At 33.9% G+C, this 144179-nt stretch overlaps 1 long non-coding RNA gene across 1 annotated transcript; it reads right to left on the reverse strand.

Moving 5' to 3' along the window:
* Window positions 1-6449: 6449 nt before the first annotated feature.
* Window positions 6450-120930, reverse strand: LOC105740511. The gene is made up of 4 exons (XR_001116548.2): window positions 120864-120930; window positions 21334-21501; window positions 9943-10162; window positions 6450-6834 (listed from the first exon to the last, which is right to left on the reverse strand). It is a non-coding gene; the product is annotated as an uncharacterized LOC105740511 (long non-coding RNA).
* Between the last annotated feature and the right edge of the window lie 23249 nt (window positions 120931-144179).

Genomic DNA, 144179 nt, shown 5'->3' on the forward strand with positions numbered 1-144179 from the left:
GCAACACACACTGTAGGAGGTTTGTTCCACAGGTCTCCTGGACACAAACCCCTACCCTGTTTTCCCACATTGCAAGGATATCCCCTTTGGAGCCTTTGTCATTTGGAAATGGCATCACTCCAAACCTTTACTATAGGCGAAGTGAACCTGGAGTTAAGGCACAATCTAGAGCTTAAAAGGAAGCAGCAAGCACCCAGCAGTAAAGAATTTTTAAACAAATATATTCAGTAGACATCAAAACAAGCAAGACAGAGAAGACTGTAATCAATATCTAATCATTCAATACAAAGGTATAGATGTACATTACATAAAAAAACAGAGAGGGAAAATAGAGAACCATGATATCCCCAAATGGAAAATGTCAGGAACCAGTGATGATTCTGATGAGATGGCAGTATGTGAGCTCTCTGACCAATAATCCAAAACTGCAGTTTTAAGGAAACTCAGTGACCTCCTAGATAACACAGAATATCAATTCACAAATTTATCATGAAAAATTAACAAAGACATTAAAATATTTTTTTAAATTTTACAAAAATCTTGAAAATAGAAGTATATTTTATGACTAAAAATTGTATTAGAGGCTCTCAACAGCAGAAAGAATCGAGGAAAGGAAAGAATTAGTGAATTGGAAAACAGGCTTTTTGAAAATACAGTCAGAAAAGAAAAACATAATGAAAAGGAATGAAGATTGCCTACGAGATATAAAAAATTACCATGAACATTCAAATCTAATAATTACTAATATTCAAGAGCGAGTTGAGCAAAAGCAATGCATAGAAAGCTTATCCAGAGAGGTAATAACAGAAAACTTTCCAAAACATGAGAAAGAAAGAAATATCCAGGTAAAGGAAGGGTAGATGACAACCAAGATATTTAACCCAAATAATACTACCCCAAAGTGTATAATATTCAGACTCTCCAAAGTCAAGGACAAAAAGACGACACAAAAAGTCAGAATGAGAGTGGGTGGTGTTAAAGTGTAAACTTTTAAAATATTTTTTGTTTCTATTTGTTTTCTTTGTAATTTAAGTTTTTATCTCTGTAAAATAGTTTGTTATATCCATGCAATGTTTATGCTAATCCTCATGGTAGGACCACAATACAAAGATTTATAATAGATTTACAAAAATAAAAAGCAGCAATTTAAAACATACTACTAGAGAAAATTTTTTAATTACAAAAGAAAGGAAGAGAGGAATTACAAAACCAGAATACAGACAATATAATGGCAATAGTTTACTTATAAACAATGAACAGAATGTAAGTGAGTGCAATTCTCCAATTAAAAGGCATAAATAAGCTGAATGGATACAGACAAGACCCAACTATATGCTGCCTACAAGAAACACACTTCACCTACAAACAGACATTGACTGAAAATAAAAGGATGAAAAATATATTTCATTCAACTGAAAACCTAAAAAAAGCAGGAATTGCTGTACTAGTCAGATAAAACAGACTAAAAATCAGATGTACAAAGAAATGAAGAAGGTAACTATATAATGATAAAAAGTTTAATTCAGCAAGAGCATATAACAATTATTAATATGTATGCACACCAGACCAGAGCTTCTAAGAACATAGAGCAAACATTAATAGATTTACAGGGAGAGATACACTGCAATATAATTATAGTGGGGAATTTAAGAGCTTACTCTTAGTAATGGACAGATCATCCAGACAGAAAATCAACAAATAAACATCAGAGGTAAGCTATACACTAGACCTAATACATCTAACTGATATTTACAGAATATTTCACACAACTGCTACAAGGTTTACACTCTTTTCATCAGTACATGAAACATTCTTCAGAGCAGACCACATCTTAGGCTACAAAACAAGTCTCAACACATTCAAAAAAGCAGAAATCATATCAAAGATATTTTCTGAGCACAGTGGAAAAAACTAGATATCAAAAACAAGGGGAACTTCTGGAACTTCATAAAAACATGAAAATTAAACAACATGCTCCTCAATGACCAATGAAACAAGAAAAAAATTAAAACAAAAAAAAAAAAAAAAAAAAAAAAAAAAAAAAAAAAAAAAAAAAAAAAAAAAAAAAAAAAAAAAAAAAAAAAAAAAAAAAAAATTAAACCACAAATTAGTAGAAGGAAAGAAACAATAAAGATCAGAGCAGAAATAAATAAAATTAGGACTAAAAAATATAGAAGATCAATGAGACAAAAAGTAGATTTTATGAAAAGATAAACAAAATTGACAAAGCTTTATCTAGATGAAGAAAAAAAGAGGAAAGACTCAAATAACTAAAATAAAAAACGAAGGGACATAGTAACTGAAACAACAGAAATACAAAGGTTCATTAGAGATTATTATGCCAACATACTGGAAAACCTAGAAGACATATAGGTAAATTCTAGGATACATATAACCTATGAAGATTGAACCATGAAGATGTAGAAAACCTCAATAAATCAGTAACAAGCAATGAGATCAAAGTCATAACAAAAAGCCTACCATCAATGAAAAGCCCAAGACCTGATGCCTTCAGTTCTGAATTTAAAGGATGAATTTAAAGGATGAATTTAAAGTCATTTAAAGGATGACTAATACCAATTCTACCCAAACTCTGAAATTTGCAGAGGAGGAAATACTTCTAAACTCACCCTACCAGCCCCACTTTACCTTGATACCAAAATTAGACAAGGACACATCATAAAAAGAAAACTGCAGGCTAGTATCAATGATGCACATAAATGTAAAAGTCTTCAAAAAAAAAAAAACACTAGCAAACAGAATTCAACAATACATTGAAAAGATTATTCATCATAACCAAGTGGGATTTAACCCAAGAATGAAAGGATGGTTCAACATATGCAAATCAATAAATGCAATACTTCATATTAACAGAACCACTAACAAAAAATATGATCACCTCAATAGATGCAGAAAAAGCATTTGATAAAATTCAACATCCCTTCATGATAAAAACTGTCATCACTCTGGTTATAGAAAGGACAAGTCTCAAAATAATAAACATCATGTATAACAAACTCACAGTTAGCATTGTACTGAATGGGGAAAAATCAAAGGCCTTTTCCTTTGGAACAAGACCAGGATGCCCACTTTCACCACATTTATTCAACATAGTACTGGAAGTCCTTGGCCAGAGCACTTTAGGCAAGAGAAAGATTTGTGCATCCAAAATGGAAAGGAGTAATTCAAATTAGCATTGTTTACAGACAATATGATCTCATAGTTAGAAAAACCTAAAGACTCCACCAAAAACCTCTTAGTACTGATAAAAAAATTCAGTAGAGTCACAGGGCACAAAATCAATATACAAAAGTTAGTAGCATTTACATATGCTAACAGTAAACAATCTGAAAAGTAAATCAAGAGTGCAGTCTCAATTACAATATCTACAATTATAATACCTAAGAATCAATTTAAGCAAGGAAGAGAAAGATGTATACTTCTAGGAAAACTGTAACACACTGATAAAAGATATTAAAGGGCATGAAAACATCAAAAGATATTCCATGCATGTGGTCTGGAAGAATTAACATTGTTAAAATGACAATACTACCCAAATAAATTTACAGATCCAATACAATCTCTATCAAAATACAAAATACCAGTAACAGTCATTGCATAAATAGAAAAAATATTCTAAAATGTATATGGAAACATGAAAGTCCCCAAATAGCCAAAGTAATCTTGACCAAAAAGAACAAAGCTGGAGGAATCACAATACCTTATTTTGAGATACACTGCAAAGTTATAATAATCAGAACATGATACTGGCATGAAAACAGACATACAGACCAATGGAACACAATAGAGAAGGCAGAAATAAATCCAAGTGATATGGTTTGGCTGTATCCCCATTCTAAACCTCATCTTATAATCCCCATAATCCCCATATGTCAAGGGTGGGACGAGGTAGAGGTAATTGGTTCATGGGGGTTGTTCCCCCATGCTTTCCCTGTGATAGTGAGTCTCATGAGATCTCATGGTTTTATAAGCATCTGGCATTTCCAATGCTTGCACTCTCTCCATCCTGTTGCCCTGTGAAGAGTGTGTCTGCTTCTCCTTTGCCTTCTGCCATAATTGTAGGTTTCCTGAGGATTTCCCAGCAATGCAGAACTGTGAGTCAATAAAACCTCTTTCCTGCCAGGTGCGGTGGCTCATGCCTATAATCCTAGCACTTTGGGAGGCCAAGGCAGGTGGATTATCTGAGGTCAAGAGTTTGAGACCAGCCTGGCCAACATGGTGAAACCCCATCTCTATTAAAAATACAAAAATTAACCAGGCATGGTGGTGTGCACCTGTAATCTTAGCTACTTGGGAGGCCGAGGCAGGAGAATCAATTGAACCTGGGAGGCGGAGGTTGCAGTGAGCCGAGTTCACGTCATTGCACTCCAGCCTGGAGAACTCCATCTTAAAACCAAACAAGCAAACAAAATAACTCTTTCCTTCACAAATTACCCAATATCGGGGATTTCTTCATAGCAGCTTGAGAACGGACTAAGACAACAACTATTTTTTGATAAAGATTCCAAGAATATACAGTGGGTAAAGGAAAGCCTCTTCAATGAATATTGTTGAGACAACTGGATAGCCACATGAAGAAGAATAAAATTAGCCTCTTATCACACATCACTTACAAAAATCAACGGAAGATGAATGAAAGACTTAAACACAAGATCTGAAACTTTAGAACTACTAGAAAAGAGCATAGGGACAAAGCTCTATGCCTTGACCTGAGCAATGATTTTTTTTGGATATTAACAGAAAAGTACATGCAACAAAAGCAAAGTATACAAATGGGATTACATCAAACTAAAAAGGTTCTGCACAAGAAAGAAAACAATCAACAAAGTAAAGACACAACCCATAGAATGGGAGAACATATTTGCAAACCACCCATTTCACAAGGGATTCATAACCAGAATATTTAAGGAATGCAAAAAATTCAATAGCAAAGTCATCATCATCATCATCATCATCCAATTTAAAATGTGCAAAAAAATCTGAATAGACTTTTCTCAAAAAACATAAAAATGGCAAAACGTGTATGTAAAAAATACTCAACATGACTAATCATCAGAAAAATTCAAATCAATACAACAATGAGATACCATCTTGCCCCAGTTAAAATTACTTTTATAAAAAAGACAGGCAAAAATACATGCTGGCAAGGATGTGAGGAAATGAATACCATAATTCATACACTGTTGGTGGAAATATAAATGAGTACAGCCACTATGAAGAACAGTATGAAAATTCCTCAAAAAAACTAAAAATAGATCTACCACATGATCCAGAAATTCCACTACTGGGTATATATTCAAAAGAGACTGATATATCAAAACTAAATCTGCCCTCCCATGTTTATTACAGCACTATTCACAATAGCCAAAATATGGAATTAACCTAAGTGCCCATCAATGAATGAATGGCTGGATAAATAAAATATAGCACTTATAATAATGAGTGGAATTATTCATACATTAAAAAAGAATGAAATTCTGTCATTTGCAGCACAATAGATGGAAGTGGGAGACATTATATCGAGTGAAGTAAGCCAGACACAGAAAGACAAATATTGTATGTCTTCACTCATGTGTGGGACCTAAAAAAATTTATCTCATGGACATAGAGAGTAAAATGATAGTTATCAAAGATGAGGAAGAATAGTAGGAATAATGAGAGAGTTGGATAATTAGATAGAAGGAATAATATCTACTGTTCAGTAGCACAAAAGAGGAACTATAATTCACAATAATTTATTATATATTTCAAAATAACTAGAAGAGCGGAATTGGAATGTTCATAACACAAAGAAGTAATAAATTTTTTAGGTGATAGATATTTGGTTATTAAACTTTGTATGCTTGTATCAGAATTTTACATGTACCCCATTAATATGTACAACTATTATGTATTCATAAAAATTTAAAAAATTGATTAGCGTTGAATTATATGACCAGAGAACAGGAATCTGCTGGGACCTCTGTAGATTTCTGTCTATCACACATGGATATCTTGATAAGGCTGGAAACCTATATGTCTGGGTTTTACCTCACCCGTGTAGGTGCACAATAAAATCAATTCTGAGATTTTATCCTTCTCAAGGGTTCTTCAAGGAGATAAGAATCCTGCTAATCTGCACAACTTTATTATCCTCATCTTGTAGGAAATCTATGCCCTCTCTCTTTTTCTTATGCTTCCCCAAACATAGTATTCTCAGTGAGGTGAGACTACCACAAATGAGTGTTAGAGACGGGTCTTTAGTTGCCTTGTGTTTTATAAGTTCTAAATTCCCACGCCACCCATTTACTTGAGACAAGAAAATAGAAAAATTCTGGCTACATTTCTGTAATAAGAAAGTAGAAGGAAAACAAATACAAATTAATATCTCAAAAATTATCTCACGATATTGGAAAAGTAGTGTTTGGGCATTATTAATTTTTTATTTTAATTGATCTGAAGTTATTGCTTTATTGACAGAAGACTAAATCTTGAAGTAAAATATGGAATAACCAGAATGAACAAAGTAGATGAAAGCAAAAAAGTTCTTAAAAGATTAAAAAAGGGTTAGATGCTTGTAATGGCTGTGACAGTTGCCATAGCAAAGTATCACAAATTATATGGTTTAAACAGCAGAAATTTGTCTCACAATTCAGGATGCTGGAAGTCTGAGATCAAGATGTTGGCAGCGCCATGCTCTCTCTGAAGGCACTAAGGAAAGGTCTGTTCCAGGCCATTCTCCTAGCTTCTGGTAGCTCCTTGGCTTCTCTATGCAAAACTCCAGTCTTCACGTGGTATTCTGCCTGTGTGTCAGTCTCTGTGTCCAAACTGCACCTGTTTATGAGGACACAAGTCATACTGGTTTAAGATGTACTCTGCAGAGCTCATTTTAACTTGATTACCTCTATAATGATCTATCTCAAAATATGGTCACATTCTTAGATACCGGAGGTTAGGACTCAAATTTTATCTTTTTGTGATGGACACAATTCAATCCATAAAATTGACTTTCTTTACGCTTAATACGGACATGTTATATTTGCAATATTTACTTTTGTGTCACTCCGAATGTTTCCCAGAAAGAGCATTATGTTTGGAGTTTAAAAATTTGGGTTCGATTTTAAGTTCTGCCAGTTATCTCCAATATTCTAGTTATCTCATGATTGACAGGAAGGTGGGACCAGGGGGGATAGTGAGGAAAGCTGAGCATAAAGCAGACTCTCTGCAAGCTCCTGGCTTGCTCTCTCTTCCAATGCTCTTCTGGTATAACAAGACAACTAAATAATATAGTCCTACAGTTGGAGTCTGTAGGGGACCCTAAAGAGAGCTGGAGCCAAAATAAAGCCAAATAAAAACCACGTTTTCTAGAAAAAAGTGTAATAATGGGTTCGTGTGTGTGTGTGTGTGTGTGTGTATGTGCGTATGTGTATTGTGGTTTTAGAATAAGTGAAATCCTCATGGATTAGAATACTGTTTTTCTCTTCAAGTTTAACTGAAATTGGTTTTTAAAAATCTATGCAATGTATTTTTTTGAGTGGCAGTGAGCCTTCTAAGGAGAGCTAGTAAATCCACTAATAGTGGAAAAGGGGACCTCTCAGTGCTGCTTGCTACTTGCTAAATGCAAGATGCTAATTGTCTCAGGTTTTGAATCCAAATATTTTCAATCCATTAGCTCCACAATCTGCCCTGGTACTCCCCTCCATCATCAATCATTCTCTACTTAGAGTGTTGAGAACATTTGCTTATTGTTCCCCTTTCCTCCAATCTTATCCCTCCTGAAAAATGATACACAGTGAGGCCAGAATTAGGTGGCAAAAATATAAGCATGGGCACTTCTTAATCTAATTACTATTTTCTTTAAGTAGCTATGAACCCATCCATTTTGTAACTATATTCATACAGTTTCTCTTTCTAGAATGGCACAGCCCCAGCCGTGTGCAGTGGCTCATGCCTGTAATCCCAGCACTTTGGGAGGTTGAGGTGGGTGGATCACGAGGTCAGGAGTTCGAGACCAGCCTGGCCAATATGGTGAAATCTTGTCTCTACTAAAAATACAAAAATTAGCTGGGTGTGGGAGCGGGCTCCTGTAATCCCAGCTACTCTGAAGGCTGAGGCAGAAGAATCGTTTGAACCTGGGAGGCGGAGGTTGCAGTGAGCCGAGATCAGGCCACTGCACTCCAGCCTGGGCAAAACAGTGAGACTCTGTCTCAAAAAAAAAAAATAATAAATAAAAATAAATTTTAAAAGCCACAGCCCCTTTCTGTCTGTATACATCTATACAATAATAAAGATTCAACTCAAAAGCCAGCTTTTTTTCCCAAAGCTTTCTTTGAATTCTGCAGTTAAGTTTAGAAGTTTATTTTTCAAATGTTGCCATAAAACCATTTAATTGTTACAATGTTTTGTCTAGGGCACACAGGAATCTGGGTTCGAGAGGCCTAGAGCTGGTCTGGAGTCTATGAACCATTTGGGAGCTAACTTGAATCTAACCCATAATTGGAGTTTAGGCATGTACAGACTTGCTTAATATACGTAAAGAATACAAAGAACATAAGACAGTGACTGTGCTGTCTTTCCTTCATATTGCATAGTACACATTGCTATAAACAGAAGTTTTACCTTGTAGGGTAGCACAAATCCCTTTCAATCAACCTTATCTTCATCAACATGCCATGGTGCTTACAATTCCCTGTATTTGATTTTCTTCGGTAGAGCATTGTTTCCAGAAATCCTGTTGAAAGATACACAAGTTTTCTGAGAAACTGTACATTTCCAGTTATGTTTATATGTATCTCCTCTCCATCACTCTTCTTCCACTAATGATGCTAAAGCTTTATTCATACACCACTCATGGTTTATGAAGTATCTCTCCACTGACTTTATTAAATGTTGATGATACTATAAGAGTTATTTTCTTAGAACTCTTATGAACACTTCAATTCTATCCTTGTCGTCAAATATTTTCCAATATTCTACTGGGCGCAACCCAAATCCCTTTTGAATTCATACCCGTATAACCTACATTGGAGCTATACTAAATAGTTATTTTTAAAAAAAGACTTTCTCTTCAGTTATTAAAGGATGCTTCAGAATCATGCGAGAGGCATGTTAAACACAGATTGCTGGTTCCCACTCCTAAAGTTTCTCATTTAGTAGTTCTAGGCTGGGTCCAAGAATATGCTTTCTAACAAGCTACTATGTGATGCTGATGCCCCTGATTCTGGGAGCACAAATTTGAGAACCCTTTCTCTCACTATTTAGATCTCCATTTATTTATTCTTGATAAGCTTTTAGCATTGCTTTTCCTTCTATTTAGTTTTTCTTTTTTTAAATATGTTAAATGACACTTTCCTGAAAATAGAAAGTGTTTTCCAGAAAAAGAAAAATTTTTCTTTCCTTTACAAATACATTTTTATAATAAAGCATTTTGAGACATATTTGTTTGTCCTTCAATAACACATACATCTTAAAAACATTTTGAGACACATTATTATAACAATCATTAGATAGTTTTCCGATTTGTTGTTTTTATATGTCTTTTACATCTTGCTAGATACCTTTTAGGCAATTAATTCCTAGAAGCCATCTTGTATCTGGCACACAGCAGACATACCATATCACTAAATGTACAAATAAATGTTTGGATAGGAGATAAAATTATAGATAGATAGATAGATAGATAATCTGACAGTAGCCCTTTAGCATCATTTAGGATGGATTAATTTATCACAACTTCTAGTATAGAATATAAATATCCAAGAAACAGAAAATCTTCCAGTTTTGGAAGAAGATAGAATAATAATTCTGGACAAAATGAGTTGGTTGGGCAAGGATAGCCTGAGTACAAGTCCTAAGACATAAAAGTCAGAAAGATACTGGTAGGACATGAGCCCACAGGGAAAGCGCATTTGAAAGGGGGATAAAGGGTAAATAAAAGTATACCTTCCACCGCCTCTCAATATGTAGCTGTTACACTTTAGTCAGGCAGTATGAAAATACTGTCAAAAGCTTCAGAAAGCAGGATTTTTCCAGATCTCCCCTCTCTTTCTGAGTTGGGATACCCCTTTTATATTTAAACCATAAGTATCCAGCTCTCATCATCTTACTCATTGTTTCAGATTCAACTCGTCTTCAAATAGACTATAACTTGAATGACTCAGACCTGAAAATGGAAGAGATTTCCACTCAAAATATTTTCTAGGCTTACCATTTATAGTAGATAGGCAAATTAGCAGAATGTGATAATTGATCATGTAGGGGAAATTATTCTAGATGACAAAAACAGACATTTATTTATTTTAAAATTTAACTTGAAAATATTGGCTGCTTATGCTTCATATTCATAATAGTTATCAATAAATCGTTGAGAAATGTCCATATAAAAATTATATGGATTTATTTCTTACATTCAAACGATGTGGTAACAAAACAATTACTTAACTTTCTTCAGTTACTGTTGTCAGTTACTCTAATGTTTCTTCTCATTTGTCTCTAATATTTTCCTCAGGCTGGTGGCTGGTGATACAAAAAAATAGCATTGAAGACAATGTATTCCACTCCTAGCAGCATCTGCCACTTTGACAACTGAATTTAGCATTTTTTTTTTTTTTTTTTTTTTTTTTTTCTGAGACGAAGTTTCACCCTTGTTGCCCAGGCTGGAGTGCAATGGCGCCGTCTCGGCTCGCCGCAACCTCCGCCTCCTGGCTTCAAGCAGTTCTCCTGCCTGAGCCTCCCGAGTAGCTGGGATTACAGGCATGCACCACCACACCCGGCTAATTTTGTATTTTTATTAAAGACGGGATTTCTCCGTGTTGGTCAGGCTAGTCTCGAATTCCCGACCTCAGGTGATCCACTCACCTCGGCCTCCCAAAGTGCTGGGATTACAGGCATGAGCCACCACGCCCGGCCAAGACATTTTTTAAAATGTCCTTTTAAAAATTATGGATTTATTTCACATGGATTGTTCTACACTGGATCAACTCAAAAATAGTCACATAAAATTTCCTAGGAGATCAGTAACAAAATCTGGGTCATTTTCTGAGCATATATTTTAAAAATAGAGGGAGCTAAAAAAGACCAGAATCAGAAGACACTCTGTCTCAAATAATTAATTTACGCATATAATAAAAGGCTTTCTGTCTCTTATTTAACCAGAACTTTTTCTTGACTTCTCTCTCCCTCTCTCTAATACATATATACAAAGAAATATATATATTTATTCATATATAAAAATACATACCTATATGGATACAATAATATTTTATAGTCTTTTATTAAAAAATTATATGCATAACAGGTAAAAATAGTCTTTTATTTCACTTACTATGCAAAACATTAATAACTTGCTGGGCATTATTCTACTAAAACAGAAAATATGGTTGACCAATTAACTATTATTGTGATATTGTGTGTGTGTGTGTGTGTGCATGCATCTGTTGTGGTAGAGCAATGATAATTCAAAAACTCTTTTAGAAGCCACAAGACAAAGTGGATTTAGAAAAACAGTGAGGTTGAAATGCGTCTTCTATTCACTATGCAAACTTATTGCACATTCATTTTTTTATCTGTAAATTGAGGTAATACTACCTAATTTGCATATTTTATTTCAGTAAATATTAAGATAATATAAGTACCCTATCTCACAAAAATTATTTAATAAGTGGAAACTTTATTATCATCATTTTCAGTATTTAAAGATTATTACACACTTTGCCTCATACCCCCAGTATTTCTGCTAAACCCTGCACTGAAAGGGTTAATTAAAATTCTTCTTAATCAAGCTATCTACTAGTATTATGTACTTGAGAGAAGGAACTCCAAGAAAGAAAAAAGGAGGTATGAAATATCAGCTATTTTACAATACCATGGTCTATGTCTGAATTCAAAGATCTCCTTGGCTGACAATATCTAAGACAGAGAGAACTCACAACAAAATAGGTTAAAAGTAATCAGAGATAAGAGCTATCTCTACATGCATCTATTTTAGGACATACTCATGAAGACACCAATTTGAGAAGCTCTATTTTGCTAGGCTAAAATATAAACAAAATAGGAATATAGCTGAAATTCACAAATATACAAACTCATCATGTATTTTACCACTTTCACAGCAATTGTCCTTTTCCTGGCTTAGCTCTTTCTTTTTTCTGTAAATACACAATTTTTTTATTTGAACCAAAAAGTTATTTCAATAAAAATATGAAGAAAATAGTAAAAGTTGAACCACACCATAATTTACCACAGGACATATATCCACGGACAGTTTTTATTTATCCTTTTTATTTTTTAAACACTTTTATTTTAGGTTCAGGGGTACACACGCAGGTTTGTTATATACATAAACCCTTGTTGCGGGGATTTGTTGTACAGACTATTTCATGACCCAGGTACTAAACCTAGTACCCAGTAGTGATTTATTCTGCTTCTCTCCCCCACTCTGTTACTCTCCACCCTCAGATAGGCCCCATTGTCTGTTGTTCCCCTGTTTGTGTCCATATGTTCTCATCATTTAGCTCCCACTTAAAAATGAGGTCATGCGGTATTTCGTTTTCTGTTCCTGCATTAGTTTGCCAAGAATAATGGCCTCCAGCTCCATCCATGTGCCTGAAGAGAACATGATCTCATTCTTTTTTATGGTTGCATATTATTCCATGGCGTATATGTATCACATTTTCTTTATCCAGTCTACCTTTGATGGGCATTTAGGTTGATTCCATGTCTTGGCTATTGGGAATGGTGCTGCAATGAACATACATGTGCATGTCTTTATGATAGAATGATTTATATTCCTTTGGGTATATACACAGAAATGAGATTGTTGGGTCAAATAGCTTCATTTTTATAAATACTTGCTGCAGTAGCAACAAAGATAGAATGAACATATAATGAACACCACTGTATTCACCTGCAACATCTGAATGACAAGTTAGAACACTAACAGGAGCTACAAGCTTGTGTTCACTAACCAACTGAGATAGCATTATAATTTGGCTCTGCTTTGTTTTTTTCCTTTAGTTAGGTGTGACAGGACTCTTATACTAAGAAATATCTTTTTATTGGAAGAAATTGAAACCAGGATAGTCTATATATATTAATTGGAACCTCCTGTAGTTTCATGTAACTAATTTTACACTTTCAAATTAAACATGCTGAATGGGATTTTTGAAAAGTCTGCACGCATATGGCAGGTTCCAGGGCCAGGGTAGAGGGTTAATATTGGGTAACACCAAAGAGAGCAATGATAATTTCATTTTTTAGTTAAGCTATCTGGTAGGTATTTTGCCTTATGGTTACCCTCCCCCACAGAGAAAAAGTCTCAAGTTTTCTCATGAGAATGCAAATTTGAGTCACATTTAGCAAAATTTAAAAGGATTTTAATCCAGACAAAAAATAACCTCCTTGCAACAGGAACAGCAAGGAGTCTCCCTCACTTACTTAATTTCCCCATGTTCTGCTTCTAATGATATAACTTAGAGGAATCCTAAAATAAGAAAGTAAATTAGCCTGGAGGAGCAAGAAAATTAAACTGTGGATTATTTTTATTTTATTTTCCATATGTCAATTGTGTTCTCTAGATTTTTGCTATTTCTAAAATATTTGGTATTTATTTCCTATCTCAGGGAAAATCAGTCTTCCAAGCTATTTCCTTGTCTTTTTTTCTTTTAGAAAAGATTTTTGAGATACAATTTATATATCACAAAAATCAAAGGTTTAAAGTATCAATTTCAATAAACTTTTAGTATATGTGCATAGTTCTGAAACCATTACCATTAAAAACCTAGAAATATATAGTTATAAGTATTGTTTTATAAAAGTCTTGCTTTTTAAAAAAGCTAAGATAATAAAGGAGAGCAAATATTTATTAACAGACATTTTACAGCAAACTTCATATTTACCATTTCAATTTTTCTTCATTTTTCCCATATGGATTTGATTTATTATTAGCCTTATTATCCTATTAGAAAATCACTTCATTCCCACCCTCTCCTATTGTCAAATATTTACCTTTTTATAAGTTATAAGCTCAACAATATAATTTTATAGATATTGTATTATACAGTTTCTTTATAAACTACATAAGAGAAGAAAGGAAAAGAAATGTGTAATTTTACTGTGCTTCTATTTTCTATATAATTACCTTTACCAATACTTTTCATTTATTCATATGCATTTTAATTACTCTTTTGTGTCACGTCTTTACAGCCTGAAGAACTAGCTTAAGTATTTCCTGTAACACAGATCAGATAGCATTTCCCTCCATGTTTTCCTCTGGGAATGTTTTTATTTCACTTTAGTATTTGAAAGATAGTTTTGTAGGCTGTAAGCTTCTCAGATGGCAGCTTTTTGAATTATTTTTTCTTTTAGAGTTTTTTTATTTAATTTTTTATTTCAATAGGTTTTTGGGGAACAGATGGTGTTTGGTTACATGAATAAGTTCTTTAGTGGTGATTTCTGAGATTTTGATGCACTCATCACCCGAGTAGTGTACACTGTACCCAATGTGTAGTCTTTTATCCCTTGCCACCCTCCACCCTTACTCCCCAGTCCCCAAAGTCCAATGTATCATTCTTAACGCCTTTGCATCCTCATAGCTTAGCTCCCACATATGAATGAGGACATATAATGTTTAGTTTTCCATTCCTGAGTTACTTCACTTAGAGTAATAGCCTCCAATTCCATCCAGGTTGCTGTGAATGTCATCATTTTTTTCCTTTTTATAGCTGAGTAGTATTCCATGGTGTGTGTGTATTTATATCTGTTCCTTCCTTTTTCTTCTCTCCTAATAAACACATGGTACCATTTTTTGGTACATTTAATGGTGTCCCACATTTATGAGGTTTTGCTCATTTTTCTTTATTTTCCGTATTTCATTTTGCATAAATTATATCACCAGGCTTGCTGATTTTTTTTCTTCTGCCAGCTCCAATTTGTCATTGAGTGATTTTTAAAATTTGTTATTGTAGTTTTTAGCTTCAGAATTTTTAACTGATTTCTTTTTACATTTCAATTTTATATTGGTACTCTAATTTTGCTCATACATTGTTTTCCTCATTTCCTTCAGTTCTTAATTCATGGTCATCTTTAAGTGTTCAAGTATATTTAAGATTTAAGAGAGTTTATTTAAAATACTTGTTTATTCAGTCCAATGCCTGGACATCCTCAAGGAGTTTCTGTCAATTTAAATTATTCTATGAATGGGCTGTTTTCTGTTCCTTTTTATGTCTTGTAATTATTTTCTGAAAAATTAGTGTTTTGGATATTATAATGTGATAACTCAAGAAATCACATTCTTCTTCTTCCCAAGGGAATTCTGTTGTTGATAGAAAGACATGAGACATCCATTTATTTCATGACTTTTTCAAATCATTTTTCAAAATCTGCATTCCTTGTGTGTCGTCACTGGAGCCTCTGTTCTGATATCTCTGTGGTCACATTGTTATTGGACAGAAATTTACTTAAATGTCTAGTCCAAAATAAAAGATAAACAATAAATACTATTTTCTCAGTCTTTGCAGCTTGCCTCTGAGCTGGGGTACTGCTTTACTAAAGCCAAGCCTCATGCAACTCTGCCTTAGCCTCACCACCTGCTCGTGTGGAGCCCACAGATCCATCAAAGATTCAGGGTTAAGATCCTCTCAGGTATTTTCAAACTATGCATCTGACCTTGGGCATACACATTGTATTCTGTTTGCCCCATCATATGCGTTGCCTCTTCTTGGCTCTTGTTACTTCAAGAAACTTTCTCCTCAGGCTTCTCTTTCTTAGGCTTTTAAATCTGTCTGCTGCTGGCTTTATCCAATACCCCCTTCCTCAAATGGGTACAGTGTACATCATTCAATTTTTCAACAGACACCCCTGCTAATACCCTGATACCCACTGAAGTACAAGAGAGAAGGAGGAAACCAAAAGCCAGCTTATTTATCATTCAAGAAACCACAAGACTAGTCAAAACACATGGCCATAATATTTTAAGCATAAAGTTTATATTAGCTCCCTGGTTCCAGCAAACTATAATGGGAATGCAGGCCACCATCCACATGGACACAAACCCACTGGGAAATTGAGGGATAATAAGCTGGTGAGTGAAAATCCCACAACATTCTCTTACAGAAATTCAGCTGTCTTTTTCTTCATTAGTCACCTGTCTGCTATACATTTTGGATTAGATTTTATAGATTGAAAATAGTTGATTACTTTAGTCTTTCCTGCTTAAACTTAAAAGTTCAAAGTCCAACGGGTCTTATTTAAATACATATAAATCAGATATAGGTGAGACTCAAGTACCATCCATCCTGAAGCAAATTTCTCTCTAGCTATGAGTCTGTGAGACTAAAGGATTATATGCTTCCAAAATATAATGATGGGACAGATATAGAATGGACATTCCCAATCTGATAGGGAGAAATAGGAAAATGAGAAAGCTGTGACCAGTCCAACAGGGTAAATCAATGTCACTGGACCTTAAGTCTTGAGAATTATTATATTTGGCTCAATACCCTAACATTCAGCTGCATTGGAAAGGAGATCCTACCTTTTGGACCCACTAGATTGTGGGTACTATCTGCAGACACACTGGGGCCTCAGTATTGTCCCTGCAGTCTTTCCAGGCAGGCTTTAGGTCAGTAATGCTTTTGGCAGCCCAAGTCACAAAGCTTGATCCAGTGGCCTCTCTACCTGGACCTCACTTCCACAGAGCTATGTGCTTGGTCCCTGAAACTCTCCTGGGCTCCCCTGGACTCTCTCAACCCCACAGCTCTGCAGGAGGTCCTATCCCTTGAAATCTAGATTTCCAGCTTGCCTGGAAAGACTGCAGGGACAATACTGAGGCCCCAGTGGTTCTGTAGATAGTACCCACACTCTAGTGGGTCCAGAAGGTAGGATCTCTTTTCCAGTGCGGCTGAATGTCAGGGTATTGAGCCAAATATGATAATTCTCAAGACTTAAGGTCTAGTGGGATTGATTTACTCTGTTGGACTTGCCACAGCTTTCTCATTTTCCACAAAAATTTGTTCAGAATTTATTTGGTACTCTCTGAGATAGAAAATTTCTCCCTAGCTCACCTTTTTTCTTTCTCAGCCTTCACCAAAATCACCGTTGGCAGTTCATTTACTAGAATGTAGATGCATGCAGAAATGGCATGAGGTGCCAGTGGAGTGAGGGGCACACAGAAATGATATGTATCTCAAAACTCTTTCAGTGTCTACCCATTATCCAATTCTAAAGCCTTTACACATTACTCAGCTCACGGTTCTATAAAAATGGGTGGTTCTGTTTTTTATAACAGAAGTTTACCAGGTGTGGTGGCTCGTGCCCATAGTCCCAGCTACTCAGGAAGCTGAGGTACGAAGATTGTTTGAGCCTAGGATTTTTGTGACCAGCCTGAGCACTATAGCAAAACCCTCATCTCGATACAAAACAAAAACAACCAGAAATGAATTTTTCACAGTTCTTGAGGCTTAGAAGTTTATAATAAAGGCAATTGTAAGTTTGATGTTTATTGTGACCCAATTCCTGGTTCATAGAGGGCCAACTTCCTGCTGTAACCCCGCATTGCAGAGGGGGCCAAGATTTGTCTCTATGGTCTATTTTATAATGGCACCAATCCCATTTATGAAGGCTACTGCCTTCATGACCTAATCCCTACCAAATACCTCAACTCCTAATACCATGGGATTTAGGGCTAGGATTTCAACACATGAATCTGGGGGAGACACATTCAGTCTGTTGCATATAGTAATAGATTTTTTAGGATTGGACTATCTTACATTTCAGTAATAAATCCAATTTAATCATGGTGTACTATTTTGCTTTATACATTTTTGGATACATTTTGCTAATATTTACCTGACAGGTTTCCCTAACCATAACCCTAAACCTAATCCCTGTAGTTTTCCCTAAATCTATGAATATGATGAGTTTTGCCTATAATTCTCTTTTTTCATGATAGTAACTTTTTATTTTTGCTCCACTATTACTCTAATAATGATTATAATTGTATTAAAACAATGTTTCTAAAGTTTCATTGAACAAACGAAGAAACAAAAATCTATCCCTCACAACTTTGTTCAGTTTTGTTTATCTTGAGGAGATGTGTTGGTGGTAGTTCATTTTGAAGTACAGAATTAGTATATGCTAAAGAGTTTTTGATGCACTACTGTTTAAACTATCTTTTAAGATTTTTTATTTATCTTCTAGTTAATGTAGGCAAGTTCTAATCTATCCAATTCTATTTTCTCTTTGAAATGGGAGATGAGGTTATATGCTGGTAAAGAGTGTGAGAGACGGCTGATGGGATCACAATTTTAAGAAAATTTTAGACCTGGAGAATGTGTTAAGTAGACACTATAAAAAATTGTCAAAATAATTTTTTAAAGTAGGGTATTTCAAACCAGAGTTTAAGGTTCAGTAGAAGATGGAAATCTCAAATTTATTTTTTCACCTCAATGTATGTTTGTGAGAATTTCCCAGAAGTATTCAGCTGCTCCAAATACAGACTGACAAGATAGAACAAGGACTAACATGAAATTGTTTGTATTTTGTGTAGTGCATATGAAGGAATAAGCTGAGATAAAAAAAAATGCATTTAGTAAGGTGCATAAGTGCATGAATCTCAATTATAATATTTAATTTCTAAAATAAATACACACCCAAGCAACCACTATCCAGGTCAATATTCAGAACATCTTAATGACCCAGAAAGTCCTGTTATGCCCCCTTCCAGTTCACCTCCAATCTAGCAGTAATGACTGTTCTGATTTCTATAATCATTGATTAGGTCTATAATTTTTTGAACTTTATATAATGAAATCATATATTATATATTCTTGAGTGTTTGGCTGACTTTTCCCCACAAAATATCTATCAGATTTTGTACTAGTAGTTTGTTTTCTATGCTGTGGAGTGATCCATTATATGAATATTTATCTATTTATCATTTACTAATTGATTAATGGATTTGTGCTTGTTGAATTCTCTGGAAAGTACGTGCTAAGACAGAATTTGGTGTGCAAAAGCTGAAATAGAGAATAATACCTGTAAGAAATAGGAGAAAAAGTCACTGGATTGCAAGGTAGACTAATTAATATTTTAGCCAGCCTTCTGGGAGGACTCAAAGCAAAAATTGCCTAGTAGAATGGGCTCTTAGTAATTCATTAATTGGGGGTTGCTCCCAAAAGATGGTGACCTCAGCTACTATTCCCTTGCTCATACATTAGCTGAAAGCTGCTCAAAGAAGACCTCAGATACCACCACATTGCTCACTCAGTTGCCACAGGCCATCCTGATAAGAGCACGAAAGAAGCCCAAAAAGTAGGATAGATACTAAAAATTAGGCAGCAAGCTTTTTTCTGTTGTTGAAGTTGAACCCAAGCAGTGCATCTTTATTTCAGCCAAAAGGTTTTTTTTCTAGTATTTGACAATTATGAACAAAGCTGAAATGAGCATTCTTGTAAATGGTTTTGACTCTAATAAATGATTTCTCAGATAAAAATGTGAGTTTTATGTTAGCTGTATTTTCTCCTTAGGATATACTGTCAATTTGCAAAATGTTAAGACCAATTTACCTAAACACAAGCAAAATAGAAGTACTTGTTGTTTTCTATTCTCTTCACCTCTTAGTTTGTTCAGTCTTGTTCCTTTATACCACCACAATTTCTTTATCCATTTACTGATGGCATTTGAATGAGTTTATTTTTGCATCTTCCATAATTATGCATGCCTGTATCTGCTGGTTTGTATGGTATGTATAAGTTTAAATTTTTAAGAAACTATAAAACCATTTTTCACTTTGCTTATTTATTTCGCATTTTAAGTAGAAAGGTAAAAAAAAAAAATCCAGTTGCTCCACATTTTTGCTAAAACTCTATAGGATCATTATAATTTTACTCAGTCCACTGGGTGAGTTGTAGCATCTCACTGTAATTTACATTTGAATTTTCCTAATGAATAGTGAATTTGAGCATTTTCTTTTGTATTTATTGGCTTTTATATATACTCTTTGATAAAATATCCATCAAAACCCTTAATCATCTTGTTAATCAGAATGTTAGATTTCTTATTACTGAGTTGTAAAAGTTTTATACATTCTAAATGAAATCCTTTTGCCAGGGTGTTTTTTTTTTTTTGCAAGTATTTACTCCAATCTATAGCTTGCCTTTTTATTGTCATAGCAGTATTATTTGTTAATGTATGTACAATTGTTTAAGCTTTGATAAAGTTACTGATTCAGTACATAATTCATACTGTCTATTTTATATAGCTTTGTAAAATACAAAGTACTCAGATTTTTTTCAATATTTCATTTTAAATGGCTTTAGTTGTAGTTCTTACATTTGAATCTATGATTTATTTTCAGTAGATTTTTGTACATTGTATGAGGTTAGAGACGAAGTGGTTTGTTTTATGGCATTACTATATGATTTTTCCACCACTGCTTGTTGAGAAGGTTGTTTTTTCTTGATTGAATTGCACTGGCAACTTTGTAAATAATTAATTGACCATATATATGTGGTTAAATTTCAGGGCTCATCTTTCATTACTCTATTTATCTTTCTTTGCACCAATATTCCAGTGTCTTGATTATTTACAATAAGTCTTAAAATCAGGTAGTGTAGTTCCCCAATATATTTTTTACAAAGTCATTTTGGTTATTCCCAGTCCTTTAAATTTCCATATAAATTTTAGAATTCTCTTGTCACTTCCAAGAAAATAAATCCTGCTTGGTTTTCTGCAAATAAAATATGTGATAGTAAATAGAACCTCAGAGCAAAAGCCAATTCTGTACTCAGTTCTGTAGGAAACAAATGCACATTCCTCAGCATCCACACTTCACTCTTACAACGTGTATAATAAACTTCACATAATCCTATAGTTATATTTGGATGGAAAGTGGTATTTGGTAGCTGGAAACCCTGCTCAAATAATTGTTTAATTTAAGAACCAAATATTTATATATAGCCTATGTCAAAAAGCCTAACTAAAATAATGTAACAGAATGTGAAAAGAAAATAAAGAAATAATAAAAAATAAGGTATAATTTACTCAAAATGTCTGAGGCAATAAAGTGAAGACTAAAAGACCTAATGATCATCATTTGCATTAAATGATGTAAAGTGAGATTGAGGGAAACATTACTGATTTCTAGAATCAATTTCCTTAATAAAAATGGTGCGAGATATTTTGTCTATAGAAGTGTTTTCTTTCTCCTTTGCTTCTGTTATTTGCCATCAGTTACACATCTCTAAACACGTATTGAATGTCCTGCCTCTAGTCACCCCCTTTATATTTCTGAGCAGCCAAGCACCTATATTTTGTAAACCTAAACTTTATTCTTACCACTTGATTAGTTTCTCCAGTGAAGCCAACACGCATGCAGGAACCCTGCAGATCCTGTGGTTATTTTATGTTATCTGTAGACAGCCTCTCCACAGGGGCTGCCGTATCTCTGCCAGTCCCATGCCTCCGCCACTTACTCCTACTAATTTTCCTGCCAAGTTCAGTGCTCTGAGAAAAAGAATAACCAGCTATGAGCAACACGTTCTTTTTCTGCAGACTGACAGGGCTGTGCTTTAATCTCCTCTTGTGTCTTGTAACAGAAGCTTTTATAACAGTTTTTGCTGACTGTCAGACTACTGTAAGCCACTGCTTATGATACAGTGAGGGGGAGAAGAATTTAGAATTATTTACATTTAGTTGACAAGAAGAATGTTGAAAATGAAACATACATATGGTAAGACAGTAGGTTGTGCTTTAGAATTGGTATTCTGAATGGAATGTTTTTCCTTAAAAAATGCACACATATAGAAGTTTTCCCTGTATTTAAGGAACACAAATATGGCTTACTTCATAAAGTGGAAAGATGGGTTCTAAATTAAATTAATCCTGTATATTTTAAAGAAAATCTATATAACATAATTTAAATAAACCATCCTTCTACTCTAGGCCTGACTCCAGCATTTCACTAGCCATCTTACTCTTCTCACTTATAAAGTGAGCTGAGAAAACCATCTTCTTAAGTAGGTAGAATTTGATTATGGGAAGGTTACTGAAATAGGTTTAGTATCATATAAAATGTAGAATACAATAATTATTTGTTTATGTATTTTTCAACTTCACTAGAGTTTCCTGGAAGGAGAATCTGTGACTGGCCTGTGAATCTATCCAGTCTAAATACAGTATCTAGCATCTGCTAGGCACTCATTAGTTTATAGGTACTAATACAGTAGTCTGGCTCTACACTACACTACACTATACCACACTATACTACACCACACTACACTAATTTTGAGAACTTACTACTTAACCTCCTAGACATCAATTTCTTCAGTAAATGAGTTGGAGCTGGATTAAATGTTACACATTCTTTATCTATACTGCTTAGCCTCTATGAGTTCATAATAATTGTACTTTAAAAAAATTGAGTTCACATAAAATCTGAATCTTAGGAATGTCTCAATTATCTTTTTTTACATAATAAACAACCCTAAAGTTTAGTGATTTTGATAGTGTAGGATATGAGGCCAGGGTACCTTATAAAGTCTCGATGTAAGATTGGGAGCCCTGCTGGTGCCATTGACTGGGTGTTTGATTTTCTTCTGTGTAGGCATCTCCACTTAGCTGTTTTGGCTGTTTCATATAATGGTGGAGGGGTTCCAAAAGGAAACCCTGTAAGAGAACAGACCCTAAGTGCCAACACTTACCATTTACTGATGCTTCACTTGCATCACCCTTAAAGGTATCCTACTGGCCAAAGCTAGTCACATGGCCAATTCCAGAAATTCTGTGGAAGGAGATTTCACAATGGCATGAATAACAGAAAGTGTGGTTAATTGAAGGGCACCAAAGTCACAGTCTGCTGGAAATATTTTTGGGTAATCTGAAATCTCTGCTTAAACCACATAGCAGCTGATTTCCTTATGGGCCATGAATTTTCCCAATTCCATTGTCTTCTCCCAGCCCAGTACAGTTGTCCCTTGAAGTATACAGGTTTGAACTGCATGGGTTCACTTATACATGGATTCTAATCAACCAAAATTAGACTGAAAATACAGTATTTGTGGATGCTAAATGCTATATACAAAGGGCAAACTTTCACATACACATTTTCAATAGGGCCAACTGAAGGACTTGAGTATACTATTTTGGTATACATGGCGGTCCTGGAACCAATCCCCCATGTGTGCTAAGGCAGGACTGTACTTAATTGCCCTGTATACATTGAAGTTGCCTGTCCTTATATTAAATGATTGATATGCCTCTTGATATTTGTTTCTGGGACTATATTAGAAGATTTTTGATAAGGTCTAAAAAGCATGCTGTGAAAATAACTTTAAAAAAAATTTTGACATATAATGTATTCAAATGCTTTAAAATCTCTTAATGCTTATCTTTATCAAAACATTTCTATTAATAGTATTAGATACTTATAGCTTTAAAAGAGTTCATTTGATTTAAATCTTTGCTAGTGAATTACTTGTACATATCCTAAAATCAGTGTAGTAATTTAAGTATGCATAATTTCCTGTGATTTATTTCCTTAAATTCAACATGTCCATCTGCATATTCCAATAGGACTAAATCAAAATGGAAAGTTCAATTGAAAATTTATTTTTTCAATGTGTATATTTTACAAGCATTTTTTGATATGAATGTACTTACTCAATTTTTGGCATATAGTCAACATGCATAACCTCACGTTGTAAAAAAAGTGTAAATATATATATATATAATTAAAATAATTATATGTTTAAGTTATCGCTACTTTGCCATTTTTATTGTTTGGCTTTGCCCTTGTGCCTACTCCTCTTTTAATTTGTGGATTATGTATAGTCATCACATATGTCACAATAATTTTCAAGTGAAAAAGGAGCATGAGCTCTGTCTTTCTTGTGTCTCTTCTTTTGGGGCAAAAAATACTTTGTCAGAGGATAATCGGTGTACTTCACCTTAATTTTGATTGCCAATAAATGGTCCACATTGCTATTCTTAAACTAGGTATTAGCGAAGATAAAGAGAAAAATATTACCGTGAATAACTTAGATTAATCATTTGAGATGGAATGAGTCTTGAAGAATCAATCACCATGGATATTATAATAGAATAGCTATTTTTTGCCAGCTACTCATATACAATTTTAATTATATGATCCAATGCATTTTTGGATGGGAGCTAGCTTTGTGTAACAGAAAGAATGGGGAACAAAGAGTCAGAAATACTGAGTTCTAACCACTCTTCTGCTTCATCATGTTCACGTTTTTGTTTAAAACCTTTATAAAGAAATATGTTTTTAATTCATGAGTGCTTTTAAAATATTAGAAAACAATGCATGTACTCTATATTGCTTAATGTCCCAAACAGGAGTGAAGCAGCTCCCATAATCAGATACATTAGTATTTCAGCAGGAAAAGCTATGAATTGTCTGTCATACTAAGAGGAATTAAAATAAAGACAGTAATTTACAACATGTTAGTTGAGGATAGAAATTATCACCTGATATGTTATTTTAAAATTTCATTTCAGATTATTTTTTGTTTCAGATTTTTGAATTATGGATAATATATTTTGGATCTATAACTAGATATAATGTTTGATATCACTGAGTTGCCTTCCAGATAAATTTATGTGTATGAATTACATAATTTCTAAGTTTCTTTACAAAACTGATGCCCTATGAATCCATGATCTAATAAAAAGCAAATGCAACTATCTGTTTTATGTCATTTGCTTTATAATAGATATGAAACCCACAAGCAACATTTCCATAGATAGGCTACACCAATGTCTCACAGAGAAGACAATTCTCGGGGCGTGGCTTACCTCTTCTTAATGTCACCCTTTTGGTCTAGGTATGGCTCAAGATAAGAGTGAGGAGACTTCTGATTTGGATAATAGTTTTACCTTTGGTAAAAGATTAAAACAGCATCATTAAAATTACGAAAAGTTCAAGTAGATGAAATTTGTATTTTCCTCTATCTTAGTTTCCTTTCTCTCCTGTCCATCTCCAAGTGGCCTCTCTTTTGTGTTTCTCAAAACCTTGATACATTATGCCCTCCACCAGAAAGCCCCATATTCCAAAGGTAGCACCTATGCCTTCCTCTGATCTCTTTGAAATGCACTCTTTTCAGTAACTATATGTAATTTCAGATAGGTGAACTTACAGGCATCTGGAGTGAGGTGGCCCTGGGGGAAGTTAGCATAGAAGATCAGGAAATGTATTGAGGCTTTTTTGAAAATTCCTGAGTCTAATATCCATTAGCATGCAAGATGGCACTGGATTGGTGAGAAGAATGGGGGCTGGTAATCCCCCCTTTCTCCTTATGAACTTTTGATATAATACTCAAAGTCCAGGTTTACACATTGCATTTTTTTTCCTCAATGAAAGAGCATGGAGAGAAAACAAAACAAAACAAACTAAAAACAAAACAGAATATGCAAGTGGTCATAAGATGATTGTCACCACCAAAGTAAAGGTGCTTCTTAATTTCCCAAAGCTTTGAAAACATCAAAGGGTAGATGCAGGTCAGAGGAAATTTCCATTTGCATTTCCCTGAGAATTAGGGGGCCAACTGGCCTCAGAAAAAGAAATGCTATGAAATGGAATTTATTTGTGTATTTTTTTGGACTCACTAAATTCCAATGTCTGGTCCTCACTCAGCCCTGCAAGTCCCGAAATCTTGTATTTCAGAACAAAGAAAATGTACCTATCATCCTTATCCTAACCATCAAATATTACACACATAGAGATGAGCACTTAAGAACAAGTATGACGATTTGTCAATTTAATTTTCTTTCAGCAGAAAGCCAAATTATAACCAGAGTACCAGTTTCATAACTTATAATAGCAAAGCGAAGCAATTATTTGCAGAGAAGCACATATATCCCCTTGTTCAGAGCATTTTCTTTCCTTAAAGACAAATTGTGTGAGAGGCTAAACTCTCAAAAAAAAATTTTTGTGAGAAGGGAATCAGAATATGTCATAAGATGGCATTCAGTTTTGTGTCCCAGATATGGTGGTTTAAAACACATTAAAAACCAAGGAAATCATATATTCAGTCAAGACTTATATCCTGGTCGGGGCTAAAAGTTACCATCAACACTGACCTCTACAAATCACTTTTTCTATGATTCCAGGACAGAACAATCATCCTTTCATCTTTATATAAGTCCATTGATGAACTTACTTTGAATTATTTTGGTACTGAGAAGCAGTCTGTTTCTTGGGAGACACTGCTTTTCTCTGTTCTAATTCATGTGTTAATTTTAATGTTATGCAATGAGGATAACATTTATTAACTAAGAGTGCCCAGAGTCTCACTCCTCATTACCCGTGAGAATATTATACAGAGATACTAATCTTTACTTTTGTTTTCAAGGTTGTATAAGGTGAAATTCTATCAATTTTTATTTTTACACACAATTAAGAACTGTTGATTAACACAGTAACCCAGTTGTCTCCTTATGCCTCTTTGTTCTTTCAAAAAAGACTCAAACTTCTTAAATCCTCTGAGAAGTCAATAACCCTCCCTAAGATCTCTGTGAATTCCCAGGAGTTAAAATAGTTAGGTAACTTAAGGCTTGTACATACTTATTCCACTTATTTTTTCTTCTTTATTCAATATCTTTCAACAGTCATTTTAACTCTAACGCTAATATTATCCTGAACATGGATCCCAACCTCATATCTGATTGTCTTCTAAAAATAAACAAAATCAAGTCAGACAAAAAGGGAAAGATGGAAGGAAGAAACAAAGGAAAAAAGAAAGGAAGAAAAGCCAACTTTTTGTAACTTTATTAAATATATTGTGGAGAGAATCGTTATTTCAACATTAACATTTGTAAACGTCTTATCAAACAATCTTGTTCTCTCTCTCTCTCTCTCTCTGTGTGTGTGTGTGTGTGTGCCATTGTTATTAAAATAATACGTGTTTCTAGTTTTGTAAGATGAATGACATTGGCTTATAAAGAGAAACGGCAGTCCCTTATACAAACTCTTCTTATTCCTGATTGTTGTTTGCCAAAACTGTTTTCACCTCCTAGTCATTTTCTCTGGTATTTAGGTCCACATTTTTAAGTAATTTGCATCTCTCCCTTAATTTTTCAGTTTTAAAGCTATCCTTTGTATACGAAAGTTACTATAGAAGATAAGGATTTAATGTCCTTAAACCTACTCCACTCATTCCCGTTTTCATATGAACAGAAAATGCACAGGCCTCCTCCCATCCTCCTAGTCTATTCATATGCTGTTTTCCTTAAATTGATATCTAGTGTTTATTAATGTTATGAACATATAGTTCAATATGTGTTTATATTATGAGCATATTGTTCACTATACATATTACTATGTATAGTAATACTTCTATAATATGTACTATAAATATGTTTATTTACTTTTTATTATTCACACTTGAGCTACCTAGCTTACTAAGATCATATGTTACTGTAAAACTTTCAGATTTACATAAAAAATTAATAATGACATCACTTTTCACTTTTGTTAGAAAAGCGGTTCTTAGGAACCATTTCTTGGTTCCTATTGCTAACTCATTCCCAATTTTTCTAACAAAACTGAAAATATATATTATTACTTGATTCTGTATGCACCAGTTGCCTTACAGGACAACTCCACAACTGTTATTATGAAACCTGTTCTATTTTGGATATTTGTCCCCTCCAAATCTCATGTTTAAATGTGATTCCCAATGTTGGAGCTAGAACCTAGTGGGAGGTGTTTAGGTCATAGGGGTATATCCCTCATGAATGGCTTGCTGTTCTCACCAAGGTAATGAGTGAGTTCTGGCTCTCTCAAGCCACTGTACAGCTGGTTATTTAAAAGTATGTGGCACCCCTCCCCCAACTCGCCCTTCCTTCTTTCCTTCCTCCCTCTCACTATATAATGCCTACTCCCATTCACTTTCTGCCATGAGTGGAAACTCCCTGAAGTTCTCACCAGAAGCAGAAGTTGTCACCATGCTCCTTGTACAGCCTGCAGAACTGTGAGCAAAATATTCCCTTTTCTTTCTAAATTACCAAGCCTCAGATAGTCCTTTATAGCAACAAAAACAGACTAACACAGAACCCTTCTCATCTTCCTGGGAATTATTTATGTGTTCTTCCTGGGTTGAATTATTCATTCCCTGCATTCCATTTTCTTTCTCTTTTGGTGTATTCCCTGGTTTTGATGAAGCACAAATTTCAATGTTTTTCCAAGAAAGAATGAATGGGAAATACATTGAGAAAACATTTTACATGTCTGAAAATGTCTTTACTTTCACATTTTGATAATAATTTTTCTGCATGTAGATCCTGATCAAAGAACATTTGTCTCAGAATTTAAATTTATTTCCATGACATCTTCTACCTTCCAGTTTTGCTACATAACCGCCTAGTGCCATCTTGATCCTCGATATTCTGTATGAGACTCAATTGTTTCCTTCTGGAGTATTTTGTTTTCTTTTTTTCACCAATGTTCTGAAATTTCAGAATTATACATTTTATTGTGGATTTCTTTAAATTCATTGCATTGGGCACTCAGTGAAATGTCATAATTTAGACACTATATCCTTCAGTTTTGGGATGGTTTTATTATTTCTTTGATAATTTCCTCTCCTCCAGTTTCCTTGTTTTCTTTTTTTACTAGACATTTCATTACATGAATGTTTGCTTTCTTAGGTTAACCCTATTAAAATATTTTTTCACTGTGTTTTTTCTCTTCTATCTCATAGATTAGAGGTTTTTGTTGGTTATTTTTTGCTTTGTTGTCTTGTTTTTTGCTTTATTTTGTTTTTGGTAATTTTTCTTCTGCCCTTTGCATTGAATCCATTTCTTCCTAGATCCTCTTTCTTGCTTGCAAGTTTATCGTGTGATGCCCACTAAAGAATAACACACCAAAATGCTGATTATCAGACCTCTTCATGTGTAAGTAGATTTCACCTTAATGTGATTTTGATGCAAACCAATTAATTTTCTGCCACTCTTTGTTTTCCCTGGTTGTATAATCCTGAATACCAGCATTGTGGGAGACAGGAAGGTGAAGGGTGAAGGAAGTCTCACCATTAACTATTCAGATTTTCACTTAATCTCCTCTTTCCAGTATAGCATCTCACTCCTTGGTCTCAGCTTGCCTGATATGTCAAGCCCAGAAAGCAAAGCTCCAGTTTTACACTGAGGAAAGACCAAACTGCCCTGCAAGATAGGGTGATTTGTGGTTCAAATCAGGATTGTTTCTTGTTTGTTTTGCCCTACAGACTAGCCCTTGTCTTTCTCCAATTTGTCAGTTACCATTTGTGCATCCCATTCTATAGACTCCAAAAATTGTCATCTCAGCTTTATCTTCACTCTCATTCTCTTTGTTGTGCAGTGTACACCCACACACATACATATGTATACACACACACACACATATTGTGTTAGTTTGTCCTTCTGTTGCTATAAATAAATACCTGAGACTGGGTAATCTGTAAAGAAAAGAGGTTTTATATTGGCTCACATTTCTGCAGGCTATACATGAAGCATAGTGTTGAAATCAGCTTGTAGTGAGGGTCTCAGGAAGCTTACTATTGTGGTGGAAGTTGAAGTGGGGACCAGCACATCACATGACATGTGAGGGAGCAAGAAAGAGAAGGGGGAGGTTTCAGTCTCCTTCAAACAATCTAGTCTCCCATAAACTCATCAAGCAAAAACTTACTCATCTCTAAGGGGATAGTGCTAAGCCATTCATGAGGGATCTGCCCCCATGATCCAATACCTCCCACTAGGCCCCACCTCCAGCACTGGGGATCATATTTCAACATGAGATTTGGGGTGGACATGCATCCAAACCATATTATTGCACCCCTAGTTCTTCAAATCTCAGGCTTTTCTCACATCGCAAAACACAATTATCCCTCCCAATAGTTCCACACAACGTTTTAAATATTTTCAGCATGAAGGCAAAACTATTAAGTCTCATCTGAGACTCATCACCTTCCACCTATGATTCCGTAAAAGCAAAAACAGTTATTTGCTTCCAAGGTACAATGGTAATACAAGTATTGGGTAAATATTCTCATTTGAAAAAGGAAAAAAATGGCCAAAATAACGGGGCAATGGGCCCCAAGCAAGTGTAAAACCCAGCAGGGTAGGCATTAAACCATAGAGCTACAAAATAATCTCCCTTAACTTTATGTACGGCATCTAGAGCAGACTGGTGCAATGAGTGGCTTCCCAAGGGCTTGGGCAGCTCCACTGCTGTGGTTCTGCAGCAGGCAGAACTGGCTGTGGTCACCGGTTGTAGTTGAATGCCTGCAGCTTTTCCAGGCCCAGGATGCAAGCTACCAGTGGCTCTATCATTCTTGGGTCTGAAGGGTATAGGCCACTTACCACAGCTCCACTAGATAGTGGCCCCCTTAGGGACATTGTATGAAGGTTCCAATCCCACATTTCCCTTTAACATTGTCCTAAAAGTGTTTCTGTGTGAAGGAAGGCTTCTGTCTAGGCACCCAGGCTTTCCAATACCTCCTCTGAAATCTAGGGGGAAGCTGCCAAGCCTCCTTTGCAGTTGCATTCTGTGGGCTTCCAGACTTAACATCTAATGGAAGCCACCAAGGCTTCTGGTAGCTTGCACTCTCCAGAGCAGCAGCCCGAGCTATACCTGGGACACTTTGAGCCACAACTGGAGCCATAGCTGGAGTAGCTGGGACGTGGGAGGCAGTGTACTAAGGCTGAACAGGGCAGTGGCACCCTGGACCTGACTCTCAAAACCATTCTTTCCTCCTTAGCCTCTTGGCCTGACACCTCATCAGCCTGGCCTTCATTATTCATATTTCTATTAGCATTTTGGTTGCAACAATTTAATCAGTCTCTAAGAAGCTACAAAAGTTTCCTCATTTTCCTGTCCTCTTCTGAGCCCCCAAAACCCTTCCAACTTCTGCTCATTACCCAGCTCCAAAGCCAATTCCACATTTTCAGGTATCTTTATAGTAATGTCCCATTCTTTAGTACCAATTTTCTGTGTTAATGCATTTTCGCATTGCTATAAATACATACCTGAGACTGGACTGGGTAACTTACAAAGAAAAGGATTTTATTTTGGCTTATGGTTCTGTAGGCTGTACAGGAAGTATCGTGCTGGCAAATGCTTCGGTGAGGGCTAGAGAAAGCTTACAATAGAGGTAAAAGGTAAAGTGGGAGCCAGTGCATCACATGGTGAGAGAAGGAGCAAGACAAAAGGGAGAAGTTCAAGACTCATTTAAACAATTGGATCTTATGTAAACTAACTGAGTGAAAACTTATGTATAACAAAAGAGATGGTACTAAGCCATTCATGAGGAATACACCACTATGACCTCCATGATCCAAACACCTCCCACCAGGCCCCACCTCCAACATAGGGAATCACATTTCAATGTGAGATCTAAAGGGGACACACATCCAAACTACAACACACACATACACACACACACACACACACACACACACACACGTATTTAATTCCTTGACTACCATTTCAGTGAGATTGTCAGAAAATAACAAAGATAAGGAACTGTCTACCATACTATCCTTGAGTCTTTCAATGTTCTTCATATATATATATATATGTATGTATATATAGTCCTTGCCTGTGGTGCACAGCCACACATTAGTACTCATCCTGAAGTCACTACTATATGTGTATATATATATATATACATATGGATTCTTTTAGAAAATATCATTTGTTAAAATGCAGCCAAGTTATTTGCTAAGGAGAAAGGTGACCTTCACTCCAGTTCACAATAACTTTCTCATTTCCATCTGAGACTTCATCATCCTGGCCTTCATTTCACAAGGTTTCTTCATTTTTCTTCCATTTCTGTTTTTCTCTATGAACTACTCACAAAGATAAGCATAAGCAGGCACAGAATCTTCCATCAGAGTAACACGGCTTCCCTCACCTCTCTTGTAACCCTAGAACTTGCTTACTCTGGTTCAAATTTTATATAACAAATTTGTGAGTTGCATTTCAGTGTAGCAGACCCCCACATTGCAGGTTACATAATTGGAGCATGCCCAGGTAAGTATGCCAGGTGCATGGCCTAGGAGCCAGCGAGAGTGAAAGAGTCACCCAGAAGCAGAACCAATCTACTTGGATCAAGGAATGGGGACCAAATGCAGAAACAAGGGATGCCTGCTTTTTTTGTAGTATGGACTTAAGAGCCAAGGATGTCAGCATGACCTAGTGAAGTCATGCCTCATTGCGTTTTCTTATCTGTTTCATTGTAACCCTCTACCAATAAAACCTATCCCCATACCCCAGCCTCAGAAAGACAGACTTGAGCATTTCCTCCTGTCTCCTCTCCAGTGACTTTGCCATGAAGCTTTTTCTTTTCTCAAAAACTGGTGTTGTGGTATTGGTTTCTATGTACACTGGGCAGTATGCCTTTGCTTGGTAACACTCTATCATTACACTCAGTAAGCAGAAGCATGGTAGGTAGCTGTTGGCGGTAGCAACTGTTGCATCCCTGAGCACCACCTCCTGGGCATGGCTGGGATGAAGAGAGGCACAGGGGTGCACTGGTGACTTCAAGGATGAGCACTCATGTGTGGCTGTGCACCACAGGCAAGGACCACAATCAGACCCGGGGCAGTCCTGCCACCTGGGTCACACAAGCCTCATTTGCCCAGCCTGCTTCTACCTGGACAAGGTCCTGCTTACCTGGGGGAGCCTCCTGCACTAGAGATGCTGCTCACACTCTTAATCTTGATCTTAAATGTTCTTTGGCCATGTTGCCACGTTGCTGGAACAGTCTCTTCTGTCTTCTACTGTCTGATGAACTTATCCCCCAAACTGCTGTTTCATTTCATGCAGAGGAGTTTAGCTACATTATATATTGTTTTTTTATTTCTCATTGACTCACACTCATAGACACGCTTTACATAATCTATGTTTAATTCAAAATTTTCATTGATTGTATGATGCACCATTATATAATTTGCCACTAAAGAGAAAGGCCGCTAATTATGACTTGAAGACATCTTGAATTGTAAGACAGGTCTTGATTTTAAAATAGAAAAATATTAATTTTGGCATCAATTAAATATCATAAATGGTTTATCCCATAATCTTTCCAAATGAAAAATCTCAGAGAATTCTGGTATTAAAACAAGGAAGTGTTGATTGCAATAGTCTGAATGAGGACTAGCGACTTAAGTGGCTGTAAATCGAATTTTTTTATAGCTAGACTTTACTGAGATCTCTAATCATTAAAGCTCCTACTACACAGATGCAGATAATTTGAAGATACGTTTTTCATGAAGGAAATTTTGCTTTGCTTCCAGAGTAATAACAGTGTGATATTTAATTAGTTGTATTTTAAAATTTTTATATTAAAAGTAAACATTAATTTAGCTTTAATATTAGCTATTGAATTTGATGTGGGTTATTAATTTAACTCTAAAATGTGTGAAGAAGCAAATATTTTTCTTCCAAATATCCATTCAAATTAGATGTATTCATACATATTTCCAAATTTACTTGCAGAGTGAGATTTCATTTTTGACATGATACTATTTGAATAATATGAGATAGTCTACTAAAATAAGCACGTTTATAAATAATGAGTTATTTGAAGGAAATGGAACATGTAACATAATATTAAGTATATAATCTAATATGCATCTTATATAAAATACTAAAGGACCATATATGTGGTTAGCAAACTTTTTGCTAAAACTTTTTATTATTTTTCTGTAGAATTATTTTTGTCATAGTTTCCACATAGAAAATGGAAATATATAAAAAGGTAAAATTTGAGGTTTCCTGCCCTGCTTAAATGCCACTGCTGTAGGCAAAAGTCATAAATGAGAATGAAATACAATAATAAAATCATCTTGTCTTTTCATTTAGAATTACGTAATTTGAATTTTTTGCTGTTGTTATGTTCTCACCTACCCATAGACATTTCTGTGGTGAATGTATATTCATATGATGCACTAACCAAGAGTAGGTATTTATTTAACAATTACATTTAATATAAAATTAACATAAGATCCTTACTGACTGACTTTACATATCTATTGTAAATACACAACACATATAACAAATGGAGAATCAGGAGTTTACTTCTACTAGATCAGTTGAAATGGCTTGTGGTATGGAAATACATTCTGTAATGAGCTATTACTTATCAATTATATAGTTTGCACTGACTGAAGTTGCAGTTAGATCACTCATGTTGGATGTCTTTTATATCATTTAGAAAAGTTTTATTAGTTCTAAGAAAATAACTTCCAGTGTCCAGCACAACAGACTCTGAAGATTAAATACTAATAGAATATCTTTTTTTTTTTTCCAAGACAAACTCTTACTCTGTCACCTAGGCTGAAGTGCAGTATCATGATCACAGCTCACTACAGCATCGATCTCCCAGGCTCAAGCTATTCTCCCACCTCAGCTCCTCCCCATCCTCAGTAGCTGGAATTACATGTGTGTGTCACTGCACCAGGGCTAATTTTATTTCTTTTTTTGTAAGATAAAATACTACAGGTCTCAGTTTGTTGCCCTGGCAGGTCTGGAACTTCAGGCTTAAGTGATCCACTCACCTCAGACTCCCCAGATCCTAGGATTACAGGCATGCCTGTCCTAAAATATCTTTTTAATCCTTAAGAAGAGTCACCTGTAGAGGCAATGGCCCTGTTAGCACTGGCCTCTGTTTTGAGTGTCGGAGAAGGATTTCCATTAAGACAGTGTGAAGATGCTGGTAAATCCTTCCCGCACGCAAAGTATAAAACTGGACAAAATTGTCAAAAAACAATCCTTTCAGGTTTGCAAGTTGCCAAAGTCAGATAACAAATTGAAGAACATATATTCTTGAGAAACTAGGAGAGCTTTGGGAAAGCTCTGCTGCCAACTTGCCTTGAGCAGCTCCCATCAACAATCCCAGTTCAGTTGCCAAGGAAAGCAGCTTTACAAAGGTGAAGATGGTAAGGGTGGAGAATGAAGGGGGAAGGAGATCAGAATCATTGCTTCCAGAGGAGTGGAATTGATTTGAAGTGGGCCACAAAACTTTGCAGTTTTGTAATTTAAAAGCGACAAACTTGATAGAAAATAATGGGGAAGGGAGAAATACAGTTTTACTAACCTAAGTCCCAGTTGTGGTAAGCAGCAGACCCTTCAGAAAATTAGCAAAAAGATGCTGGAAATAAGAGCCACCGAAGAACTTAATATATTTGAGCACAAACTCTGGCTAATTCATTGGTTGGCTACTAGGCTAGGCAATTGCTAGTAAGCTAGGCTAAAAGAAAATAATAAAAAGAAAAAAAACTGAGCAGAGATATCAGCAACTATACAACATGGAGGAAAAGTTTCTGCAGTTTGAGTCCAGGCAAGGTAATTAAAAAGTAAAAGTAAGACAGAATCCAGATGGATCAATACATTATGTGATCAAAAATTTTTAGTTTTCAATAAAATACTGCAAGACACAGAAGAAATAGGAAAGTATCATCCATACTCAAGAATAAATGCTGTCAATAGAAACTAATTCTGAGTAGGCACTGATACCGGATTTGCTAGACAAAGGATTTGAAAAGAATATTATAAATATGTTTATAGAACTAAAACAAAGTATGAAAATAATTAACACATAGTGAATTTCAACAGAGAAAGATAAACCATAAAAGAAAATCAAGTGGAAATTCTAGAGCTTAAAGGAGTGAAAACAAAAATGAAAAATTTGCTAGATTAGCTCAACAAGAGGTATAAGATGGCAGAAGAAAAATCAGTGTGCTATCAGAGGAATCAATAGAAATTAGTGCATGAAACAAAGAAAAAAAACTGATGCAAGAACTTCAGTGAATTCAATAAAAATCTTAAGCATTAAAACATGTATGTAATGGGATTCCTAGGAGAATAGGAGAGAGAAAGGGTATAAAAAAATTGAATGAATACTGGTTAAAAACTTCCAAAATTTGTTATTCCAAATAATTTATGTAGATTCTCCATCTTATAAGGTCATGAAATATAATTCCACATGCCTTAAGTGTATGCTATATTAGAGACTTTCCTTCAAAGAGTACAGTATGGTGAGGAAGGGAAAATAAAGAAACTTAACAATGGGGAGACTTTGTGACTATTACCTAAAGCCAGGTGATCGAGGTTAACATCAACAGTAATAAGACATTGATAATATACACTCTAATATAATATGATAAGAATGATAATTTACTGCCGTGATTTTCCTCCCCAAGACAAATTACCCCAGTCTAATAATGAGAAAAGCATCGAACAAATCTCAATCGAGGGACATTTTACAAAATATCTAAACAGTAATTACCAAGACTATCAAAGTCATCAAAAACAGTACAAGTCTAAGAAACTGTCAAAGACAAGAGAAACCAAAAGAGAGTACCAAATGTCATATGTTATCCTAGACAGAATCTTAGGGTAGCAAAAGGACTTTAGAGAAAAACAGAGAAAATTTGAATATAGACTTTAGTTAATAATAATGTATTACTCTTGATTAATCAATTCTGATAAATGTACCATATTTATGAAAGATGTTAAGCCACTAAATTTGCTATAATTTGTTACATCACTAAAAGCATACTAATACACATTTCCACCAATATTATGTAAGAATTTGTTTCTCCACATCCTCACCAACACTTGATATAACCAGTTTTTTCAATATTACCATTCTAACAGCTGTCTAATGTCATCTCATTTGGGCTTTAATTTTCAATTTCTTAAAAAATAATGGTGTCGGCAGGGTGCGGTGGCTCACGCCTGTAATCCCAGCACTTTGGGAGGCCAAGGTGGGCAGATCACGAGGTCAGGAGATTGAGAGCATCCTGGCTAACACGGTGAAACCCCGTCTCTACTAAAAATCCAAAAAATTAGCCGGGTGTGGTGGCAGGCGCCTGTAGTCCCAGCTACTCAGGAGGCTGAGGCAGGAGAATGGCGTGAACCCGGAAGCCTGAGCTTACAGTGAGCTGAGATTGTGCCACTGCACTCCAGCCTGGGCAACAGAGCGAGACTCCATCTCAAAAAAAAAAAAAATAAAAAATAATAATAATAATAATGGTGTCAAACGTCTTTGCGTGTACTCTGACATTTGTATATCTGCTTTGCTTAATATTTGTTCAAACATTGTCTCCATTTTGATTAGGGTTAATTTTCTTTTACAGTTGGGGAAGTTATATATATATATATATATATATATATATATATATATGCACACTGGATACATGTCCTTTATCAGAGATATACAAATATTTTCTGTGACTTTCTATTCTGTGACTTGTCTTTTTATTTTTTAATGATGCCTTTGAGAGATTGAAAAACAATTTGATGAAGTCCAATTTATCAATTCGTTCTTTGATGGACCATTCTTTTGCTGTCATAGCTAAATAATTTAGCTAAACAAAATGAATGAATGCATAGTTGAAGGAATAATCTAATGATGGCTTCAACTCTGCCAGTGTATTATGTTTGTCTCAGGCATGCACTTTAGATATCTAACTCTTACACCTTAGCCACCCCCAAACTGCATATTTTATAAGTACTCTTTTTAAATTTAATTTATTATAGAAAGATGGGATAACTAAAAATACTCATATTATTTATGCCAAGAAGAAAAGGACCATATGTTTCAAATCATGAGCCTTAGCTTCAAAGAAAGAACATCAGGAAGTTAAATACTCTTTTAGCAATCCTTCCAAACCATGGGTATACACTACTATTTTTTCTTCATAGATTCTGCCATCTTTACCTTATGCTTTTATCTAGGTTGAGGTGGGGAATATATGTACTTTAGGACGAGTAATAATTCTTTCAAAATATTACTAGGTATTTCTCATAGTTCAATAAAATTTTGCAGGTTTTTAAAAAGTTTTGACAAATGTAGCTAAAGAAAAAGGAAAACTAGACACCAATTAACCCGGCGGGTATCATGACAATAATGAAGAATCATTAAATATTTTTAGAGTAGAGAATAATAAATAAGAAGTGTACTATGTGAATATTAATCGAATAGTTTGTGTGTATTAGATAAGTCAATATTTGTGGAAATAAGAATCAGTTAATAGATGTCAGCTAAGAAGTAATTTTGCAACAATACCAGAATGACCTGATATGGAAAGGCATATTAAATTTCAATGAATAAATGCTTGATTGAATGTGAAAAATGAGGCAGAGAATCCTTAGAGCAAAGTAAATGAGACAATGGGCCATAGGCAAAATCAGAAACTGTAAATAGAAATCACTATGCAAAATTTTCCGTGATCTCATCCCAAATTACTTCTGCCTTGTCCTTCTTCTCCACTCAAACCCACAGATTCTACCAAAGAGAATTATGTCCTAACTATGCTATGAATATTTAATCTCTGAAGACATTTAATTGGGATGCTCCCTACACATTGGAATACACGGAACTTCTAGATTCCACTGGATCATTCATTCTTAGAGTAACATAAATAAGTATTTCTTAAACTACTACTTGAGGAGATTGTACTAGGTTCTATGGTTGGCAGCTGGGAAATCAACTAATAAACAATTCTAGTGGAGTTTAACAAGCGGTATGATAAAAGTATATAAAAGCAAAGGGCAACAGCACCTATTGCTATTAAGTGAGGAAGGACCAATGAGACTGGGCACAAACAAGAACTTGATTCCATAAAAACAAGTTAGATTTTGTTTTTCATGATGCATTTTTCCAAATTTGTCTAATAAAAATCACCAGGAATACTTGAGTTTTGATATTGGGAAATTATTTTGGCAGATACAGAGAAAAAAATTGAGGAAAGTTTACCCTATCCACAGATGGAATATTTGCAAGAAATAATTTAGGCATTTAAAGTTGTAGGACAGGAGATAAAAGGGGAAAATTTATAATATACATTTTAGGGGTAGTATAAATTACACCTACTCATTGAGACTTTCATTGATCATTTTTAGGTAAAAAGAATCTCTCTATTGCTTATGTACTTGCATGTCTGTGTGTGTGTATAGGTACATTTGTGAGTGTGTATGGGTGAATGTGTATACATGTGCATGTCTGTATTCGTTTGTAAGTTCTTTGTGGATACAAGATAAGTTAATCCAGAAATTAAGTGCTGTATAGAGTTGTTGCTCAACTACTATTCACTGAATATTTGAATAAACTTGACCTACATGATTTTAAGGCTAACTATTGAAAGAAAACTTTGGTTGAGGATAAAGCTGTGTAATAGGCTAGAATTCAGCTTCAGGGTTCTGGCTGAGTCACTAAGAGTTTTTTTTTTAACCATTTTTACTATCTTTTCCCTAAGTGTAAATGAGAATAATGGTTACCTGCCTCAAAGGGGTGTTGTGCAGACTAGCTGGTTGACAGTTTTAAACTATTTTGAAGATAGAATGTACTATAAATGCTCTAAAGAAAAAAAGCGCAATGGAATAAAACACTTGAACCAAAGCTTTAGGAAAGTTAGTATGTCTTTTAGGCCGGCAATCTTCTACTAATAAAGAATTCTATGGGAAATTAACTCCACAACATTTTCTGTTTTCTTGCCTCTTTTCTACTTTCTTCTGTAGCTAATGTCTGCCTACTGACTCAATTAAACAGGAAAGTTCTAGTAATGCCACATGTCGTAATAGATGTTACTCATAAAGAAATGCAATGAAGACTATAAAGTGGTCATTAATCACACCACAAAATTTAGTCTGTTCAAAGACATCACTATATTCAGAAATTACCAGAACTATTTTAAAATTAGTTTTATCGTTGGAAATTCTGGATATAGTTGTAGAGGGCTAGAAGCAAAAGTTCACTTTTGTGTAGAAATATCTAATAATTTTTCTGAAACACAAATATCAGAGCTAGATATGAAGTTCATTTTTCAAAATAATTGTTATTTTTCCAAATGAAAAATGATATATTAAACACTCTGAAAAGATATTATTTTGTTTAGTTATTATTATTGAGAATATTTACACAACTATGCATTTACATATCCTATTTTGTAAACCCAAATCAATACACATATAGCTTAAAACAGAACAAAAAACTGCATGCCACAAAATTTGTGTGAGAAAAAAATGTTAAAAAATGAAACAAAGTGACCAATTTTACATGTTCTTCAATAGAGTTGATATACATCTTTACCATTCTATGTTCTATATTTTTAATATAATGGATCATGAACCTAACACTTCAATCCGTATTTTAAAACAAACAAAAACAGATTTAAAAAAAATATCAAATTCCTATGTAGAGATAAGCACTGTATCTCATCACTTCACTAGTTCTTGCCACACAAAAACATATTGTATATTAACTATTACATTTTGAACTTGAATAATAAAGTCAAAAATGGCATATTTCTCAAGTATATTATTGTACATCATTAAAATATCAGAGTAGAAAATGCTACAGTCTCTTTATTATTTTTAACATTTAGTAAAATATTTTATTCTTAAATCTGTATTGATATTGTTCATTGAAAGTACCTTCTGATTTTAGAGATCAATGATTCAATAGATATTAGATCAGTAGATTCATCAGATAGTTAGTATCTAGAAATTAAGTACACACTGGGGCGAGGATATTAGAATGCTCTGATTATATGCCTCAAAGCCAGTAATTTAGTTGGGAAGATAAAATTAACAAATGAAAACATATTAACAAATAATTAAATGATAAACTGGATTTTGGTGACTCTAGCAAAAATGTGTGATGTAGAAAAACTATAAATGAGCTTGTAGAGAAAATAGGCTTACAATAATTTGGATGGGATAAAGGAAGAGGAATGGGCATTTGGGTAAAGATTGAAAGGCAAGTTGAAAGGTATAGAATTTTAAAATTCAAATTGTATTAAGTGGAAAGCAGTCAGGATATATAAAAACACAAATGCAATTTCCATAATATACTTAAGTTTGTTATATTAGATATATTTTATACATTCTGAAGAATTTGATAAATAGAATGTAAGGCTCTTGAGCATTTGTTTGTTTTAATCATCACAGCCTCAGGAACAGTTTCTTTTCTAGGGTAGGAGACCAATAAAGATGTGCTGAGACAATAAATAAATAAAAGATGAATTTGTAACTGGAAGTGCTAAGCAGTATGGATCAATTTTAGCTCCTTAACAAGCAGAGTGGCAGGATGAAACGTGTTTAGAAAGCTGATTTTGGCAATGGTTATGCAAGATGACACTAGAGGAATAATTACGTGGCACTGTCAGTGTCAGTGGAACCATTCCTTTTTTTTTCAAAAATTATACTTTAAGTTCTAGGATACATGTGCAAAATGTTCAGGTTTGTTACAGAGGTATACATGTGCCAAAGTGGTTTGTTGCACCCATCAACCCATCATTCTACATTAGGTATTCCTCCTGATGCTATACTTCCTCTAGCTTCCCACCTCCTGACAGGCCTTGGTGTGTGATGTTCCCCTCTCTGTGTCCATGTGTTCTCATTGTTTAACTCCCACTTATGAGTGAGAACATGCGGTGTTTGGTTTTCTGTTCCTGTATTAGTTTGCTGAGAATGATGGTTTCCAGCTTCATCCATGTCCCTGAAAAAGACATGAACTCATCTTTTTTATGGCCGCATGGTATTCCGTTGTGTATATGTGTCACATTTTCTTTATCCATTCTATCATTGGTGGGCATTTGGGTTGATTCCAACTCTTTGCTGTTGTGAACAGTGATGCAATAAACATACATGTGCATGTGTCTTTATGGCAGAATGATTTATAATCCTTTAGGTATATACCCAGTAATGGGATCAAATGGTATTTCTGGTTCTAGATCCTTGAACCATTTCTGTTGGAGGTTATTGCTTGACTTGGCCATGGTTTGAACATCCCATCATGTATGTTTTCAAATGTCAAAAAAATACAACATTACAAATATTACCAATTGAATCAATCTGGCATTTGTGCCTTATGATATTTTGCTGAGCTATCATAGCATTTGAATTACACATAAACAGTGAACCAAGAAGGAAAGGCTTTGTATCGACTACATTTGGCAGCGAAGCTATATCAAACAAATTTATTCTACATTTATATTAAAGTTGACATCAGTGTGCCTATGCCTGCAGAAAACGAAGGGCCTAAAAAGAAAGTGTTTCTTCTTAATTGTTGGTCCTAAAACAAATATGAAACTAAATAAAAATGACAAAAATAAAAGCATGAATAATTTGTGCAATTATTTGTTTAGTGATGATTAAAGAGTAAGATAATAATTTATTTATTTATTCTTAAGTTTCAGTTTTGTCTCACTTCCCTGGTACCAAATAGGTGCAGAGATATTAAAATCTACATGTCCCAGTTTTACTATCATTATTATTAGTAAAATCTGTGGACACTCTTATGACTATATTATCAATAATTTACTTTGTTTACTTATAACAATACTCGTCACTAACATTTGTATAAGGCTATAATTTTATATACATTATTTCGATTAGCCTCGTAAGTAAGTTGTTCGGATGGGGCATGTGTTACTATCTTTATTTTATAGATAAGAAATCTAATAATCAGAGAAACAATAATTCCATATTGTCCAATAATTGCAGAACTATAGTCTTTTAACTCATTTATTTTACTCTGTGACACTGCTATTCCTCCTACTGCTTTGCTTTCACTAGGGACTTCTTTTTTTCCTTTAATCTCTTGCCAAAATTAAAATTTATCATTGAAATAGTACATATGTCCAAATTCATTATTGATCTAATTAAGAATGAAACATTTTGTCCAAGTTTAAATATATGAAATTCTACTTTATGTACAACTTGGGAACAAAAGAGCCATATTAGATAATTTAATTATTTCTCTGCAAAAACACATGCAGTATAATGTAACCTGATCATGTTCCTCACAGTCACAACAGAAGGAAACGTAGAAGCGAAGATTCAGTGGATAACTTTTAAAAGTTTTCTGAAGCCATATTTTTAACCTACATATATCTATAAGCCTCAGCATAAGTAATTCTGTGCTGTCTAAACTAGCAACAAATTCAGATAATTAACATTCAATAAACATTTTACTACTCTACAGAAAAGTTATTTTCTTCTACCTTCATGTATTTGAGTAGTCAGTGTTAAGTTATTCAATACTAGCTCACTACCACAAGTTTCAAAATGTATCATTTACTAAATAAATTATATTATTATTTCTTGTAGTATTAATTACCCCACAAATGGTAGAGAAAAATTACAAAAACTAGCTGCTACCCAAAAACCCTGCTTCCCCTCATAGAACAGAAATAAAATGAATCTTAAGCAAAATTACTAAATTATCCTACAAAGTCATGTCAGAGATAGGAGGAAATCATTGGGAAAACAATTACTTTAGCAAGAATTGACTAAAACCTCATTAAAGTAATTAACATAATTAAGAAAAAGTATATTTTTAATATAGCTCCTTGACTCTAGAAACATCAGGAAAGCAAATTTTGAACGTGCTTATTCAAGCACCATGATACTTGGTTGTTTGGTCTTAATAAGCACAAAATTCCATATTTTGGATTTGAATGAATAAGGTTGCCTTCGTGGAATGATGCTTTCACACATTCAAAGCACACAGTGACTTTCCTTTTTCTGATTCTGTGCTTACCAAACACATTTCTGATTGTAATTTGACTTTTAGTCTAGCATAAGTACAGATAGCATTTTAGTTATATTTGAGTATAGCTTGCCAAAGAAGAGAAAATATGCTGATCTACCTTTGAGTTAAGGCTTTAAACATCTGTCTCTCAGGACTTGGTTAATACGAGCCTTTTCCCGTGATACAAATCTATTCTTAGTATGTTGATACATCCAGTTCTTGTGCTTGCCAAGGCTTAAGAACTGACTGCAGGCAGCTGCAGCGAACGTGAACACTCAAAAATAATGAGGACAAATGAGGCATCTTGTAGAGAGCCAACGCCTTTCTAGCAACTCATGTGCCCAAGGCAACTTTTATTTTAACTTTAGAATTGAGCATTTACTATGTATTCAGAATCATGCTAATTGTTTCTGAGAATTCAGAGTTAGAAAGCTTAGGCCTTTTTCCAAGGAACTTAAAACCTCACTTATGAAAAAATTGTATTCTTGTCCTATGAAAGGCGGTGATTGAGAAGTCTAAATATGAAAGGCAACATAGGATTAAGATTAGAATATCATCATAAAAGAAAAATTATGCCAATTCTTTTATTTTATATTAACAGGTGAAAGACAACTATTCCTTTTCTATTTCTATGCAGTGACTAGTGTTACCATCTTAAGTCATATTTCTTAACCACTCTGTTAAATACGCTTTAATGGCTACATATTGCACTTAGAATTAACTGTGTTATCTTCAACGTGAGCTTGTATCATTCTTGTGCCTAACTGCCCAGGCTCACCTGAGGCTGCTTTACCCCTTTTCAACTACCCTCCATTACAATGGCCTTTTTTTCTTTTTGGGTTCCACAGTTTCTGTATAAACACACTCTAAAGTCAGAGGCCTGGGCTCAGGTTTATTATGGAGCTCTATTAGAGCTACAAAGACTTGAAGGAGGAAGCAAGAGTAAGCAAAAGGAAAATCAGAATAGAAATGCATTCCAAGAACAACCTCAGTTGGTACTACAGGGTACTCCAGAGCTTAGATGGCCTTTCAAAATCATTGCAAATTGAGGCAAAGGGCACAGGCCTGTTCCTCCATCCTAAGACAGAATGCAGGTACCTCGCAGCATCCACTATTTTTGATTTATCTTGAGCCGAACAATATCTCTCCTAATTCAGGGCTTTTGTGCATGTTATTCCCATCTTTTTGCCCGCAATGCTCCACTCTTCCTCCACCGCACAACCACTGCCTCAAAGTTTTGGTTCACTTTGTTTTTTTCTGACCCTGAATCTAAATTACATCTTTCTTTTAAACTCTTTCATAGCAATTCATACTTTGCTCTATGTAAAAGTATAAAATATGTACTTATACTTTAGGTATGTGCTTTTACGGTTACTCTTTTCCATTTGTATCATATTGTATGCTTCGAGGGCACGGATTTGTCACTTCTCTATGATTAGCACGTAGTTCCAGCAACTTGAACATCAAAGATGCGTAGTCAATATCTGTAAATGAATGAGCGAGTCTCGGTTCTTCTCTCCCTTAGGCCCTAGTAATTGCTGACATTTCCCACTAATTATTATGATGATAATTTAACTCATCTAATTTTTTTTGGTAAACCGTATGCTGGTTTGTATTAGTATCTCTGATATTATCACACAGATGTTCTCACAATTGGCTTGCACTAGAATCACCTAAAAGACTTGTAATATACTGAGTTTTGACCCCAACATCTCTGCTTCACTAAGTCTGGGTTAAGGCCCTGCATTTGCATTGCTGATGCTACTATTCCAGGAATGGCCCTCTGATAATTGTCTGTGAATACAGATGAGAGTTATCTATTTTCAATATTCAGTTTATTACAAAATGCAAAATCAAGAAATTTTAGAAATTTGTGTTTGGAAGTTCAGGTAAATGAAACTGGGATAATCTATAATACTTTAGAAGTAACAGGTAGATAAATGTAAAGCATTTTATTAATGTACACTATAAAGCAATAAACATTATTTACTGAATATAGAAAGAGCCAATTTGTAACCATTATGTTTACCTTCATTTGGATATCCCACAAGAGAAAATGCCAAGATACCTTATAATCTAAAAGCTCTATGAATTTGTTCTTTACAGAATTAGCTGTAAGTTCTGAAAAACTATTTTACAATACATAGTAAAATTTTTCTCCTTAAATTTAAAATTAATATTTGTATAATTTAATAAATTTATATCTTTAAAATGTTATTTATTATTTACACAATATCTGAAAACATAAGCATTAACTCTTCCTCAGATAAAATAGTTATTCATACAATTCCTAAAGTATTCTGTCTAAAAAATTAAAGACAGCTACAGTGGACTCAATCTTCTTTTGAAAAAGGTAAAAAGAAAATTTTATTTATTTAAAATTGTTTAAATCCATATAGTAAAATTCACATTTTGGTGTACAATTCCAAATTTTAACACCACTTCTAAAACCAGGATATATAATTTTATCACCCTGAAAAATTCCATGAACATTTACAAACTCTAATTTTTACTGATTAAATTACAAGTTATTAAGGTCTGTGTTTTTAGAATTTCCATATCTGTTGGATATTGATTTTTGCATTCAGCATATTTATTATATTTCCTGGGTTTTTAAAGAACAATACATATATGTACGTATTTCTATCCATATTATTATTCAAATCAGAAATCTAGACTAGGGACAGCAAGAGTGATACCAAAAGCCTATTCTGAAGTTTATGTTAGCTCCTTAATTGGTAACTTTGGAGTGTGGCTTTTGAGATTTTTAGATGTCTCGTTAGATCACAATTTTCTATTTTGGCCTAAATATATTGTGTTAGAATGTTGTTAAATATTTCTGAAATATAAGTATTTATAACACTGCTTGAATTTATTTGTGCAGTGACCTTATAAAAATTTATCCAGTTTAGATTAGCATAGTTTATCCTGTTTTTAGATACTTACAAAGTATCTTCGTATAACAATAGTCTGTTACAGATTTCTGCTTGGTATTAATGTCATAATCATCAATCTACACCCTTCCTCATATGTGAGAATATTTACTAGTGAAATTTTCTCTTTGTTCCCATTTATTTTTTTAATGATAAATAATAATTTTTCTATCATTTCCAAAATTTTCCTCAGCCTTTTGCATTGCAATCCAAATAAAACTAGAAATTGTATCTCCTTTCCATTCGTTGGTGATCTCACATCTTCACCCATGCAAGACTTTCATAATCTTATTCTTATAAGAACTTTTCCATAATTTCAAGAATGAAAGCATTTATCTTGACAAAGAAGAAATGTTTTTAAAAGTTGTCAAGGCATTCTAACCTCCTTCATTTATTATTATTATTATTTTTATTAACATTATTCCATTTTACCTAAGCTTTATGACTTGGAGCTTACCTTTCCTTGATTCTATACCTACTGAAAACCAAAACTCAATTGTTTCTCTCTTTGTAAGTTTTTGAAAGCCGCAGATAATCTGAACAGTTGTTTTTCTAACATCATCCTCATAGAAATTTTATCACTCTGTTTAAATGGGCATAGGCCATATGCCCTGTTCCAGAGTCATTTCTATTAATGAATGAATATGCATTTGCAAATTAACACACTAAAATGGAAACATAAAGGGGTAGGCCTACTTAGATGTTGTTTACACAAAAGTCCTGTCTTATATTTAAACTAAGAATTGAAGAATGGAATAGATACAGATAGTTGAAGGGCGAGTATCAGTGAGAAAGTATCACAATATGGGACATATCTAGAGTGGAAACAAGAGCCATATGTCCCTAGCCCACAAGAAGGGTGAACAAAGAGGTGCCTGTTACAGTTGGAGGATACTTAGGGGCAGATTCCACAGGCTTCAGAGGCAGTGGTAAGAAATTTGCATTTTATTCTGAGAGTGACAAGATGCCATTAAAGTGTAAGAAGCAGAAATGTGACAATATCCAGTTCATATTTGGTGTATTCTAAAAGATGAGATTGTTCATTTTGAGGAAACCAGAGAATCAAAGATTCTCAGCCCAGAAGAGGTATAAAATAAAACTCTCAAAACACCTCATGAAATAATAAAAAAAAATAAGTATTTAGAATATTAGAATACAATGTAGCTACAGGACACCAAATGCAGATGGTAACTGTACCAGTTAAGTAGGACTTTTCTCTTGTGCTTCTCTTCTTTGCTACTCACTCAAATTCTAGAGCTGTCATATACAGCCTGAGAATGGGGGAAAAGGAGTGAAAGAATAAGTTGAAAAAACAGATCTCAATGTAGAAGGAAGAAAGCATTGCATTAGAAGGAAAAAAGCATTGCATTAGATGAGTTTATATATATATATATACACACTCATCTGGATACCAGAGCATGATTAAAGAACATTGATGGCAACAAGTCAATCATTCTTTACTTACATCTTACTCTTTACTTACTCCTTAGACACTATGTTTGTATTCTGAAAGTGCAATAGGCAATCAGTCTTTTTGTAAGTTGAAATTCAAGTTATTTTTTATATAATTTAAGTGGTAGCTCATTTTCTTCAAACCCTGGGTTTGGCATGTGCATAGACTGTGAACACTGCATGAACTCCATTATTATATAAGCCTCCGGACATAGGTTTTGCCATTCTTGCTTACTTGCTGCATCCCCAGTGTGTTGAAGAGTGCCTTGAACATAGCACAGTACTCAACATTGAATCAGCTTGAACAGAGTATGCAGCGCCGGCTTACTCCTATCAGCCTCAGGAGTCTTCAAAATAAAACCTTCTTATTGTGTACTTGAATTTGATGATTAAAACTACAGCCAAAATCCTAAGAAGCAATTTATACAAACCCCGTTCTAAAACATTTTAATACGACAGAATTATTGTAGACAAATAGAAAAAAAAATTTATTTATAAGGAGTTTATTCAGATCTCCTCTGGGAAAAGGTACTATTTATGATTCTATAGAACATGCAAACCTGCAAAACCTGCAGTCCTTCTTTTACAGATCTAAGGACTTAATTGTCTAATGGGAGTTTTAAGACTATCCTTAACTCATTTGTGAAGATTAATTCCTATTGACTGGGGGAAAGTATTTTACCTGATTCCATACAATATACAAACATGTACATGCCAGTCACACTCTCAGGGATCTAATAATAGTCAAATTGGAAACTTGTGAGCACCTCTGGCGACTCAGATAAGTCCATTTGATTGAAGGCCCTATGTGAGATTTAGCTCTTAAGGCAGAGAAATCCAAGCAAGACATGCCAATTAATTAACAATATCCAAAATTATAAGAGTGCAACTTGGTGACTGTCATTAAAAAATTGTTTCACAGCCTAGACTCTGGTTTGGTAAGAGTAGGGCTAGGTAAATAAAAGGAAAAGATTTTTCAATACACCTCTATAAGACATTGGTGCTATAAGCAACACTGCTTTGGTGTTCAACTGGAAGAATGAAGTTCTCAAGGAAGAAAACACTGCCTTTTAACTTCTGCACTAAATAGAACATGGCTTTTGTACAAAACTACAGCTTCAATCAATATGCAGAGAAATCTAGAGTGTTGGCAGAAATAACAGCATTTAGTACAGGTTGGCAATCACTGGAAAAATTCAGCATAGTCCAGAGGAAACAAAATTAATAAACAGATAAAAAGTTATATATGGCAGGAAACCACAGTATCTGTACCTGATGGGATGTTATGGAAGCCACATACGATATTTATGGAACTGCCACTGGAAAAGTCCAAAGGAGGAGATTTGAAGGGAAAAGTAACAGAAAACTTATGATAGCAAATGAGTAAGTGTTTGATGAATGCCAAATGTATTTAGATGGAAACTTCACAAGCACTGTATGGTGGGGGGCTAAACAATTTTTGAAACGTATTTTAGCTAAACTGTTAATACATCTATCACTTGAAATATGTAATTATTCATTCTTCATATGTCCTTTCTTCTTTGTACCCTTATCCAATCAACCACTATATCACCCAAACCTGAAGCCTGGTAGTCATGTTAGAATTAGCTTGTTTCTTCGCTCCTCACATGGTGCTGGCAGCAAACACCATAGATTCTACCTTCTAAAATGTCTTCGAAAATGCTTTAATTTAAGCCGTTGTCACTTCTCACATGAATTGCCATAGACTTTGGGTAGTATCCCTGCTGCCAATATTTATCTCCATCATAACCCAGTGAGATCATCATAAAAATATAACTTTTACAACTTCAGTCCTTTAATTAAATTATTGAAGATATTTTCAATAATTTCAAACTGAATTCCAAATCCTCAACGTATTCTTAAAATTCTTTTTAAACTAACATCTACCTACGACTCTTTTCTAGAATGTCGCAGCATGCATAAGTTATTGACTACTTTCTTATTCAGTAATTTACACAAGTTATTCATTTTTGTTCAGTTATAGGGCATGCTCACACCCACTCAAATATCAACTATTTTACTCATAATTATTCTTTACATTTAGCTTAAATATCTTCATTTCTAGGATGTTGTCCTCACCGTCTTTGTAGTCCCATCCATATCAACAGGACACATTCAATGGCAAGTAAAAGCATTAACTATCTTTAAAACACAAGCTGGGGTAGGATTAGAGGCTCAGGTTTTTGGAAACATTTCTATTTTTTGGCACAGCTTGCTTCTGCTTGATTTCACTCACGCATAAATTTGGGGACCTAAAAATGTGACCAGGACGCTATCTCTTTGGATCTCTTGTCTTTGCTGGTCTCTAGTTTTATTCTTCTCTAGTGTGGGCAACATGACTGTTGGCAAGCCTACATTCACTGGCAAACCTACACCCACATCATTTCTATTTAGTAATCTCAGCTCTTTTTCAGTGTTCATATCTCAATCTGAATCTTTGAGAAGGCTTGGATAAGACACCATTCCACACTTAAATACAATGGCCTCGGAGTTGAGAAACACATCTTCGCTCTGTTGGGGTATAGGCTCACTCAGAAGTGGTGGGGGAACATAGTAATGGGCAGTCTCAACAGAACCACATGGAGTGGAGGTGGAGATATCCACATAAACCAGAAGAAGATTAGACAGATTAAAACACTCATACATACATCATACATACACTCACTCACACACGTGTGTGCACACATGAACACACAGGCACAATTATGAAACTTCAATAATCACTTTTACTTCAAAAGGTAAAGTAGCGCTATCTCCTCCATGCACTTTGTGGTACCTTACACAAAAACCTATCATGATGCGTATTTCATTGTACTATTCAAAAAAAAAAACTTTTCAGACCTCATGGTAGGTAGTAAATTCCTCAATAGAGTATTTAGTTTTTATACATGTATCACCAATAACTTGTAAATGCTGGCCAAAAATAGACATTGCACAAATGTTCGATGAATGAATAAGTGCCCAAATCACAGGATGTGCACTATGTTTTTCTCTTAAATTGTATTTAATTGTGACCCAACTTTCCATTTGTTTTCCTGTCATTTACTCAACAATGGAAAGGACTGATTTCGTACTTGATAAAATATTTACTGTTTGATTTATATATTATGTTTAAATATCAATGTTATCATATATAATGGTGACATTCCCCAAAGACAAGCACTCTTACAGACCCTAACACTAAAAATGTCCTTTTTATCAATCTCAGGACAAAAGCCTTGGAAAATTTGAGCACCGCCATTTAATCTACATGCTGCACTGTATATTAAAAATAGTTTTTTTCTTCTCTTGTTTTTTACTTTCTTTGTTGTACCTTTGTTGAGTAACTCTAAAAAAAGAACATGAGTCTAGCCACAGCCACATCAATTTTTCTGATTATATAGAAGAGGAAAATGCTTGTGCATTAACAATTATTATGAGTACATTTAAGTCATTATTCATTTATGGAATTGCATTAATTTCTGAATAACATGGCACCATAGATGGATGATTCAAGAAAGGCATTGCAGTGTCTCTGTCTCCTGGATTCATTTAGTTCCTCAAAGTATCAATCTATCATTCACTGTGGCCACCCACAGACACTTCTCAATCTGAAAAAAACTCATTACATTATCAGTCAGATGACTGGATGAGATTTAAAAAAACAAATACAACAGTAATTTTAGTTAGCTCAAAGTATTAAAATTCCAAGGCCAAAATAATTTTTCCAGTTATTTGAGACTATTAGCTATGGAAATTCTAAAACATCATTGAATTAATTTATTTTAAGCAATAGATAATGTTAAGTTTTTTCTATTGAAAACAAATTCTGCATTTTCACCATTTGAATGTGCCATTTACTTTAATGAAGACAATCTTAACACCAATATAAACCTTTCTTCAGAATATCAGGAGGTTTATTATCTGGGAAATAAGAATGCCTAAAAATATTTAATGCATTTATTGCCTTATCACTCATGCATCCATTTGTACAATGTGTATTTATTGGGTATAAACATGAACTAAACTATACTGTTAGATGTTGAGGTATTTAGTTGATACAAAATTAAAATCTATGGAGTATGTGTTATTAGTCACTTGTATTATTGTTCATTTTCTTATGATTACAGCAAAATAGTATGTATCCATTGATAAATTTAATTGGTAGGTCAGTGATATGGATTGGTTAAGGGCAAAACTCTGGAGCCAAATAGTTTGTAGCCAAAATGCAATGCTATGTTACTATTATTTATGTACAAGACACTGAAACCTTCCGTGCCTCAATTTACTCATTTGTCAAACTGGAGTGATAATGATTATATCTCACAGGATTATTGTGAAAATTAAGTTTCAACTACTACTCATAGTTTTTTATTACTAGACATGATAAAAAGTACAAGATATACATTATCTACTGGTGATGAAATAGGAAAATGTGGAACATTCATTGCTTCTAAATATCTGTGCATTTACAGTCTAATATGAAAATCAATTACCAGAGGCTGGGAAGCTCAAGGGGGAGTGGAAGATGGGAGAAGTTTGTCAATGAGTATAAAGTTATGGTTTAGGAGACATAAGTTCTAGTTTCCCATCAAACAGTAGGATGACTATAGTTCAAAATAGCTAGAATAGAGGATTTTCAGTGCTGTCACAACAAAGAAATGATACATGTTTAAGGTAATAGGTATGCTAATTATCGTGATTTGATCATTACACATTGTATACATGAATCAAAACATTGTACTGTACTCCATACATATATGCAATTATTATGTGCCAATTAAAATCAAAACAAAACTTAAAACATACTTAACTCATTTAATATAAAGTTATTTTACAAAGTAGATGGTTGCCATGGTCTCATTTTAATAAATAATTGGAAAACAAATTAGGATAACTTGAAACTAAAAATATAACATTTTTAAAAAATAGTTATCCAGTAAAACTAAAAACTTTAATTTTAAAATATAATTAAAATATTACTAATCTTATTTTAAGTTTTCAGGATCAAGGTGCTTGGTATTTCTTTAAACTGCATTTGTTTTATCTTATTGTAGCCACAGGTTTAAATCTTTATTTCACTGGTATTTGACTTTCCTTGGGAATGCTGGTTTGAGATTAAGATGTTGTTAAGCTACAACATTGATCAGTCAGTGTTTGTGAACTCTGAGGGAAAATACTGAGGAAAAATCAAGACAAACAATCCATAGAACTATGAAGTTATGTTGGCCTATTTAAAAAAACACCTATTTATTGAGGGATAATTGATATGTAAAAATCTATATGTATTAATATTTAATCTTGATGAGTTTGAAGATAAGTATATACCTGTTGAAATCATCGAGACCATAAACATATTCATCTCCTCCCACAATTTCCTCTCAACCCCTTTATTTTTATTATTTAGTTGTTTTCTTTCTAAAAACACAAAAGACCTACTCTCTTAGAGATTTTAAGTATACAATACAGTATTGTTAATTGCAGACACTCTGCTGTAGAGTAGACTTCTTGGACTTATTTATCTTGCATAACTGAAACTCTGTATCCTTTAACTATCACTTCTCCATTCCTCAACCCCTATTTATCCCCGAATTCATGTCAATCACCATTCTACTCTGTGTTTATGACTAGACTATTTTAGAGTCCACACATAAGTAAGACCATGTAGCATTTGTCTTTCTGTATCTGGCTTATTTTACTTACCACAATGTCCTCCAGGCCCATCTATGTTTCCATGTTGTCTCAAGTGACAGAATTTTCTTCTTTATTTGACTAAATAATATTCCATTGGATAAAGAAAATACATATGTATGTATATATAAACATATATATGACACAGAATTTACTAAATAAACTATCCTGTTTTCACTTTGTATTCTTAGAGCCCTTGTCAAAGATTAATTGGCCTGATATGCATATATTTATTTTGGGGACCTCTATTCTGTTTCACTGGGCTAATTGTCTACCTTTTATGTCAGTACCATATAGTTTTGATTACTATTGTTTTGTGACACAATTTGAAATCAGAATGTGTGATGCCTCTAGCTTTGTTCCTCTTGCTCAAGATTGTTTTGTTATTAGGGATCTTTTGAGGTTCTTATGAAGTTTAAGATTTTTTTCTATTTCTGTGAAAAATACCATTAGAACTTTGATAGGTATTCCAATGAATAATTAGCAATATTAATTCTTCCAATTCATGAACATGGAATATTTTTCCATTTATTTCTAATATGAAGCTGACCCAATAGTCCTAAAGACAGGTTTTTTTTGGATAAACATAGAAATTGATCCTTGTGGTCTTAAAGCTTGAAACTTACATAAATTTTGTCTGAGTTTCTCTCTCAGTAAAGGATCCTCAGGCCTCTCAAAATGTATCAAAGAACTGAAACTCACCAGATCATCATATTCAGACAATGAGGGGCCAGGCACCATCATTCATCATCATTGCAAACTTCTGCCTCCCAAATTCCTGTTTTCCTACACATTGTTACATTTCTTCCTGGCTATGTGAACCTCTAATTTTAGGCAGTCAGAGAGACAAATTTGAGACTCATCTCCCATCTCCTTTGCTGCAACACCCAATTAAAGGTTTCTTTCTTGGCACTATTTGTTGTCTCAGTGATTGGCTTTCTGTGCAGCATTTAGGAGGACCTAGAACAAATGTCTGATGTTTGAGTAACATATATTTTAATATGTTTTATCAGTGTTTTATAGTTTTCAATGTATAGGTCTTACATATTTAAATTTATTCCCAAGTATTTTATTCTTATTGATTTTATTATAAATAGACTTTTTCTCAAATTATTTTTTAGATAGTTCATGTCTTTTTTTTAATTATACTTTAAGTTTTAGAGTACATGTGCACAACGTGCAGGTTTGTTACATATGTATACCTGCGCCATGTTGGTGTGCTGCACCCATTAACTCATCATTTACATTAGGTATATCTCCTAATGCTATCCCTCCTCCCTCCCCCACCCCACATCAGGCCCCAGGGTGTGGTGTTCCCCTTCCTGTGTCCACGTGTTCTCATTGTTCAATTCCCACCTATGAGTGAGAACATGTGGTGTTTGGTTTTTTGTCCTTGCGATAGTTTGCTGAGAATGATGGTTTCCAGCTTCATCCATGTCCCTACAAAGGACATGAACTCATCATTTTTTATGGATGCATAGTATTCCATGGTGTATATGAGCCACATTTTCTTAATCCAGTCTATCATTGTTGGACATTTGGGTTGGTTCCAAGTCTTTGCTATTGTGAATAGTGCCACAATAAACATGCATGTGCATGTTCTTTATAGCAGCATGATTTATACTCCTTTGGGTATATACCCAGCAATGGGATGGCTGGGTCAAATGGTATTTCCAGTTCTAGATCCCTGAGGAATTGCTACACTGACTTCCACGATGGTTGAACTAGTTTACAGATTTAGTATATGAAACAATTTTTAAATGTTGATATTATATCCTGCAAATTCACTGACTGCAATACTCAGCTCTAACAGTATTTTGGTGTCATATTTAAGTTGTTCTATACATACTATGTCATCTGCAAACAAAGACAATTTTACTTCTTGTTTGATTTGGATGCCTTTTCTTTCTTGTCGAATTGCTCTGGCTAGGTCTTTCAGGACTATGCTGAATAGAAGTGGTGAGGGTAGGCATCCTTACCTTGTTCCTGATCTTAGACGAAAAGTTGAAAGCTTTTCATGTTTGAATATAATATTAGCCATGAGATTGTCATATATGTTATTTATTGTTGAGGTATGTTTATTCTATTCCTAAATTTTAAGTGCTTTTACCCCAAAGGAATATTGAATTTTGTCAAATGCTTATTTTTTGCATCTGTTGAGATGTTCGTGTGATTTTTATCCTTTATTCTGTTAAAGGGGTTTATTATATTAATTTTGTGATGTCAAACCATCCTTGTATCCCAGGGATAAATCTCACTTGATTATGGTGTGTGAGCCTTTCATGTGCTGTGGAATTTGGTTTGCTTATTGTGTTGAAGACTTTTACATCTTTTTATCAGGAATATTGGCCTGTAGTTTTCTTTCCTGTACTATCCTTGTCTGGTTTGGTATCTGAGTAATACTGGATTGTTAGAATGAGTTTAGAAGTGGTCTTCTTCTTCAGTTTTGGAAGAATTTGATAAGAATTGGTGCTAATTATTCTCTAAATGTTTGGTCAAATTCATTGGTAAATCCATGTGGCCAGGGACTTTTCTTTCTGGGGAGATTTTTGATTATTAATTTAGTGTTCTTACTCATTTTTGGTCCATTTACATTTTTTATTTCATCATAGTTGCTTTGGGAAAATTGTATGTTTGTGGGCATGTATCAATTTCTTCTAAAATATCCAGTTTGTTGACATATAACTTTTCTTAGTAGTCTCTTTTGAGTCTATATATTTTGTAATATCAGTTCTAATGTCTTCTCTTTCATTTATAATTTATTTGAGTCTTCTTAATTTTTTTAGTCTAGCTAAATGTTTGCCAATTTTGTTCACCTTTTCAAAAAAAAACATTTTCTATTGTTTTGTTGTTCTTTTCTATTGTTTTTCTAATCTTTTTCAATATGTTTCTGCTCTAATCTTTACTTTCTTCCTTCTGCTAACTTTGGACTTAGTTTGTTTTTCCTTTTTTAGTTCCTTGCAAAAGAACCTAAAATTAGGATTTTTTTTGAGACATGTTTTTTCTTAATGTAGATATTTATTGCTATATAATTTCCTCTTAGAACTACTTTTGTTGCATTCTGTAAGTTTTGATGTGTTGTGTTTCCACTTTTATTGGTTCAAGGTAATTTTTAGTTTGTATTTTGATTCCTCTTTTGTCCCATTGATTGTTCAGGAATGCATTGTTTCATTTCCACATATTTGTGTTTTCTAGTTTTCCCCCTATTATTGATTTCTAGTTTCATACTATTGCAATTGGAAAAGATAGTTGATATTATTTTAGTCTTCTTAAATGTTTTAAAACTTGTGTTGTGGTTCAAAATATAAGCTGTCCTGGAGAATGTCTCATCTGCACTCAAGAAGAATGTGTGTTCTGCTGCTGTTGGATAAAATGTTCTAATTATATCTATTAGGTTCATTGGGCTTAGAATGTTATCTGTTCTGTTATTTTCCTATAGGTTTCCTGTCTGGATGATTTATCCATTGTTAAAATTGGGGTATTGAAGCCTGGGTTATTGAATTGCTGTGTTATTGAATTGTAGTCCCTTCAATTCTGTTGATATTTGCTTTATATATTTAGAAGCTCTACTGTTGGGTGCATATATTTATAATTATTATATCCACTTGATAAATTTGCTCCTTTGCCATTATATTATGACCTTTTTTGTTTCTTTTTACAATTTTAACTAACATTATATTTTGTATATGTACAGGCACTCCAGCTTTTTTTTTTTTTTTTTTTTTTGGTTACAACATGAAATAGCTTTTTCAGTTCCTTCACTTTCACTCTGTGTGTTTCCTTAAGGTTAAAGGTTTCCTTGCTTATTTGTTTTTGTTTGTGTGTTTGTTTTTGTAGGCAACATGTAATAGAATCTTTTTCTAAATTCCTTCAACCACTCTATATCTTTTGGTTAGAAAATTTAAGTCATTTGCATTTAAATTAATAATTGATAAGTAAATATTTAATATTGCCATTCTAATTGTTCTGTGTTTTGTAGTTTGTGTTATTTATGGAAAACTGCTTGTATCTAATTTGGAGAAACTCATGTACTGAAAAACTATAAACAGATTATATAGGTAGGCTAAATAATAGAGAAATTGGCTCTTGACTTTATTCAAAGAGATTGGGAAACAAGATGTTACGGATGTTCGGGAGGCTAGGTTGCTATAGATAGCATTTGACAAAAAGGGAAGAGCTCAAAAATAATTGAAATAAATAATAAAAATTAAAATGGCAAATATTTAGGGATATTAGAAATTAGAGACATGTGGCAGGTTGAAAAGTAGAAGTGATATTTCTGTCCATCCAGGAAGAGACAAAACTGAGATGTTTGAGCAGGAAAGGTATATCTAATTCACTGCAAAGATGTCTGAGTCAAAAGTTGGTGCTCAGTAGATTTTCTCAATTACACAATGCGGTTTAAGGAAAAAGAGACTAAAGATATAGCTCTTCCATTGAAGCCTAATAGATCCAAGTTACTTTCAGTTAAGTCTAGAGAGAGAGAATTTTGTCTCAAAACATTATGAGTGTGGCTAATGACACTTGGAGATGACACAATCTAATTCATTAGAATCTTACTGTTTTTGAGAAGTATACTGTTAAAGAGCATGCATACTGGACTGACAGGGACTGTAAATGTTCAGGAATTAAAATAAATCTTTGGCCCCAACCATGAATGGATAGGAAGCAAGTTGAGAAAAGAGTGTCATTTTTATGAAATGCCTATGTTTTTATAGAGTCCTCACAAGTGGCCAAGCAATATATTGGGAATAGAAAGGCCTGCTTGAAAGAACAGCTAAGAATAAAAAGCAATGGGCAAGGAACAACCTCATAGAGAGAAAAATGGAATATTACAAAAGAATATTTTCAACCCCCAGGCAAGGAGATCGTTACTATTTCTGACCAACAGATTTTACAATTGCAATGAACCAGTGACAACTGTGTGTCTTCTTTTCTTTCTTTTTTCAAAAAGGTGTATTTGGGGTCATTTATCCTATCTCTCTCCAACTTTCGCTTTTAAGTATATAAGAGTGCCACAGCATGAGTGGAAATAAGTTTTCTTTTTGTTTTCAGTTTTCCAGAACAAGAGGAGAACATATACATTCTCATACTTGATTTGAAAAATTACAAACTCCTGGACTTTAAGCTTGGTAGAGCCTTTGGATGAAATGTTTAGGTTGTCTTATTTGGTATCTCTTTCATGTGAGAGGGTGATGGAAGTAAAAATTTAAGAGCAGGAGAATATGTTGTGATTGATTTTCAAAAGTATTTGCTTCCCAATTCCAAAGGAGGATTATACATTCCTACCCTTTAATATCAGGCTAGGACATAAAAAGAAAAAGTAAGCAGGTATGACCTGTATTACTTCAATGCATAAATGATAAAGTCAGCATCTAATTTGGCATATTGTGTTGTTTCCCAAGATTCACAATGTTTAAGAGGCAGTTGCTGTTATAGCCTGAGTTCTGGTGTAAAGATGATGTGAGATGAGTGAACATAATTGAATAACATAAACCGCTATAGAATTTTGTATTGCTTTTTAAGACAACATAATTTAATCTCAGCTAACTCATACTCAGAACAGACAACTTACTTTCCCCACTTTCATGCCAAGCCTAAATCTAAAATCCTACACAATTCACTCACATATAAAAAGACAACTATATAAAACGACACCTAAGGAGGAGAACCAAAAGAAAATAAGTGAAACTAGACTTTTGCCCAATCCATACCTGTTAAGGCTACACTCCAGAAAATGTGGTCAAGTCTGTGAAGTGGTACTTGATTTGTCAATAACAATATTTCTCTATTCTTTCAATAAAATGTGGATTCACATAAGGGGGTGAGGAACAGCAATGCCGTAGAGGTCATTACTCATTATTAATAATCCAAAGTATAAATGTGCCACATAAATACAGTACAAACAAACTTTAAATGTTTTCTAGATGTTTAATTGATGTTAGAATTAATTGTATTCATGCTTTATAATTTCAATGAAATTTTAATTGTGACAGGCATTTTTTTCTTAGTTACTTGATTAAAGTCAAGGCATATTCTCAATAAATCCTTAGCACTAACTAGTAGCAAGGTTTTTTGTTAAATGCTTATACGTAATTATTACTAAGGCCCTATGGGTTTTCTTTTCTCCACCGATGTACCCGTTTTATAGACTTCAGCTGCCTGCACGCATTACCATCATCACCAATGAAATCCATATTTTCATATGGAGACTTCTTAGTACTCTCTAATGTCTGAATAATTGTTTATCTTTATTGATTCCTTCTGATGGGCTGAACTGTCACAAACACTACGTATATTTTCTGTAATCTAAAAAGAAATAATGGAATATATGTGTAGTATAATTCATAAATATTGATTTTTACTGTTAGGTAGTCAATCCAAACAATTCAAAAGAATATGCAACACGATTCATAATTTCAGCTTTGACTTGAAATTTTAAGCTCTTGTATAGTCTACAGGTAGTGAAAGCAGCTCATGGGTATCCACCCTATTCAAATTAATGATAATAGGATATTTGTTTTAATAGAAACATTAATAGTTTACATTATAAAGGAATATAAAAATGTACATGGTAGAGCCTGCAAGTGGTGAGCATTAATCCTGTTTTCTTTTTATCTTCGGGACTCACAGCAAACATGTTTTTTCTGCCTTACTTAAAGTTAATGTGGTCATGTCCCTGGGTTCTGGCAAATTGAATCTGACTGGAATTGATGTTGCCAGTTCCAGAAAACCTGTTTTAAAATGTCCCATGTGATGGTCAGTCTCTTTTCTCATATGCTTATGGATTTTTATAACCTAGTGGTGGTGAGAGCAATGCAATTAGAAGAGTCCCAGTCATTCGTTCCAGTGAGATATAGGTCTACCTTCCAGAAATCATTTACCTCCATCTGCATTAAACTCAAGTGGGAATGGGAATTTAATTTCAATTATTAAGTCACCAATACTCACTAGAATTTTGTTATAGACTAATAGAATATTTTACAAAGTGTACTTTAAGTTTACATCTTTTACCGTAATTATTACTCAGACTAATTGAGCAAGGTAGAGGTCCAATCTGAAAATAATAAAATTGAAGCAAAAAGAAATTCAGTAAATTGCTAAGTGCCAGAAATGATAGATGATAAGTGGCAAAATTGAAACTTGACCATAAGAAATCTGTTTTGACATTTTCTTAAACATTATACCATCTCTTAACCAGCTTTGTTATGGTCGGCAGGGGCATTTCTATTTAAGACCTTTCTCTCCCATCTTCTTTCTTCTCATACTCTCTCAACAGCTGTAACCATTCTGTTTCCTTTGCTGTGTGCCACATTATTTTCTGCTTAATTATACTCATTTTGCTCTGTCAGGCTCTCATGTTGTAAGAGGCTGGGGGAAGTCAGGAGGACTTAATTTTTTTAATTTTACTTTTAATTGATACATACTAATTTCATATATTTGTGGGGTATACAGTGATATAGTGATAGATGTATAGATTCTGGAATGATCAAATTTGAGTCATTAGCATATTGATCACCTCAAATATTTATTATTTCTTTGTTATAAAAATACTTAAAATCCTCTTTTAGCTATTTTTAAATATACATTGTTATTAATTATAGCTACCTTTCTGTACAGTAGAACACCAGAATTTATGTCTTTTATCTAACTGTAACTTTGTGCCTCGTGGCCAATATCTCCCCATTTCCCTTCCACCGTGACATCTACCCTCTAGTAATCACCATTCAGCTCTTTATTTTATAATTGCAACATTTTTAGATACCACATATAAGCAAGATAATACAGTGTTTGTCTCTCTTTGTCTGGCTTTTTTCAGTTAACGTAATGAACTAGCTTCATCCATATTGTCACAAGTGACAGAATTGCCTACATTTTAAAGGGTGAATAGCGTATCATTTTGCACATATATCACATTTTAAAAATATTTTCATCTGTATCTTGACTATTGTGAATAATGCTAAAAAGAACATGAGCATGTGGACATACTTTCAGCACATTATTTTTTTTTTCCTTTGGATACATACCCAGCTGTGTGATTGCTGGATCATATGGTAGTTCTGTTTTTAGTTTTTTGAGAATGTTTATACTATTTTACAAATGAGCTGTACTAATTTAAAACATCATCAACAATTTATAAGTGTTTTATTTTCTCCTTGTCCTCACCAACATTTGTTATATTTCATCTTTTTGATAACAGCCAATCTAACAGATGTGAGGTGATAATATCTCATTATGTTTTTAATTTGCATTTCTCTAATTATTAAAGATGTTGAGCATTTTTAATATATCTATTGGTTGTTTGTATGTCTTCTTTAGAGAAATGTCTATTCAATTTATTTGCTTATATTTTAATATGATTATTTGTTTTCTTTTTATTGAATAGTTTGAGTTTTTTGTATATTTTGGGTTTTAGCCCCTTATCTGAGGTAAGGTTTGCTAAGATTTCATCACAATCTGTGGGTTGTCTCATCATTTCACTGTTTCTTTTGTTGTGCAGGAGCTTTTTAGTTTGATGGTATCTCATGTGTCTATTTTTTATTTTATTGCTTGTGCTTTGTGTGTCATATTTATAAAATCTCTGCTAAGACCAGTGTACAAAGGCTTTCCCTTATGTTTTCTTCTAGCAGTTTTATAGTTTCAGGTATTACATTTAAATCTCCGATCCAATTTGAGTTGAATCTTGTGTAAGGGTTGAGATAAAGATACATTTTCATTCTTCTCTGTATGAATATCCAGTTTTCCCAACACAATTTATTAAAGAGACTGTCCTTTGTCCAATGTGTGTTCTTTACTCCTTTATTGAAAATTAATTGACTACAATTATACGGCTTCATTTCTGGGTTCTCTATTTCAATGGTAAGTGTGTATGTTTTTGTGCCAGTACCATGTTGTTTTTGTTACCATACTTTGTAATGTATTTTGAAATTCAGTATTGCTGTATGTCCTGCCTTTTTTTTGGGTCAAGATTGTTAAGACTATTCAGGAACTTTTTTAGTTCTATATAAATTTTAGAATATTCTTTCCATTTATTTGAAGAATGACATTGGAACTTTGATAGGAGTTTTATTTAATTAGTAGATTGCTTGGGGAAGTATAACATTTTAACAACATTAATTCTTCCAACTCATAAGCATGGTCTATATTTCCACTTATTTATGTGTATTTATGTCTTTAATTTCATTCACCAATATTTTTAAATTTTCAGTACACAGAAATTTTACTTTTGTTGTTAAATTCACTCTCATGTATTTTATTTTGCTCTTGTAAGCGGTATTGTTTTCTTAACTTCTTTTTCAGAGAGTTTGTTGTTAATGTATAAACATGCTACTAATTTCGTAAGTTGAATTTGTATCCCACAACTTTACTAAATTTGTTTATTAGTGGCTACGGTTTGAATGTGTCCCCAAAATTCCATATGTTAAAAACTTAAGCTCTAAATTTATGTGCTGATTGGAAGCCGGAAGGTAATAATCATCAGTTAGGCTGGGTCTCCCATGATAGTACTGATTGCTTTAAAAGGAAAGGAAGAGAGATCTGGCAGGCACACTCCAATCATGTCATGTCCTTCTGCCATGTTATATCACAGGAAGAAAGCCCTCACCAGATGTAGCCCCTCAGTCTTGGTCTCCCCATCTTCTATAACAGTAATAAATTTATTTTCTTTATGAATTACCCAGTTTGTAATATTTTGTTATAGCAACAGGAAACAAAGTGAAACATAAGTTTTAACAGTTTCTTGGTGGAGTCTTTAGGGGTTTTTTTGTAGATAAGATCATGTATTCAAACAGAGACAATTTTACTTCATCCTTTCTGATTTGAATTTTTTTTTTATTTCTTTCTCTTGTATAGTTGTTCTGGCTAGGACTGCCTTTACTGGGTTTACCAAAAGTAGTGAGAGTGAGAATTCTTACCTTGTTCCTGATCTTAGAGTAAAAGCCTTCAACTTTTCACCCTCAGGTATTACATTAGCTGTGAGCTTACGATATACGACCTTTATTGATTGAGGAACAGTTCTTCTACAGCTAATTTGCTGAGAATTTTTATAATGAAAATTTTAAATTGTGTCAAATACTTTTTCTGCTTCTATTGAGATCATATGGTTTTTGTTATTTATTCTGTTGATATGGTGAGTCATATTTATCGATTCGCTTATGTTGAACTAACCTTGTATCACAGGTATAATTCCACTTGAACATGATGAATGATACTTTTAATGTACCATTGAAGATGGTTTGCTAGTATTTTGTTGGGGATTTTAAAATCTATTTTTATGAGTGGTACTAGCCTGTAGTTTTCTTTCCTTGTAACGTCTTTGGCTTTGGTGTCATGGAAATGCTGGCCTTAGAAAATGAACTTATTCCTTCCTTTTGCATTTTTGGGATGGTTTGAGAAAGACTGTTGTTCTTTGACTGTGTGGTAGAATCTAGCCATGAAGCCAGCTGATCCTGGGCTTTTCCTTGATTAAAGACTTTTATTTACTGATTTGATTTTCTTTTTCAATTGTTAATCTGTCCAGATTTCCTTTTTTTTTGGTGATTTAGTATTGGTAGGTTATATGTTTCTAGTAGTTTATTTTCTAGATTGTTCAATTAGTTGGCACATAATTGTATATAGTAGTCTCCTTTTTTATTACTTGTAATTTCTCTATTACTTCTTTCATGAGACTTATCTCTCTTTTTTCTAAGTTTAGCTAAGCATTTGTAAATAAAAAGCCTAAAAACTTTATTTGATGGACTCAGCCTCCTCAAATTTAGCTAAGGAAACACAGCATTTTGAGACTCAAGTGGTTTATTTATAAAATGGTTGTTCTGGCTCAATTTTTCTCAACAGTAAAAGGTATTCATTAATTAAGGAAGAGCGTAAAACTAGAACAGTTACTTCTTAGCTTAGTATATTTTAGAGCAATGGATTGCATTCTCACAAGTAAACATATTTTTTGGCCTGGTTCCTAAAGGAATACATTATCTAGGAAAATCAGAACTGTTTATAAATGATTTAAATTGTGAACTCCTTAAGAAGACATCAAACTTAACTTTATGCCCTGAGCAATATATATTATTGTTACTTATACTTTTTTTCTTTTTATATGTGTTTTAAGTAATGACACTTAATGTATACACACATAAAATGGATGTATTATTCATGTAAAAGAAAAAGACCACTTGTAGAAAGAAAACATATTTTTTTTTCTATTATACTAATCTCTAGACTGGGATCTCTATTCTTGTCAAACGCTTTGGGTAAGACTTCCCCAGAAAACTCTGGGCAAGCTGATGTAAATCACACTTTTTAGTTGGGGCATATTTTCTCATATTGGTGACAGTGATTGGTTTCAACTAAGATGATCCAAATGAGATGGAATTTTGAATATTTAATTTACTAAGAATTGATAAGTAGCTAGAGAAATAGAGAACTTCTTTTAAATAGAAATCAATGTTAAGGGATATAGCATTTTAGCACCCCACATGTTACGAAGAGGAAAGAACTTATGACTTTGGAGTAAAATTTATTTGCAAAGAAATTTCCTCAATGGACATTTTAATTTTAAAAAGTGAAAACAAAACAATCTGTTTAGTGACAATATGAGGTGCAAAGCACCCATCTGCTCTATAGAATAATAGACATTACTTTTTACATTTTAGATAATAATGCCTATAAGCTAGTTATGTTTTCTTTTAGATGTTCTTCTGCCTTTAAAAAGTACAGCTTTTTCTTCTTGATGTATATAAACTTATGCAAATCTTTACCGATGGCAGAAGAATTGTTAAGTGACAAACCCCATCTTTGATTGTAACTCTGAAAACTCAATATACATCCTTTAATTTTCTTGGTTGTATTAATGCCATCATGGAGTAGGAGGGAAAGTCCATTCGGCTTTACAAAATAAAGGCACAAACATGCAAGCATTGATTTATATGGTAAATTGTAGTTCAAATTTTTTTACTAATTATAGGATCATCATGCAAAAGTCTAATACCTATAAATTGTTGTGATTTTGTATTAATTATGTAATAGGTAATTATAAAAAAGTCACTAATTTTCAAAATATCCTAACAATACATTCAGCCAATTGGGAACATTAAATTTCACAAGAGAGGTAGGATGTAGATATTTAATATCTCATTTCTGAAATTATATATTTTTAAGTATCTAACATACATCTTATATATGAGAAATCTGAAATGATGTACATAGGTATATAATTTAATGTTAACTTTAAAGAGATTTCTAAAAAGCCACAATACAACAGAAAAAAAATTTACTGTTTTCTTTATGTTCTTTAAATGAAGTCTTAAGCTTTAATACATATATTGTGATAAAGATACAATTAGAAAACATTTTCCTACATTTGTTGATATGCTTATTTAATATGTCTAGAGTATATTCTTTATCCTTAGGCAAAACATTCCTTGAGGATAAATCTGCCACAATTTAAAAACCATTTGAATATTTTATATTAAAGAGCCTTAGGCAGATAAGTAATTAATGAGTATAGCTTACTGTTAGAACTAATGTTAATATGAGTGGAAATCATGGACAAAATGAGATGATAAATTGTCATATCCATTTTATGTATCATGACCTCTAATTTTCAATATGGATTTATCATATGCCTAACATTCAAAGACATAATTCATTTAACTTATTTTCTGAGTGCTAACTATGTAATAAGTATTATTCTCGACATTGTTAAAACTTTATTGAATAAAATTGATACATACCTTGCCCTTACAAAGTTTACATTCTATTCGCAAAAATTAAATAAGTATTTAATGCCATATTTGTTCATGATAAGCACTAGTGGAAAAAAACAGAACAGAGTACTAACATGGTACTATTTTGGTAAGGGTGATTATTGAAGACCCTTCCTAAAAAAATGAAATTGAACACAGACTGCAATAAAGTGAGGAAAAGAACTACACAGATATCTGGGTAGAGATAATTTCTTGTAGAGGGAATACCAAGTGAAAAGGTCATAAAATGAGACAATGTTAGGCAAGTTTGATTTTTAGCAAGTTTGGATGACTCACAGTCATTAGGCTGTAACATATTGCCTTCCAAATCATTATACATCTGCTCATTGTTTTCTGAATTTTGATTGACATACCATTGTTTCAGATAATATTTAGCTGTCATATAATACAGTTATATCTTTATTTTTACAGTGGAACATAAAACAAATTATTAACCTTTTAAAAAATTTTAGACAAAAATATCATGTTGGCATTTCTAAACGACATTTGTGTCTATATATATACACACAGAGGGACATATTCACCCATTAAAATAATTGATTGAGTTCATTAAAATTAGTATATATGTGTAAATATTCTACACACACAAACCACATGCACACACACACATATGTATATATGTGTGTGTATATATATACATATACACAAATTATCTCTGAAAAGTAAAGTGTGTGTATATATATATATATATATATATATATATATACACTCACATATCTCTGTGTGTATGTGTGGTCTGTGCTTGTATAATGTCTTCTGGTATTTCACATACTGTCAGATACTTTTTCTACAAATTGAACATTCTGGAACACCATTTTTCTAGACAAGCTGATTATTATGTAAGCTTTGTTTTTCAGGTTGACTTCTTGTGTGTCTTCCAACCACATAAGACAGTCATAGCACAGGCAGACAGTAGACGGTGCTTTTTAAGGTGGTAGCAAATTTCAGTTTGACTTGCAGTCTAGAGCTGAAACTGGGTGAGCTAGTTATGAATGAGAAGTCATTGATTGTTGTCTCAAGGTTTTGTTTTGTTCTGTTTTTATAAATCATAGCAATATATATTGAAATACTCAAGGAGAGTATGATTTAGGCATGCAGTCTACTGAAGATAGGAAATAGTTATCTTTTCTCCCTGAAATCTCCTACAATCATTGTGATATACACAGGTGAGCTCTTAGGAGCAGAACTGACAAAGGTAGAAAGCATATCTGGACTAAGATACAGGGAAGACATCTAGCACATAATTGACAACCAAAAATGTGGCTTGTAGCTTTGACATAAACATCAAACTGGAAACGATTCTCCTACTACTCCCAAATTTGAAACATGACAGTTAGATGTTTTAAGCAGATTCTCTTTAAAAATTTATTTCTTTAAGGATATCTAACCGAGGGTTATTTGTAATAAAATTATAATTTCTCTAAAATCTTGATTACCAAAAGGCCTCAGAGAATTTATATTCAGACTAATTAGATATTAATAAGCCAATGTTTTCTCTTCAGCATCCACATTCTTCACTCTCCTATGATTCAAAAAACATTCAAAAACCATATATTGAGTTACTAGTATATAGTGAGCATTTTACTGAAAATAAAAAGATGGATAAGACAAAAGGACTGTTTTCATACTTGTAAATGAAAGAGAAAAAAGCAAAACCAAAATAATATTATTTGAAAATATCTATGGAATAAGAAAAATCTGTTGCTTGAGATACCCCATCCAGTCAATCCTTGTTATTCATGATAGTTGTGTTTTACTGCAAACACTGAATTAGTTAATTCTGAACCATTGTTCCTAAGTGAGATATAGGGCTAGGTTCCTGTGAGCCTCTGGTCACAACATTATTAGCAATTCTTAAATAACATAAGCTTGATTTTTGTGTTACTGTTTAAAAATACATTATTTAATAATACAGGCAACAGTAATATAATTTATACCTGAATGAAGCTTATTTAACATACAAATTATCTCTGAAAAGTAAATCAATGGCTTCTGGTATTTAGGGAGATTAGAAAGCACTTTAGCACTATGCTTGGGGCTGTTTTACACAGTTAAATCACCAACAAAACTCACAAAATTGTGGCTTTAAATGGACCTTATAAAGGAAAAGTTTACAGTATAAGAATTGAAATAATAAGGCAGAGCATAGTCTTGTCTGACTTCAGCTGGGAACATGCATGTCAGGTATCTGAAATATTTTTCACTCTGCACAAATCTTCAAATGCCCATGACATTTTCACAAGTATTGACTTTGTGATTACACATAAATTTTAGTGAGTAGGCAAATTCACAAATATGGAATTAATAAATAATGAAGATCAACCTTTTTTCTAATCCTGACTTCTGTTCCCTTTCACCTGATTCTGTGATCCTTACTTTTCTCCCAGGGCCTCTTAGAGTTCGCCAGTCTTTCTTGTATGCTTCCAGAGCACCTTGTTCAGAGCTCTCAGTGTAGCACTTACTCTGCTGCTGTGGAGTTGTGTGATTAATCTACTTTTATTCAAACTACACAGTGACCACATCAAAAGCATAGATAGTAAATAAACCATTTCTGTATCCCCAGATCCTCAGTACCTGACACATACTAAGCATTAATTTAACATCTGTGGACAGAAAAAAGAGAAAGAAAGAGGGAGGGAAGTAGTTAGGATGGAAAGTGAGCAATTCATTTGTAATAAACCATTAATAAACAAGTATCTCAATAAGTCTGTAATTTACTGCTATATTACATATCCTCCAGAAATTCATTTTCTTTAATTTTTCTATCCTTGAAGTAATAATAGTAATAATAGTTTTTACTTAGTTTGCAGGAATCTCTGAGGATATTCAGGGGGAAATACAATTATTTTAAGCTCATTAGAAAATGTTATCTAAATTTGAGGCCAGTGATATTATTAGTGAGTTATAATTACTTTTGCCAAAGGGCCTTAGAAGAATATATAAGTAAAATCCTCTGAATTTGTTAATTTTGCTTGAGGTGAAATAAAAAGTAATAAAAATGTTTCTTCTGTAACCAGGATGACTTCAAAATGAGGCTTTTGGATTAAGAAAGGAAAAACTAAAACAACCTTGCCTATGATATCATACTTTTACCTATAAACAATCGTCTAGCATCACTGGCAGCATGTTTGATACTTTTCTGAGTGCAGAAGGCAAGTTTTCTACTAGTTCTCCAGTTATTTTTAAGCTCTCAGCCTAAGCAATATGATTTTGGAGCAGATTTAATGTGCATATGCAGAGTACCAACTAATTCTCTTTTTCTTCTGAAATAAAGTTAGTAGATTAGTTCCTGTTGTTCAGCTATATCATTTTAAGATCTCAAAAAGAAGAAATGAACCAAAAGTGGTGATAGCTTGTCAATAAATGGGTAAAGGGAGAAGGCATAACTCCATTTATTTAGGATACAAATTCTATACTATCCATATATATTCTCTCTATTTTATGTTAGGGACTCATGTCAAGATTACAAAAAGGCACAGCCCAGCTTATCTTCTCTAATGAAATAGGTGGTTTTATTTGATAATAAATATAAGAAAAAAACACATGAAGAAACATTGTTATACTATCTTCTATGCATTGTATGTTTATAATTCAGGTGATTTACTTAAAATAGATGAGACATTTAAATATTTGAAATTAAATTTACAATAGGAGTGGTCTGTGCTTTAGAATAAATACTACAAGTATGAGTAAGAAGAGAAAACAGTATTTCCCACATTCTTAGAAACACAAAGCAATTAACTGTTAAGTATTTCAAAACAAGTTTTTGAAATAAAGCAATCTCCCAGACAATATAAAGGAATAAAAGCTTAATCGTTACACCATTTCAGATATTTATAGTTAATAGAATTATGCTATATTTGACCCAATTTATTTAATACTGGTTACATAATTATAAAACTGATGATTATTTTATCCTGTTACATGTGTATGTGTTTTTTGCTCAGGTGGGGATTTGTAGACTTAATACTAGTTTTGTTAAATATGTACAAATATCATGACTGTGAGTTAGTAGAAAGAACCATAGTTTGCAGTATTTCTACTCTGAATATTTAAATAACAAACAAGTCTATCCTCGTCTCAGAACTTGCCCTAAATTTCATCTGTTCCTATTATTTGTTGCTAGGTTTTTAAAAAGCAAATAAAAAACACTCCAGAAGATAACAGCTTAAAACAACGACATTTATTTTGCTCAAGTATCTGTAATTTAGCAGACTTCTGTGTGGAAAGCTCCTATCTGTTCCACTTGGCAGCAGAGGCTTGAAGGTTGAGGGCTGAAATCATCAGAGACTCACTCACGTGTCTGGTACTTGAAGCTGTTTATCTTCTGGGATTACTACCAGAAAACTGACATGCATTCTTTCTGTGTGGCAACATGTTTTCTTTAAAGCACAGTGATTGTGATCCTTGCATGAGCATAACCTAGGGTGAGATAACCATATGGAAGTTGTATTATCTTTTATAACCTATACTCAGACATCATAAAGTGCTGCATCTGCTGCATTCCACTTATTAGAATCACTACCAAGTCCATATTCGAGTGGAGGGGTATTCAGTTTCATATTTCTAGAGCATGTTAGTGTGGAATATGTATGGATGTGACCATCTTTGGAAAATATAATTTGCCATTATCTCTTAGCTCGGTTAAATTCCCTGACTTATTCTAATGCTACTCCTCTATTTTTTCCACTTCATGTTTGATCGTTCAGCATGTAGAAGGACAACTTATCTTGTTCCAATTACTTTGGGTGAGAAGAAACTATTTCCTGAACAAGTGCAAGTAAACTATTTGTTGTCCATCATATAGGTAATAAAGTTCCATCTTATAGTTGGCTATATTCAGTTGCAGAAAATTATTATAACATTTTTGAAAATTCTAATACTTCTTTCCTTCATCTTTAATGTCTGAATTATATAATATTTATTACAAAAAGATAGGTATAAAATAATACATGTTGAGAAAAGAAGATCCTAAAAATTAAATTTAACAATAATTAAATAATATTCCCAGGATTGTAAATATAGTAAATCAAGCAAAGATTAATTGTAAATCAAGCAAAGATTAATTGTAAATCAATCTTTAGTGTGAACTTTTTACAAAATTTACCATAAGGGCATTTTCAGGCTGATGATGAAATTAATACTATTTTTTCGGGAATACTTTAAACTGGTAATTTTTTTGTTTTTTGTCACCTGTAGCTGTGGCAAAAGATAGCCTCCATATAAATGAATGAGAGAAGAAATCATAAAAGATTTATTTCTGCTGCTTCATTTTTCTTATTTATATCTAACATTCTGCACATTTACCATGAGCTTCCTCACATTTCAAAAACAGCTAGTCATCTTTGAGAACACATTGTGCTATTTACTTCAGTCCTCAGAGAAAACGTATGGCTTAGTGGGTGAGATGTCCAGAACAATAAGGAAAACTTGTGTTCTGTATTCCCAACAGAAGAAATAGATCATCTGTAAATAACTCCCAGCACAATCATGGCAGGTCTCAGAACTGCACAGAGTTATATAAACTCTGAGAAGAAAAAAATCAACAGAATGCTGTTATGCAGACACATAAAGCTCATCACAAAGTTACGAAAACAGAATACTCATAACAAAGTGTTTTAGTTATATTTTTATGTAATTTAGTGTACGTACACATACACATATTGATTTTCAGCAGCAATGACAGAAAATTATTTAGGTTAAATTAATATGACCAAATAAGAATAGGAGAAAAATAATTTTTAGTACAAATCAAAGTGAATTGATTATAAAGCTTAATGAATTATTATGGTATGGTATACGTGATTTCAGTCTTAAATGTGCTTCAAAGTTATTACAGATATATGAAAATTTTGAATTATAATCATAAAACTAAGAGGTTGTATTATATAAAATTTTATACGTTAAAATATGAATTATTTTCTATGTGATTTTCTCTTATAAATCATATTCTAATATAAAATAATTACATGATAAATAACTTGAAGGAAAATATCTAACAAAATTTGTTGCTCTGAATGTATTTGTTCATGTGTCATATACTATTTACATTTTGCAAGCGGATTAATATGGTAAAACATATACCTCCATAAAAATGGAGTTTCTATTAATTTTTTTGTTTTTTATAACATATTACTGCCTTCTTACAAATGGTCTTGAAGAAAATTATGTTTATATAACATAAAAAAGAAAGAACTGTTAGATTCTAACATTTACTGAGTTCATACCACACCACATGCCAGGCTTATTTTACAGAAAATTAACATATTTTTAAAAGCTTGGCCAGGCGCAGTGGCTCATGCCTGTAATCCCAGCATTTTGGGAGGCCAAGGTGGGTGGATCACTTGAGGTCAGGAGTTTGAGACCAGCCTGGCCAATATGGTGACACCTCTTCTCTACTAAACTATAAAAAATTAGCCGGGTGTGGTGGCCCTCACCTGTAATCCCAGCTACTCAGGAGGCTGAGGCAGGAGAATCGCTTGAACCCAGGAAGCAGAGGTTGCAGTGAGCCAAGATTGTGCCAGTGCTCTCCAGCCTGGGCAATAGAGTGAGACCCCATTAAAAAAACACACTTAATTGTCACAGATATTTTGTGTGAGAGACACCTTTATCTCATTACACAGATGAGAACATTCAGATTGATAGAACTAAACAATTTCTTCTTTTCCCCCACTTGCCTCCCCAAAACAGGAAATAAATGATTTTTTCTTAGCAAATGAATGTTGTTCATGATTTCATGCAGTTAAAAGGGAAAGTAAACCTTTGATATTGTAAAATTTGGAAATCCTAAGATCATACTCAAACCCCAAGTGCAAATTTGGGGGTTTCCAAGACCACCCCCCAGTTTGATAATTTACTAGGAATCACAGAACTCAGAAAAGCTGTTTTATTCACTGTTAAAACTTATTATGGTGAAAGGATACAAATTAAAATTGGCAGAAGGAAGAGATACGTAGGGCAGGGAGACACTAAGAACAAGGTTACCAGTTGTTTTCTCTCAGTAGAGTTGTGTAGACAACACTTTTTCTCCCTGCAATGATGAATAGAAATATGCATGGAATATTGCCAACCAGAGGTGCTCCTCTGGGCTTTGGTGTCCGGAGTTTTTGTACTGGATTTTGACTGCCTATGTGGCTGACTCTAGTCTCCAACTTGTGCAGAAGTTAAGATGACACAGAGTGGTCCAAGATCCCCCACCAGAAACTACACTATTAGCCACTCTTAGCAGGCAAGACATTCCAAGGGCTTTGAGGTAACCTGACGAAAGCCAAGGGCAAAGGCCAGAACTCTATTTGGTCAAGGTGAATCTTTCTTTGCACATATGCCCTGACACCATAGGTAATGAACGGAAGTATACTCAGTAATATATATTCAAAGATTAAGCAACAATAACAACAAAGTATTTTACGATTGCCAAATGAAATGCTTTGGATTTTCATTGTGAATTATAAAATAATTTATTTTCTTAATGCTTCTTCTCAATTTACCAAAGATTATTTCTTAAACTCTAATTTGTCCGCAATTGTATAACAGAAAGGATTTTTATAAATCCCACTAAAAAACTATTTGATATACAAATACCATTTCTAACTTTATCAAAAAGCATAGAACCATGTACACTTTGAGGTAGAAAAAAATCTTATTGATTATCATGAATGCCTCTTGCTTTTTACATGCTCTGACTCACCATTTGCCATTGTGGTCAAATCTTGGATGTCCTACAATGACACCTTCACATTAGATATCCCTGCCAAGAGGCATGAAACAGGTTGGGAGGCCTACATGCAAGAAGCAGAGTAGAATAGGGTCTGTTTGTATTCTTCTATATTTGTAAGCCCAACTGTCCCAAATTTGTGCATTAATTTTATTTGAAAATGTAGTTAATATTTCAATTGAGTTTACTTTTATGAATGAACACGTTCCAGTAAAACTAACTACTATAAAAAATTCTCTGTGACATTCTGAAACAAGGTTTTCAATATGTATTTTTAGTTAGAAAATCAAAGTTAGAATATAGTCCTTCCTGACTCATTTGTTTTATCCTACAGAAATATCATGTCAGCAAAAATTTCATCTTCATAATTAAACACTGATCTATAGCTGTGAACCCATGTGTATGTTTCAAATAAAGTGAACACTTGGGTGTAATATATCTGATAATATGGAGTGTGTTTCAGTTAAAGAATAATACTATCCCATAAAAGTGCAGATTTCAGAAAGAATGGAGAGGGTTTCCCAGGTAAAGCAGCACATAAAATTTTCACTTTCAATTTCCCTTTCTTGGTTAGTAAAGAATCAAGGCACAATGGCATAAAATTTGTGCTTTTATTTATTTTTAAAGCTGTTATTTCTTCTTCTGAAATAATTCTTATTGAAACTAATGTTTAATAAAAGTTTCAGGTGCAGTTGTAAAACTATGACTGTACAAATATACTCCTATGCCTCATTTTATTTCTGACAGGTTTTTTGTGTGTGCGTGTGATGGAGTCATTAGTTTTAAAAGCCATGACTAGTTTCTTTCATGTCTATCGTCCTTCTGATTACTCAGTAATAGAAAATGTTGTATTCCTATATATTTGAATTGTGAAGAGAGCAATTATTTGGGGGAGAAGAGTGACAGAGAGATTTCTGTACTGAATGGAGATAAACTTCGGTGCTACCAATGTCACATTACATCAATTTATTTGGCATCATACATTTGAAAACGAAAATGGATCTTGATTCATTTTGACATATATGTCTGGTCTGAATATAATCTGCAAGGTGCTTCATGCTGCCTTTCAAATTTAATGGAACACTGTGCTTCTTGAGGAGTAGGAACATATGCTTCATGAGTTTTTCCAGATATGTGATATGGTTTCTTGTGAGATTATGAAAAGAGACACTCAGTTTACTATAATAAGTGAGATTATTACATGCTTGATTTTTGTTATTTGGTTGAGAAGTGGAGAAGGTGTTGGTCTTATATCACAAATACTTCAAGCTGCATATTAATTATAGGTTAGAAACCCTGATATAATTAGATAGTAACATTTTAATCTTACTAAAAGAAAATCATGTACTTGGAATAAAACGATATTGTACACCTCTGCCCAGGTGGTATTTTATGTAAGAAAAATTAAGAAAAAGATTCCTTATGACTTTAAGGCTGTAGAGTATCCATGGTTCTGCCTAATGGTAGTGTGATGAGCTTCTGTATGAAATGAAGCTCTCAAGTCTATAAAAGTAGACTAGAAAGAAAATGTCTCATACATAATTCAAAGTGTTGCATGTATAATTCAGTCTTAAATGATAATCATGTTGGGCCATCTGAAACTGCTGGTACTCAACTATTTTTTAACTTTTATTTTGAATAATTCCAAACTATAAAAAGTTTCAAGAGTATATCAAGAACTCTTGTATTCCCTTTACCGAGATTCACAAATTTTTAATATCTTGCCACATTTGCTTTAACTTTCTTTCATTTTAAATATATACATTATAGATTTTGTTCTGAAGCACTTGAGAGTTTATTACATTTATCCTCTTCTTTTACACCTTGATACTTTGATGTGCATTATCTAATAAGGATATTTCCTTTTATAACCACAGATTCAGACATTTGTATAATCAAATTTAGAAAACTTAATATTGATGCCATCCTTTAATCTATGTCAGTTCAAGATCATGTATTGTGTTTAATTGTTGTGTCTCTTTCATCTCTTAATCTGGGACTGTTTTCTGCCTTTCCTTATCATGTATCATATTAATATTTTTATATTATATATTTTATATTATAACATTAATATTTTTAAAGAGAATAGATCAGTTATTTTATTAAAATATGTAAATTTCATATAGTTCCACCTAATAAAACCAGGGATGGATATTTTTCTACATAGCTCCATTTTCCAGAATTGTCTTTATCCAAACTTTGTCCAGTTAAGTTTTTAACAAATGCTTTCTTGATGACAATGTTAAAACTTAAAGTATTTCTTAGGAGAAATTACAACAAAATTGCATGATATATAACAGCTTTCAACATAACATTTCCTCTTTCACTTTTCATCAGTTCTTTGACAGTAACAGAAATATGTCTTGGCAAGTACATAAACTGAGAAAAAACTATCTTGAACAACCAGATTTTTTTTTTTAATACAAAGTCCCATTCTGTTGTACTGGCTGGAGTGTGGACTATAATGGCATGCTTGTACCTCACTGCAGTCTCAAACTCCAGGGCTCCTTAGTTTAATTAGATCCCATTTGTCAATTTTGACTTTTGTTGCCATTGCTTTTGGTGTTTTAGACATGAAATCTTTGCCCATGCTTATGTCCTGAATGGTATTGCCTAGGTTTTCTTCTAGGGTTTTTATGGTTTTAGGTCTAACATTTAAGCCTGTAATTCATCTTGAATTAATTTTTGTATAAGGTGTAAGGAAGGGATCCTGTTTCAGCTTTCTACATATGGCTAGCCAGTTTTCCCAGCACCATTTATTAGATAGGGAATCCTTTCCCCATTGCTTGTTTTTGTCAGGTTTGTCAAAGATCAGATGGTTGTAGATGTGTGATATTATTTCTGAGGGCTCTGTTCTGTTCCATTGGTCTATATCTCTGTTTCAGTACCAGTACCATGCTTTTTGGTTACTGTAGCATTGTAGTATAGTTTGAAGTCAGGTAGCGTGATGCCTCCAGCTTTGTTCTTTTGGCTTAGGATTGACTTGGCAATGCAAGCTCTTTTTTGGTTCCTTATGAACTTTAAAGTAGTTTTTTCCAATTTTGTGAAGAAAGTCATTGGTAGCTTGATGGGGATAGCATTGAATCTATAAATTACCTTGGGCAGTATGGCTATTTTCACAATATTGATTCTTCCTACCCATGAGCATGGAATGTTCTTCCATTCATTTGTGTTCTCTTTTATTTTATTGAGCAGTGGTTTGTAGTTCTCCTTGAAGAGGTCCTTCACATCCCTTGTAAGTTGGATTCCTAGATATTTTATTCTCTTTGTAGCAATTGTGAATGGGAGTTCACACATGATTTGGCTCTCTGTTTGTCTGTTATTGGTGTATAAGAATGCCTGTGATTTTTGCATATTGATTTTGTATCCTGAGACTTTGCTGACAGCTTTGAAGAGAGTAGTGTTTCTCCCAGCATGGAGTTTGAGATCTGAGAACAGACAGACTGCCTCCTCAAGTGGGTCCTTGACCCCTGAGTAGCCTAACTGGGAGGCACCTCCCAGTAGGGGCCGACTGACACCTCACATGGCCGGGTGCCCCTCTGAGACAAGCTTCCAGAAGAACGATCAGGCAGCAACATTTTCTGTTCAGCAATATTCCCTGTTCTGCAGCCTCTGCTGCTAATACCCAGGCAAACAGGGTCTGGAGTGGACCTCCAGCAAACTCCAACAGACCTGCAGCTAAGGGTCCTGACAGTAAGAAGGAAAACTAACAAACACAAAGGACATCCACACCAAGACCCTATCTGTATGTCACCATCATCAAAGACCAAAGGTAGATAAGACCACAAAGATGGGGAAAAAAACAGAGCAGAAAAGCTGAAAATTCTAAAAATCAGAGCGCCTCTCCCCCTCCACAGGAATGCAGCTCCTCACCAGCAATAGAAGAAAACTGGATGGAGAATGACTTTGACCAGTTGAGAGAAGAAGGCTTCAGACGATCAAACTTCTCCAAATTGAGGGAATTATTTCTAGAGGATCTATGAATATCAGGATACCAGTGCACACTGTGATTTAGAACATATTACCATCATCATTGTCATCATCTCTTCTTAATCTTTAATAGTATAGCATTGTTTTATAATATGTAAGTATTACATTTTGGAAATTAAAATTGCTAGGAAATAAAACCCACAATTTACAGAAATAAAAAAGGCAATCATTGATTTCAAGTTGTTATTATAAGCTTTTAATTGACCTCAAAGAGAAATTTAGATATATGTAAATATATATATATATATATATATATATATATATATATACACCTAAATGCCAGAATGATCTATTGAATACCAATTAAAAACTATGAAACTACATATCAGTATTATAATACCTATGGAAATTATCAAATTAAGATGCTGATTAATTACATTGAATTATACCAAAAAAAGTGTAAGTGTGACTAGAAAATTTTCCTTTTTTTAAACACTGAAAATGAGTTTTATTTAAAAAAAAAGTGGAAGTAACACTCAAGAGTTGCCTAGGTTCATAGGTTAAGCATTGTTTAATCAGTTCTAAAATCATTGCAAGCAGGAAAGAAAGGCCTAGGCCTATAGTAAGCAAAACTTCAATGGCTAACTCACCATTTCTATATATTTTATCTAGTAAAAAATCTACCCCATTTCCTAATTTTTTTTTTGAATATTTCCAATGCTATTATTGAAGTCTGAAATACAATTTAAGACTTCTCTTACAAGAGAGAATGTATTATGTACTTAAAAACGTACATGTACAATGTATTGAAAAATACATTGTAATTTTTACAATGGCAATGTCATTAGAGTTAAAATTACTTGTTAGCTGTAAATCTAGAGAGCTCCATTTTAAAAATTGATTACACGATTTTTAGAAACAGGTTTCAGAATTAATAACACTGATTTTTATAGCTATGTTTTTAAATAATTATAATTTAATAAAGGGTTATTGCTGCACCATATGTATTTATCATCATTTCCATTATTGTCAAAATCATTTTATAATTTTACTTTTTAAGAAATAAAGTATTATATATTAGATGGTCTTTTTAAGTCACAAATAAAAACTAAAACTTACTATTTAGAGGAGTGGTGAATTTAATCACTCTAGAAAATTTAATTTAAGAAACCACTGAACCACCAATTATAGTGAAATGTTTGCCAATATTGTCTTCAGCTTAACCTTGACTTACTCCACATATTTTATGCCTCCAATGTTAAAGTGACTATTATCTTTTTGGTTTCCTGTTGACAATAGGGTTAGGGTTAGCCGGCCCCTGCCCCCCACAACTTGAAGTTGGTGTTTTGTGATATTTAGTAAGCCTGACACCCTCCTCTAGATATCCGAACTCCTCTTGATTGTATAAGATCATAGGGATATCTTTAACATATGGATAGATTTAAGATCAAAATTTGTTCATTCTACTAATTTACTATATACTAAACTCTTATAACCAGGTTGCCATCTTTAACTTCGCTGCGTATCTGCTAAAAGTAGTTGGGCGGTATTTAAACAGTATAGAGATATTGGGACTCACTAGATAGGGTTGCTTCCCATAGAATATTAATGCCTCAAGTTAAAAGATACTGGTTTCTGAAGAAATCACCTAAATTTACTTCCTCCTTGCTCTCAATAAAGTGTCCTATAATTTAATATAGAATATTTATTTTTGTGGTGTTGAGAAGAGGACTAATTTGGAAGTGATATAAGTGATATAACTGGTGAGGATTTGGACTATTTAAAAGTTATTATTATTTTGTGCAGAAGTTTTAGAAACCATAGTAACTACATACATAATGATAGAACATATCAAGAAGTAAAAAACATTTCCAAACTTCAGCAGACCATACTGCTTTTTATTGTCAGACTATTACCTACATAATCATTGTGTAGGCATAAAGATAATAAATCCTCTAAGAGAACTATATTTTACAGAAATGAACTGTCAACTCAGCTTCCGGTTGGCTAAATAACTTATAGTGTATTGAACCTCAGGTAATAATCACAATCTCTGAAAAACATGTTTTAAGTGAACCAGTAGGTACAAAAATGAATTAAATGTATATTTTAGGTCAAAAAGTTACAATATTTGTAATTAAGAAAAAAAATACACTGGATGGTCTAAATAGCAAGATGAAAATGACAGGGGAAAGAGTCTATAAATGTCAACAGATGCTTATGCAAATTATCCAATAAAGTACAGTGAACAAAAAGACTGAAAGAAAATTTTAGAATAATTAAATTCAGACATGCTGTTCAAGAAATAAAAAGGTTCAAGTGAACTTTTCCTAATTAATACCAAATTTTAAAATATCTGTGTGCTATTTCATAAAATGTATTTAAGCCATATTTATTTCCTGTGACTCATTTTTAAAATCATTATTTAGCAAAATCAAAGCTACTTTATCAACCGCTGTATACTTTAATATCATAAATAATTTGTATGAAAACAAATATTTTTCAAATATACCAGCTAGCTGCACTGTTTTTTACGCGATATTGAAATTAAAATAATGGTGGATGAGGCCCAAGAAAACACATGGCAAGTATTTTCAAGTGCCTAGTACTTTTTTTCCAGATATAGGAAAGTGTAATGAATAAAGTTTAATGAGAAATTGACATTTAATTAAATACTTATTTGCTGTTGCAATGCTCTTTATTTTGATTCCTTGTTTTGAATTTTTTATTTTGATTGACACAATACTATTATATCATTATCTAACACAATATTATGATTTAATATACAGTCTACATATAAGTTAGAAAGAGTTTTTTGTTTTTTTTTTTAGAAGGAAATTTTTTTAGGGGAAGCTTTGATAGTCTCTGAATCTCCTTTCCCTCCTTCTCTATGGAGAAATGATAGAATGTGCTTTTACTTTCAGGTCAAGCCTGGAAAAGATTCACCAGTGTAACACCTAGAACATTTGATTTATATTTTGGAGCTACTAATTTTTGTTTGGGGAATCAGAAGGATTGGGAACTGTAGATGGCCAGTGTTGTAATGATAAAGCTGTTCTTGAATTGATGACTGCCTATACTTCCAATTTTGGGGGGGATTAAGGGGCAGATAAAAAAAAGGACATATATGTTTCCTGTGGATCACATGTAGACTACTCAAGACACCGCTCACAAGAGGTTGCTTTGGATTTTGACCAGTATTTTGAACTACAGTTCAAGGAGCTCCAAAAGAAGCTTATTTCCAGAGGAAACAATTGTTAAGTGATTGGGTGTTAAAAAAAAAAAAACAAAAAACAAAAAACTGAAGGTGAGACATGACCCAGGATGGAGTGTCTTCAAAGAACATGTAGTAGGAGGCATCAGAGAGAAGGTTTAGCTTTAAACATTAGCCAAACTCCCAAAGCATGTAAATCATCTCATGATAGCATTACACAGTAAGTACATTTCACTGCTTCACTTCACTGTTTGCCTGCTCCAAATTAAAGCAAGTAAATAGCCTATTGAGTGGAGAATGTGAGTAAGCACTACAAATTTTATTAGTTACACTTTCAAAAATGTAGTTTTGGATACGAATTCTGAGCATGTGGTAAAGAACTTTCGTAAACACTCTGGTCATGTCATCTCTCAGTATTTTTAAACCCTATGAACCAATAGCTCATTGGCTACCTCTCTGTTTGAGACTGATGAAGCAAATTACCAATTCTGATGCAGCTGTCTTCTAGGTATATAGCTCTCAGACTTTCGGATTGTCTGTGTGCCACTGTTAGATCTTCTGCTTTGCATGATTTTAATTTGTGCTGTAGATTACTGCAAATCTCATTAACCCTCACTACTTTTCTGCTTAGTTCATGCTCCCATTTTATAAGCACTTCCAAATCTCATTCCAATATATTAGTGTTGCTGCACTAATATAGTATCTCCTTACAGAAATTCTGTGCTTTAGAAAGTCAGTTTTCTTGACTTTATAAGCTTTCTCTTTACACTATACTAATGTAGCATTCAGTCATATGAGAAATTTTCAGAGTCCATGTCTTTTCATTAGGAAAGTTGGATGTGTTTTTCTTCAATAGCCAACTTCGATGACCTTGGTCTTATCTTATTAAATTGCTACATCAAACTGTTACCTGTGCCCTTCAAATCACAAGATGTGAAGTACTGCTCTATTAAGCACTCCTTATGATACACTAAAGATTGAACAAAGATAGTGTGTCATGTTTCCAACATAATGTTCAGTATTCAAATCTTTATATTTCTCAAAGCACAGTGTGAGTCACCTGAGAAAACTCAGTAAATGTAAGCTAAATATATTGATATTGAGACTAATTATGATCAAAATTTATTAACGGGTAACTGAATATAGTCATGCATCACTTAAAGATGGGTACTTATTCTGTGAAATGTGTCATTTAGTGATTTTATCATTGTGCAAACATTAAAAAGTGTACTTACACAAACCTAGACAGTACAGCTCACTAAACACCTGGGCTATATAGTATAGCCTGTTTCTTCTAGGTTACAAACCTATACTTCATGTTACTAAACTAAATATTGTAGGCAAATGCAAGACAATGGTAACTATTTGTGTATCTAAACATTAAAAAGGTACAGTTAAAATACAGTATTATGATTCAATGGGACTGTCATCACACATGCAGCCCTGTCATTGATTGAAACATCATCATATGGTTCAACTGTAAGTAGGATACAAGTGAGAGTCAAGGACTAAAAACAACATGGATACTGAATGTACTGAACCAAAATCAGCCATGCTTAATATACAACTCAGTCACTTTTATATTCATTTCTGATGATGAGCCATTAAATTTTCTATAACTTATTTAATTTTCCACCTCCCAGGTCAACCATTTGCTCTACACAGATGACAATCCTCTTATTACATTGAAATGGTCAGAGAACATGTAAATTATCTGTTACTTCCTATCCACCTCCAAATTTTGTTGAACATTTATTCTTACAGTAAGGATTTTTTCCTCACTTTTTCAAGTACTGCATTTTATTTCTTTTGACTTTATTGATAATTGTCTCTTTTTGAATCTTGTCCTATTTATCTATCAAACCATTTTTGAACTTCAAGGGTTCATGAAGTTTAGCTATAATAAATGAATCATTGAGAATTATTGGCTGAATGTACTCATTATCCAGGTACTTCTAAACCTTGCTTCTTGGTGTCTATCTCTACCACTTTGTAAAATGTTTCTCTTAAAGGTGACCATTGTTTCCTCTTCTCAGTTTACATCCCTTTGACTACCAGGAACCATTAACACTACTGATCAATTTCTTATAGTTTAATTTAGTTCAACAAATAACAATCTACCAATTATGTTTCTGAAGCTAACTGACCAATAAGGCCACCGATTTTTTTTTCTTGCATACAACCTCAGGTTGCTTTAATAACTTTAGAGTTTCAGCAAAATTGAGTATATGAACCCTTAACTCTCCATATATAATTTCTCAGAAAGAAGCCTTTATCTTGTGCCTTCAAGGCTGAAATGTGTAAGTATGCTCACTATGATACTTTCATGGTGAGAAAATTGACTTATTCTGGTGGACAACTCTAATTCACACATTAGCTTTTCAATTAAGAGAGATTAAAAGAAGAAAAATTCTGTGGCACTTGAATTCCCTATGAATATAAAAATATTATGATGCTGCTTTCCAATATGCTGATTTATATGCATATAATTTGAGTATTACTTCAAGCCTAATCTCCAACTTTTTGAAGTTACACTTTTTTTCTAAAAATACATTTTAAAAACTCTTTGAATCAATTTAAATGCTTGCTTCTTGAGGAGATAATGCATATTAAAAATATAGTTACCATGAAATTTACATAGAATTGTATATATTTAACATAAACTTAACATGGCCTCTAAACGTTATTAATAGTTGTCTTCATTTAGATGGATCACATGGTATTAACATATATTATCTAAAAGATTAATTAACAGATATTTAAAAAGTCTTTCTTTTCTTTTATAGTACAAAGATCTGTAAGATAACATGCTCAGGATTAAAATTTAACAAGTACTATTTATTGATTGTATAACTTTAATACAATCTATACCCATTTTGCATATCTATGATGAATTTAAAACTTCACAATTACGAATCACCAAGGGCATTTGCAATCAAGAGATAATTTGTGTATGATCTTTTCCTATACCTAGCTCACTTTTCTTTGCAGATTTAAATAAATGGGTTATTCAGATCCATAACACACTACAGTATTTATCTAAACTTGTGCTGACTCTGCAGATGTCATTTGGAATATTTTAAATGCTCATGTTTAAACAAGAAACCTACATAATTAATTTACAAATCACCCTTCATTATTCCAAGTTTAAATTAAGAAAATAATGCCTAAAGGAAATTCAGACTAAAAGCCTGCTTCTGGTCACACTGTTTCCACAGGGACTTTATATGCTATCAATTTTTGTAGGGCATCATTGCCTTAATTTAAATTTGAAGAAATTTGTAGAAACGGGCATTTATATTTTTCCTTCATTAAATACAAGTAAAAATTTCCAAACACTGATCTAATTGTCATATTTTGGTAATATTTATTGTCATATTTTTTCTCAAACTTCAGAATGGGAATCTTAACAAAGCTAACATTAAATAATATTTTTGCCTTTTTTGTTTTTTGTTTTTTGGTTTTTTTTGAGACAGAGTCTCGCTCTGTCGCCCAGGCTGGAGTGCAGTGGCACAATCTCAGCTCACTGCAAGCTCCACCTTCCGGGTTCACGCCATTCTCCTGCCTCAGCCTCCTGAGTAGCTGGGGCTACAGGCACCCGCCACCGCGCCTGGCTAATTTTTTGTATTTTTAGTAGAAATGGGGTTTCACCGTGTTAGCCAGGATGCTCTTGATCTCCTGACCTCCTGATCTGCCCGCCTTAGCCTCCCAAAGTGCTGGCATTACAGGCGTCAGCCACCGCGCCCCGCCCATATTTGCCTTTTTATGAAGTCTCTTTCTTCAAAAAGTTTGTTATTAGGCACATGTTATCTCTTGTGGCATGAAATGACAAACAGCAATAAAATTGGCCCACTGAGAAATATCTTAGACCTAAAATTCCACAACTCCTGTGAGCCGCATAAGTTATTGAGAACCTGCATCAACTTTTAGTGACTAAAAGTCAAAGATAAAGTGACATCCAGAAACAGCGTGTCAGAAAGTAGATGTAAGTCCAGAGAAACAATATGCATAAGGAAGAGCCAGACATGAAAAATTCTTGAGTATAGCTAAGGGACTCCAGCAACAGGAAGATTCGGAATAATCGAGAATGGAATACTCAATAGGCAGCAAGCTTTCCATAGGCTCTGAGGTCAGGCACTTGATTCTAAACGTTGAGGACACAAGCAAAAGGTAAGAGAAAAATCTTCAATGATAGAAACATGGGGCAAAATATTAAAACAATGGCCCAAATTTAGGAAAATAAAAAGATATAGGAATAACAACAGAAGGAATATTAAGGTAGATTATAGATCTAAAAACAAGCAAAGATTCATTATTACACGTGGGATATGAAGACAGAGTGGGAACAGCAAATTTAAGTTGATGAATGGTCTTTTGAATATGAAAATAAATGTTTCCTACAGATACTATTGTAACCAGAGACTCAACATGGATAGGTTACTAGTTAACTATCAAATACATATTGATAGTGAGAGCTATGGGAGTCCTGTGGAATATAGATTTGAATAAACTGTTTCAGTGAAAATGTTAACACTTTAAAAAATATAATTTAATACAAAATATGTAAGTCTATGAGAAAAATATAAACTATTTTGTATTCATATGAAAAACAATTTTAATTCTTTAAAAATGTACAGTTAATGTAAAATTAATTGCATGTGAATTACAATTTAATACAATTTGACAAACATATACCATATCGCCACAATAAAGATAATGTACATATCCATCATCCTTCAAAAGTCTCTTAGTTTCCTTATTAATCCCTCCTTCTTTCTACTCCCTGCACCTTATCCAGACTCAAGGCAAACACTGATTTACTCTCTGTTATAGATTTGTTATTATTTTCTAGATTTTAATATCATGATACTTACAAAGTATATATATTTTGTCTGATTTTTTGACTCAGCATAATTATTTTGAGATTCATCTATGTTGCTACGTCAGTAGTCTACTTCTTTCTATTGCTGAGTAGTATACCATTATATGAATATACTGAAAATATTTTTATCAATTTACCTGTTAATGGAAATGTAGACTATTTTCTGTTAACATATTTGTAAAATGCTGATAATTCAGTAAGTGTATGTTTAACTTTTCAAGAAACTGTCAAACTATTTTTCAAACTGTGTGTATCATTTTACTTGTGCACCAGCAATGAAAATCTTCAACAGGTCTTTATCTCTATTAACACTTGTTAGAGTGAATCTTTTTTTTTTTAATTTTAGACATTCCTTTTTATGTAATTTATATACATATTCAACACAATCCTAATCACATTCCCATGGTTTTACTTGTAGAGATCTACAAGCCAATCTTGTATATAGAAGCAAAAAAGAAGTAATCAAAACAATTTTGAAAGCAAAGAGCAAAGGTTGATAATTTACATTTCCCAATTTCAAAAATATGAAGATAGTGTGGTATTTTTATAAGAACAGACATATCAATTAATAGATGAATAGATCTGGATGCAAAGTCCAAAAATAGACTTTATGTTTATTGTCAGTCGATTTTTGTGAATGAGTCAAGGAAAATAAATGAAGAAGAGAAATTCACTTTAAGAATTTGAAATACTTGCTGGCACTGCACCTGGATTTGTACTGAAAGACCTGACTACTCATAAAGGAAAATGATTTCTAAAGCAACAGCAGGTATTTTTGTACAGGGAAGTTTAAATGTGTTTGTGTATGGAAAACTCTCCACTCTCCTGCCCTAGATGGCATGCTTCCGTTTGTCTGTTACGGTTGCCATGTTCTTTGAATAATAAATTATATAACATTTTACCCTTTCTCACCACAAGGGCAAAGTATGGATGTGGCAGAGTCCTGATGAAAGACATATCCAAACAAGATAACTTATATGTATAAAATTAAGTCATATAATATACAAAAAAAAAGAAATTGTGCTAGTCAGTGTAATTTCCAAAAAAAATTGAGCCTAGTCTTAAATGTAAGCACTAAAACCATAAATTATGTAGAAGAAAATATAGTAGAAAACTTTAGTTGTTTTGGATTAGGCAAAGGCAGACATATCTATTCACACATATATGACCCTAAAATAATAAAAGAATAATCAGTAAAAGAAAAAATTATAAATTAGACTTTATCAAAATTAATATACCTATTTTTCTAATAATACGGCTTTGAAAAGTTTATAAGACAGGTCGTAGCCTGAGTAAACATATTTGCAAATCATATATCTGATAAAGAATGTGTATTCATAAACTAAAAGGCAAACTTACAACTAACTAATCAGAAGACAATCCAGTTTAAAAAAAATGGCCAAAAAATTAAATAAATATTTTACCAAAAATATTTATATATGATGAATAGCACATGTTTCATTGGATAATTTCTATTATTGCATATTCAAAGTCACCATTCCTTTCTTCTGTATTTTCTACTCTGTTGTTAATCTCATATAAGGGATTTTTGAAAAATCTTAGACATTTTATTTTTTCTGTTTTATTTGTATCTTTTCCACTTCTCCTATGTCGCTACTGAAACATTTTAAATGCTTCCTCTACCTTCTTGAACATATGAATTATAATAATTTTAATGGAATTGTATACTAAGCCTAACATCTGTTTCATTTTTGTATTAATTTTGATTTTTTAACCATCCCCCCATTCCCACTAACAACACTTAACTGCCATATATTTCACTGATTTGGTTTTCCTCATCCATTTAATTTTTCTTTTCTCCTTTTTCTTCTTCTAGCTAGTACATAAATGTAACAATCTTTCATTCATCTCTGTTTAACACTATTTCCTTCTCTTCATAGTATACCTATGTAATATTGTTTATTTTCTTGACTTCAGAGATTTCCAGAATTTTATTTGCTTTCTGTGTGCCTAAAAGAAATATTTTACTGTATCTGCTCTCTGCTATTATTCACTTCATGTATGCACTTTGTTTCTCTATCTGATCACCCATGAGATATCTATGCTTTTATGTACAAATAGAACTGATTTTTGCACTTTCAAATCTGTTTTCCATCTTACATTTATTCTTGGTCTGTCTGCTAGATTACATCTTACATTTACTCTTGGTCTGTCTGCTAGATTACAGCATGTTCTTATGATCAGTCTTGTTAACTTGGAAAAGGTTGCTTAAGTTTTCCATTATAATACTAATACCCAGTTACCTTATCTGTACAATTAGACATTAATTACATTATTTCATTCACTGAAACTGACATAAGACCCTAATATTGGACCGCACTAGGATTCTATCCTCAGGTCTCTGTTGACACTCAACTCCTTTTGTGACCTTATCCAGAATAGTGGGCTCAAATTACCCCTTTGCATTTGCAGTGCAACACTCAAAATCTTCCCTAAATGCCCGACTCCTTTATATGATTAAAATTATGATAGATATTCAAAACTAAGTCTAAAGCAGAGCTCCTAACATTCTCATTGAATGCGTTCCTCTCGCATGCTTCCTCATCTAAATAAACACGGTGACTCCATCATTCCAAGTGCTCAGACCACAAATCTTGAAGTCAACCTGTCTCCGCTTTCTTTCCCATTATAGAATCCATCCATCCTCAAAATCTGTGGCTCTACTTTCAAAATATATTCAGAAGCCTATGACTTCTCATAATCTTCATCTCTATAGACTGGCCTACACTTCTAAATCAAATAGTTGAAAGAGCATCTTAATTTGTATCTGCGGTTTCACGCTTTCTCCACCTCAGTCTCCAGTCATCTTTTTAAAGCATTTACTCAAATCAACCACCTTCCCACCTCTCTGACCTCATCACATACTGTCCTTCCCTCTCATTCAATCTCCAGCCACTTTGTTTCCCTGGTAATCATCTGCCTGTGATGCTTTTAATTTGGGTATTGGAATGGCTCAATCCCAAACTTGTTTCATGTTTTTCTTCATGTGTTACTGAGGCTTTTCTTGTCTACTTATATAACAATAAAATCCTTCTCATTCTGGTGCCATTTCCACTTATACACAAAGCAGGAGATAAATTATTTCTCCCAAATATTTACTTCTATTTCATGTAAGGCTTTACACATCTCTGTTTTTCGGAAGAATATACTTGCCTGCACCATTGAAATCACATTTGGCCACCTGAATTGCTTGATTGATAAGGTAAGAACAAAAGTAGCTGTATTCCAATTAGAACAGAGGTTTTAATAGCCATCATATGGTTTTGTTAAAGAGACTTCAATTAAAAGTTACTTGCACTTTTGAGTCTTCCATGAGAATGCTTTGTCCCAGATTAGAATTGCTTCTTTTGCTTAGATTACATAATGAATAAAATACATAGAGCAGAATCAGAGCTAGAACACAGCCATGTCTCACCCTGGTCAATAGAAGGCACAGTAATTTCAGAATTGTTGATTACTACAGCATAATTTAACAGTTAAAGTGGACCATATAGATATATTTTATATTTTCCATTTTACTTATTTATTATCTTCCTCACAAATGTATACCTTCCATGAGAGCAAGGACTTGGACTGTTTTGTTTCCTCTTTTAATCCAAGAACTGAGAATAATGCCCAATACATGGTGGGTACTCAGTAAATGTTTGCTTAATGGATGATTGAATAAATAAATGAATATGATTATTTAATGTAATAATACAGACTAATCATTACTAAGTATTTGGTAAATAATTATCAAATACTAAATTAGAATTATAATTATCAAATACTAAATCAGAGTTATAATAAGTACCATGTCTTTTTAACTTTGATAGTCTCCATAGTGTGGAACTGAGAGATTTGCATGTAGTATGTGCTTAATGTAAATTTTATGAATTTTCCGGTAATTAAATTGATATTTACCATCAGTTGGTGTCAGAGGATAAGAAATTTCAAATATGTTTTTGAATTATTAATGGGTTTCTAAAGTAGCGTGTGAATTTTAGTCTTTTTACAGATTGTGAAAGACACACTTTAATTGACTCAAGCTGTCTACTGATGATCTGAATACTAATGAGTCCCCTGTAGGCTCATACTGGAAAGATCATGAACCCTCAGTCTTATTAGACATTAACAATTAAGATTAGATTTGATTTAATATGTCAACAAAGATGTACTGAGTACTTATTATATGCAGGCACCATACAAGGAGCTGTGAAAATAATTTAAAAGATGATTATAGATGCATATATCCTATCACTGTTTTGGGCATGCTGGCTGAAAACCCCAAGATAAAGTGACAGATACCATTATATTTGAACTAAGATGTGTAGCGGAATTTTTCTTTTAGTTCTTGATGGAAATGAGAAAATAAAGTATATGAGAACTTTGATTTTATTTGGCATAATATTTTCATTATTCTGTAATTTTTATTCACAGAATTAGAGAGAGAGAGTTAATTAATAATTTACTCAACATATACTCATTGAATGTGTATAACGTTCAAAGTGACCTGATAGGATCCTTGTACTAAAATGATGCAGAGAGGGTTTTTCCTCTGAAAAAGCTTCTAAACAGCAACTTCTTGTGAAAATATTGTTAGATACTAATATGTTAAAATCCTGTTAGAAAAATCATCCTGAAACTGTAAGTCACCTAATTAATTATAGGCTATGGGCAATGAATGTTATTTCCTCCTAATGAAGAGAAAATAACAGTTTTTAAACTAGTGTGACTGGAAGACAGATTCCCCCTAGGAAGCTGGGAAGGTCCTGAGATGACTAAATATCCAAGTACAGTCACTATCAGCCCATATTATCCCCATTTGCTTGCCTCAGTGTGCCTTACAAATATTATTTTTTTTCTATATGCACAATAATATGAAAAAGTTTGGGATTTACTACTCTACAGGTTTCTACTCTTTTATCAGAACAATTAAAGATTTTGTCATGAAAGTTTCATTACATAGTTTAACTATCTCATAAATGTTACTCAGATTTATTTATTTATATTGTTATTATTATTATTATTTTTGAGATGGAGTCTTGCACTGTTGTCCAGGCTGGAGTGCAGTGGCACGATCTCAGCTCACTGCAAGCTCCGCCTCCCAGGTTCACGCCATTCGCCTGCCTCAGCCTCCCAAATAGCTTGGACTACAGATGCCTGCCACCAAGCCCGAGTAATTTTTGGTATTTTTAGTAGAGATGGAGTTTCACCATGTTAGCCAGGATGGTCATGATCTCCCAACCTCATGATCCACCCGCCTCGGCCTCCCAAAGTGCTGGGATTATAGTAGACAACAGAAGAGAGACAACACTGGTATAGGAAATAGGCTTCCTTGGATCTCCCTATGTCTTTATAGAGTTAAACCTCTGGATTCCTGGCATTTGCTTGCTTCCTTTTTTTAACTATTTTTTTTACATTTTAGATTTGGAATTTACGTGTGTGTGTGTGTGTGTGTGTGTGTGTTTCCTCCCCTCTATTTTTCTGTCTGACATCACATTTTGAATTTTTTTTAATTGTTAAGTTAGCCATAGCAAATATCCTATATCATCTTGTATTAGGCCATTTTTATGCTGCTGATAAGGACATACCCGAGACTGGGAAGAAAAGGAGGTTTAATTGGACTTACAGTTCCACATGGCTAGGAAGGCCTCAGAATCATGGTGGGAGGTGAAAAGCACTTCTTACATGGCGGTGGCAAGAGAAAAATGAGGAAGAAGTAAAAGTGGAAATCCCTGATAAACTCATCCTATCTCATGAGGCTTATTCACTATCATGAGAATAGCACGGCCCCCATGATTCAATTATCTCCCCTGGGTCCCTCCCACAACACCTGGGAATTCTGGGAGGTAAAATTCAAGTTGAGATTTTGATGGGGACACAGTCAAACCACATCACATCTAGGCACTTTTGTGTATTTCTAAAATATGCACATTTTTATTTTGTATATTTAATGTGGAAACATGAGTTACTATTTTAGTAACACTTTATAAACTGATTCAAAGTTTCTACTTATTCTCTCTGGATACTTTTTTTTTTCATTTTCAATATCCAGCTTCAGAAGTGCCCCACTAAGCTAAGTAAAACAGTTTTTCATATTCCTATGAAAACTTTCAAGATCTGTAATATATTACTGTACCTATAATATTTTATTTTATATATAACATCCAGTGTTTTTCAAATTTATTTAACCATATATACCATTTTTTGTTTTCCTGTGAGCACTAAAGCATTTAATAGGAGTAATAGTCAATGAAATACTGGGAAACAGATATTGAGTTAACTCAAAATTGTAAAATTTTCAACCATCCTAATATTGGATTGTCAGGATTTAATGCAGTTTCAAGCAAAATCTAATGAGTTTTTATTTGGTTGTTTAGTGCAAAATGACACAATGAAGTTACATTTATTTGGAAATTCAAGGGGTCCAAAACAGCTGTGGTCTATCAGTCATAAATTGCTATATTAAAAACTGCCCCCAAACACAGAGGCTTCCAAAAACATTAATTTATTAGCTCACCATTTTGTGGGTCAGTAATTTAGGATAAGGTTAGCTGAGCAGCTCTTCAGTTGGTCTCACCTGAACTCTTTCATGCTGTGAGAGTAAGCTGGTAGCTCAACAGAGGCTGGCCAGCCCAAGAGGGAGCCAGTCATTTGTTGGCAGTTGGTATGGGTGGTCAGCTGGGCCTCTCTCTCTACATAGTGTCTCATCCACTGGGAGGTTAGCCTAAACATTTTTACTTGACAGTCAAAGGGCTCCAAGGAGGCAAAAATGAAAGTCACAAGGCCTCATGAACCTTAGGTTCGGAAGTCACATAGTAATGATTTCCTTCACTTTTACTTTATTAGAGCAACTCATGAGGTCAACTCAAGATTCAAACAGAATTCGTGGCCACTTTTAATCTACCACAAAAGAGTATCTTGAAAGAGAATGAAAAAGTTGGAAGACTGCGCTAATGAATAGCATCTTAATCACCTCAAACATTTATCATTTCTTTATCTTGAAAACATTTCAGCTCTTCTCTTAAAGCTATTTTGAAATAAATAAAAAATTATTGTTAGCCATAGTCAGCCTATTGTGCTATCAAACACTAGAGCTTTCTATTGCTTCTATGTTTGTACGATTAACCAACTTCTCTTCATTCTTACCCAGCCTCTGGTAACTATAATTCCATTCTTGATCTCCATGAGATCAACTTTTTTAGCTCCTACATATGCGTGAGAACATGTGTCGTCTTTCTGTGCCTAGCTTATTTCACATAACATAATGACCTCTAGTTCCATTTATGTTGCTGTAAATGACAGGTTTCTATGCTTTCTTTAAGGCTGAATGGTATCACATTGTGTTCATATACTATGTACAACCATTGTGGAAAACAGTGTGGAAGTTTCTTAAAAAACTAAAGACTACCTTCTAGCAATGCCAGCACTGGGTATATATCAAAGGGAAGAAAATCAATATATCAAAGCGATACTAGCACCGCCATGTTTATTGCAGCACTATTCACAATAGCTTAGATGTGAAATCACACTAAATGTTCATCAACAGATGAATGGCTAAAGAAAATGCAGTAGCCGGGCACGGCGGCTCAAGTCTGTAATCCCGGCACTTTGGGAGGCTGAGGCGGGCGGATCACGAGGTCAGGACTTTGAGCCTGACCAACATGGTGAAACCCCGTCTCTACTAAAAATAAAAAAATTAGCCGGGCGTGGTGGCACGCGCCTGTAATCCCAGCTACTCAGGGGGCTGAGGCAGGAGAATCGCTTGCACCCAGGAGGCGGAGCTTGCAGTGAGCCGAAATCGCGCGACTGTAATCCAGCCTGGGTGACAGAGTGAGACTTTTAATTTTAATTTATTGCAGCTAAGTGAGACAATAACCTTGTTTTCAGGAAATAGACACTAAAAAAATTAAGGATTGAGGTGATGGTATGTGCAACGGCAACCCCACCTGAAGGTCTTCTGAGACTCAACTAGACATTCAAGTGACAAGATTCACTTGAATGACTTGAGTGATAAGATTCTCATGGGTACCGCTCCAATCAGAAGTAACAGGGCAGGAACCACAGCTTGCCAGAATGAGTGTCAGGTATTGCTTTTCTCCAGGCGTCCTTATTGCAGTGCAATTTTCAAAGTCATGATAAAAATCAGGAGGCTACAGGAGCTGATATAGCTTTAAAATATCTGGCCCCAAAGGCTCAATATCTTTTATAATATTTATATAAGCCATTATTTTAGGGTTTCTGTAAAGGACATGCCAGTTATGGGATTTGGTATAGTCAGAGAAGACCCCAGTATAGTTTTCTATCAGCTACTCATGCAGCTTATTAATTAAAGGTCATTTTTACCTTAAGCAATGCTATGGTTTGAATTTTTGCTCCCTCCAAAAATGTTAAAATTTGGTTGCCCCTGAGGCAGTGTTAGGAGGTGAGACTTTTGAGAGGTGCCAAAGCCCTGCGAGCTCTGTTGTCAATGATGGGATTCCTGCCATTATGAAAGGGCAAAATTGGACCCCTCTTGCTCTCTTTGACCTTCTCCCTTTTACCATGTGATGACACAGCTAGAAGGCCATCACTAGATGCCAGCTCCTTGATCTTGAATTTCCTGGCCTCCAAAAATGTGAGCTCTTTATAAATTACTGAGTCCCAGATACTCTGATAGCTGCACAAAACAATCCAAGACAAGCAGCCAGTAACACCTTTATACATACATACATATATATATATATATATATATATATATATATATATATAAAGAGGAGTAAAGAGGAGTTTATTAAATATTAACTCACATGATCACAAGGTCCCACAGCAGGTCATTTGCAAGCTGAGGAGCAAGGAGAGCCAGTTCAAGTCCCAAAACTGAAGAACTTGGAGTCTGATGTTCAAGGGCAGGAAGCATCCAGCATGGGAGAAAGATGTAGGCTGGGAGGCTGGGCCAGTCTAGTCTTTTCATGTTTTTCTGCCTGCTTTATATTCTAGCCATGCTGGCAGCTGATTAGATGGTGCCCCCCCGCAGATTAAGGGTGGGTCTGCCTTTCCCAGCCCAGTAACTCAAATGTTAATCTCCTTTGGCAACACCAACACCCTCACAGACATACCCAAGATCAATACTTTGCATCCTTCAGTCCAATCAAGTTGACACTCAGTATTAACCATCACAAATTTATTTTATAAGTCCACTTACCTAGCAATCTTATTCAGTAGGTTTAATCATGGACAATGTATTAAGGGCATATTTTCTTAAAATTTTACATTCTTTGAAACATTTTATTAGAAATTCCTTCAGTAAACATTCTCTAAGCATCTATTGCGTTTCAGAATATGAAAAAGCATTTAGGAATAATTCACAATCCTTCTGAGGTATGTGTTTTTCCTTCCATTTTGCAGATAAGTAAAGCTAAGGATGAATATAAAGTCTAACCAGATGGGAAAATATGATTTTTTTTTTACTACAGAGAACAATATTTTTCATAATTATGCAATATATTTTATTTTAGCAATGTAGAACTATACACTAATGTTGTGTAACATAATGCATAGTAATACCTAAATGATCTTCACAAGGCATAAAAAACCCTAACATTTTGAGCAGCACCTCCAACATCTATATTCATATAGTTTAACCGTTGCTCAGTGAGTAAAAGATGTACATTTCTAGTAATTTTAGTGAGTCATAGATATATTCTGTGTAATTATTTTATATTCAAGTACATTTGAATTTGACAGTATTATTTAACCTAAAAATTTATTTTGGATATAGTAAGTACTATGTCAACATCAATAACCACTATAGTGGAAACATCTCACATTCCTAAAAATTATGAACAAGTTAGTATCACAAATATTATTGCTTATTATTCTTACATGAATCTTGTAGATATTATTTCCATGTTAGATGTGGGGAAATTAAGGCCCATGACCAGCTCAAATACATATACTTAGTAAGAAATAGATAGAAACAATATCATATTAAAAGTTTTCTAGCCAATATTTTTCCCAAAAGTAAGTAAAGATTTTCCCCCAAAACCTTTATGTAACAACAAGATGAGCAATAACCTGCCTTTTGTCTAAGCTTAAGCTCTTTAGGAAAGAAGAGTAGCCAAAGCTGTAAGTCTTGGAAAATTTGACTTTTATTACACCACGAGAGATTGCAGAGTTCTTAAATTTTTAAAGCCTATGCTCATAGCAACTGTTCTAAGTTGTCCTTAAATGTTGCTAAGACTTGAGGGAGAAAAGGTGGCCAGGTCTCAGAGAAAGCTCGATTCTCCACTTGCAGGGTGCAGATGCAATGAGTGGTGATATCCTACTACTGCAAAGGACAGTGGCCTGAAAGTTGAGGAAGAGGCTGTGATTGCTAGAGACTCATCAATAAACATCTTAAAAATTATAGTGAACATACTGGTTCCAAAACTTATATGTGGAGAAAGTAGATACCATAAGCAGCAGAGCCACCTAAATGCCAATGGGCCAAATGGACCCAGCCAGTAAGCAACACAGCACGGTTTTTCATGAAATAAAGAACAAAGCACTTTGGCAAAAAATTCTCACATTGAGTATGCCCTGGGCTCTGTGGGAGCCAGAGTTCCCTAGAAAGCAGAATTTGAAAAAGGTTTAAATTCAAGGACTTTATTGCATAATGTGATCTAGAGAGCAGGAGTGAGTAAGAAGTGTGATACCAAAAAAGGAGGGAGAGTCGATATATACAAATAATTGTTTGCTCATTCTAACAGGAACTCCTGAAGAGTAAAATGAAATGCATCTCAGGAGTAACCCTCAGGGACACAGAGAATTATACACCATAGGTCAAAGGTTGTCCCTCAAGGGGCATAAAGGTAACCAATTTAGGAAATACAAGAGCTGTTCTCTGTATCTCTACTGCTACCTTAATAGCAAAGCCCAAGGGCAAAATGCAACAGAAGCTCACAGCATGAGCTGCAGAGCTGGATAGAGCAGTAGTAAATAAAATTAAATTTATATTCTAGCCACACTGGCAGCTGATTAGATGGTGCCCACCCATATTAAGGGTGGGTCTACCTTTCCCAGCCCACTGACTCAAATGTTAATCTCCTTTGGCAAACAAAACAAAACAAAACAAAACTATAACGCAAAAACACAGAATCAACCCAAATGCCATCAGTGGTGGACTGGATAAAGAAAATGTGGTACATATACACCAAGGAATACTACATAACCATAAAAAATGAAATCTTGTCCTATGCAGCAGCATGGGTGAAGGTTGAGGCCAATATCCTAAGTGAACTAACACAGGACCAGAAAACTAAATATCTCATGCTCTCACTTGTAAGTGGAAGCTAAACACTGAGCACATATTGACATAAACATGAGAACAATAGACACTGTGGACTGCTCGAGTGGAATGGGAGGGAACTGTGCATGGGTTGAAGAACTACCTATGAGTACTATGCTCACCGCCTAGATAATGGGATCTGTATCCCAAACCTCAGAAGCACTCAATATTCTCATGTAACAAACCTGCATATGTACCCCTTTATCTAAAATAAAAGTTGAAATTTAAAAAGAAAGAAAGAAAGAAAAGAGGAAAGAAGAAAGGAAGGGAGGGAGGGAGGGAAGGAAGGAAGAAAGGAAGGGAGGGAAGGAGGGAAGGAAGGAAGGAAGGAAGGAAGGAAGGAAGGAAGGAAGGAAGGAAGGAAGGAAGGAAGGAAAATAAAAGAAATGAAACCTGTGAGGGTGTATTAAATAATGCACAAGAGAGGTTCCATATCAACTGCTCTGTTATAACTCAGATACAGACATAACCCTATTAAGGCTACTTCATCACAAAGCTCCCACTAAGGGAAAGATCCACTTTGGTCTCTGAAAAGAATGAAAGTAAGAGGCTTATGAAAACAAACCTTCATTGCTGCATTTAGTTGTAAGGATATTCATCCCTATTCTCCCTTTCTTATTTTCATTTGCCTACACCCTTAGCTAGCATTCTGACTAGTCTCCATTGTTCAATTTATCACCGAGGAGTCTATATACTTTTTTTGCCCTTGTCAAGCTATGATTCTTCAATTGTGCATTTACCATTTAATTATCTGGATCTGGATGATCTGGATGTATTTTTCCATGTTCCTACTGCCTACCAGCAATCCTGGCTCTTGATGGAAATCAGAATTAAACGATTCTTACCGATAGAGTAACCTTTTTTCTATGCCTACTGCATTGTTCGTGTTAAGAACCTCCCTTTGACCAGGTGGTAGTCATAGCTTCAAGTTCAGTGAACCTTTATTACATTCCCTTGAAAAAGAAGCTTTAATTCTGAAAACGTAGACCTTAAAATCCACTACACCTTCAGAATAATACATTCAAGTAGGAAACTGAGAATGAGGTTGAGGAGGACCAATACCACTTCCTCAGTTTCAAAATCCGTGTATTCTAGGTATAGAATATATATGCCATTGTTTCCTTACATATTCAGGATCCTGAAGAGATAGCATTATAATCTGCAGAGTATTGTCCTTAAATCATCCCCTTAGCTCAACTTTCAATAGGCCCTTCTTTATTCTATGAGATCAGCTGCATCAAGGTGTTGGCATATATGAAAATGCCAGTGGGTCCTATGACCATGAATCCATTTTACCATCTCTTTTGCCATAAAATATGTCTTCTGGTAGGAGACAATATTGTCCTTGCTACGTCTATAAACCCCAGGGTAGCAGAAGAGTGATGCTTGCAGAAATAGTGCATTGGGGAAGCAAATATATATCAACAATAGATGCAAACTGAGAAGTCCAGGGCTGAGGGGGACAGGCACAAGGGAAGAGGCTTGGACCTGAAGTGAAGTATTCTCAAATTAAACCTTCATGAAGCTAGTCAAAGCCCAAACACAACAGGTTGATGCAGCCATGGATTTATGGGTCTGAACTGATGAATATTATGTTTGATGCCAGGTTCTAGGTATCAAGGGAGAGAAAGGAGATTCCTTAAATTACTAAGGTTTGATTTTCAGCTCACCTGCAAGACACCTGAATTATTTAATTTCACTTAAGAAATATGGCCTTCCTTGCAGTAAAGTATCTTATAAAAATTCACACACTTTATATTCAATCATATTTATATCTATGGAAAATAGTAAAATGGATCAATGGGCCTTTCATTTCTAGAAACAAGGTAAAACATACCTGGAATTTGAAACCTTAACAATCCTAAAAAGCAACCACAAAGAGTTGCTGGAGCTATGCCGTTGCTGCTTAGGCACTGGACTTCTGGCCTATTTGGCCATATTTGGACAAATATTCCAAGTGCTTATTCTAGAGTGATAAGTTATACAAATTCTTGAGTCAAGGACAATATTCTGAAATCCAACAGTTACTGTTTTTGGTCTCTTGAAAGTTGCCTTCCACTGTACTAACTTTTTTTACTAACAGTTAAAAATCAGAGCAGCATTAGCCCTGAGGTAGTCCGCACTTACCATGTTAAAACTCTTGGTCACCCACTGTTTTAATCATAATTCTCTCTCCTTGTTTATTATAAAATCAAAACGACCTGACATTTCCGCAGCTGATATTTGTTTTTCTATAGGTAAAATACAGCTGACAGTAAATATTAGACACCAAATGCTTCACACGTATTGCTTGGGTTTCTTTTTTCAGCAGACTTGCAGATAAGGATATTGTGAAGCACATACTTACTTATGCTTGATTGCTGTTACAATGCTTATAAGGATGAATTCTCAACTAGAAAGATGAACTTCTGGAATTTTCTACTGTAATCATCAGAACTATGAATATATGCAAAAGGTGTTAAAACCGAAAATGAATTTCAGCCTTTTCCTTCTTTGCATGACAAATTAGTTCCTTGATTATTTGAAGAGCAAGAGCAAAGCATCCCAGGAGTAATAGTTTAGATTGCTTAATATAAACATCTTCCTATTAGAAAACAGAGAAAAATGAGTTTCAACAGGAATTACCATAAATGTTGAGCTTTCCTTCCTTTACAAAACATTCATCAACCAGTAGAGCAAAGAGCATGCATTGACAGAAAAGGCTCTGTACAAAGCATAGCTTCAAATTTCTTCTCTCATATGTGAGTCATGCAATAGTTGACCAGTCTCTTAAACTTACTGGTCCTTTGTTTTCTCATTTGTTTTTCCCAACTGAGAGTAGACAAATAAATATTTGGAGGTCATTTAGTGTCTAAGTGTGAGCTTTCTACAGAATGTAGGATAGTGTTTTAAGAATTTCAGATTCAATTTGTGTAAGATTTTTCAACTTTTTCTCCTTTCTAATCCTACAGGGTAATACTTACAACAATGCTTCACATTTTTATATTGTGAAATGTTTTCCAAAGTGTTTTAATATATATTACATCTGAACTTCTAAATCATTATGTGAGGTAAGCTTCACAATGCAGATGTTATCATCTGCAACTCAGTGAGGTAAAAACTCAAGATATTATACCCATTAAGCCTTAAAATAGTGTCTGAAAGTCAAATCCTCTCATTGTAATTAAAAACTAACTTTTGGGCTTTTTTTCCTTCTACTCTATGTCTAATTTATTGATAATTCAAAGGCAGATTATTTAAGTGAATATATTGATTAAATTTTTTGAAAAGAAGAAATTGAAATGAATTTAGAGAAGGAGGAAAAGAAGAAGGGAGAGAAAGAGGAAAGAGAGAAAGAAAGTATGAGAGACAGAGAGGAAAAGAGAAGAAGGGAAGGAAGGAAAGGAAGGAAGGAAAGGAAGGAAGGAAGGAAGGAAGGAAGGAAGGAAGGAAGGAAGGAAGGAAGGAGAGTTTAAGAGATTAATTTTAAATCCCATATTCTTTGGTAATCGAAGGATTACCTTATACCATCTACATTCCATTTAAACTTCTTTATATAATTCTTTTATTATGGTGATGGGGAGGACAGTTTTCCCTTAAATTTAAGGCAAAATAAATAAACCACTGGAAGTTTTAAGACATGGTCACACTTCTAAATGTAAATATTAATGAAGAATAAATTAATTGTGAAGCAAACCAGATGAGATATGGCAAAAGATAAACAATCAAATGAAAGAGTATGCTACAAATTTATGCACTTACTCATTCAACTGTGTGCAATACCAAAAACAGAAACACAGTGGACAACTCCATTGTCCAGTTTAGTTATCTTTACTTGTGTTTTGATTACTGGAACTTAGTAGGGCTATTGGTAAGAAAAATTGTTTTTTCTTTTTTGTGTTTTTTTTTTTTTTTTTTTTGACTGAGTCTTTTTCTGTCGCCCAGGCTGGAGTGCAGTGGTGCAATCTCAGCTTACTGCAAGCTCCGCCTCCCGGGTTCACACTATTCTCCTGCCTCAGCCTCCCGAGTAGCTGGGACTACAGGTGCATGCCACCACACCCGGCTAATTTTTTGTATTTTTAGCAGAGATGGGGTTTCACCGTATTAGCCAGGATGGTCTCGATGGTATTTTACTTTCTAATTAAAAAAAGAAAAGCAGAAACCTCTCCATTCTTCATTGTGCTGACCTGGAAAATATGTGATTTAATGACTCTCTTTCAGAAATGATTTGAAGATAAATGAAGTAATGTCTTTTTGTTCATTATAAAATATGGCTATTACTTACTTTGCTAAAATGTAATTAGTCATTAAAGAACTAGAAATGCCTTTGCAAAAACACCTCTTCCACAAGAGTATAAAAAAACACAGTACATTTCAGTGACATAGGTAATACAGGACTTTTGTTTTTTATATACCATCCACTTTAGATATCAAGTTTCCTCGTACCAAGAAAAACTGAGCATAGAGAAAAATGATCTGAAAAACTTTTCATATGTCAATAGGTTAAATCTTCTCCCATAGATAACCCAATCAATATTTATTAACTACAAATAACATTTAAAATAATAATATTAAATGATATTTCTGAGATTTGAGACAGTATATTAACATGAATAAAGTTATTTGATACCAGTAAAATGTAATGGCAAAGTATTTCCCATTTATGATTGTAACAAACTCTAAAATGGTTTTCAAGACAAAATGTTTACAAGACTTGTACAAAGTCTTGTATGGAGAGGATATTTAAAAGTGTAAAGATTTTCATTTTCCATGTTTATTATGGAATATTAATACAGTTTCAGTGAGAATCTTTCTAGGATTATATTGTTATTTTTACCTTGCTGGATTTATAATCAGATTGATACAGAGTAAATATGTTTGTGAATAGCAAAAAATTTGAAAAATGAAGAATACATGCCCATCGTGTATTAAAATAAATTTTAGGGCCGGGTATGATGGCTCACACCTATAACCCCAGCACTTTGGGAGCCCAAGGCGGGCAGATCACCTGAGGTCAGGAATTCGAGTCCAACTTGGCCAACATAGTAAAACCCTGTCTCTACTTAAAATACAAAAATTAGCCAGGCATAGTCACTCATGCCTGTAATCCCAACTACTTGGGAGGCTGAGGCACAAGAATCGCTTGAACCCAGGAGGCAGTGTTTGCAGTGAGTTGAGATCACGCCACTGCACTCCAGCCTGGGTGACATAATGAGACTCTTTCACCAAAATAAATGAATAAATGAATGAATAAATAAATAATTTTAAAAATAAAATAAATTTTAAAATTTCAGGAGTTAAAACAGTTGATTTGAGAGGTACAGGGCAATAATAAACAAACAAACAAAAAAACCCTGGAGCTTCCAAAAGCACGGTATTGAGATAGGACTTCTTAAAAATGCATTTTATGTGACAGTTATAAAGGAAAAATGATATGACACCATATTGTTCAATTAATGTCAATATTTGTTGCAGATGTGGAGAGTATGTATGGGAAAAGAAAGTCACCTGTAAATCCATGCCAGGGCAAGTAACATTGGCAATATAAAACTCAAACACTGAATCTTGGGTTTTATGTACCATATGCAACACTTCAAAGTTTGTGCAACAAATTTTTAGTGTAATCTTGATGAATTAAGTAAAATCTCATTGCTTTACATTTAATTCCCAGAGAAGCTAACAAGGATTTGAATACACATAATGGATTTAGGAAGTGACTACTGGAAACACTACTAAGAGAGTGGGAAGGAGAGATAGAGCAGGAAACAAAGGCAATACAGGTAAATGAAGAACATATTTCAGCTGGGCGCGGTGGCTCATGCCCGTAATCCTAGCACTTTGGGAGGCTGAGGCGGGCAGATCATGAGGTCAGGAGATGGAGACCATCCTGGCTAAAATGGCGAAACCCCTTCTCTACTAAAAATACAAAATATTAGCTGGGCGTGGTGGCAGGTGCCTGTAGTCCCAGCTACTCCGGAGGCTGAGGCAGGAGAATGGCATGAACCTAGGAGGCCAGCTTGCAGTGAGCTGAGATCGAGCCACTGCACTCCAGCCTGGGCGACACAGCGAGACTCCGTCTCAAAAAAAAAAAAAAAAAAAAAAAAAAAAAAAAGAACAGATTTCTACTGTGACTCAATCCTACTGGGGACTTTCTGGGAAAATTAATATAATGTGACTTTGAGTTGTCCCAGTCTAGGGTAAACTCAGAGGTATTTACTCACTACCTCCCATCTGTGATTTATTAGGAATATCCCCAGGATTAACTCCCTGAAACCTCTGGTTTGCTTCACACACGAACTGAGAATGAGTTTGTAGACAGCAAAAGACATTAGCAGAGAAGTGTTGGTGTTTTCAGTAGAAGCCATAAACATGATTTTATGTGATTTATAAGGGGCAACATATGAAGGTTCGGTGACTGCTGAGGTATATAGGCAGGACATGGACAGATACTGTACACTGTTACTTTGCTGATATTTAGAATCCAGACAAAGCAATCAATATCCAGTCATTGTCACGGTGTCCAGTGGAATCAAGAACATTCCCACCAAGAGAAACAGCTTCTTGAGTTTGGGAAAAGAAGTTCAACTCATAGAAATTTAGTCTTTGTGCTGAAGTGATGCTTCAAGTCAGTGTTAGAAATGGTTCATTACATGTTTAAAGAGCAATAGGATAATTCGTTCATAATAATATATCACTATTTTTCGAGCTGCTCAAATCTATTTTTCTTCCTATAAAATTACTCAAATTTCCTTCCCATTTTACTATCATGAAGCTCAAGGAGTGGTGCACGAAGTTCTAGCCAGCAATACCTCATGACCCAGGCCATGTGTGCTTTGGGAATGAGCATTAGACCCAATTCAAGTCAATAAGAAGTAATTCCAGGACGTCTATGCAAATTGCAGAGAGAATCATCTTCTTTCCGCTGGTTTAAACCTGGGGCCTGCTAACTAATGATTTATGAACCAGTTGACATGGGTCTAAAATTGAAGGCAAGGCAAAACTAAGAGAGAGAAACAAACAAACATTAGAAACAAAACAAAACAGATTCTGATGACCCTGTCTGAAACCTGAGATGAAGACCATTTCAAATTTGAGATGAAGATCACACTGAGGTCAGACGAACCACTGAACTTTCAAGTGCTAGGAGCCAATAGTGCTCTTTATACTGCTGAACAGTTTAAATTGAGTTTTAAGTGAGTCTGATACATAATATTACTGAGAGGTGACAACATGCTAGCAGCCCTCACTCGCTCTTGGTGCCTCCTTGGCCTCGGCGTCCGCTCTGGCAATGCTCGAGGAGCCCTTCAGCCCGCCGCTGGGCTGTGAGGGCCCCTCTCTGGGGCTGGCCGAGGCCGGAACTGGCTCCCTCTGCTCACGGGGTGGTGTGGAGGGAGAGGTGCCGGCGGGCTGGAGCCGGGGCTGCACGCTGTGCTTGCGGGCCAGCGCGGGTTCCGAGGGGTGTGGGCTCGGCAGGCCCTGCACTTGGCGTGGCTGGCCAGCGCCTGCTTGGCTTGATTGGGGACAAGCTCCCTCTGGGCTGCCGGACTAGGACTGGGCACCTCCGGGCTAGGTGCCGCAAAGTCCCGCAGCAAGTGCAAGTGAGAGGTGAAGCCGGCTGGGCTTCTGGGATGGGTAGGGACTTGGAGAACTTTTCTGTCTAGCTAAAGGATTGTAAATACACCAATCAGCACTCAGTGTCTAGCTAAAGGTTTGTAAACGCACCAATCAGCACTCTGTGTCTAGCTAAAGGTTTGTAAACGCACCAATCAGCGCTCTGTGTCTAGCTAATCTGGTGGGGACTTGGAGAACTTTTCTGTCTAGCTAAAGGAGTGTAACTGCACCAATCAGCACTGGGTCTAGCTAAAAGTTTGTAAAGGCAGCAATCAGCACACTGTCAAAATGGACCAATCAGCTCTCTGTAAAATGGACAGATCCGCAGAATGTGGGTGGGGCCAGATAAGGGAATAAAAGCAGGCCACCTGAGCCAGCAGCAGCAAGCCGCTCAGGTCTACTTCCAGTATGTGGAAGCTTTGTTCTTTCACTCTGCACAATAAATCTTGCTGCTGCTCACTCTGGGTCCACGCCACCTTTATGAGCTATAACACTCACCAAGAAGGTCAGCAGCTTCACTCCTGAAGTCAGCGAGACCATGAACCCACCAGAAGGAAGAAACTCTGGACACCTCTGAACATCTGAAGGAACAAACTCCAGACGCACCATATTTAAGAACTGTAACACTCACTGCGAGGGTCTGCAGCTTCATTCCTGAAGTCAGCGAGACCAAGAATCCAGCAATTCCGGACACATTGCTATATGGGAGAAAATAAATTTACCTCCATTCTTTGCACCATTAGATTAATAATTTCTATCTGTTCAATTCTGAATCAAAGATTAAATGATGATTCAAATTTAGACCTCCAAAACCAGCCCAAACAACTAACAACAAACAAAATGTACTTAAAAACAAACCCCCAACAAAGAGTGCCCAAATTACAGACATATTGAGATATATATCTATCTATCTCAATATGTCTGTAATTGGCATAAGTGAAAATCACTTTTTTGCCTGACCTGGAAGATAGTAAATATAAGGGAAAGTATTACGTTTTTAAGTTTATTAAGCTTCAAACAATACTATGTATAAATCTGAAAGGCATTTACCACATTGAAGATGATATTTGAAAAAGACAAAGCATTAATTGCACTAGAAAAACAAGAGGCCCTGCAAATGAAGAAAACTTAACTACATATGAAAGTGGGTAATTCATATTAAAATAAACACAATTGTGGGTAATAATATAAATAGATACCAATCTAACTAATAATTAACCAGTCAATTAAAGACATTAAAACATTTTTTTAAAAAATCTGATCTTTGGACATTAACAAAATATTAACAATGCTTGATTATGACAGAGTTTGATTAATAAAACATATCATTTCCAGAAGCGATAGCAATCTATAAGGCCTACTGTAACCACTTGGAACAAATTAATAATATATATCAAAATATAAAATATACATAATCAATGGAGCATTTTTATATTTAAATATTGTCATATGGAAGTACTTACAATACTTATGAAAACTTCACTCCATATTGTTGGTAATAGCAGAAATAAAGGAAGCAAATTCTAGTCAATCAACAATGTTACCATTAATTGTGGTGTTCTCAATGAACTACTCTTTAATATTTAAAGTCATAGCTTTATATGTACTTTAAGATAAAATTTACCACAGAGTAGGAAATAAAACACAAAGCCAATAGCAAGGTATTATCCTTAATATAGTGTAATTGTAACAGAAAATAATATTTTCTTATATATAAATACGAAATCTGAAAATATAGATAAAAGACAACAGTAACTGTGAAAAATCCAGGAATATACCATGCAATAAATAATTGTGATTATTTTGTGACTTCTAAGATTATAGCAGCCTGGTGCAGTGGCTCACATCTGTAATCCAGCACTTTGGGAGGCCAAGGACAGATCACTTGAGTCCAGGAGTTTGAGACCAGCCTGAACAAGATGGTGAAACTACAGCTCTACAAAAGATATAAAAATCAGCCCGGCATTGTGTCATGTGCCTGTAGTCCCAGGTACTCAGGATGCTGAGGCAGAAAGATCACTTGAGCCTGGGAGTTGGAGGCTGCAGTGAGCCAAGATTGCGCCATTGCACTCTAGCCTGGGCAACAGAGTGAGACCCTGCCTCAAAAAAAAAAAAAAAATGAGAGAGAGGAAAAGAAAATAAAAGGTTATAGCATACTTTGATCTTTTATATTATATAGTGTATGTATGCGCTATAATTTTTAAAATTATAATTAGCATGTAGGATTTTTAATAATCAGAAATAAATTACATAGTTAACTAGAAACAGAAAGTAAAGGGGGCTGGAGCCCATTACTCAATGCCAAATTTATAATGCATAAACAACACACTTTCTTTTTACAGAAAGAAAAGATGCCTTAGTGTTACAATTGGAGATACTTAATTATATAGTGACTATTTGCAATTTTCCCAAAATTATAGGCTCCTTGAGAGTCAGGATAGAAAAAGCCTTAATATATGTACACCAAAGCATCAAGTCAAGTATTTGATTCACATAGGGAGCAAATTAATCCATTATAAAACATGTGAGTGAAATTTAATTTGGAAGATTTGATATTCAATAATTATATTTTACCTGGCATTCTTATCAAATAATTCACAACTTAAAAAAATCATCAACATTAAATATGTATTAAAAAAAGGACTCCCCCATTCTGTTTCACAACCATGCTCCCAAAAGCAATTATTTTAGTCATTTTATATTTGTTTTGTATTTACCTCTACTTTAAATAATATGCTTTCATAAAAATGTTTTATCAATTTTAGAAATTGTGTTGATGTTATTATTTGATTGATAAAGATTTAGCTTACACTGTTCCTAAATTTCCTTATATCATCGTCCCAATATATGTGTGTATGATGTTTGTGTGTGTGTGTGGTATGTGCTGTGTGTATGGTACATAGGGTGTGTGTGCATAAGTGTGTATTCTGTTGCTGGAATTTAGTAGGAATAACGTAGCCAGTTAATGTGCTAAAATTTTGTTTTTGTATGTTTGTCTGTTTTCAACAGTTTGATGTATCTGGTGTTAATAAACTGCTTTGGATTTTCATTTACTTAGAATTCTATGTTTTTATATTGATCTCTTCCATGTAGTGAATCAGATCTATAATATAACGACATATATAAACTAATTTTTTCTTTATTCAAAATTATTTGAATGCTCACTATTCAAAAGTGATTATGTTTATTTTTGCCTCCAAGAGATTTTCCTCATGATGCACTTTGTCCTACTGTTTCAAAATGGACTACGTAATTGCTTTTGAGTCGTCCTATACATTACATTATCTAAAATTTCTCTGTTTATTTTACTGGGCTTAATCCCCATTTTCTCATATTCAATTTTATCCTCTTTTGTTGGTTCTGTCCTTCTTTTGCTGGCAGATAGCCTTCAGCATTTCCCTAAAGATGAGTGACCAGAATATAAATATATTTAATCCTCATCTATCTGAAAATAACTTTATGCTACTCTTACTTTTAAAAATTACATGCTTGAGCAGAACATTTTAGTTTGAAAATTATCTTTTCTTAGTATTTGCAAAGCATTACTCCATTACCTGTCAGATGCACTTAATTTACTGTACATTTTTCTGAAATTGTTTAGGATATTTTTCTCATTTCAGTTGTTTTAACGTTTTATTATGCTATGCCTTCGCTTCAATTCTTCCTTCCTTCCTTCCTTCCTTCCAGGTGTTTTTGGAGCTGGTAATAAGTAAATGCTTAAGATATAGAGATTATTTCCTTAATCAAGACATTTTGAAATTACTTTTGTTAATCTTTTCCCTCCAATTTACTCTTTTCTGTCAGTATCTCTACAGTCAGATTGGTAGATGAAGTCTGCAGAACATAGAACATGGAAAGTCTTCCTCAAATATGGGCTTTACATCTTATTGTGGTGAATTCAAAGTGAATTATTTATTGTCAAGGGTCCAAAACCTGACGGTTGCCTACATTCAGAGTTCAGATGGACTCCCTTGGGCCACAGCCACTGCCAGTCTCCACAAAGCTGACACAATTGGTTCTTTATGCCACAGGCCCTACAACTTCCAGTTCTTGGGCTGGCCCTGAAACTTATCTCAGGATGAGTTCTGACTTTGGCTGTTACATGAACCTAATGACCAATCACCTTCCCTTTTTTTTCTATCCGCCTTCTATGGTACTTCCATCTCAATCTTTATGCCCAAGATTTCAAAAGCTTCATATTGCTCCCTTTTTCCGACAAAAGAGATTGATTTCTCATCAGAAAAAAAAAGTCCCAAATTTATAAGGATAAAAGCTTCCTTCACTTCTAACTTGACAGAGGGCCTATTGGCTTTCACGGTTAAATATGAAAAGCCAGTTTCTGTCTGTTTCAAACTGAGGAAACAACACAGGCAGCAATGCTGAGACTATATTCTTTCTCTATTTCAAGTGCTCATTTAAGTGAATAAGACCATGTATGCTTGAATGGGAAAGCCATGAAGCAGGAAACCAAGGAATAGCAGATATCAAATTATTGGCATAGAAAAACAAAAGTGGTTACGACTTATATAGAAAAAAATAATAAATTGTGAAATAATTTATGGTATGGTAAGCACAACTCAAAAATCCCTGAAAACATTTGAAAATATTCCATAGGTTGGGAGTGTTCTCCCTGAGTTTATACCAATTGAAATACATATATATATATTTTTACACACACACAGAGAAAAAGAGAGCAATAATAACAAAAATGGCAAAATAATTTTTAAAATTAAATATTAAAATATTTAAAATCAAGCCAAAGCACTCACCACCATCTCTAAAAACTTTGTAATTTTAGAAGTTAACTCTTCTATTTCATTTTCAATTGACAACTCAATGCACATTCCTCAAATGTCTTTCTAGAGTAGCAACACATTATTGATTTTGAAATCAAGATATGTCTGTAGTTGTAGCTCTATTGTGAAATAAGTGAGTCTTAAAACAGGAAAATACTACATTTTAAAAATTATTATTCATAAACCCATTCATTCATTAAATATGCATTAAGCTTCTGTATAAAATTGCTAAACAAATTTATTTCTGCTTTTGTAGGAGTTTCAAGTTTCAGTTAAGAGGAGTTTCACATATTTTCACTATATTTTATATTTTTATTATATATAATGTATATAAATGTATATAAACAGTAACATAAATACATACAAACACACACATATGAGAATTTAACTATAAGGCTATGGAGAAAAGACACATAGTCCTAAATATATAAAATGAACCATTAATTGGTAACAATTGCAGGCTGGCACTGCCTAGTGGAAAGAGGTAGGAATCCATAAACATTTACTTATTTTTTGTATGACAGAAAAAATAAAATGATTTCTTATCTGATTCAAATGCTCTGATGTCCTAAAGTGGAAATTATGTGTATTAAAGGGGACTTTACCCTGAGTATCAGCTTTTGAAGAGGAAATACTTTAGACCATCATACATCATACACATTATAACTAGATAATATTGCTTAACTTTTACAAGCATTCGTTCTATGAAATCCAAATGTTACAAGCTTCCTGATAAAGCTGATCAGGGAGAACTTCTTGTGTTGACCTTGGTAGTTGCATTTAAATAACTGTCAATAAATAACAAGTTTCTTTCATATGTTTTTAATAATTTTATGCTTTTCGTAGGCTTAGTAACAGTCTAATATCTTTAAAATCCTTTTAATTTAGGTAATTTTGTTGATGACGCAGCACTAACCAAGTAAATAAGAATTGTGGTATAGACATTTTTTTTTAGTTAATTCTCCCAGCCCTGTCAAACTTCCTGTAACCCCTTTTATAACCCATTTGTCCATTTTCTTCTGTGAAGCACATGTTTGAACGTGAGCACAAGTTTCTCATCATATGAAGAGGGGTGCATCTGCATTTGAAGTCAGCTATGTTTTAACAGAAGCTTTTGCATTCTATTAACAAAGTTATTACCTTTAGAAACTTCCTTCCACCCGCTGTGAGCTGTATGATGAATTACTGATATCTGAGCAGGCACTTGTAAAGCCTCTGACAAAGCAACTGTCAGGTTTCCATGAGATATTTCAGTTCTCATTTTAAGTACAAAACTCTTTATATTAAAAAAAAAAAATCTCTTCTATGACAGATGGGTATATTTACCCATAGCATGTTAGCCTGCTGGTGAGCAGGGTGTTGTCTGTACTATCTGGATTAAACCTGGGTTTTACTAAGGTACTATATCCTGACGTTAGTATATGTGGCCTTCACAGCCATATTACTCTTCTCCAGCTATAATGTTGAGCGCAGCACAGATTCTTCCCCTCCTCGCTGGTTAAAAATGGTGTGTGTGTGTGTGTGTGTGTGTGTGATTGTTTTCAGTCTTTCCCCAGCTGTAATGAGTTTTCATTAGTGCCCTAAGGGCAAGAATTTTTGTTGCCCTTCTCCCTGAATATTATGGCTTTTTTTTTTTTCAACAACAGAGATGACACAGTTGAGTCTAGAAGCTGCTACCTTTTCTATCTAGGCCAGCACCAGGAGGAAAACTTTCTCAAGCTTCTCCCTAACCATAATTCTTACAAGATAATTTTTTTGTATTATTGTTTTTCTTTACTTTAAAAAATGTTTGTTCATATTTTGATATGAGGGAAATCAGAATATTAATAAGCTTCACAATTTGAGGTTTTCATCAGCCCTCCTATAGGCATTTTATTTTGCTTATGAGAAAATTAAAATTATATTGAACTATGATCGATTTGTATAAAAAGAGATGTACCCAAACATTGTGAAATCTGTCCTCTTCTCAGCAAAAAATTCATTCAAGCATTTTATTCCATTTGTATAACTGCTTACATACCTTAGATCTATTCAGAGTGTGGAAGTAAACCATTGTTTGCATCATCATTGGCATTTCTATGAGCAGTTTTAATCTAAGAGCTTATTTGTTTCCAAAAATTATTTTCCTTATTTTAATTCACAGTTTCTTGCCTTTGGTGCCTATTGTAAAATATCCCTTCATATTTTCTCTCCTCATGAAATAGCTTTCATTAACTACAAGTATATACTTAAACTGCAATTATGTTTTATTCATTTCTTTGAGAAACTCAAGTTAAATATAATTATAATTTGTAATTATATTTCCTCCTCTACATGATTTTCATATACCCTCAGGACTTGTTGATCTGTCCTAGTCCATCTGGCATATTGGATGTCTCATCATATATTAAATAATACTAACCTCATCAAAATACATTAACATAGTGTTGCAATATCTGATACTATGAATCACAAGAAATTTTTCAGTGATTGTTTTTAATAGTAGACATGAATGTAATTTAATTATGTGAATGCAGGTCAGTAACAAAAATTAAACTTAATTAAATATGCATGAACTATTCTATAATATTAAATATTTTAGATTTATGCCAAAATATGATGTTTACTATCCTGGATGAATACACATTTGAGAGAACTGAGTTTTGGAAAAAAAATGCAATTATTAATAAACTATTTTAAGTGGAAGATATTTCACCTAAGTTCTAAATTACTTGCTAAAATCTGAAAGGCAACAAATTTTAACTGCTGTTTTTATTTGCAATTCCCAGTTAAGATATGTAGCAATTATAAGGAGTTACAGGCTTTAGCACCACATCTTTATTTATAAAATAAGTGTTTTCCTTTACTGTTGAAAATTTGATCAGCTGCTATATAAGCAACTAGAAGTACTGTGGCAGGCCAGGTCTCACTAACATAGGCCCCCATAACAACTGTTTCAGCACTGACTGAATGGTAAAGTTAAATATTAAATCTCAAAGAGTCAGTGACCTTTTACAAAGGCTGGAATATAAAAAAAGCCCACCAAGAGTTTTGCCTAGGCCTTGCCTGGACTTTGAAGCATGACAAGATAACGAAGGAATTCTTAACAGGACCTGTTTAGGATTAAACAAGTTTTATTGGGGGTCTGTAGAAACTCCCCAAGCCTCCACAAACAAGTTTATTGAGGATCTAAACAAATCACCCCAGCACCTAGACCCATTGAGATTAAGCGAATTTACTGAGGCTCCAGAGGAAGGTCTTCAGGACTCAGATCTTAGTTTTAGATTAGAAGAAGTTAACTACTTATGTCTTTAGATGAATTCATAGTTAACACATAGACATATAGCTTAGAAAGCATATAAATTCTGGAAAACTTTGTAATTTTGAGTTGGTCTGGTGATAATTTCCAGGCTTTCTCCCTGTAACCGGTTACAGAAATAGATTCCCCTTTCTCCCATTTCATGTGCATCTCATTATTGGGCCACAAGAATAAGCAGCCCGACCCTCAGTTTTTTTCCAGGAATAGTACTGGAAATGATGCTATTTGTTATTATTTGAAAAGACATTTTCTTTTGTTGTCAGTAGATCACTTCTTTTCACTCTACACTTTGTGTATCTGATATGTAATAAACTTATTAAAAATGCTTCTGGAAAATTATATACATGCAGACACACACAGAGTAATAAAAGACAAAAAAATATGAATAGTACTTTGAGAACTATATAAATAATGTAGGTATACATTCAGTGAATGTATTTTGCTTGTCTTTTCATCATGTAAAATATGCCATGCTGGACAGTAAGAATAAAAAGATGATAATTGGTATAGTCTTCCTTTCAAGAATTTCAGAGTTCAATGGGACAATTATCAATTTCTCTGAGAGATAACTATGAAATATAAAGAAAATTGAACTCAGTAAAAAAAAGTTGTTTTTGCTCTTGTTATTTATATTTTTCATCAGAATTTGGAATACTATATGTCTCTCCCCTTCTACATATTAAAAAATAGATAACAAAAATGGAATTTTTGTGTACATTAGGCATAATAAACTGGAGCAAAGAAACACAGTCTCCTGACGCAGTCCAACTCCCTCTCAAAGTAACTGAAATGTCAATGAATCTTTAATTCATCTCTAGGAAGGATGGGTTTATAAAACCAGAGAGGAATGGTGTACTATAAAACCAGAATTTAAAAGTTGGCATAAATAACAGCTATCCCAGATTTACCAAGGAAGAAGATGTCCTAGCCGCTTAATGATAAGAATCTCAGTTCCGTTGAAATGACTCTGATCATTCCTAATATGTAATTTGATACTTCAGGCAATTTGTGACTTATTTCACAACAAACTGAATCTATCCAATCTGCTTTGTTCATATTACTTGCTTTGTTCATTATCACAACTAAGCAATGAGAACTTCACCATGAGAATGTGGCTTCATCTATTATTGGACTAAATAGCAATATTCGCTATCACTTTATCAATTAATATAGGTAAAGCAAAAGTCACTGAACTCTTAGGAGTAGACCAAAAAATGTATGCTGAGTGATGACTTCCCTTGATTTCACACCTTGCCTAAGCCCTAGTTTTAGAGAGTTATGTATAAACTGGAGGGTTACATATGAACAGCTCGACATGGGAGACATCGACAACATCATAGGCATATAGATAGCTGTAAGAAGATAATCTGGACAAAACTGAGACAGACATAATACCCTAGACATCCTACATATTGAAAGTTCATGCTATATTTGAGATATTTCATATAGAGGAGGGAAAAGGTCTTATTGGGGGAAGCAAGGTTATCAATTTTGAAATTAAAAAAAAAAATTTCCCAGCTTTGGCTGTACTCAGCATATAAGCATCACCTCACTAACCACACATTGGGAATTCTCAACCTTACAATTCTCAGATACTGAGTGTTTGCAGGGTAGGGATGGTTAGTATTTGTTGATTTTGTCTTCTTGAAATGAATTGTCCTTACCCACATGCATTCCCCTTGCTATTTATGTGTCATGTTGTTCTTCCACTCAGCGATGGTGACTAGATTGAGTAGTCTATGTTTGCCTAAATTTCCATCAATATAATCACCACTCTACCATTCCACTGTTGCTTTATTTGTACTTTTAATGGGGAGGTTCTGACCTCATCTTTGTCTTCTGGATCTTTCTAGGTTCCCTGCTTGAAGTTTCTCCCATGCCCTACCGGTCTTTGAAAGGTAAATTTCACAGAAAAATAGCTGAGCCACTTATTCACAATCATTATGTCGAAAGTATACTGGTTCTAGTATAAAAATATCTTGTCCCAAACCACTGATTTTGTTACTTAGAAGCTATAGGAACTGACACTAACTAAGCTCCTGAGTTGCCGTTTCTTCCCTAGTAAAATGGGATAGATCATATATTATTCCAAATAATCTTCCACGGTAATGTGTCACCATAAACACACTTCTATTATTTGCAAGTATAAAACAGTTGTTCAGTCACAGGAACCAAATCAGTAAATGGTAAATTGATATCAAGATACCTAAAAGTAATTTTTAAATTGCATCATCAAAAAGTTTTTCTTTACCTTTGGCTGTTTAGCATAAGGTTGGAAATACTCTTATATATTTTACTTACTTTTTTATAAGTCAAGATTATTTAGAGTTATGTATTTATTTATTTACATTCTAGTTACCTCCAAAAAGAAAATGAATGGATGTACCATAAAAATGTAATACAATAAGATTAGATACTATTAATAAGAGATGCAAGATAATTTGTAAATGGGAAGAAAAGAATATATCAGGATATTTTGATAGTTGAATTTTACAACAATCAAGCACGAATAATCTCTAAGTTGTATACCAGTGGTATGTTATTCTGAAGATCTCAGCTTTATTTTTACAATGCTTATGAAGAGCTATTTAGCGAAAGCAAAAGAAAATCTCATTTACGTATTAGTCATTTATACTTAATTCACTGGGATCTCAATTACATATAGTAAGATGCTCAGTTTCCAAGACAGAGGAAACTGTGAAGTTGCTAGCAGTTTGCATACAGTGAAGCCTCAGGAGAGGTTATAGTGTGCAACAGTTAAGGCATGGGTTTTGTAGCCAGACTGCAAGGTTGGAAATCTGACTCTGCCCCCTCATCACCTGCACAGCCTTGGAAAGTTATTAATGTCTCTATGCCTGTTTCCTTACTTGTAAAGATCCTGGGAAAGTCTACCTCGCGTTGTTGTTTTGCAGAATAAATGAGTTAACACACGTTAAATAGAGTAGTATCTGTTCTTAGTCATTGTTTGGTATCAGTTTTTAAAAATCAAGTAATGCTGCTATAGAACAGATTTATGTTTGAAAAGTCCTCAATTTAGGTACCTCAGTAAAAACAAATGTATTTTGATTGTCCATCCAATGTCCTGATACTTGACCACACTCTCCCAAATTTGAATTTAGTTGGTGTAAATTTAGATAGGACAATCACTGTTTTTTAAAGCTGGGGTATATCTGTGTGACTGCCCTTCATTGGATGGCTCAGATGGGTGAGGGAACAACAAAAACCGAGAGAACAGGGTCTTTCTACTTTTCATCTTTAGCAGTGGAAACCTATATTTATTACTTTGGACCAAGTGAGCAAATATTAGAGATCATCAGGAATATCTGGTGAAAATAACCTTGAAATGATAATTCTCAAAATAGCGTTATTTAAATGATATGAGGCCTTATTTTATATTTCAAAATAAGGTGGAGGAAATATCAGATACTGATATTGTGGTGTAGGACATATCAGATACTATAGTGCTTTGTGTGGAATTGAAAAATAACATTTTTGGTTCAGTTAACAGAAAAAGTGTTCAAAATCTCTTTTCTTTGGTTATACATACAGAACCATTGCTTCTGCATATCTATGCAACATCACCAGCACTTTATCTTTTTTATTTAGAAATGCTAAATAATAACAACCAAGTTATCATTTTCATGTGTATCTTATAAGTACTTGAGTTTCTTTTTGCTAAAAGTCAAGTTTACTTTGTAACAATAGCTTTAACCGAATAGCTAGGATTATTTACTTTTTATGCTTATGAAGGTTTTCAATTGTATAATCCATAAAATTATCACAATTCAGAATCAATCCCTTCGGTGTAAATCACAAACTGAAATATCTCTTCCCCAGAAGTTAAAAATCCCATCTTCAGAAAGATTTTCTTTACTTCTGGCTGCTTGTCATAAAGCAGGAAATGCTCCAGAGGTTATTGAAGAGATAAACATGTTCCAGGCCACTCAGTAGACTTATATGTAAACAATAACTTTATTTATTTATTTTTATTAATTTTTTTTGCACACAAAAACAATAAACATTTTCTAAAAATACATACAAACAAAAAGATACGTATCAAACATGTTAGGAAGTTTGCACATGGGAAGACAGGGAATAGAAATGGGGAGTGGGAATCAAAATAAATGAGAGAGGGACTTTATATGGATCAGTGATAATAACTCAATCCTCTATTTGACGAAGAAGGAGAAGGAAGAGGAAGAAAAAGAAAGTGGGATAAAGGATCAGAAAGGGAGGAAAATAGAAAAAATTAGAGTATGACTCCAGGATAGACCTGTTTTGTTGTCACTGAGTTGGTTGGTTGGTTTGTCTGTTGTATTTTTCATATGTTTCGCCATGTTGGCCAGACTGGTCTCGAACTCCTAGCCCGAAGTGATCAACCCGCCTCGGCCCCCCAGAGTGCCGGGACCAATGTCTTGTCGGGGGACATTGCAAGTGATATATGAATAGCATCCATCAGAAGTTCTTATTTTAAAAGGCCCTTAATCACCTAGCATTGGATTATGGATTCCATTGACCTCAAGTATCTCCAGTTAAAGTTATTGTTTACAGGCGTGGTGGCTCACGCCTGTAAACAATAACTTTAACTGGAGATACTTGAGGTCAATGGAATCCATAATCCAATGCTAAGGGTCTTTTAAAATAAGAACTTCTGATGGATGCTATTCATGTATCACTTGCAATGTCCCCTGACAAGACATTGCTGCCAAAATAGCCTAGTCAGCCTCCTTCCATGGGGGGCTCCCCTCTGGAGCACGTTAACTATTACTCAGAAAATTCTCTAGTAACTCAATGTGTATGTGGAATTACTTTAGAATTCAGGACTTTGGGGGAATAATTCTGACTTAAAAAAATGTTCTCTCAAATATCTCTGAATCCTGTCTGATTTTGAAAATATGAACAACAAAACAGATTCTACCCTTAATAATCTCTGATCATACCCCTTCCAGGGACAATTGTCTAAGTTCCAACATAAGCCATGTAGTTAGTTAAGGGCTTTGCATATTGTTATCTTTTTAAACTATAAAAATAAATAAATATGTAACATTTTATAACATTTTATAACATTATACAGTGTTACATATATGTGTTAAAAATCACAAATACTGACCACAATAACTTGATTTGTCCAAGAATATTTTGAATTGATTTGAAAATAGAAACACATTTCCAATCTTCAGCAATTCTTACCTTGATGGAAAATAACAAAATAGTAATAATATAGTAATAATACTGTTTTCTAGTTGATAATGGTGAGTCTCCTAGGTTAAGAATAGAAAATTTAGTAAAACTGGATAGACGATTATATCAAATTTACTTCTATGTAATTTAAGGGCTTAAACATTTATTCAATTTCAAAAGACTTTTGGAATATAAAGGATGCACTGACTGGATTCTTTTCTCTTATAAAATGAACAGGCTTAATTAGGAATCAAATGACAAAGCTGTGTTACACAGGTTTTACTAAAGGAAAAGGAGCAATTGCTACAATTGGCAAAGAGAGAAGTCTCTCATAGGTAGGTATTGCAGAATATCTACACATATTGAAAATCTAACCACCAGAAAAAAATTAAAGTGTAAAATATAACTTATATTCTAATGTGGATCTTCATAGAGAAAGAAATATAAAGCACAAATATAGACTGCGTAAAATTGGTCTTTTTAATATCTTTTAATATTGTGCTTACAATTTATGGTCAATTAAGTTTTGGTTAAGTCTTCAATTCTTCAGAGAACACTCAAACTAGTAAAACAAATTGTTTAATTTTCTCTGATTTTTCTAGTTATTTTTGTGAGGATTTTCATCTATCAGTTTTGTAATCTTAGATAAATAGTGTTGGTTTAGTAAATTATTAGAAAAAATTGTAAATTTGTTTGAGTTCATTGTAGATTCTGGATATTAGCCCTTTGTCAGATAAGTAGGTTGCAAAAATTTTCTCCCATTTTGTAGGTTGCCTGTTCACTCTGATGGTAGTTTCTTTTGCTGTGCAGAAGCTCGTTAGTTTAATTAGATCCCATTTGTCAATTCTGGCTTTTGTTGCCATTGCTTTTGGTGTTTTAGACATGAAGTCCTTGCCCATGCCTATGTCCTGAATGGTATTGCCTAGGTTTTCTTCTAGAGTTTTTATGGTTTTAGGTCTAACATGTAAGTCTTTAATCCATCTTGAATTAATTTTTCTATAAGGTGTAAGGAAGGGATCCAGTTTCAGCTTTCTACATATGGCTAGCCAGTTTTCCCAGTACCATTTATTAAATAGGGAATCCTTTCCCCATTGCTTGTTTTTGTCAGGTTTGTCAAAGATCAGATGGTTGTAGATATGCAGCATTATTTCTGAGGGCTCTGTTCTGTTCCATTGATCTATATCTCTGTTTTGGTACCACTACCATGCTGTTTTGGTTACTGTAGCCTTGTAGTATGGTTTGAAGTCAGGTAGTGTGATGCGTCTGGCTTTGTTCTTTTGGCTTAGGATTGACTTGTCAATGCGGGCTCTTTTTTGGTTCCATATGAACTTTAAAGTAGTTTTTTCCAATTCTGTGAAGAAAGTCATTGGTAGCTTGATAGGGATGGCACTGAATCTATAAATTACCTTGGGCAGTATGGCAATTTTCATGATATTGATTCCTCCTACCCATGAGCATGGAATGTTCTTCCATTTGTTTGTATCCTCTTTTATTTCATTGAGCAGTGGTTTGTAGTTCTCCTTGAAGAAGTCCTTCACATCCCTTGTAAGTTGGATTCCTAGGTATTTTATTCTCTTTGAAGCAATTGTGAATGGGACTTCACTCATGATTTGGCTCTCTGTTTGTCTGTTATTGAAAAAATTATGACAAGTGTAATATATATTATATTTGTTTAAATTTGACCCAACCTAATATGCATTTTAAAATTTTCTCTTATTAAGTTCTTCAGTGATGTTTTGACATTTTATTGCTTAAGTAATGTCGTTAAATTTTTTTTTTTTTTTTGAGATGGACTCTCGCTGTGTTGCCCAGGTTGGAGGGCAGTGGTGCAATCTCGGCTCACTGCAAGCTCCCCTCCCAGGTTCACGCCATTCTCCTGCCTCAGCCTCATGAGTAGCTGGGACTACAGGTGCCCGCCACCACGCCCGGCTAATTTTTAATATCATTGATTTTTATGTTAAATTCCCCCAATATTTTAAACCTACTGTATCCTCTTTTGTTATCTAATCTGTGTGGCATTACCACTTTCAGGACAAAATTGGTTTCTACATTCTTCTAGGGGCAGGCAGTGAGTGAAGTCTATTTATGTCAATTTTGTTTCTTCTTGTTCATGGTTTTCTTCTACCTTGATTAATTGAAAAGCTTTGAAAGACTGAATTACTGTTTGTACCAAAACAATAATATCAAACATACAGTGTCCCTCCTATGTGTATTAATTATAAAAAATACATTAAAATGACTGAAATAGAGACAAAAATTGATCCTAGGAAATATGCACTTTCCATATGTGTTTCAATATTTTATTATTTCTGATATTTATAGCTATTGTTAGTTAAAATTATGTGTTAAAACTTAGAACATATTGGGAAATTATAAAAAAGGTAAAATAATTTACATAATTATATTTATAATATATTACATTGGTTAAATGTGTATAGAAATGGAGATAACATAAGAATTTCCTGTCTCTGTTGAGCAAATATGAAAGAAGGAAAGATTTGTAATCACACATGAAGTAAAAAAAAGCAATTCTGAATGTTAATGGTCAGAAAATTTCTAGGATGACAAGTCTTACTGTCTATCTGTGATGTCAGGAGACAGAGCTTCAAAATTCTGAAGTTCCCAAGTCCATTCAGGCAGAGGAGTGTGAGGCAGGTCAGGAGGCAGGAGACAGGTAAGGCTTTGTTCCGGATTATGCTTTCTCTGTCCTGGAAGTCCCAGAATGAGATCTGATACTAATTTTGACATTGACCCCGATATGGTTTGGCTCTATGTCCCTACCCAAATCTCATCTCAATCTGTAATCCCCACATGTTGAGGGAAGGACCTGTTGGGAGGTGATGGGATCATAGGGGTGGTTCCCCCCTGCTGTTCTCCTGATAGTGCATGGGTTCTCACAAGAGCTGATGGTTTAAAAGTATTTGGCACTTCCCTTTTCACTCTCACTCTCTTCTGCCACCATGTAAGACATGCCTTGCTCCCCTGTTGCCTTCTGCCATGATTGTAAGTTTCCTGAGGCCTCCAGTCATGCTGAACTATGAGTCAATTAAACTTTTTTCCTTATAAATTAACCAGTCTCAGGTATTATCTTTGTAGCAGTGTGAGAATAGACTAATACAAGCACTGTTAAGTACATTTTTTAAAACTAATATGTCTGGTTACAGTTGGTTGAACAGAATCAGGCTAATAAAATCTCATGTGATGCCATTTATTGCTTTTGTCCTTGAAGAGCCTTATAAGTCTACAAAGATCCAGTCCTTGCAGTCAAGGACTCAGGCCTTCCTCATTGGTCATGCTTTTCCCATATTTACATTCCCAACCTTGGCATATTCCTTCCTCTACCTTTAATCTGTAGCCTTGGACACACGTCTGCTTCAGGCACCTCTGCTGAGACTTCTTTATGGAGAAATGAGAAATCTTGAAGAGTATTTGCCCCAATGTGACTCAGTATGTAATACATGTCCACTCCTAACTCTTTCCCCATGCCCTCCCCTTGACCTCAAAGTCTATACACCTGCCTGAGCCTTTTGTTCTGAGTTCCCTCAACAGTGAGACCACCCCCACGACTACACTGATCTACATGATTCTAGCTGAATGTGCTGTTTCATGGGGGAAAATTGAACAAGGGGTGAGTTGGTGCTTCCACTAATTTAAGACTCTTGCTTATATCATCATAGTAAGTAATTAAAGGTTTAACTCTTGCATTTCTGATTTGTTGCTTTATTCAGCTGCTCTGATACCTGACAGTTAAGCTTTCTCTCCTAGCTAAGATGGAAGAGAGACATATCTTTGAAAAAGATGTACATGCTGAAACAAAACATGAAATAAATCACAGGGCCATATCTATTTTTAAATTTTCTAATTCTGACTTAAAAGCAACTGTTCTGCTGTGGTGACAGCAAAAAATAAAATACAAAAATAAAAGTAAAATGTCAGGAGCAAGTTAACATCTGTATTTTAAAGGTAGTGGGAAACCTGGAAAATATAAAGCATTTTATTAGCAATTAATTGTTATCTGTGACTCAGATGGCATAATATTGGAGCCACAGGAAAATCTAACCAATGAGACATTCTCACATTTTATCTCTATTCCTCTGCTGTAGCCCTGACCTCCAGAAGCAAACTATAATTTTTCCAGCATAATGAAGGGAAGTGGAACTAAGTCATAAATATGTGTTTAAATTCTCTACTAAGTCTGAATATTCTTTGTAACTATAGAAAATAAATAGTCACATGGTTCTGTAAACTTTTCAATTGGTCCTCAAAAATGCTATGTCATTAGTTTATATGCCATCTTAAGTTATATCCTATAGTTACAAAAAAAGTTAAAATAAGCAAAAGAAGCTGTTTAGTAAATTTTTCTATTGTCTGTTGACTCCACTGCTATGAAATGCCTTCCCAGTAGACTGATTATTTTTTATATTCAATATCCAGTCCACTATGTCTTCAGTAGCTATGTTGGTTTCCGAGAAAGTCTCCATTTCTTTTTGTTAATACTTCATAGGCACAGAATCCAGGTGCTGCTATTATGTCATTCACACTATACTTTTCTGTTTAAATATATTTCTGTTCAAATAAATTTCCATAAGTTCAATCATTCTTCAGTCTCAAGAAGCATTTTCAAAAAAAAGCTATTTTTATAATCTTAGTTTTGAAATATAACACTTTGGTAGGTTCTTTTTAAAATTCTCTACTCGCTTCTCATTTAGAAATTTTAGGTCTCTAAGGATATTCTTAATGATGAAAGTATAAAGTACTTTTTTCCTTGGGCTTAAAAAATTGTTATGTGTGTTTTCCAGTGCTGTTATTCTGGAGATATAGATGTCACCTAGAGAGCAGTTCTTCTATGGCTCTATCTCACCCACTTTGTAAGAAAATCTGTTCCTTGAAATTTCTCCTTAATAGTTCTGTCAATCTAGAGGAATTGATCTCCAATAATGTCTTCTAAAATGAGACTTCTATTTTAATATTCTATCGCTCCTGTTAAAGATGCAAAGAGCTTTCTAATTGCTACTGATTAAGTAGAAGGTATGGTGTCAAGTTCCCTTGAAGGCAACAATGAGTTGATGCTGCTGCTTCTGTAATTAGTGAGAAATCTGTAGATGCCCAGGGTTTAAGGAAGTGAGTTTCACAGCAGGAGCAGGATGCCCAATGTTGAGGAGCCAAAAGTGTAACTGTAACCATAACCAGTGTTAACTGCTTCTATTGCCAATTCGTTGACCACTGTCATGCTGAACCTACTGCCATCTTGATTCCACTGTTCACACTTAGACTAATGCCACTCACATTTTGCACTGGAGTTGTTGCACACGCATCTTATTAAAATGCTTCCTTGGGTTTCCCATTGGTTTTTCAGATTTTTACCACAGCAACCCTTTATGCCCTATTTGGGCATAACTATACATGAGCAGATCTAGGATATATTGTAAAGATCAGATATGTATAGCTCTTAGAATAAGTCCAGCCTTTCACTGCTTATGCAATTTTTTTTTAAACAAAGTTCTGACCTTTCCTAGAAAAGCCCTTGTAACATATGGAAATAAAGCCCAATCATTCATCCAGATGTTCTGTTTGCTACAACGAATGCAGTTCTTACTCAACCCAGAAAATTCACTTTACCCAATACACACACCAAATTGTACCGTTTTTCTAACCAGTGTTTTGATCCTGAGACTAATTAGGGCTGTTTTATGCAAAGATGATAAAATTAACCCTTGAAATATTATTTGCTACCATAAACTCCAAAGAGATAATTTTAGTATTTCTTTTATAAACCTATTCATGTGTTTAGAATGTGCATACTTATTACTTACTGCACCTCATACAGGAGAAACCTGTCATGTTAAGGTACAAAACTGGATACATAATTCTGTTATCAGATTATCCTCTGTAAAACCAGTGAGAGCTTTACAGAGGATGCAATTTGTTCCTAACGCCTGAAAACAACCTAAGAAAAAGTGGACCGCTAATATTATTAAGAATCAAAATATAAAATAAATATCCTTTCTTTTCTATGATGACCTGTGTACTTACTTCAGGTTATCTCTTATTTAGATGGTCTAAACTGGAGACTTACTACTCAAGATGTATGGACCAGCAGCAATGGTATCATCAGGGAGCTTGTTGGAAGTAAAGAATCTCAGGTCTTACCCAAACCAATGCAGCCAGAATCTTTTGTTTTGTTTTGTTTTCTTTTTCGAGATGGAGTCTCACTCTGTCACCCAGGCTGGAGTGCAGTGGTGCAATCTCAGCTCACTGCAACCTCCGCCTCCTGGGTTAAAGTGATTCTCCTGCCTCAGTCTCCTGAGTAGCTGCATACCACCACGCCCAGCTAATTTTTTGTATTTTTAGTATAGATGGGGTTTCACCATGTTGGTCAGGCTGGTCTTGAACTCCTGAGCTCATGATCCGCCCACCTCGGCCTCCCAAAGTGCCAGAATTACAGGCGTGAGCCACCGTTCCCAGCCCAGAATCTTCATTTTAACAAGATCCCTAAAGAGTTTTTTATGCACTTTGAAATTTAAGAAATACAAATTTAATCATTCACTGTCTGTTATTTATTATTCCAAGTTTAAATTTTCCTCCTTCAATCAATACATTTTCAGCTCTGTTTCCAAATATCTTCTACTCTTCACTGTCACTTTTGGTTTTTTGTGTACAACCTAAATTGGAGAATTTGTTATTAAGTAATACTGGTTATGGATACGATTATTTTAATTTAAATCATTGGAACCTCATGATGAATTTTTATTGAACATAGCATCACCTAGGTAATTTCCTTCCTCATTTCACTATTCATACTTCCAAATTTCCTTCTGTTTCTTAAGTATTTTTTAAAATTATTTTTGTTGAGTGTTATTTACCAGAAGTCTTCAATCCAAGAATTAATCACAACATGATCAATGTAACCTATATCCCATATGTGAGAATCTGTCCACATTGTACTCTGAAACATCTTGGTTTTTAAAGGATTACTTTAATTCACTGGGTCTACAACATTCTCAGGGTTCATAACAATGGATGCACATCAGAATTACCAAAGGAGAGAGATTCTAGTGGCTCAAATCGGCCTTCTACACCCAGATGTTTTAATTACATAGAAGTGAGTGGCTTTCTAGGTACAAGGATTTTGAAAAATAAAGAAGAAATTGGCAAGAGAGAAAGCGAAAGAGAAGAATCCAGCTAATGCTAAAGTGAAAATCTGTTGAGGACCACTACACTAAATTAGGAACTAAGAAAAGGTCATTTCTTCCTCTGTTACAAGTGCCCATCTTCACTATAAACAATGTATTCAGCTTTGCCACAAACTCAGAGCAGCCCTCTCCCTAGATATGAGTTAAACAGTAACTGTTTCTAGTATCTCATTGACTTCTATTTCTTTGGCTGTGACTGACTTTCAGGCCTTTGGCCTCTCAGTGCTGGATTCTTTTGGCCCAGAAACACATCTTCTGTAACAAAAAAATACCGTCCTATCAATCACCACCTATCTTATTCACTAGAATTATCTGCTGCTTGTATTTTAACGGATCACCTATGTTTCCTCTGCTGTGGTGATCATCTTGGCTCTAGATTTAGCTTTAATTTTAACTAATTACCTTGTATGCCTCCTTTCTCATTTTGTAACATGATTCTTATTTTAATGATATATTTTTAATTTTTAAAGCCAACCTCTGGTCTTTCTCTTGAAAAATGACCATCAACATGCACCTCTCAAAAACAAGATCTCCCAAACTTCTATTTTCACTTTTCATTATTTTATGGTTACATCCCTTTCTAGTCACTAAACCACAGCTTTGAAAGAGTTAAGAAGAGGCATTTCTAGAGATAGCAAGTGAGATGTACCATTTCAGTATGACAAACTGACTCTAAGAAATAAGATAAAATGAATTATTATGTGTATCACCTTCAAAGATAATTTTATTTTTCTAAGAGAGGAAATAATACTCCCAAATAGTCCAATCAGTGGTAGTTAATAGATTAATTCATCAAACTCCAACTGATTTCAATTTGTTTTCTCTTTGAATTTGCCATCACCTCTTTATTATTAGTTGAATGACCTGGAAAAGCTCATTATTTCTTTGCGCTACAATTTATCAACTATTATACTGGAAAAAAATAATAAATATTTTATTATTCCCTTTAAAATAAAGGGAACTTGTGAGTATCAATCATAGTTCCCATAATTTTACATTCTATAAAACCATAACACTTATCAAAACCTCCAGGAACTCATATAGTATTTCTGTTTTTTCCAAGTAAACAAAAGCAAACTCCATATCTACCTGTACTATCGTATAACAAAATAAAAACTTTTGGACACCAAGAGAGGGTTAAAACTCAGAATAAAAACAGAATCTTAGGAACTTCAAATATATTTAACTTTTTAAAAAACTCTAATTTACATACTGTTTTTCTCATTTTACTTTAGACTTTTGAGTATTTTACAATGAACAAAGCAATAGGCATGCAGCACAATAGGAGCCATAGAGCAGGTGTTCGAAGATGATTAGTTCTTTTCCCTTTTTAATGGTACAATTAGCTAGAAAATTTCAGGAGAAAAATTATTTTACTTTGTAAAAGATTAAAATTTCCCTACTCACTCTTTAGACAAGTGAGATATAAACACTTATTGTTATTCTTATTACATTTCCTATATCACATAATGAGACCCCAGGGTGAGCCCTTTATTAATATTCATTGTCTCTTCAGATAATTTTTGTTTAAGAAAATGCAATTTATTTTTGAATGTCTGTCATATGCATTACAAGGCAAAACAATAAGGGTGGAAAGCATGACAACCATGGGATTTCTAGAAGGCTTTGAAATTAGGTTATTACAGTTGAATGAAAATCACTACAAAAACTATATAATGAAATTTTACTAGACTTTTAAGATGTTTTTGAGTACAATGTATACAATTCTGCTAAACTGTTTAAACAGAAACACTTTAAATACTTAAAAAAAGACTTTCTTTATTTCATCATTAATGCCTATTAGTCTTTCAATTAGAGAATTGTTTTTGCAGCTAGTGTTTTTATTTATAAGAGGTAACCAACTGTTCAATGTTGTAATTTAAAAATACATTCTCATTTTCAACTAATAAACATTTCACATTTCCTAACACACTGTGTCCCCTTGAGTAATATTATAATATATTCCCTTTGATGTATTTATGTCCCTGGTTGTCAATTAGCTGAGTAGAAACTGTTGTTATTTGCAGCATCTTTATTTCTATGACTGGAGATTTTCTGGTATGTCATCTGTCAAAGCATTAACAATGTAGGAGTTTCTTGAACTATTAAGACTGTTTCTCCAAATTACTATTTTATTATATGATATACATTTAAGTCAAGTTCTTTTCAAGTAATTTTGTTAAGACATTAAAACATTAAAACTTCACATACAGAAGCAAAACAAAATTTAGAATATCATTTCTTTTGCTATGGCAGAAAAGCATCAAAGATGACTTGTGGAATTTTTTACCTAAGAAACTGAAAGGGAGGTGATATTTTTTACTAAAGGAGGAAATATCGAGGTTTCTGTGTTGGACATACTAATTTTGAAAGTTAGAAATGCCTATTAAATACGCTAATAAATATCAGGGATAGAAAAAGATTGGCACATTATCACCAGGTAAAACCTAGTTAGGGCTGTGAAATTAGATGAGATCACCTAGGCAAGAGGTAAAAATGAAGCTCCCAGCAGCACTCTCATATTTACAGATGAATTAGAAGAAGAAACAAATTAAAGGAACCTGAGGAGCAGCCAGTGAATTTAGAGGGAAACAAAAGTAGAAATATCACAAAAATAATGGGGGAGACAGCAGCGGGGATTCCAGGTATGATAGAGTGGTTGTGAAATACCACTAAGAGGTAAAGAAAGTAGTGAGGAAGAAATTAGCATCAAATTAGGTTTGATCCAGATTGCTGGTCACCTTGACACAAACAACCTCTGTGAAATTGAAGAACATGAATCAAAGAAGTATAGGCTTAAGAAAGCTGAAGGAGATAGCTGTGCATGAAGTAGACAATTTGAGACTTTTGAGAAGCAAACAATACAGAGTTTATTAATCTGACCTCTCAAAACTATTCACATTGGATTATAGTTGCAGTTGATGATTTCATCTCATTTGTTAATATACGAGGTGTCCCAGTTTGTCTAAAGCTGGAATTCAGACATAGCTAAATATGTTTGGTAAATATTGTTCTAGATTTTGAAAAAGATGATTTCCCAGAATTTATGAACTTTCTTTTGGTTTTCTTAACAGAAAAGGAACAGACTTGTGGGTGTATATAAAATGAAAAGCTGCCCATATTTAAAAAATATTTACCCAAATAATCAGATATAACAGTCCGACACCTTCGTTAACTAAAGTGTTATATAGGGAAATAGTATTTTCCCATGGGGGTTATTTTTAAATTCAAACTTTTTGTACCTTCTATATCCTACCAATTGTTATTGGAAGTATTTCTATTGCATTATTCACAGATTACTCAAATCAACTGATAAAAACTGAACTCAGCAGGTGTTTATTGCAAACCTACTTATTTATCTTCTCTACTTTTATCTGTCCAGCTACCCAAATGAACCAAGACACCAAACTTAGGTCTTCCCTAATTCAATCACTAAGCCATGTCTTTGTTATTTCCTACAATTCTCTCAAATCTAGTCACCTTGTCTTGTCATCCATCTACCTATCTTATTTCAGCAGGATTTCTTTGAATTTTTTATTCAGCTTCTTACACTGGCTCCCTTCTTCCAGTCTTGTTATGTTCTAATTTATTATCCATCTTGCAACCAAAATGTTCCAAAATAAAAATCTGACTAAGATACATGCTTATAAGCCCTGCAAGAGCTCTTCATTGCTCTTTGGATAATGGCTTTTTTTATAGATCCATACACATCAGAATATTCAGAAATAATAAAAATAAGAATGTAACAGATTGTGCTCAAAAATAATCATTAGAGTTAAATTCTTAGGCTTAAAAATATCTTATACATCTTATAACTAAATCACAGACCAAATGAATTATCATGAATTTTGCTATTTCTTCCCTTGAATGTTATGGTTTAACATATACAATGAAATTCTTTTAGTTCTTTGAATTCCCTGCATTTTTCACTTTACGTTTCATACATGCTTTTCTACTAGACTGAAAAGATTATCTCCACCTTTGAAGTGTATAAATCCTACTTACACTCAAGTCTCAGCCTAGATATCACTTTTTCAGGATGGTATGTCTGACTGCAGACTCTAGCTGGTCTAAGTGAATTTTTCTGACAAAATAATTTTTGTCAGCACAATAAACATACTCCACTAGAGCCTTTATAACCTTTTAATACAACTGTCCATTTACCTCTCTTAATCCTCCACTGGATTCTCAGTTCAATCTCTTTCTCCACTCTATTTTCAGGACTGGGCATATTCCTAGCATGCAGTAAACACTAAAATGTATTCGTTAGGTAAATGAATGTTTTGAGAATATTTAATTTTATGACTATTGTGTTTTCATATAATCTCTTAAATACTATTCCTATTTAATCATCATGTTGATATTTTCTTTTTACTTCTCCTTGAACTTGATTCGAGCCTCTTGAATTATGTTTTCTCCATTTTAGAAAGGACTTTTAGAAAAGTTTTTCCGCAGATCTTATTTCAATATTAGACTTTTGCAATTTCTTTTTTAGGAAACTTTCTGAAAGTCAGTTAGCTTTCAACTTCTCAATCCACATCCAGTAATTATTAGATGCGTATTTTGCTATCTGAAAGTGGAAGGCAAGATACTACTACATAGGGTGAACCACATGTTTTTTTGCTCTTAGCGCTCAATCAGCTAATGCTTATTCTTCCAATAGGACTCATCTGCTCGAAGGCCATATAAAATGGAAACTCAACCCATGCATGTAGATAACAGTAATAAAGGCTTTAAGAGTGGGATGTGGTTTTAATGAATACTACAAAATTTGAACTATGCTGGAACTGAATTATGATGATTCTTTCTCAGTAGCATTGCTTTAAAGTGCTTTCCAAGACCTTTACTGGGAAAAGCAATGTTAACTAGAGGCAGTATTGTTTTTCCTCAATGCTTTGGAGCAGTCCAGTTAATGAATAATCTAAATTGATGTGCTTAAATATGCCCAAGAAAATGGCATAATATTTAAGGTAACAATTCTCACAGAATAAAAACCAAATGCTACATTTAAATACAAATATTCTACAGCTGCCAAATAGCCGCGTAACTTTGGAAGTGTTAGGCTCTCTAGTCACAATATTGTCAGCTGTAGAATTACGATTATATGACACATTTACATATTTTAGCCTTGCTATGACTTTTTTTTTTTTTTTTTTTTTTTTTTGAGACGGAGTTTTCCTCTTGTTGCCCAGGCTGGAGTGCAATGGCCCGATCTCGGCTCACTGCAACCTCCACCTCCTGGGTTCAAGTGATTCTTCTGCCTCAGCCTCCCGACTGGCTGGGATGGGATACAGGCATGAGCCACTATGCCCATCTAATTTTGTATTTTTAGTAGAGATGGGGTTTCTCCATGTTGGTCAGGCTGGCCTCAAACTCCCAACCTCAGGTGATCCACCCGCCTCGGCCTCCCAAAATGCTGGGATTACAGGTGTGAGCCACCACACCGAGCTGCTATCACTTTTCATAGGAAGCTAACCCTATGGAGCCTCCGAAAGTCTTACCTGATTATCTGACTCAGACCTACCAAAGCAAAATGCATATTTTCCGTTGCAGCCTTGATTACCCTCTTTTATTATTTGCACTTTCTTCTTTTTATCACAACTAGAATTTAAGCACAATCATTTTCTTCACTGCATCTTTATCACCTACCAGATTATTAGCATTTATTGACCACTGATTGCATTTGTTGAATCAATATGAAAACAAATGTCCTAGTGAAAATTTTAATTTGACTGCTGTGATTTTCATTTTATTGTATTCACATTTCAGTGATTTAAAAATATTAATTTTTTTTACCTGAAGCAATACAGTATGTTATCTGATTTTCATGCTAATATTTGTCATTTATTCATCTTTGGGCTTCACTTGAAGATTTTGTGTAACCTTTTATTATCTCTTGTATGACTATATTTAACAGCTTTTTTTCTTATTTTTTGCAAATCTCATTTGATTATACCTGCCTAAAATATATATTTTAAGTAAAATGTTGCAGTTTCTATCATTTCAAATAATTGACATGAATAAAATTTATATTCCAACAAGATTATGTAATATGATTATTTCCTTTATAGCTCTTCTAATGGACATTATAAAATAGATCTGAAAAAGTGGCTTCATAACACTCAAGATCCCTCCAGAAATTATTATTTAATTCTCAACTCACCTTTATATAACAGGGAGAAGGTGTAGTCCCTTCAACATGAGAAACATATGGAAAAAATGCAGAGATAGTTCCTACTTTACCTAATGCTTTAGCTCTCAATACTCTCTAGAATTGATAGGTACTGTTGGGAATCTGTGCATAACTTCCCACATCAGATCAATGTTTCCTAATTTGGGTTGATTAGTTGGCGTTTTTGTTGTTGTTGTTGTTGTTTTGTTTTGTTTTTTTTCTTCCAGATTGAATTTAGAGGAGATGGTGCTAATATTACAATAGACTCTGATTTTCATTGGTTATGTCTGAGAATCTCATGTCTTTAAGCATATGAATCCTAGAGTATCAAATAATTCTCCCCTATGAAAAAAACCCTGCAATAAGAATTTGTTTGAGAAGCAGATGTTGAACTTATTGCTGGCCTCAAGCTCTGCTATAATTTTTACCCCCACATTAGCTCTTTAATTTCATATCTCTGTAAAATGACAAATTACTATATATCACTAAAGCTCACTTGTGACAAGTTAAATTCATGAATGCAAAGTCTGCAAATGCTGAAGTAAAAGTACCAAATGTTCTAAAGTAGCAAAACATTTTACACAGTCAAAGTTCATTTTGTATTTTATTCTTGTTTCTTCCCTCCCATCTCCAGTCAGGTAGTAACAGTTCATCCATAGCTCATTTTTTTAAAAAGCATCCAGTTATTTTTAAAGAATGACTCATCCTCACACTCCTAAATAAAATACATGTGTTTATAAAGGCCAATAATTCTAGATTGCATGATTTATGCACAAGGCAACATAATGGAATTTGGAAACCCTGACCAGAAGTGAAATCATCAAATTGAAAGTGAGTTTCAAAGTAAATTCTTATCATCTGCCCCCAAGCAACAGAAAAAAAAAACACTTTATTATACCTATTACACACTGTCATTTATATTTTAAAACAGTTTTCTCTCATTTATGACTTTAAAACCTGAATGGGCTTCAGAATATCTGGAACCATGTAAAATTACATGCAAAATTGTATATGTATAAAACTATGAGCATATTTGTAAGGATGGAGGCAACAGATTCATAGAATTCATTAGATTATAAAGGCATCAGTAAAAGAATATAGATTAAGAACCACCTGCAATCCATAGAGGAAAGATAACAATTTGAACAACATCTCAGAATCTGGTATTAACTGAGGGTATACAAAATGCTACATTTAGAATACAGTGTTGATTAGAGTTTCTGGTAGTTGTACTGTGTTATTATTTTAAGTGTTCTCTTTAATGTAGGTAAATAAATGTTTCTAGATTTGCTTCAATGAGGTAAATGGCTGGAAGCCTTGTAACTAATGTTGAAAATATAGGCAGCTCTTACCATAACAACATAGCTCCTGCTGACTGATAAAAACTCGTGCTTAATAAAGGCAAAACAAATTTAATCTAGACTTGACCAAAACAAAGTTTATGTTCTATTGTTTAAACATCTGTCATAACTACACATTTATACACATTGACTAAAATGTAGTATTTCTGCTGAGTGTGGTGGCTCATGGCTTTAATCCCAGGACTTTAGGCGGAGACCGAGATGGGAAGATTGTTTGAGCCCACGAGTTCAAGAACAGGCTGGGCAACATGGTGAAATGCTGTCATTACAAAATAAAACAAAATAAAATAAGAGTGGCCAAGCATGGTGGTGCATGCTTGTAGACCCAGCTACTTGGGAGGATAGAGAGGGAGGACCGCATGAGCCCATGAATTTGAGTCTACAATGAGCCATATTCATGCCATTGCACTACATCTTGGTTGACAGAGTAAGTTTCTGTCTCAGAACAACAAAAAAAGAAACATTTCTTTATAACAACCAATAAATTGCACTTTTCTTATTCTTAACTATCAATCATATCAATCTGGAAACAGAGTTTTAAAACTAAAAAATAATAATCATGGCTTCTTAGTGTTCTAGTATTTAGTTGATGAAGACTACCATAGTCCCCCTCTGGAAATTTTTGGTATTAATATATCCACTTGTAAAACTAATAATAAAACTTTTACCTGCATATTAATTAGTAATCTTCAAGGAGCTTCAATCAAGGAGCTTCAAACAAGTAGCAAAGTATGTTATCACAAGAACTTTATAGGCTAATAGAAAAAAAAGTACCCCATTTTGCAGGTGAGAAAATTAAGAAACAGAGAGATTAAGGAAATTTGCCAAAGTGACATAATGTGATACGTTCAGGAAAAGATCTGTGGTTACCTATTTCTTTCTTGGAATTTACCCCATTAACCCAGACAATAGTTTTATATTTAGTCACTATAGTGTGAATAGAAAATACATTTTCTGAGAGTGATTTTAACCATTAGCTCTATAATTTCCTTCGTATGTGTGTGTATCTGTCATATATGTCTTATCTGAAGATAATTTTCTTATCTGAAGAATTATTAATTGTTTAATCAGCAATTCTAATAATTTACTGTTTACCACTTCTTTATGACAAATGTAATGTGTATACTAAGAAAATTGAGTATTATAAGATTATAGGCTTGTATTTAAATTCTGATTTAAATTTTTATGCTTATAATATACAGGACACTAGAGTATGTACTTTGAAAGAAATATAATAAGAGAAACGGCACTAAAAGAACTGTTTTTTGTTTGTTTGTTTGTTTTAAGGAAACAGGTAAAGCAAGTACAAAAACATGTCTAATAAAGAGAGGAGCAAAATTAGGATCACAAGTCAGATAAAAATACTATGGGCTTTCAAGGTGGAGAGCCTTAGTTCCAGGTGAAATTTTAAGTGTTTAATGAAACACTTGGCATTTGAAAGGATAAAGAATCAACTTGCAGCAGATGTGGTGGCAGAAAATCTAGATATAGGTATACCTCATTATTGCTCTTTGCTTTATTGAAGCTCACAGATACTGCATTTTTACAAATTGAGGGTTCGTGACAAGTTGAGAACATCTATCAGTGCCATTATTCCAACAACATGTCCTCACTTCCTGCCTTTGTATCATATTCTGGCAATTTTCATAGTTCAAACTTTTTTATAATTATTATAAAATAAGTTTGGTATGTGTGTCCACTACAAATCACATGCTGGAATGTGATCCCCAGTGTTGGAGGTGGAGCTTAGTGAGAGGTGTTTGGGTCATGGGGGTGGATCCCTCATGAATGGCCTGGTGCCCTCCCTGCGGTGCTATGTGAGATCTCACTCTGAGTTCATATGATATCTGGTTGTTAAAACGAGTTGGGATCTCCCCATTCTCTCTCCTACTCCCTTTCTCTCCATGTGATTTGCTTGCTTCCCCTTCACCTTCTGCCATGATTGAAAGCTTCCTGAGGATCTCACCAGGAGCAAATGCCAACACCATGCTTCCTGTTTACCTTGTAGAACCATGAGTCAAAAGAAACCTAGTTTCTTTTAAATTATCCAGACTCAGGTATTCCTTTATAGCAATGCAAATGGACTAGTACATTATTTTTTTTTATGGTTATCTCTATTTGATGATCTTTGATGTTACTATTGTAATTGTTTAGGGAACCACAAACTACACCCACATCAGAGGGTGAATTTAATTGATAAATATTTTGTGTGCTCTGACAGCTGCACTGATTCCCTCATCTCTCCCCATCTCCTCAGGCTTCCCCATTCCCAGAGACACAACAATATTGAAATTAGGCCAATTAATAACCCTACATAGCCTCTAAATTTTCAAGTGAAAGACTCTGCATGTCTCTCGCTTTGAGTCAAAAGCTAGAAACGATTAAGTTTCATGAGGAAAGGATGCCAAAAGTTGAGATAGGCCAAAAATAGACCTCTTATGCCAAAGAGCTACATTGGAATGCAAAAGAAAAGTTGTTGAAAAAAATGAGAAGTGCTACTCCAGTGAACACACAAACGGTAAGAAAGCAAAACAGCCTTCTTGCTGAGATGGAGAGAGTTTTAGTGTTCAGGATAGAACATCAACTAACCACATTTTTGTAAGCAAAAGATTAATCCAGAGAAAAGTCCTAATTCTGTTTAATTCTATGAAGGCTGAAAGAGCTGAGGAAGCTGCAGAGGAAAAATTAGAAACTCACAGAGATTGGTTCATGAAGTTGAAGTAAAGAAGCCATCTACAAAACGTATAGCAACATAACATATCATAGCATCACGTCGCGTCGCATCGCATCAAATCCCATCTAAGGTAAAGCAGCAAGTGCTGATGTAGAAGCTGCAGCAAGTTTTCCAGAATATCTCGATGATCGATGATGGCAGCTACACTAAACAATAGATTTCAGTGTTGATGAAACAGCTTTCTGTTGAAAGAAGATGCTATCTAGGACTTTAATAGCTAAAGAGGATCTGTCAATGCCTGTCTTCGTAGCTTCAAAGGACAAGATGACTCCCTTTTTAGAGGCTAATGTAGCCAGTGAAGCCAATGTTTATTTACCATTCCAAAATCCTAAGATTCTTAAGAATTATGTTAAATCTACTCTGCTTACACTCTCTAGATGGAACAACAAAGCTTGGGTGACAAAGCATCTGTTTACCGCGTGGTTTACGGAGTATTTTAAGCCCACAGTTGAGACTTACTACTCAGGAAAAACGACAACAACAAATATCTTTTTAAAATATTGCTGCTCACTGACAATGCATCTGGTCACCCCGTAGCTCTAATGGAGATTTACAGAAAGGGAAATGTTGTCTTCATGTCTGTTAATACAAAATTCATTCTGCAGCCCATGGGTAAAGGAGTAAACAAGACAGTATTTAAGAAATACATTTTATAAGGTAATAATTATTATTATAGATAGTGATTCTTCTGATGGATCAGGGCAAAGTAAATTGAAAACTTATAAAAGAAATTCATCATTCTAAGTGCCATTAAGACCACACATAATTCACGAGAGGAGGTCAAAGTAGAAATATTTATAGGAGTTTGAAAGACGTTTATTCCAGTCCTCCTGGATAATATTGAGAAGTTCAAGATTTCAGTAGAGGAAGTCACTGCACATGTGGTAGACATAGCAAGAGAAGTAGAATTCAAAGTGGAGCCTAAAGATGTGATTAAATTGCTGAAATTTCATTGATATTCATGCTGAATATCAAAATTCATGATAAAACTTAAACAGATGAGGCTCTGGTTCTTATGGTTGAGCAAAGAAAGTGGTTTCTTGAGATGAAATTTGCTCCTGGTTAAGATGGTATAAACATTGTTGAAATGACGACAAAAAATATTATACAAATGACAACAAAGAATACTACAGAAATGCAGTTGACAATGCAGTAGTAAGGCTTGAGAGGATTTACTTCAATTTTGAAATAAGTTCTACTGTGAGTAAAATGCGATTAAACTGTATTGCAGACTACAGAGAAATCTTTCATGAAAGGAAGAGTCAATTAATATGGCAAACTTCATTGTTGTCTTATTTTATGAAATTGCAAAGCCACAACAACCTTTAGCAACCACTATCCTGATTAGTCAGCAGCCAACAATATAGAAGCAAGATTTTCCATCAACAAAATGATTATGACTTGCTGAACGCTCAGTGTATTGTTATAATAGCATGTGTTTTAATAATAAGTATTTTTTATTTAAAGTATGTATGCACATTTTTTAGACATGATGCCATTGCACATTTAGTAGACTACGGTATAGTGTAAACACAACTTTATATGCACCAGGAAACCAAAAAATTTACGTGGCTAGCTTTGTTGAAATATTTGCTTCATTGTGTTGAACCCACAATATATCTGAGGTTTGTCTGTATTACATTTCTAAAATAGATTTTATATGCAAATTATGCTGATGAAATATATTGGATTAATTTATTTAATATATGCCAAGTGATGATAGTCACTTCAAAGCATTGCCATGATACATGTGATTAGCAGTCTATAAAATTTGTGAAAATTGATTGATTAATCTAAAGGCAATCATTAAAATTCATTTTCTTTATGTGAGTGAAATTGCTCTCTTAGTGGAATTAACATTTTCTGTTAATGGTACTCTAACCTTTATCTTCCTCAAAAATAAAAGTTTTTAAAACATTTTATTCAATTAGGCACATTTATGATAACAGGAACATTAGAAAAACATTTAATGGTTTTTATTCACCATATCATGTGTGGGGCATGGATAATAACTTAGGAGCTTATTCTTGATGGAGAAGCACATGAATACAGTAAAATCAAAAGGTCCAAAATGAAAAAATGAAAACTACCCTGAGATGGCAGAGAATGAGAAAATTGCCTAATGATTTCCTTCTCTATTCTCATAATATATATTCAGGTGCTCTTTTTGGCAGAAAGTTAGACACATTACATTGCAGACTTCCCTTCCTCTCAGAAAAGGAACAAGGTGAAGCTCCTATTACATCAGAAAAAAAAGCCTATATGTTTAAAAAATTATTTCTATTTTTATTTACTATCAACATCCAAAAAAATATTCACAATGCTTTATAGTTAAAATACAAGACAAAGTAAAGCACACATTTTATGGTTTTATAGTAAAACACAAGTAAAAACACAAGACAAACATCAAATAATAAATGAAGGTACAATTTCAACTTTCTGCCTGTAAACATCACTGAGCAGAAAGCAACTCTAAGCTTTCAAAAATCAAGGAGGAAAGGAAAACATTTTAGATAATAATTCATCTGTTATTCTATTTAAAAAAACCCTATTCCTTGGAAATCTACCAGCTTATTGGTATAAACTGACATCTTTTAACTCTGAGAGGGCTTCATCACAGGAATATGAAACAAGACATCCTTAATAAAATATACAATATTGTCTTAGATGTCCTTTTATAATAATCATCTTATGATGTTTTCTAATTCTTTCTAGTCCTTAAATAAAAATCCATTATTAATTGATGTTAATGCCTACATACTCAAATGAACTTTAGTTGACATTTCCTTCTGCATAGGTCTTCTGAGTTTCAGATTGAGCTAAGACAATTAGTAAAAATAGTTAACTACTCTTTCTCCTTGTTATAACTTGACAATTCTCTTCTTTTCATTTGCATAGGGTAAACTTCCTACTAATTAATTTTATATTTCAAAGGCCAGAAGTTGCTATGTGGCAGTCTTCTGTTTTTTAACATTCAAAATAGATGAACAACAAATAGGTAATAGATAGAAGATTGTTAAATTTCTTAAAAGATGACTTTTGACTGAAGACTTTGCACAAAATACATAAATTTATTTCTCAAAATTCTATTTATTTAAGTTGTACCAAAAGAAAAGCCCTTAAAAAACATTGGGAATTCAGAAGTACAGGCATCACCAAAAGCATGACATTTTGCAGAATTCCTAGTAAATGGAACACAGAGGTGGCTATTAATACAGCAGTGAATACGGGGTAGAGGAAAACACAGCCAAAATTTTGTGTAATAAAATCCAGTTTACAGGCAGATCTTGTCAGGTGTGAAGAGAAGGAGTGGTTTGCAGGCACAGTAATCAGAGTAATTAAAAGACTATAGACACAAATAGCCAGGCCATGTCTTTGCTCCAGCTAGCTGCCCTGGTGAGAAGCCATAGGGAGAGCTGGCAGGTCTCCAGAAAGAGAAAGCAAAGATTCTCAGGAAAATCTAAGCTCCTTGTGTGTATTTAGATTCCTGAAAGGAAACAGAATAGGTAAGGTGGTAACTGCAAAGCATCAAAACAGACAAATAGAAAGTCATGAGGCAAAGACATTGTGGTTGGAGTGGGAGAGAATAGAATCCACCAGGAAGCTCCCCTTAAAGGAACTTGCATGATAAAGCATCCTCACTAGAGATAAAACAAGACCAAGAGCTGAGCTTTTTATTCCAGAGATAATTCTGTCTGAAAAAACGGAATGATAAATCTACAGGGAAAACTTAATTCTAACTACATATACATATAATTATTATAAATATGATTAACAAATTTCTGGAATCTACAATTGAAGAAAATAATTTTTAAAGAATTGAGATTAGCCATGGAAGACCACAAGCTGACCATCTAGACTGAAACAACAAGTAGACCTAATTGCATAGAAGAAAGTAATCTGAATCTTAGGTTGGAATGATAGGAACTGATTATGAACCCATTCATCCTCACCATGCTCTTCTAAGCACAAAGAGACAAAAAAGCCAGAAAATCTAATTAGTATGCATTGCTGTTACTAGTAAAGCCTTCACCTTCCATGGCTTGCTGAGTCCTCTTTAGGGGACCATGGCTCCCCGCTCCCCAAATACAACTTCCTTGCATGTCAAAATTTATTATTTTTCCAATCTGTTGGAACACTATAATATTATTGCCATTATACACATTTTAAAAGTTTACACTTGATTAAATTGGAGGGACGAGAGGGGGAAGAATCCCAAAGCTATAGACAAATAATTCTAATCAGTCAGGTATTCATCCAGATTGTTCCTCAAATTATCCAGCTGACCTAGTTTATTTATAAGTTTTTCATTGTTATAAAAACTGCATTTTCAAATGCATAAACAACAAACCTTTCTACTGGTTATGTACTTTTATAACTCCAAGTATCTCAGAGTTCAACTGCCAATTTAGAAGGGTATGCACTACATGAAATCTGTACTGACTATTGAACTATATATTATTTCCATAATTACTACAATAGGTTAAATGTTTTTTCTAGTTGTATTATCTATAGTCTACCCTCATTGAAATACACACTCTTTTGTGTTGTGAAAACTAACTTTGAGATATATATATATAGGTGAATATATATAGGTGTATATATATATACACCTATATATATCAAAGTTAGCATATATATATACCTATATATAGGTGTATATATATGTGTGTACAGGTGTATATACGTGTATATATAAATATATATATGGGTGTATACATATATATGTGTGTATATATGTGTGTGTGTATATATGTAGGTGTATATTTATATGTGTATATATAAATATATATAGGTGTATATATATATATATACACCTATATATATTTAGGTAACTCATCACAGTAGATTTCTTATGAATTATTCTACAAACAGGTGAACTACAGGCTTTATAAAAGTTTTTCTCAAGTCAGGTATGTATTAAATTAAATAAATGACAGTTTTCAATAGTATAGATTTTCAACAACTATATTTTTCATATGAATGTCTAGAAATTAAATAGCTAATACAGCTGGTTATTTACCCTTTCTCTGGCAAAAATATCTTATATATTTCATGTCACAAAGAGTTGTGTGCTGTCAATTCTAATGATCAGTGAACCTGTTTCAGCCATCTGTGATGTTGAAATAAGAGTTCATCTATGAAGGCAATGGCCACTGAGTTGCAATTACACAATAGGTTGCCCGAACTTGGCTGTAGTTGCAACACCTGCAGTGCTAGGTGTAGGCACTGTGTGATAAAAAGTACAGCTTCTCCATATTGTAAGTATCTGTGAATACAGTGAGTGTCAATTTATCTATCATGTTGAAAACAAGAAAATATTTGGTAAAAATACTATTTAAATTAAGTGGTCCTAGTCTAGTTTTTGTAAATAGTAAAACACCTGGAATGCTGATTCTAGACAGTATTTTAATAATTTAATAAATTATTTAAAAGGATAATTTAATTATTTAATAAATAATTTAACAGGATAATTTAATAAGAAAGACCTACTATGAAGCTAATTTTAGATAAAATGTTGCCATTTTAATTTTTTTTTAATTCAAGAAGGGCTACAACAGTTTATAAACTACATACTCTCATAGGGAATGAGTCTTTATAATAACTGTCTCATTTTTCTAAGGATTAGTAATGTAATATTGTGTCCATATTTTCTTACAAAGAGAATGATGTATTATACTGGATATAGGTTTTGTTAGGACTACTAAATTTACTCATTTGTTAAAATACAGGCAAGTAAATCACAAAAGCTAATGAAGAAATTGCATGAAGCATTATAGAAACACTATATTAATTCCAGGCAACTTTAGTTTAGAGTGTTGTATTATTAGACCAAACCAATGGTCCATCCAACCTAATTTTCTGTTTCTGAGAGATAGCAACTGGTGCATCTATTTAAAGGGTTCATGAAAGACATGAAAGTTGTATTGTGTACTGTAATTCTGTAAGTTATTAAACACACATTATCACGTCAATATTATTCAGTAGAATAAAATATTTCAAGTAGATAAATTAGTGTAGTAAGGGACAAATGCACAGAACTGTAGACCTTAAGAGTATTTAAGACTTTAGAGTATTTAAGTCAACCTTGGTTTGACTTTAAGACCTTGAGTATTTTAGACCTTAAGAGTATTTAAGTCAACCTTGGTTTGGCTTCATAGCCTCAAGAAGTTCTTAAACCTGAGCTTTCTATGTAGAGAAAAAAAACTGATGTTTCTAAAGAAAAATTATAATATACCTGTTATAAGATTGTAGCACTGTTTATTGTTTTTAAGTTCTTTTTATCCACATGTAGACTGGAATAAATCCTGAATTCCTCTAAAACTAAATAAATAATAAATGCTCCATGTTGTCCTTTAATAAATTAACCTACTTAACATTGTTTTAACTTGTATTTTCTTAACATATTTGAGCACAGGAAAAACACCTGACAGAAATCAATGTTACACAGATCACCAATCTGCTAGATATGGCAATAAATGCTTGATGTACAAGATACTTTGCTCATATTTCCATCTTAAACTGAAAAAAGTGTTGTGAGCAATGACTTTTGGGGTTGGTGTCACAGGTGGTAAAGAAATTTGCCAAAACACCTGGGTGACAGAGCGAGACTCCGTCTCCAAAAAAAAAAAAAGAAAGAAATTTGCCAAAACAGCTGTAGATAAAGAAAGGCAGATTTATTAGAGAAAGTACAAAGATACATTGCAAAGATGCAACGTGCAGCATAGCAGAGAAGTGGCTGTCTGCAAAGAGGCAGATGCTGGAGGTAAGTTTTACAAGGTCCTGCTGGAAGGGGGTACATGGGGGTGAGTTTGTGCTATACGCTAAGAATATGTTGGAGTAATTTTTTTACTGCCAGGCCTTTCTGCTCCAGCTGCCCGAAGGAAATGCTCTGCTGCTTTTAGCCATTTTGCAACCCGCATACTGTCCATTTGCAAGGTAGTGGCTGTGGTTTTTCCACACAAAGTGAATGCAAATGGGGTAGGTCTCTGTTCCACCAGCCGGGCTCCTTCCAGGTTCCTGTTGACTTATTGATCTATTAGCGTTCCACATAAGGGGCATATCAAGTTTGGTAGGATATTGATAACTATAAACTATATAGAAGCTGCATGGAGTGTTTATTGCAATGACTGCTGGAAGTAGAGGTGAGGTGGAGAGGATGTGAGGTATGTCACACACACACACACACACAAATCACTTACAAGGCATATCTCCAAAAGGATTTTTGCTAATCTGAAAAAAATGAATTTCAATATTTTCACAAGAAGACTGTGACATTTATTTTACTAAATAGTAAAACTTCAAATGTAGATGGATAGTTTGAAGCACTTAAAATAGCCATCTCTCTTTCTGATTAAGTGCTAACTACCCTAGATAATAAGGGACTGATCTGAGCACCATGAATTCACCCGGAATGTAACTTAATGCATATTGCACTTCATATGCTCAAGCATTTTTCAAAAAATTACAAACATTATAACAAATGTTATTTGGTCGCTATAGGCATTTGAGTTTGTGTTCTCTCTCCAGGGAAATCTTATGAACTGGAATCTGCTCATCTTTCTATTGACTACCTCATAGATTGCTGTCTAGACTAATTATAGGCTGCCTTTTAGTCAGGAGGCCATCCCTATGTTATAATGGAGTTATAATGCATAATGGAGATAATGGAGTTGTAATGCAAACATGATGACCTAAATCTAAACAGCTTCTTATTGTCATTTCCTTGTTCTAAAAAATTTCCATTAGGAGGGTTATAATTCTAAGACTATCCAGAGGAGAGTGACATAGTTAAAAAATACCCTGATTATAGGCTTATTGTAATCTTGATAGAAATGTTCTCATTGGTATATGTAATTTATATGTCTTGATCAAATTTATTTTCTGCAAGTAGAGAGCTCTGCTCTGACATACATAATCCTGTTATCTCAGGATGATGAATATAACATTTTTTAAATGTTTTAAAAATTATACTCCTAAATTGAAAAGAAATCTGTCACTATTAAAATATGAGTTTAAATTTTATGGTTAGCGTTGTTTGGGACTACTTAAATAACATCTTTATCAAGTGCAATTGTTGAAGAAAATTGTCACTGTATTGAAATAGATTGAATCTAATTTTGGAATGATTTTTCATTTCTCAGGTTCTACTTAAATTCATTCATCAAGAATAAACAACACATAAAATGATATAACTGTTGGAAATAAAATGATACTTTTAAAAATCAGAAATGAAATATTCATTTTCCTTTGCTTTATTCCTAGGATTAATATAAGGAAGTGAATAAAGTACAGTAATATAAAAAATTGTGAATGTATTTAAAATTGTATACATAATCTCTTTGTCTTTAATAATTTGTGAGAAAGTAGGCTGACATAAGGTATTTGGTTTAATTTGATTCTATGTAAATGATGAAATTATAAGAAGCCT

This window comes from Nomascus leucogenys, chromosome 11 (genome assembly GCF_006542625.1).
Source record: "Nomascus leucogenys isolate Asia chromosome 11, Asia_NLE_v1, whole genome shotgun sequence".
Classification (NCBI taxonomy): domain Eukaryota; kingdom Metazoa; phylum Chordata; class Mammalia; order Primates; family Hylobatidae; genus Nomascus; species Nomascus leucogenys.